This window comes from Ruditapes philippinarum, unplaced genomic scaffold, assembly GCF_026571515.1.
Source record: "Ruditapes philippinarum isolate M1 unplaced genomic scaffold, ASM2657151v2 ctg1841_1_1_1_1, whole genome shotgun sequence".
NCBI lineage: Eukaryota > Metazoa > Mollusca > Bivalvia > Venerida > Veneridae > Ruditapes > Ruditapes philippinarum.
This window is the reverse complement of record NW_026853235.1, coordinates 1-115,000: the sequence shown is the minus strand read 5'-3', so window position 1 is coordinate 115,000 and position 115,000 is coordinate 1. Positions and strand designations below refer to the sequence as shown.

At 29.6% G+C, this 115,000-nt stretch overlaps 3 protein-coding genes across 3 annotated transcripts; 2 read left to right on the top strand and 1 right to left on the bottom strand.

The window, feature by feature from the left end:
• The first annotated feature begins 10,509 nt into the window (after positions 1–10,509).
• LOC132736191 (uncharacterized) lies at positions 10,510–86,917 on the top strand. Its single transcript, XM_060723288.1, has 7 exons — positions 10,510–11,374; positions 12,813–12,866; positions 78,945–79,012; positions 80,599–80,657; positions 81,285–81,397; positions 81,822–81,906; positions 86,778–86,917. The coding sequence occupies exons 1-7, from the start codon at positions 10,510–10,512 to the stop codon at positions 86,860–86,862; spliced, it is 1,329 nt and encodes a 442-aa protein (XP_060579271.1). The 3' UTR covers positions 86,863–86,917.
• Positions 34,259–38,257, bottom strand: LOC132736189 (uncharacterized). Its single transcript, XM_060723284.1, has 2 exons — positions 37,605–38,257; positions 34,259–35,166 (listed from the first exon to the last, which is right to left on the bottom strand). Exons 1-2 carry the CDS (start codon positions 38,051–38,053, stop codon positions 35,148–35,150), a joined length of 468 nt encoding a protein of 155 aa, XP_060579267.1. The 5' UTR covers positions 38,054–38,257; the 3' UTR covers positions 34,259–35,147.
• On the top strand, positions 72,380–78,351 carry LOC132736192 (E3 ubiquitin-protein ligase TRIM33-like). The gene is made up of 3 exons (XM_060723289.1): positions 72,380–72,489; positions 76,601–77,486; positions 77,845–78,351. The coding sequence occupies exons 2-3, from the start codon at positions 76,622–76,624 to the stop codon at positions 77,979–77,981; spliced, it is 1,002 nt and encodes a 333-aa protein (XP_060579272.1). The 5' UTR covers positions 72,380–72,489; positions 76,601–76,621; the 3' UTR covers positions 77,982–78,351.
• Positions 86,918–115,000: the final 28,083 nt, after the last annotated feature.

Genomic DNA, 115,000 nt, shown 5'->3' with positions numbered 1-115,000 from the left:
TTCTATCAATATCTCATTATTATTATTATTATTATTATTTTTATTATCATTATTTATATCATTGATAGTGGTAGTGCTGTTGTGTCAGGGATTATGATGATGACGATGATTATTCTTATTATTCTTATTATTATTACTTTATTATTGTTATTATTGTTGTTGTTCTTCTTCTTCTTCTTGTTGTAGTAATTGTTGTTGTTATTATTCCAGTCTTATGAACAAATGTTTGCGAGGCTTCTTTTATAATATTTATATTCTACCAATATCTCATATGTGGCTGCAAAAAATCAATTTATATTGATCAACAAATTAAAAATTATTATTATTATTATTTTATTTAAGAATGTATTTCTATTCACTATCATAGAAAAACGGACAGATATATATAGGAATGCATTCATTTATCGTAATGTATATACGCCGTATGTTTCCCTACAATATGATTTATGTTTAATGAAGATACTTTTCTGAATAAATCAACACATAAAAATTATGAAAAACACCGATTTGCTTGTATTGTCCGAATAATCCCTGCATTTCTGAGGTATAGCATAGAACAACGGACAAATATATTTATAATCGCGTTTATTTATCTTAACGAATACATGTGTCCCTACAATATGGAATGTGTTTCCAAAAGACATCTTAACAAATAAAGTCAAACTTGATTATTGAAAATTATGAAATACACGGATTTGTCTGAATTGTCCGACTTTTCTAAAATTTATGTATGTTAGTGGGGCTATTTAAGCAGGCAAACGGACAGAGTTGTTTCTGCAACAGAAACATAGTAACTAACGTCCTTTGTAAGAATTGAATATCAAGAAAAACACTGTTTTTCTTTATTAGCCGCGCGAGTGCCCCCCCCCCCTCGTTATGAATGATGGACTGAATAATCATTCATACTAACGATGATCTGAATAATCATTCATACTGACGATGGACTGAATAATCATTCATACTAACGATGAACTGAATAATCATTCATACTAACAATGGACGGAATAATCATTCTTACTAACGATGAACGGAATAATCATTCGTACTAACGATGGACGAAATAATCATTCATACTAACGATGAACTGAATAATCATTCATACTAACGATGGACGAAATAATCATTTATACTAACGATGGACGAAATAATCACTCGTACTAACGATGGACGGAATAATCGTTCATACTGATGCTTGACTAAATAATCAATCATACCGACGCATAAATGACTAATTATATTTATACTGACAGAGGGCGGTATAATTATCCATACCGACGCAAGACCGACTAATCGTTCGTACAGAAGCAGAACAGTCTAATTATTCATACTGACGTTTGACTGAACAATCATTTATACCGACGTAGGACTGGCAAATCATTGATACTGGCGGTTGACTGACTAATCATTCATACTGACGCTTGACTGAATAATCATTCATACTAAAGATGAACTGAATATTCATTCATACTAACACTGGACTGACTAATCATTTATATTGACGCAGGACTCGCAAATCATTGATACTGGCTGCTGACTGACTTATCACTTCATACTAACGCTTGACTGAATAATCATTCATAATAACAATTGACTTAATAATCACTCATACTAACGATGGACTTAAATATCATTCATATTAACGATGGACTTAATAATCATTAATACTGACGCAGAACTGACAAATCATTGATACTAGCGTTTGACTGACTAATCTTTCATACCAACGTAGGACTGACTAATTATACTGACTAATCATACTGACGCTGTACTTTGCAATCAGTCACACTGACGCAGAACTGATTCATACTGATTCTGGTTCTTTATACTATTTATGTACTAACCATTTTTACACTGGACAATATACTGACGCTTGTCTAATATATTATTTCTACAATTCTCTGTTCTCACGCTGAACTGACCAATAATTCATACTGTATTGTTGCACTTAACCGTAACTGTGTTGCAGCTGTTAACAATAATTGTGTGGCAGCGGTTCACCAAAACTGTCTTGCATAATTCAATCATAACTGTGTTACAACTTTTTTCCAAAACTGTGTCGCATGGGTTAACCGTAACTGTTTTGTATGGGTTAAACGTCACTGTGTCGCAAGGATTCACAGTAACTGTGTCAAATATAGTGAAATTACATGTTTATCATGTTTGTTTCCCTTTAAGTCGCACGCCTCCAGATGAGCCAAAATATTTCAAGAAATTCAATCTTTAGACAAATGTATTAATATCTTAAGAAAAGTAAAAATAAAAAGATTCAATATTTGATTAATTATTTACATTTTATGTGCGATTAATGACGGATTTTGCAGTATCAATCACTATAATTTTAATTCGTTACTAACGCAGTTAGAGGTATTTTTGTATATTCTGACCTCTTTTTGGCATTTTGCGTGGATTGTACGTGCCATTTGCAGTGTGTAAATTACTTAATTTGTTTACTTCACAAGATTATACTTTGAAATACTTTTTCAAAATTTTCATGAAAATTAGCATGCTGCTTCAATTGAGCATCGAACAACGCATTTTTCGAATGCATGTGTATGAGACACACATTAACTGTGTTAACATTGTTACGTCGTTTGGAGATACGATGACTAATTGCTTAGTCATTGAATGGATAAAGTTTTTCCTGGGAATTAAGCGTTGCACTATTCTGTTCGCTCTTTTGTTTTCCCTTTTCCTATACTTTGATTTAAAAATGATCAAGGGAGCAATAGTTGTTGTTAAAGCTGCATGCCTCAAGAGGAGCTTAATTAATGATAATCAAACATGTGATTTTTTTTAAGATTTAAAAAAAGGATTCAATTAATACTTTACATGATTTTATGACCTCTATTTGTTAATTTACGTGTATTGTAAGTATCGTTCTGAGAGCAATTTGCAACGTTAAAATTACATTATTGATCAATTCACAAAATTTTACTTTTAAAATATATTTTCAAAATATTATTAAAACTTTGCATCTGAATCTGGAGGCATTCTGCTTTAAGTGTCTCTTTAGAGCATTACTCGATCAAGCAATTGAAGCAACTGTTATACGTTTAATACAGGTGTATATGCCAAACTAAACTTGCGTGAACTCGGTCAGTTGTGCCACTTATCAGAGATTATTTGTAGACATGTATAGACAGATATACACATACTCGTATCAAGATTTTGTTTATATATAAGCAGTACAAGTGTGTGCACATTCCCCGAGTTCGCCTATTTTTTCCCGTTGTTTAATTTCCTTTTGTTGATATCGAGCGAAGAACTTTAATAAAGTCTGGCTACTTTTTAGACAAGTAATATTAGTAAATAATAGCCGCGTAATCTAATATTCCATAAGGAACAAGAACAATGGATTCGCGGTTGTTTCTATATAGAGACTCCTGCATACCCCCTGCCTTGAATGTATCAATGCAGGTTTTCGATGCTTTAGAGGATACGTACTTTGCCGCATGACATAGCGATGTTGAGGACATAGTACAGAAAGAATCCTTCCGCTGCCATAAAGTAGGTCTTGTTTCCGTTTATCAGTATTTTGATGCTATGTTTCTGTCATGTTACGACGGCGTTGTGAATTTGCAAGATAATTAAAGTTTAAATTTTGATTACCTACTTGATTTCATTTATTCTTGAAAACTAAACATTTGTACGAAGAACACAGAGGATTTACTTCGCGCATCGACTCTGTTTCAAATCGAAGTTCTGCATAAAATGCGAAGAGTTTCTGATTTTTCACGTGGCCTATGAAAACAGTAAAGCTGTAAAGTGGACATTGGTGGAAACTATAAAAAGAGGAGATAACTCTTGCAAACATACTTGCACATTCAATAGATACAACGTAAGAACTATTAGTAAGTCACAAATAGATGACGTGTTTTAAACTATTCATAATACACGTATATATTTAATTTCTATTAGACAAAGAAATCCGACCATATAGGTTTAATTTTATTTGTATTATGATGAATAAAATATTTTAGAAACTAATAGAAAGTTCTGTTGTAAAAGCGGCGGAAACACAAATCAAGCTTTTGAACTGGGAATTATGCCACAACGGTAGGACAGTTTACAAGTAATTAGTAGTGTATGTTTTGTATTGCGTCAAACATGTTCGCATTGCCAATAAACTCGATGCAATAGGAATCTCAAATTAACAACAATTAAACATGATCGCTTAAATAAATCTAAAGGACTTTATAGTTAAATATTTTTTTTAATAAACCAGATAATGAAATCGACCTAAAAATTAAAGTTTTATTATGAGGGTACATGATAAATTATTATCTATAGATACTGGTCGATGTACAAGGCATATTATCAGTTACCTACCCTAAACATCAACCGCCAGGATAAGTTTATGCAGGTAAGACAAATGTTATTAATATTCTTAGCATTTATGTTAGAATTAACCTGATCGGTGTGCTGTTTTGATTTTGACCGAAATATTTGGGAAAAAAATGTGTGAAACGAATATCAATATAGTTAACACTTTTATCGTTAGTCAGTCCATGTAATTTTGTAATACGTGTTGTTTTAACATCATTTTTGTCATTATACCATCTTAATAAGCCAGTTTCGTTTACATTTTGCGCTAAAACCGGGAGTGTGGTACCTGACGACTTTTGTTCATCTTCCACATATTATTACAATTAATATCAACGGGTGTCAGATGCCGAGTGATTCCGATAATTGTCTTAATATCACCCGTCCCTTATTGTTGTGGGTTTAAATCCCTTACGGTATTTTAATTATTTTGTGTAAGGAAGCAATCCAGATAGAATACTGGGCATCAACGGTTCTACTCAGCCTACAAAATAAACTGAGATATTCTCTACCGCTAAATCTGGTAAATCAACAAATGACCTTGGTGCTTTGTAAAACGTGTATTCATTTATTTGTGTATTTATTATATATAAGGTACTTGTGTACTAACTTAGGTAGGGTAATATAACTGTAAACGTATCAAAGTAAGTTTATTGTAATCACTTTCAATATAATTAGAAAAGTCAGGGGTGAAATATTCCATGCTTCCTTTATATTTCCGTTTATTTAATTCACTTAATTTAATGGTTTGATTATTCTCTTTAATATTTAATCAGATAGCTACGATATAAGTCAATATACAAATCTTATTATAACAGAGAGATGATAATTCAACTTTAAGGACAATGTTCTTTTACGTTGCAAAGTCGTATTAATAAAACAAATGCGTAACTCTTATTTCTCTATGCAAACGTTAAATTTATGTTTATCTGTCATTTTCATGGTTTAATCTTATGCCAAGTATTTTATTCATTTTTGCTTTTCCCATTAATACAAAATATTATTACATGTACTATGTTACCATTTTGCTTTATGAAAATGGAATTGCTCCGATTTTTGTAAACAAAATATAACTTTGTATCGATACCATCTTACTTTTACAGGCACGCTTATATTATTCAAAGTTAAGCTTTCTATTCGGCATCCTATCTAAATGACAGAAACTTAAATGTTTTAACTAATAACAGATAATTCTTTACTTTGTCGTATAGATGTGTCATATTATTTTCAAGTTTAACATTTATATCATGTCATGTATATATTAGTTTGTTTTAAGGTGTCAATTTATAGTTCAATCTGATAACTCAGATATAGTTAACTAGGACAGTTAGATAACGAAGTAAATTTGATACTTTAAAATTTGTACAAGCTGTATAGCATATCGAACGCAAATAAAATAAAAATTATTACTAACCCTAACCCTTAAATAAAAAAAAAAACAATTTTTGTAGTTAAATTTGGTTGTAACGAAAGTCGATCTAACTTTACAGTTAATATAGAGATAAATAAACACTTAAGTTTTTGTTATCGTTTACAAAACGCTTAGTGGGAAGGCCTTATTAGTTACTTACTGAACTAACCTTTTTAAAATTTAATTCTTAAATGCATTTTACGATAGAACGACGCAAAAAAACGAAGGGAAATACATCTTCGATGCTTTATTATAAAAAGGTTTTACTCACTTAAAAACTGTTTTCCCTCTAATTTTTTTGATACTTGACTTTCGAAAATGGGAAAGATTTGAACAAGCATCTGATTTTTAAAATTTCGAACACTTATTCTTTTTAAACCCTTCAAAAAATATCCAAATTAATACCGATAGTGCATGCTTTACATGCAAAAAAAAATTTTTAAAACCATTTGGGATTTTCAGTATTGTTTTTTTAAAACCCCGTCCAAAAAATTACCAAAATTAAATACTGTAGTAGCCCGATAAGGGGGATCATAAAACATATATAAAAATTTTAAAAATGCAAATAATAAACGCGGTCGATAATAAGTGTGCTTGATTACGAGAAGCAAACGGTTAGTCATGTCCAATCTCTCTAAATATGAAACAATATCAGTTATATGTAAACATCATATTTCATTTCTTTCCACTTGATGCTTTGCAAAACCAAATATTTCTCGATATGTCTTACATCAGACTTTTTAATATTCTAGAGTACGCCGATGCTGTCTATATTGCACTCAATACAAGGCAAATGAACTTGTTGTGTATACATTTTAGATGGTATTTTTCGTTTTTTGTATTTGGCCTTTTTCAACTTGGGTGGTTCCAGTATTTCTACTTGAATACTGTAAAATCATCTTTAGGGTATGTTGCCTGCTTTTTAAATTTGTCTTCTGACGTCTTGTCTGTGATATGCAGGCTTCATAACCTCAGACTCCCTTTCAAAATTCCATTTCATTTAGTTTCGCCCATTGTTTTCTAGTTTAGGGCACACGCATTCTTGTACTTCGGGACCATTCGCCGCTTTTCATGGAACGACACTTCTGTGTCACATTGAAGGTTCCATGATAACCGCCATATGCACACATCTGCGGATGTTTCATAATTAAAATTTTTACAATTTTTTGTGTTTAAATGTTGAAGTTCGCTTAAGCCGGTGCTTGGGGGCATGGACGGTAACTTGGACTTTTCAGCACCGTCCATGAACAGGCTCAATCAAAGCGAACCTGAAACATTTAACAATTTTGCCGTTTTGGGCTCTCTTTAGGGATTCTGTTTTTTCTCTATTTCATTGTCACATCCGTGTTATTTGTGCCGTGTGGCGGCTGTAAAAAGTATCCCCGTACATTTTATCAATGCAGTTATATTTACGACCCTTGAAGATCATTTAGCACGACATAATTGTTGTTTTTACATTTTAAATTACATTTTTAGTTCCTTGTATATGACCTTTTTCAATTTGGGTGATTCCAGTATTCCTACTTGAATACTGTATAATCACCCTTAAGATATGTTACCTGCTTTTTAAATTTGTTTGTTGACGTCTTGCCTGTGATATGCAGGCTTCATAACCTCAGATATTCTTTCAAACTTTCATGTCATTTAGTTCCTCCCATTGTTTTCTCGTTTAGGACACACGCATTTTTTTATTTGGGGACCACACGCCGCTTTTCGTGGAATGAAACTTCTGTGTCACATTGAAGGTTCCATGATTACCGCCGTATTAACATATCTGCGGATGTTTCAAAATTCAAAATGTCTCAATGTGTGTGTTTAAATGTTGAATTCTGCTTAAGTCGGTGCTGGGGGATGGAAGGTAACTTGCACTTTTCAGTACCGTCCATGAACAGACTCGATCAAACCGAGCCTGCAACATTTTACAATTATGCCGTGTTTTGCTTTCTTTAGGGATTCTGTTTTTCTCTATTGCAATAATCCGAGAGAGATGAAGCCTTTAGAAATGGCATTGGTTGTAGCAAATTTTACAGTTGCATGGACGCTTTGCTATCTAGAAGCCATCCTTTGCGAATGTTTAGACTGCAGCGAATATTAAGACTTAAATAATAAATTGCATTTTTTTATTTTTTGCTGATTGAAAAATAAACTCTTTCCAATAATTTCTCGACCTTCTACAGTGAAAACATTACGACATAGTCTTATCTTCGAAGTTCAAGCACAGGAACAAATGCCTATTATAATGATTTTTTACATTCTTTTGTAAGAAACAGGAACGACCTTTCGCAGAACCTTCTTTATTTGCCTATGTCTTCTGAATTATAACATGTAAATAAAATAGCCCGTGTTTCATACAGACATTAGAAAAGTATTATATGCACGTCTACAAATTGAGTGTCGTTTTTAAAGTGTTCACCGATTCAGACAATGAAATACACACTACTGTGTCTCTGTGAACTTCCAGAAACAAACCACCACGTGTTCTATCAAAATATACATTAAACTGCTATCCGATATAGTCTCTGTCAGACTCGTACACTAAACTGAAATGTTACTTTACTCAATCTACTCATGGATGAACACATTGACGGCATATTATGACTAAGTCATCAATACATTTCTTGCTTTTCCTTTTTAAGAAACGTCAACCATTTGTTTAATAATGTTAATATAATGGATTTATAGCATATTATATATAAAACGAATAAAAAAGTTCTACTTAACGGCATGTGTCTTCAAGTAGTAAAATGTTAACAAATTAGACAGTTGACATCCATGCAAAATCCTTAATCTTTATAATTATACCAATTACAAACTAGATATAAAGAACAAGCAATAGTTTATTTATCTAGTTGGCCAATGAATAATGTTCTGGTTACTGTAACATTATACCAAATTAAAAAAAGATAAGTGATTATATGATAGTATTTTGTAGGCTCAATGTGCCTTTAAATGAATTATAAGTAACCTCAAGCGCCTCGAATATGCTTCAATTTCCAGAGTCATTTGCGCAATTGCGCTGTAAATAAACATAATTTCTTAATAACCTTATAATTGTATGTATAATTTCTGGTTTAATTTATCTATTATTATATTTCATTATATCAATGTTACAGAAATAGCTTCAAGGTTTTGAAATAAGTTCATTATGCTGCTTTAAGTCAATAAAAGATGACTACCGAAAGGTTTGGTTTCAGGTAACGACAGATCAGTAAAGGAATCGCCGTCAGTCATTGTCTATACAAATATATCACCTTGTGTTTGAACGAGATTTGAAGATTGTGTGTCAGTACACCCGTATTTAATGTTGCATTTAATTCAGATTACTATACACAATTGTAAAATTGTTAAAAAAAAACATCAACAGTGCAGGGATCTGTAGTTAACTGTTTGCCCTATAAAAGTTAATGTATAGACTTGACAGTTAAAGCTAAAAAATTCAGTCAAATAAAAGAAACATAAACATTTATCGCTTAATAAGAATAACGTTTTTATTGTACTGAGGCCATTCATCAATTCCATACTAATATTACATTCAGGTTATTGTGGAAATATTCTCAAGGTTAATTTCTCCTTTCTTCAGAGATACGACTTTTTTGTTCAGGTTGCTATATGTTGCATTAGTATATATATTTTAGACATTTTACAAGAAGTCAACGGTGTTTCGAGTAGGAGACACCAATGTGGGTCTGAATTCCGTTAGGATTTTTGTTTCTTTTCGATGAGTAAGCTTTCAAGCTGGCACAAGGAACGTCGGTTGTTCTCTTCAGGTACCCGTTCGAGCCTGAAATAATACATTTAGAGGGAACTGGTATTCCCACGCCTGTAAAGTTGGAACGACGCCTTATGAAATTTACTGTGTTGGTACGAAATAATATTTCGTGAAAACGAATTAAATGCCGGGAAAAAAGTGCCGAAAATATCACCTTAGGGGCTCTGTACAATTCGTACTTTGCAATGAACCTATTTTATCTTTTATAAATTTATAAAAATATATAATTATGAAGAATTATTATATTTATTATGAATATCGTCACCTTCAAAAATGGAAAACGTTGTTTTGCTGTGGGAATGCAATGCTGTGTATATCAGTCACATCTTTCCAAATCATTTTATTTTGTTTTACACAAATTTAAGAGATAAAACAATACCTTAATAGCATGTGTTCTGTTTTACTTAAAATCAAACATAAAGCATTAAATATGATGCAATAAGTTTTATATGATTACGTGTATGTATACATGTATAGTGAACTTTTAAAAAGATTTCACAACTACATTTTATGAACATGGTTTATATGACTGATATTCAAATGTTTTTCTCTTAGATGCCATAAAACATATATTATAAATTGAATATATATTATATAGAATATCAAATAAATGTACGGTGCTTGACTAGTGTTTCCCTTGTTACATTTATAATGATATTTCAATGTTAAAAATAGATTTCAAGCCAAACAAACGAATACAAAACTAGTTTTAGATATTCTTAAATGGAAGTTGTGTCATATTGATTTCATTAGCAATGATTTTATTACAATTCTACATGAGAACAATTTTTTTTCACCGATTTAATGACAATATCAAGATTGTTAACAATTGACATATACGGCTAATTATGTGTTGTCATATAGATATATTTGTTTATATAGAAGATAATTCAATGATAAAAATTGATACTCAAAGGCTGCAAAATAGGTCATACAGATGTAAAGTAAAATATGTATGAATTCATTTATATTTGGTGATTTGTAGGTACGGTTTTTTTGCAGAATTATGGAAGTATCTGGCCAAAAGTGTATGAAAGACAAAGATGATACACTGTGTAGTTTCTGCGAAGATTTTGATATAACAACTTGTGCCGATGGGTTTTGCGTAGAATGTGAAGTTTACTTTTGCAATTCATGTTTTGTGAAACATAAAGGACGTAAAATTAGTAGAAATCATTCCTTGGTAAAACTTGACGATTCAAATTCAGTGAAAATAACGGCTGATGATTCGTATGAAACATGTCAGCAGCACAATGGAGAATTCGTGAAATTTTATTGTCCAAAGCACGAACAGGTTTGCTGTGGAGAATGTGGCGTTTTAAATCATAATGAATGCAAGTTGGAATTCATTCGGGACAAAGTTGCTGCCTTTAGTACAAGCCAAGATTCTAGAAATATCATACAAGAGATAACTAGATGCACGAAAGAGGCTGAAGATAGTTCCTTATTACTTGTGATCAACAGACAACAGATTGCCAAATTCTATGAGCAATTTGTTCGTGACGTAGAGGCATTCGCAGATCATGTAATTGAGCGTATACAAAAAATGAAATCTAGCGTTCTGAATCAGGCAAAGGAGGTTATGTTGAACGACAAGAAAACAATGGACGATCTACAGAAGCAGACCGATGACTTAATTGCAGAATTGTCACGTCAAAACAATATGCTAGAATCAAGAATTAATCAGCCGAACAAGTTTTTCGTAGCTTCTCTGCAAGTAAAGTCGTTTTTGAAAAAGACAAAGAGAAATTTTGATATTGTAAAAAAGGAAAACATAGTGACTCAGTATAAATTCAAGCGTGACGAAGAACTTGCTGAATCAATTAAAGAAAGCAAGGTGATTGGGTCGCTCATTAAACAGTCAGAAAATAGTAAGTTTTATTTCATTATTATCATTATTATTTTTCACACATTGCAATTTTATGATAAATAATATATAAACAAGAGAAGCATGCTTAAAACTGCGTTGCTTTTGTCGTCAATGCTAAATATTTCAATGTATCTGTAGTAATCTTTTAACGGAATCCAATTCTATTTTAGTTGAGTTTGATGTGGAAAAGGGCGTGTTTTTTTTTTCTTTTTGCCACTCGTTGTTCAGGTAATGTCATGTCATAAAGGTCATTATGCATGCATACTCAATTCAGTTTAATATGCATTTTAGACAAAAAACAAGATATCAGTTACTTCAGTGTATATAAAGCATTTATACTTTTTTGTTCAACAACATCAAGATGAATTGAGGCAAACTAATCCGACTGATAATATACAAGTTCAAGATCCTTTACCTCAAGTTTAAGATCCTTTACTTCAAGTTCAAGATCCTTTACCTCAGGCAAGTCGATATAAGAATTTTCATTTAAAAAAACTCATTGTAGTTATTTTGAGATTGTACAAATGAAACGTTTAAACTTGCAATCTGAACAAACACACATTAGGGAGAAAGATAATAATAAAACTCTAAAGTTTAAAACATAAAACTTTCTTCCTGGCGTATTGACCACAAGTCAATATTATTGTTCACAACAAAATAATAATCAACTATGTTTACTTGGACACGTAAAACTTCTGGATGTTTGCTGACTCTACTTATTAGAATTGAGTATTTTATATTGCAATCGTGTGTTGTATAGTATAGTTATTACGGACTAAGGTAATATTTTTTTTTTTTGGGGGGGGGGGGGGGGGTGGGGGTGGGGAATGGAACACAAAGTAGTAAATTTAAAACATTTTAACACAATTCCCAAAACCTAATTAGCCGATACAATGACAAATAAGTCATTGTTTGTACAGGACAGGGCACATAAAAGTGAGCACAAAACTGTTGTAAGGCAAACAGGGTATTTCATGCAAAACGTGAATGTGTTTTAGCATTGTAAACATTGAAAAAGAAATAACTAGAATAAATCGCTTTACGTATTTCTTTCTCATTATCTTAAGAAATTAATTAATTAATTGATTCGTTAATTAATTAATCAATTTTTATTTATTTATTTATTTATTTATTTATTTATTTATTTATTTATTATTTATAATTTATTTCATAATATAACGACTATTTAAAAAAAGGTTATTGATATCCAAAGCTGTATAATCATGAACTTGTTTTTGTTATATAAGTTCTTATACCAGAACGTTTCTTGGATACATTCATAATTTTTGTCATCATGATAAGACGTTTTTTGTTGTTCTTGGTAATTGGTAAGAATTTGTCTTGAAAAAGCTGTAAATACAACTGTCGCATTTTCTTTTCAAATTTAAAGAAGTCAATCTAATAAGATGATAAATATTGGCAATTATCCGTTTACATAGCGTCTTTATTTATTATAAAGCATGCAAAGAGTGAAAGCAGAACCAAACAGACTGGTAAGTGATATTATTTCTCAATACCATTCACTTTCTTTATATTAAATTCAACTCACACGGGTGATCATATCAATGAAGTTTCATAGCAAACATATTCAGATTTCATTACTAGCATTTAAGTTTTTCAATCGTCTTAATGTAAGCTATTATCATACAACTGTGAACACTTGTCTAGAAGAAAATTTAATTAATCTTGAAACGTGTAATTGTAATAGAGAAAGAATTGGCAGTGGCATATGAAAGAGAAGACACGACGAGGGCAGTAGCGAACCAAAAGCTTCAAGTGAGTTATTTAATTTCTTATCAGAAATATGCTTTATGAAATTAAGTGTCATCTAAAGATTGGTCCTTGTAATTACTGTATATTTACACATTTTTCGGCAATCAGGCAATAAATGACGACCACCATTTGATTTTGTGATAAATAAATAAAGTTATATTAATTATTTTCATGTGTCGTTGTATGAAATATTTGTTGGCGATCTTGGCATTAGGTATAATAAATTAGTGTTAGTGTAGTTTTCGTATAACAAGGCACCGATCATCAAGACAGTTTAGATTGTCAAATTAAAATAACTGAATCATTTATAAATCCAGGAAATATTAAAATGCCTTTCGGTTGGTTAAAAGTGTCATTATTCATATGTATGAATATCTGTTAAATACATTTCATTATAAAACAATGCTCATAGATTGCAAAATGCATCATTCAGATAAAATGAAAGTTAATCGCAGTTTACCTACAAGTTAGAACCCTAATCCACCTCTTCGAAAAATCGATTTAACTGGACTGTTTCAGCCTAGCGAATGTTTGCTTAGGATATACATATGTCAAATAATCTAGTGTTTAGATTATTGTATAATAAAGTGACCAATTAAGTATGAAAGTTTGATTATTTGAGATGTTTTGTGTCTCCGTGGTAACAAAATAAAATCATAAAATTACGATTATTTTGTTCCAACAAAATTGCCTTGGTTTAAGCATATAGTTGTTAACCTTTTTGTTTGCTTGTTTAAATAAATGCTAGATAACTAAATGGGCCATATTTGAAAAGTGTATGCATACAAATTGGCATCACTGTTAGAATATATCTCAGATAACTATACGTTAATTTATGGTACGATTCATTCAACATTTATAAACGATTATAAGTGATAACCTACATTTATTAATTAAACGAATTCATCAATAATTTAAAAAAAAATCATTTATATTATTTTATATTCATTTGATTTATCAATTAATTTGATAAGGTATACACTTCAAATGCAACAAGTCAGTTTCAAAACTAAAGGAATTCGTATGTTTTTTAATATCAGAAAAAGTCATGTATTCAATAGATGTAATAATCTAAAAAGAAAAATAATGATAAGAATGAATAGTATTGTACATCTTTTCTTTAACCAGAACTCTTCTTATGTTATGACTTAAAAAAGTTAATATGTACAAACAACCATCCATGTTAAAATAATTAAAAAATGCTGGGGTGTTTAAAACGCTTGCAACTTTCGATGATAACAAATCACGTCGTAACAATCGTATTCCTCCAAACCAATTTTGAAACAAAAGGGGGAGATTATCTCTGCATCTAACGTATAACGACATCATATGTACACGGCTCTGGGTACTTATAAGCACCAACTGAGCGGAAGAGGGTTACAAGAAGGTTCAATTCAAATCAATGTATATCTAACTACAGTTTTTGCTTATTTTAGATCACGCTAAAACATAAAATATGTTTTACAAAATAATACAACATGTACTTTTTGCTTGTAGATTTTTTTAAGATAAAGATTAAAACAGATTTAACAGTTGTTTATGAAATTGTCGTTAATCAATTAATTATGTGTTTCATTTACAGCCATTACATGACAGGAAACTAGTTTGCAGAAATCTAAAAATAGATGGCGAATGTCTCAGGTATATATACAACTTCAATGTAAATGATGACTTTTTCTTAATTCAATTTTATATATCTTTCACGGTACTCTTAATATGCAAATACAAATAACGCTTAAAGGCCTTTATTATACATAAAACATTATTAAAATCTGACACATTTATTAATGTTGTGATTTAGAAATTTTACATGATTGTATAAAATTAAGTTAAAAGGGGTATGAACATGCATATGGTATCCGCTTGCTTATTATATAAGCTCTAAATTAAAATAAAGCAATACCGAGTTTAAAGTTTTATATATATTTATTTGTTTCTGTGAACAATAAGGTATTGCTTCAAAACACTATTTTCAGATTTCCACTACAAATTTAGAGAAACCATCGTGAATAATTATTATAACAAGATAATCATCAGCACTTTAAATAAACTTTTAAAATTACTAACGTGGAATTTTCATCAAATAATAATTATAATTACTAAAATTTTACGATATTTGATATACCAGCGAAAGAAACATTGTAAAACACACAAAATTCAGTTCAAATGCATTCAGAATTATAAACTGTTACAGTTCTTTCTTAATGATTTGTAACAAATGTATGCTTAATACTAATACGTCTTCACATTATTTGTTTACAGTTATGCCGAATACGGAAGTAATGCTATTGGATTGTATGTGTTCAAGGAGAATGTGCGTGAGGGATTATTCTTTGAAATTGAGATATTAAGCATGGGTAAAAGCGGGTCGTTAGGTAAAAACAATATACTTATTGTGTAAATATTCAACTGGCTTGTAAAGTCAGTTTGTAGATATATGATAAGTAATTGCAGTATTGCTGGTACATATCAATGATTGCATCATTATGATTTTAATAGAACGACATCTATATTTTTGATGTATATGGTGTTAAAAAATATTAACATTACTGTTACAATAACATATTTTATATAACGTGTTTTTCTTTCTTGCAATGCTATGTCTAGCACTATTTTGTTTTAAATAAATTTTTGTTCATGAATTGTTCTTATTGAATAGAAATTTAATACCATAAATGAAAAGTTTTAATTTACACTTTCAATTTTAGTTGGAAACGTTTGTTGTTTTATTTCCGTTACGTACATAAAGATTGAATAAAAACGTAGAATGTGAAGTATATATTTATATTCTAGCTATTGGTGTAGTGCCAGATAACTATCCTGACAATCTTCTACCGGGCGTAGGCGAAAATTCCTATGGATACTATTCAAACGACAAGTACGTATCGACAACTTTATTGTCTAAATATGTATTATTTTGTTCTGTCTTACTGATGTGTGTATGATTGAAAGAAAATAGTAGTATGAATATATAGTTACATCATTAAATTTGGAAACGGGTTAATAAAAAAAGAACTTTTATTTGCTTTTTTATCATATCGATAACCTTTAGAGCTATTTACGAATTAAAATGTAATATATGGACAAAAAATGCATTATTTAGCAAACTATAGTTAAAACCTTAGCTGGAAATATTGTCATTTGCTTGGTTCTTGACCAGATGTTAAAGTATCAGGTGTCAACTTTGTTTAAGCATGAGCTTTTAGCAGACTAAGGTTCAAATGTTTCACATGAGATGTATCCTAGTTGCATATTTTAGTTTCTCTACATGTTAAAACAAAACTGTTCTTCCCACCACTCGGTAGTTTTCCTCAAATATAAATATGCATTGAGTGCTTGTATTCAATAATTATTCATTATGTGTATTTATAGATTCAACACAGTTAAATGATTTAGAATAAAACTTACTGCTGACAATAAATAACAAAAAGTATATTTCTATGATTATCATGTTACGGATTCTCCGTTTTGAAAATGTTAAGAAAACGGAGTTTTCGTTTCCAAGAAATTTTACAACCATATTCTTATTAAATGTATGTTATGAATGTTTAACTTAGTCTCGTTTCTTATAATTTTATTATTTTAATTAATGTTTGAGAATTTTACACTATCGTGACAGTTTTTCTGCAGTATAAGCATCTTTTCTGTATAATTCTATTCAAATTGTGTTTTACAATTGCAATTAAGTTAACACATACGTTTAAACAGTAAGTTTTCCGTCTGCATCAAATACTCAATTTTGAAATATTTTATGTAATTTAAGACCTTCCGATGCATTTTTGTTCCGAATAAAGGAGGTACATGTCTTTACACACACAATAATGAGCTAAATTGACAAGTTAAATTACAGTGAACTAACTGCTAACAGCAATGTATTTCAATTCAGTATCAATGTAAAATATTATTGAAAAAAAAAAAAAAACAATAAAAAACGTTTCTCTTATAAAAGCACTGCCTAGAGTTAAAAGTTTTATGTATATAATAACATAGCTGTATTCTCATTTCTACGAAATGGATTCAAAGGACTATGATTTTTTAAAAAAAAATACAATATTCGTTTGTTTAAACATGTCATCTATAATTTAGTGTAAGAGGAAGCAAATTCAGTGCAAAAAATGCAGATGCATGGAAAGTCGGCGATCGAATCAAGTGCACAGTTTATTTGTAAGTATTAGGTATTTTAGCGTTGTTTGTTTGTAATGATTTGCTTTAAAAAGATTTAAACAGAATATTTTTGTATTATTTAACATAGAAAATGCCGTCAAACGTTTTAGTAGAAATTATCAATACGGTACGATATACTATGTCTGATATGTCAGAGCAGTGTAACATTAAACATAATTCAATGTTAACCTTATCATATTATTGAATGTACCGTTTCTTAAATCGATGACTTAAAACATGCAACAACATGTTTCAAACTTTGCAAAACCAGTTTTCAAATTACTTCAGTATTTCGATCAAATTGAATTACCGTGTGTATACCGTTTGATACGTTAGTCTCATTATTAGCTTAGTAGCAGATAATTTTTGTTATTTTTTTTTATAAAAAAATAAACTTGCTTTTTTCTGTTATATTATATTGAGATATATTATATCACAAACGTTTTTTTACATTGCGATCCAAAAGACTTACCATTAACGTATGTGCATTTGCTGGATTCAGAAGAAAATAGCACTGCAAGACACCAGTGAAAATACGAAACATATAATTCATTGCAACATCTTTTTTCTTTGTTAAAATAAGGAAAACAAAATTACGTGCATTTTTTCATCAATATTTTAGTTTTAAGAATTATATAATTACCTTATCTTCTTTCGTAAATATCGGATACATAGATGCTTTCAAAGCGCTAGCTTGCTAGGCGGGTATCTAAAGTTCGATGGTTTCTGCAATTGTTAAATTACAAATGAAAGCGCTATTCTTGCATACATATATAACTCTGGTCGGAAAATTCTCAACTAGCTGTTTTCGTATTTAAAAACTGGCCTACATGTTCCATTCGAGTGCCGTGTCATTTGGTACTTTATTTGGTGAATGAAATGAATCATCATTGTAACCACATGTGTAATCATGGTGACCGTGACTCATCTTTTAAAATCATAAAAGCTCGCGTGTTGGTATGCGGTAATGCATTTCTTTTTCTCCCGTTTTTTTCTATACCTGCTTTAACTGTACGACGTTTATCACTCTAACTAGCACTTACTTAAGTTGTCCCAACATCATTCAACCGGTTCTCTTAAAAAGTATCACAATATCAAGTAGTGTCTCTAATAACGTGTTATAAAGAAACAATATATCAAGATGATCGGGCAACAATGCTAACAGTAATTAATTTAATAGAAACAAGCTATAAATTATCTAAAAACGATTGCTCTTATATACATTAAACTACCGGAATGTCTGAAAGCATAGGCAACATTTGTAAAAAATAGTTCAGAACTATAATGAAAAAGGCATAGTTTTGCACTGTACTGCTGCAAGCATGGATTACACACTTAATCAGTCATGTTGAGTAAAATAGCCTAGAGTAGAATTCTGTCGATGCATATATATAACTAGTGTCTTGTCTAACAGTATTAACCGTATGTATACTATTATAGTACATACATGATGTTTATTATACATAAAGGGTTTATAACCATTGTGTTCAATTACATATGCAATAGTTATACATGTTATGATCCGCTAAATGAATTACTTTTTACCACATTGACGGTACCAGATTGCATATTAAAACGTTGTTTATACAATGTACTTCATTAACGCTATGATAGATGTGTTTGAAGTTTAACCATGAAAGTATTCGATAATTATTCTTTTCATTTTATTTTTTGTTTATTTTCATTAATTGTCTGTATGTATAATGTCAAAATTTATTATGCTTTAGTAAACTGACAATACAAATTATGGCTTTGGGATAGTTCTGTGTAAATAATATATTTTCCTAGACAAATGATCAATATGTTTATGGTATTGAGTTTTGTTTAACACTATGAATAATGATTGACTGAAACTTTTTTTTTAAATTCACCATTATGATGTCTTTAAAATACATATATATTTACCGGCATAAAGCATTAAGTTATGAAATATTCAGATAAAAATTGATGTTTTTGTATTTGAAGATAAAAGATAGGATTCTTTTAAAAGAATACACTCAACATAAGAGTTCATGTTATCAATTATTCACAAATATCGATCGTGCTATGAGTGTTTGTAACTAAGTTGCAATCTAAAACTATATTTTAAGTTATGTTAAATATTACAATGATATGCTACAGCACATGAAAGTTAAAGCTTTCTATCAAGGGCATATATCATTCTTAATTTGAGTGTACTGTCATACAATGATCAAACTAAGTAGCTTTATTTAATTTCTGTGTGTGTGTGGGGGTGTGTTTACCTAGAAATAATGTGCTAGAACAGACACACAATGTATAACAGTGTATAAAAGCTACCAACACATGACAGAAAATTATGTAACAACATATTAAAACTGTAGACATTATATATTGCAGATATTATGTGTTATACCGACAATTCTGAACTGATTTTATACATGTTATTTTACCTGAATAACTACGTATGAACGACATTAAATTCATAAATAGTTACAATATTGTATTAATTGACTTTGTTTTATTGTTAAAATATAATTATAGATACAGTAATATACAAATCTGACTTTTGGTTGGCTCGTGCTGGAAAGAAACATGCTTTACTAGCTTTTTTGAAGTTTTTTTTGTTTCAACCACTTGTGACCGGAAAAACAAACAAAAATGTTTTTTTTTTTTACTAGACATGCATATATGTCTTAAAACGGGGACATCTGTTATGAGGTATATATTTTTAATAACTTGATTCTTTTTTATTTGGTATTGCATTGCAAGTCTAGTTAAATTGATCGTTTTTTTACTGGAAGCATCTTGTCTACATTGTCAATAATAAATGAAAAACTAATGGCAATCTATACCAAATTGACAATGAAAGTATTATGTGATAATCAATTCAAAATATACACCGACATGCCACTTTATGTTTAAGTGATTCAAAGTAATCTTATTCGATAAAGGTATAAAAGTGCAACTTTAGCCGAATGGGTAGAACGTCATTGTCTAATTAATCATATATATTTTTATATTTAATATGAAAGACGCAAAAAGTCTAGAGCGAGATATTTTACCACTTTAACGGTCCGTTTTACGGATGAATCAGTCTTATAATTTGATCAAAGATTACATCTCTATTAAAATTTTACACAGGGATCATTGAAACGGTTTTGTAGTTATATATATATTTGTTTTTAAGCATTGACAGGTATATAGATGTAACTTATGCAAAATATCAATAAGGATATGGTGAAGAACAGATTTATCCAATTACACGTAGCTATAAAGATTTGTTCTATTACATTGCGTCGTTTTAATTGTTGAAATGTATTACAAACATTACACAACATTTTTTTTTTCTTCGTTTTTTTTTTTTTGGGGGGGGGGGGTGGTGTTGTTCAGATAAAAACACACAATGGTATTTAAAACGAATAAAAGAGGGTATTTCAATTGTACGTGTTTGTTAAAACATTTTCTGCGGATGTTGCTCTGTAAATTTAAACATATTCCATTACTCTTTTCTAACTGTAAATGAGTATTGTGAGATATCGTACGAAAGTATTCAAAACGCGCAAATAATATAATAATATATTTGTTTTCCTTTTTTTTAATTCATTCTTCATATATATAACATATATTTGTTTCTGACAAATCTCAATCTGTTTTCATTACAATAGCTCCTCAATCAACTCACAATGCAAATGCCCATTGGTCAAAGTTTGTTACTGTAAAAGAGGTTATGCTCTTTGCAACTTGGAAGGAATTTGTTTTACTAAATGTGATTTTAATTCTTAATCAGCAAATAAAGAAAATACATTTTTTAGTATATTCAGCGGGTAGCATAGAATTACCCGTGTCCAGCAACATGTATGTCAAACGGCATAGGCTTAAACATAAAATTAGGTCTTTTTAAGGATCCCTATTTAGGCTTGCCCACTTTTCAATACACGCTTGCTATGTCCGTTGACCGTATCTCAGAGTTATTTTTTTCAGGAATTCCAGGTTTTCCATGAAGTTGTCACTTGCAAATTTTAAGAAATAAATATCAATCTTGTTCGCTTTGTTTTAGAATAATGCTGAAATCGAGTTCAAACGCATATAAATATAGTTTCAAAGCCCGATAAAACTAATAAAAATAGTGCAAAGATTTTGAAGATTTCTGTAAAACATTACCACTTAACAAAATTTTAAGATATCAATACAAAATTGATTTTAGGCGTAATTAGAATGTAACTGAGTGTACAGATCAGGTATTATAATATTTTATTATAAACTGTAGTAAATGATAAGCCGTCAAATTAGTTCTGATGAACAGAAATTTATATTCGCAAAACATTTGCAGCTATTTTATTAATACTTAAAATGGTAGTTAGGGTATTTCGTTTCTATCAGTCTTTCACGTGTTTTATTTTATCTTTTATTCGTTCTACATTAAACGTGTTAAGAAAGCCAACTTCGGTGTGGGGAGGGTCATTTGAAAAGTCCGATGGTTTCTGCAGTTATTTTTTTATATTATTACGAATGAAAGGTGCATTAGCGCTATTCTTGCATGCAAATTTAACTCTGGCTCGGAAATTTTTATTAAACATTTTTTTATTGTATTGTTTTCTTATACAAAAACTTGATTATTTTTTTCCTGTAGAAGTGGAATGTTATTTGATAGTTTTAATTTGATAATGAAATTACCGGGACCATCACTCTAGATTCCTATCAAAAACGCAAAATATCAGACGTGCTCACATGATTTTATTCGGTAATGCATTTCTTTTACCCCTTTTATCTAATAGTATACTTGCTTAAGTTAAACGAGCTCTCGCTAATACGTACTGACTTAAGTTGTCACAACAATATTAATATATTTTACGACAGCTACATTAATAACTTAATACGTTGTTTTTTCAGTATTTTCCTAGTGTCATGATCGATATGTTTGAATTAAACCATAAATGTAATACGATAATTATTCTTATCATTTTTTAATTTTATTTATTTTCATTAAGAGTCTGTAAGTATTTAACATTTGTTTAACTGAAATTAACAGATCAAAAAATGACTCTTAAATGGTTTAATGTATAATGATATATTTAATGATATAATTTACAAGACAAATGGTCAAGAGACTTTATCGTTATGTAGTTTGTTAAACATTATGTATACTACATGTCTGATACATTTTAAAAATGTCCAAGTGTGATTTCTGTTAAATACAAATATAATAATCGACATATAGCATTAATGTATGTCATATTCAGATAAATGTATATTAGTCTTCATGTCGTTTTATTGGAATACGAAGGATTCGATTCGTTGAAAAGAAAACACTCAACATATTAGTTAATATTTTCAATCAATAGCAGATATCGATCGTGATATGAGTGTTTTTGGAATAAATCGTAACTACGTCACAATCTAAAACGACACACTGTACGTTATGTTTAACATCAAAATGATATGTTGGAACATTTAAAAGTTATATTTGTCTAACACAAAGTTTCGTTTTACCAATAGTATCAACACTTGAAAGAAAGCATATAGATCAAAAGATTTCAACTGTAATTATATGCGGATAATCGTATGCAATTCAAACACATTAAAAGTCATCTTTGATTGCGTTACTATTTCTGTCTGTTGACTTATTGTGTTTGTTGCAAAATTTTGTCAGATAAAGTGATCAGTATATCTGATTATCGCTAACGCTAAAATGAAAACACTCTTTATACTCTCTTCATCTTTATCTTGATTATAAATCGTATCAAATCTAACATCTATTTATTTGAAAGTTTGATACTTTTAAATGTTACGTTCAATACAACTATGATATAATTACAGTTTGCAAACAAATTAAGGCTGGTGAAATAGGAGATATGATTTCTAAAATGATTTACGCACATTATCATGATACATTCATCAAGAGATACTTTGAGACTAGCTTTTATTAGTATAATGTGTTTCTCACTGATGTTATAACATTTGTTCCTAATTTCTTATATATACTTATATATACAAACACATTTCTTGAGAGTATTCATACGAAGCATATATAATTTTCATTTCAGTCACATTTACCGTATTTCAGTATACGACATCATTATCTAAACTTGTTCGTACATAATACTTAATTGTGTTATATGAATAAAGGAAATATGGCAATTTAATTGACCATTATTTAAACTTGATCATATCTTGTTTATGTCATCAAATTAAAATATAACAATTGTAGATCAAACATAAGTAAGTATTTGTCATTTTGCACGCGTAATTGTCCATAACACACATGTATGAGGTTTTTTTTCAAGTTATACAGGTGCGGCCTCAAACAGAAACTGTAGTACATATATCCCTGTACAAATATTGATAGTTCATAATAACGATATTTTGTATTGATTCTCGTAATATAATTTGCATTTATGTACATATTATGGATGCCTTTTTTGAGTAAGTTTTCAGATTTTGATAGTTTTACAAAACTCACTTAAATTGATGTGATGTGCTACATCTATAATTTAATATACATTAAAAAAAATGTGCATTTTCATATCATCACTTAATTATAGAACTTGCGGAGTGGAAATATAATGCTTTTACTTAGTTTTTGAGCATATCTGTACCGAACATCACATGTAATGAATTATCACAAAGTATTATTATCCACATATAATTATTCTTCTGTTATTTATCACTCGTTAATAAAACATGATGAATTCAATATAATAACATTGGTTTTTATATCATTTTTGTCAGTACACATCAGGTGATATTTCCGTAATTTATTTTGTCTTAAACAAAGGGCACAAACATGGAATTTCATTGTAAAAGACAACGCAAAAATATGCATTCCCCAATTTATCGCATTTACATATTAGATAAACTTATATTGTTGTTTGCCCCTCAAGGTATGAAACACAATAATACATAAAATGAATAAAAGAGGATATTCCAATTGTAAGAGTCTGATAAAACATTTTTCAGTGGATGTTGTTCTTTCAACGCGTTGCATTACTCTTTTGTACGCAAATATATGATAATGTTTGTTGACGGTTTTTAAACTCATTATTCACATATAATAATATTATTAGTTTCTGACAAATCTCCCGCAGTTTTCATTAGAATATGCTCTAAGAAATATAGACGGAATTTGTTTCATTTATATTGTTTTTAATTATCAGCTAATTAATGAAGAATTTTTAGTACGTTGACCAGGTAGCATGAAATTGTTCATTTCTAGCTATATGTCTTTCAAAAGGTATAAACCTTAACAAATACACATTCCTCCATTTTGAGTTCTGCGCACTTTTCAAAAGGCGCTTTGAATGACCGTTGACCGTATATTAGAGGTACTTGTATTTTTCCTAATTTCAAGTTTATTTGTATTTGTAACTTCAAATATCAATTTTGTTTGCGTCGTTGTAGAATAAAGCAATGATCCTCCTTTTAACACGGTTTCTGATACAAGATCTGTTATTCTAATGTGTTTGTTGCTGTTTTGCAAACAACAACATGTTAAATTGATTTACCAAGTTGTTAAGTAATTTTTGTTTAGCTATTTAACGAACTGTTAAGTTAACGGACGGTTAATTTTAAAAGAGCTGTAAGCAACTGGCTCCGGATAACCGAACACCAAATAAATGATAAATTGTATTTTCTTATTGTTTTACTAGTTATTGTCAGCAGTTAAAGTTATAAATGAAGAGATATGTTTCAAGTCAGACATTTTAGATACGATGGGATAATAATCTTATTTAAAGTCTTTGGAGGGAAAACGAAATATATCAATTCAATGCGTTTAAACTTACTTAAGGCGATTTTTGGGGGGATTTTTAAGTTTAACATGTTACTAAATAATTTATGAAGTATGATAACCGATAAAACTAATATTAGTTTGTTATACTGATAATAATAACTAAAATTATAATCATTAAAGTCTACATCATAAGCGATCGTCATATTATAACATTTGACCAGTGAGATGTGTTATTTAGATGAATCAATAATTTAAAAAAAAAGTTTATTTGAATTAATTGAACCGTTTCTATATATTTTTTGTTAGTTTGTTTGCATACTACGTTTGTTTCACTACTTCGAATTTACATTTTCAACATATGAAATGCCTGTCTGGCTGCAGTCCTTAGAAAACTAAAACATTCTCAAACAGGTAACTAATAAGATTATTAGAATAAAAATAAAGTTTAAATTTGTACTAAGTGATGATCGCTCTCCGTCTAGTAATTTGTTTATTTTGATAATGTAGCGAGTGCATAATGTTATAATTTATAATTAATATTTCATTTAAATACAAACGATAAGTCCACTCCGACCGCAATCTTAAGAATTGTCATCGTGTGACCCTTTCCTCATTCCTTAATTGAAATATCATATTGAAGGTCAAAAGTAAAAATTGACTAGGGTCGGTTATGATTTACTTATTTAAAGTTATACATGAGGAGGACAATGCTGAAGCATTTAAACTTGGAATAAACGTCTGAAACTTTGCTCGGTGCCGATGCTAGGGGGCGTGAGGGATGTTGCAATTATTCATTATCCCTCATGTACAGACTCAATCAAACCGAGTCCGCAATTCTTATGTTATTTTATTGTGATTAATGCTTCCGAGGGATCACTTTGTTTCCAGAATTTTGTACTTCCTTAGGATGAAATTATTTTGAAGGAATAAAGTAGAACATTGAACAATAGCTTCTCTTTTGTTTAATTAATTGACCATATTGCAGTACATATTGGCCCACCCTGGAATACTCATAGAAACATATTTGTATAGAAATAGTATCCTCCGTCCTTCTGTCCGTCCGTCCGTTCGTCCGTCCGTCGTTCCGTACGACATTTTAATCCGGAGCAAATCTCAAAAAGCATATGATATCATTGACAACTAGAAATTTTTTTGGTGAATAGATTATATTGAGGAAGAGTGCAGTGCACAAGAATGATAACTATTCCCTGCAATATTTTTTCAGTTATTGTCCTTTGTAATTTTTCAAAATTAACTATTGTCCAGAGCATAACTCAAAAAGCCTTTGAGATAACAACATGAAACATTATAGGTGGATATATCTCACTCAAGAGGTGTGCAGTGCTTAACAGTGATCACTCTTCCCTTCATAATTTTTCAGTTATTGCCCTTTGTTATTTTCATACTTAATTGTTCACCTGAGTAGTGCATTTCATAAACTCTTTGAGATGTCAACATGAAACTTCATGGGTGGATTTATCTTATTGAGGATGAATGCTGTGCGCAAGAATGATAACTTTACCCTTTATAATATTTGAGTCATTGGCCTTTCTTATTTTTCAGACCTTTGTCCTGAGCTATCAGGTATGAGGTATAAACTTGATACTTCATAGGTGGATAGATCTCGTGAGGAGGAGTGCAGCACACAAGAATGATAACCTACCCTGCATTATTATTCAGATATTGTCCTTTGTTATTTTCAGCCACCACTATTCGGATAGGTTTCAAATCTGTAATCACTTCAGCTATCAGTTTTCATTACTACAATACCTCTTAAAATTGAAATATTCTGGTTTACCAAATATACTTTATTCCAATGAGCAAACACATCTGGCGGGGGATGGCCAGGTTTAAATGGCTCTTGTTTATATCCATTCAACATACTTTGTATAAACTACTCCAACATATGTAAATAAAGGAAGTAGACAATGATCCACTTAAATTAGAATAACTAATTTCAATATTAATTAGATAATGATGTATCCAAGTCACAAATAACAATCATACAAGTCTTTAGTAGGTAATAAATTAATAATTTAAAATAACGCGATATAGTTCCCTAACGATTTGCTTTACCATCTGCTTTGTTATCAACCAAAGAAAAATGAAAACAATAAAAGCGAAAAAATAGAGAAAAAAAAAAGATTATTTTTTATTGCCGACTATGTGTTAAATTAGAAAAATATATAAATTTGATTTACATAAAAGCTGCATGCCTGTAGATGAGAATAAGATATTAAGAAAAGTAAAAAGATTAAAGATTTAAGTAATATGTACAATTTAGTGCGATTACTGACTGATTTCTTTTTACAATATAAGCACCATACGTATTCTGCGTAACTAAAGTAGGAAGGGTTATTTCTGCATATCTGTATTTATGTTTGGTAATTATCATATACGTGCTATTCATCTTTCCTAATGCTGCATTCTTTATTTTACTTATTACTTATTTAAGAGAGTTTTCGACAAAATAAGAAAAAAACAAAGGTAGGAAATACGGTTAGAAAGGTTAAAAAAGAATCTACGTTGGAATAACTTCCAGCCGTCCGAAACTGTCAGTTAAGCTGGTAATTTATTGATGTTACAGTATGTATCATTTCAACGTCGGGTGTACGCATAATCCAGTGTCCAAATCGAATTGAAGAGTTGTTTTAGGGTATCTTGAATATTAAAACTAGAAGCATGGACATCTTCTTTAATAAAGAAAATATTGGAATACGTTCTTGTTTTCAATGTTTCATGTTCTTGAATATCGGTGTGAAATACACATCTCCTCTTAAAAAGCAGTATAGTTTAAATTTTGAGTATAAATCTTCAGATGATCACAAATACTCTTTATATAATTAGAAAATGATTATTTAATTGTTATGAATTGAATAATTTGAATTATTATAGTTTTAACTTTGTTATTGTTTCAGCGCATATTTTAACACTGTATAGTTTAAATGATTAACTTCCTCAAAGTGACATTCGTTACACCATGACCTGTTTTTTCTGTTTGTTAATGAACAACTCTAATTGGTATATTTCGATACCTGCTGACCAATAGTTTTATAGAAGCAATCAGATAAGTGTTGTCATTGTGACCTGTGTGTAAGTTAATAACATAAGTTATATATATATTATTCAAAATGGGATGATTTTTATGTTGCTCAAAAATGTCCAACTTCAAGTTTTGATAACAACTATGTTATAGCTTCGGTTTGTTTTGATCATTGTACACTACTTTTACACATGACTTTGTAATGATGTTTAAATCTCTTCTTTTTTGTTTTCATTTTTCAGTATCAGTGTAAGTATTATATTTTAATGTCTGTATTGGTACATGTATTGGCTAGCTGCCTATATGTTTGTAAGTTTTTAAACAATTTCAATTTGAATCATTAAGCATTGTTTTGTGTCGCGTCAATCGTGCAAGCATGAATTTAAAAATAAAATTAAACCACCAAATTGAATACTACAACACATACGGTTAGCAAGAATAATCACCCACTGGTGTAAATTGAAGACATTTCATTATATTCCTCACTTCTATACAATGATTATTACATAATGTTTAGTTACGGTCAATGACACTTTAAATGCATTTTAGAAAACTTTTCTTGTTAGAAATATAATTTGTCAAAATTCGTTTGCACATTAAAGCTGAGTCTGCATAAGATTAACTGGTGGAAAATGAATAACTCCCTGGTTATTAGAACCTGGTGCTATATTTGTGTTCAATACTTCAGTTGGTTGAAGTACATATACAGAAATTAAATGCTTCAAATGTTACAAATTATAGAACTTACCATCAATGTTCTGTAGCGAGCAGTGTTCGTTCCTTGCATCCATTGATGGTTTCTTAAATAAATAATGAGGATTTTCATTTTTAAAATATCAATATATAAGACATTGTATCTCAATATTATCAATTAAAAGTGTTCGAATATTGAATTCCAAAACAGAACCCAATTCATAAATTTAATAGCAACAAAAACAAAAAACAACAAAGGTCTGATTTTATATTGATGCCCGATCCTAATTATGTTTAAGTGATACACATTACTATTGTCTTTTATGCTGTGTTTGCTCTGTGTTTGGTGAATTGTATTTCGCATGTGCTTAAGTGCCATGAATTAAACTTCATTATCTAAGAAAAGCAGCATTTTCATTCAATATATACGAGTATATGTGTTTGTTGTCCCCTCTCCCCTTATTTTATAGCCCCATTCGTGTCATTGTTCTCCTGGTTTATCTGAACCTCAAAAGGAAAACGGGACCCATAAAGTAAATATATTGTTAATACTTATTTTTTTCTCTAAATTTGATTACATTTTATATGAAGTGTACCCAATGGTAGATGTTGTTATCAATAAGTGATGTGATAAATATCATTATGTGTTACGTTAACTTTAAACAAAAATGCAGGAAGTTCTAATTTCATTATAATAGCAGATGTGTGATAGCAGATATGTGATACACAAGTTACGTGTTAAGCAATAAAAAATAAAATGTTTAATATATATAAAATACTTCGAAACGTAGCAGACAACTACATCTACATTATACTCAATTTTTATGCAAGTGGAAAAAGTTTTGTTTTTTTGTAATGATGCGTCAAATTATGTTATTACTACTGTAACATTATCATCTGGGAAATGATTGTTAATACATTTCATAATTAAAATTACTTGATAAGAAATGTATCATTTTTGATTATACCCATAAGTATTTGTTGCATCACAAATACCAAATAAAATATATCACCAACACCTTATATCTAAAAATAATAATTACTCGGAAGAAGTTACTTCTTAATAACACTTTCTTTTTCATAAAGTTGCATTAATTGCAAAATGCTATTTTTTAACTATTTTATGGGATTTTAAAAATGATCTTTAGATAGGTTGTTAAGATATGGTTACTTCAATTGTTCATGAATGTTTGTGCCGTGGACAAATTTATAAAGAAAACATTAGGTATTTGAAACGAAAGAGCAAAATTATCAATACCAATACTTTTAAATAGTCTAAGCATTATGTAAGTTTTAGTGTTTAGAACAAGAAACAGTATATCAAGCTATTTACAAAGACAATTTTGCAGATGCCATCACATTCTTGAACATGTGTTGTTCTATATTATTATCTATGCTTGACCTTTAAGCAATTATAATGTTTACTCAAAAAAATGTAAATAATTATCAAAATAAAGACTTAATTTGAAGAAAAAGTGCGAAAACTGCTTCAAGAATATTTAGATTGATCAAAATTAAAAGAATAGCATGTATATATTCTAATACTACTCAATCACTTAAGCCATGTTATTTATTAAACTGTGTATTAATAATTAATGTATTTTTATAACATTCATCTAAACTTTTTGCTGATAACAATAGTAACTATACCAGATAAGGTTTCTTTGTTTTTTTAATCTTAAATGAATATACGATATGCATACATTGCAATTTGTACAATATACATGCAAAGGGTATTAATAAATTACATGTAAGATATTAATTATTATAACCACAAAAAACAATGAATTTAGCTTTCAAATTAATAAATAAATACTTGTATATTTGTAAAACTATTAGTCGGATGTTGCCCTAATCATTTATGAGATACACAAGTTGACGTTATACCTGGTATAAGAAAATGTTTTAAATTCATTTAATTGTGGGTTACGAATTGAACTTAGCGGGTATGACTGAAAGCCCACATCTGTACACAAGTATAGTCCTAAACGTTATTAAACATATAGACGCTGATGCTAAAAATGAATATCTTAAAAATGATAGGGCCTATTAGATACCAGACACATTTTATTGTTGTTTATAGTAAATATGCACCATCGGAACACGCTGTAAATGAAACTTCAATTCTTAGAAACACGTTTAAAAACATTAATATACGGCTTTAATCGCACACTTTATTTGACAAAATGAAACTTGTATGGCTCTAGGTCGAACGAATGAGACAAAATTAGAAATGGTCTTTCAAAAAATAAAATTGTAAAAAACGAGATTTTAATCAAAATAATTTGAATTGTTATCTGTTCCCATATCATTATCCACGTACTTGATTCAATATGTTTTTTATATCTATTTCACTAAATAAATAATGCCATACAATAATAATTTCTATGTATTCGTTTATTTATTGTGACAGTACTTTAGGGTGCACAAATAATGCAATATACTAATTAAGATAATCTTGAGATTATGTTTGATTTTAATTGAAGGAAACAAGTTTATTTATCACATAAGAAAAGGAACAAAACATGTATTAAACTTAGCGGAAAAAACATTCTAACACACAAGCTTTTCATATTTATACTAGAATTTTGTTATTCATGTTATTCATTTTATGTTTTATCTTTCAGATGGAATGTCAGATTTACACACAACGGAACAAATGTAAGAACCTTTAAAAATTTAAACTTAATGTTAATTTGAAATGAACTATCTATATTGAACTTAAAGTAATAAAATTTATATACAATTAAGTAATTTTAAGTATAACCGTTTCATACCTTACAAGTAAAATACACTTCATGTATTATATGATTTTGAAATATAAATACATAAAAATTGAAAGTATGCAGCAAAAATGTATGTGCTACTTGAATACAACATGTTCCTTCATTTGAAAATCAAACCGAAATTTTGATGACAGAGAACTGTATATATAGGTATGTTACAAAATTAACATTTAAACTTCTTTCAATCAAATTTGTCCACATTATAAGTTAGATATATGACATTCTAAGTTATGAATATTCAAGCTGATCTGTCTGAATAGTATGTTATTGTTAAAACTTTCGGAATAATGAAATTAAATGTTTTGATTAATTTGTACATAATCATGCGACGTTCTCAGTTATTGTAATATAAAGTTTTACGCACATCGACTTATCTGTGGCATTCATTCGATAGTAGTGATGCGATTAAATTTAAGCAATTATATTCAAGATATTAAGCAGATACATATTCAAATAAGTAGCACTAAAGAAAACATTTAAATATGTTGACAGTCAGCAAACATATTCTTATTAAATTATGTATAAGTATTTATCAGTTGATGATTGGTATCCTTTTTTAAGTGTATGGTTATGATTTTTTTAAGTGTATGGATATGATTTTTTTAAGAGTATGGATATGAATTTTTTAATGTGAAATAAAGCTCAGACTTAGTATTAAGATAGCATTACAATGTAATGACACCGTAAATAAAGGTTAATAGAAACAAAACATTATATAAGTGTCAGTAGAATATTTAAATATGTTTTGATTCCGAAACAATTATAACAATATTATAATTAAGTATTAAGGAATGAATAAACATAAAAGCAATTTGTTTACTAGGCAAAGTTAAGAAGCATGTTTGCAATGTTTCACTTGTGAAACCTTGGAAGATGGTTGGAAAAACATCGGTCTTTAATATTCTCTGAAATGTTTTTTACAACGGATTGCCTCTAAAATGCTGAACTGTGTGTAACACCCTTAGCTGTTATTATTTGGAGTACAAACCTTGAATTTCTTAACCCGGCCAATCCTACAGCACCAAACGTTTCGAAAATTGTTGTCTTTTTGAAAGCAAAAATAAGTCACACTATCACGTCATTTGATTAAATTACAGCTAAACGCGACATACAAAACCACAATTCATTTATATCTGCATAATTATCAGAAGAACACGATGATAAACTTTCCACAAAAATCCGAATAAAATAATTTCCGTGATTTATTAGAAATATAGATAAAAATCTGCATTCACTTTCGTAACAATGTAATTATTGGCGGACGCGCATGGATTTGTTTCATTTCTGACGTCACAGCGCAGATTAAACAAGGATGATAAGCCATTTATCGGAAAAATAAAAAGGGCGATTAAAAGTAATAAAAATGATCGTTTTCCTAAACTAATCTTACACGCTATTTGAATGATAAAGAAATGCAAAATGGTTAACCGTCTGATCAAGTTGGTTCCCTCAAAATCTCAAAAATGGCCAGTGACTTGACTGACGGCACGAGTACACTAAGCAAACGATATCGTTTAAAGAAAGAAAATAGTTATACTTACTAAGAACAATATGTACTTAACGTCAATAACGCTGTGGTGTTTAATAACTACTATTGGAATAAATAAACAGACAGCTATTTGTCATCTTTATATGAATTGTTTTTTTAAGCATTCATTAATTATAACAAAAAAAGTGTGAAGATAATACATGCGGAAGTATTTTATTGCTACTATAATATCAATATATTGCTTTTGCCTCTGTTTCTATTTAGTTTAGATGTCTATATGCCTTTTGTTTTGTTACAATAATCCATTGCTTTCACAAAGCATGAACATGGTAATATATATTTTCTTAAACAAGACATCTTTGTTTTTCATATAACTGTTAGACAAATATTTGCACGCTATCGGCGTGAAATTTAACAAATAACAACGCACAGTTATGACCGTTATGTAATAAATGTGTGTGTAAATGTATACCTGGTTGTGATAATACATTTATTACAATGAACATATCTACAGGACTTTAAAATTATCATATGACATATGATGTCCAACAGTCATTTTTATACAAGCTACTGACTAAATATAAATGATTTGATGTTCAATTGACAATTACAGCAGAAAATCTAAAAGACTGAGACTTTTCAAAATTAGAATCAGGACAATTATTGTTTCAAAAATACATATGGTTATTGTGACAACACTTTAATCTTAGTTTATTTTGTGTTTATAAAAATAACGATTTGCTATTAAGTAATAATCTGAAAGTTGTGTTTTCTGGAAAAAAAAACAAAAAGAAACGGATATTGTTTTCATGTAAATAACAAAACCAATAATGATAATTATAAAATAATAAAACATAAAAAAAGTCAAATGTAATATTACGTAAAAAATAAAAATTTCCACCTGAGTAAGTAAGGTAGACAATGGGTAATGCATTACCTCCACTTTGAAGAGTTTTCAAATAGGCTAGAATCAACTGCCAACTACATTGAAATTGAGGTTCCTTTGACGTTTACTAATCTATTTGTATCAACTAAATAGAACAACAACAAAGCCAAAATTCTGAATATATAGTATATATTGTATAGAGCATTTGGGTAAAGATGAACTAAAAGAACGGGGAACTTATGCTTTTATAATTTTCATGAAAACAGATTCAAATTATAAACCTAAATTCTGTGATACAATTAATCTTTCGGCCAAACAGTCTTTAATATATCCATCTTTGGCGTTCTCGTTACGCCATCTACCGTGTCTCTTAAAAAGTCTATCTTTTATACCGTTATTGGCAGCTGCAGTAGCACCACCTGATCTCAAAGAATGCAAACCATATTTAGAAATGTCTGAAACATGATCTTTGAATGCTTCGATAAAAAGTTCTCTCAGGGTTGTATATGATATTGATTTATTCATGTCTCTCAGTTTATAACCGTTTTTGCATTTGGAAATACCACAAAATATGTAGCCCTCAGATTCAGAATCAATTTGCGCCCATGTCAGATAACGTTCTAAATTAACCACTGGACATAATGTGGTACCAGTACGTGAAACAGTTACCCACGCTCCATCTCTATATACATCAGTCTTGCTTGATTCAATGAAAATATTTATATATGTTGAATGAAAAACGATATCTGATCGTTTTATCTTCAATAATTCTTCACTTCTTAAAAATCCTGCATATGCTAACAAGCACGCACAAATAATCCTTTGGTTTTTCACGTTATTCTCGCGATATAGACTATTAAACATTTTAAGTAACAATTCAGGTGTCACAGGTTCTTTCTTAACAACACTCTTAGACAGTCTTCTCTTAGCACCTTCTAGTATATTTTTCACGAGCATAGAATCAGTGGGTGATTCCATACCTAACAAGTCATGCATCCATTTAATACTATAAAATGACTTTGATACTGAACTAAACGAATTCGTAGATTGTACAATAGAGCACAAATAAATACCAAAATGAATTGCTTTAGCCGGGAAGATGTCCTTTTCACCCAAGGAATTACTCAAGGCCCACTTTTTCCACCGAATGAAAGTTCTGTAATAAGTTTTGGTGGTGCTTTCTGCGCGAGCGTCCTTCAGTAGTTCCGGGATCCAAGGCACCTTGTCGACTAACACTTCCGGTAAATCATCTATATCGTCAGAATGACACTGAAAAAACAGATTTATAGAAAAATAAATTATTAGTATCATTAATTACTAACATCAATATTCAACAATTTAATAGTGATTATATTGATAAAATTTCCGTTGCATACAGTTATCATTAAAGCTACATTATATGCATATGTATGATACTGAACACGATCATTACACATAAACCATAAAATCTGATTTTTTTTCTTTTTCATTCATATGTTATCGAAAGCTTGTCACATTGTTTTACATTCTGGCAATTATAAAGGCAGCCATGCCAATTAAACAATATATATTTATGAAAAATGTCATACATATTATCAAGGCTTGTCAGCCTACATAGAATATTCTAATCTATGTAGCAATTATAATGGCAGCTGCGCCAAATAAATAATTTATACATATTATCAAAGCTCGTCAGCCTAAACAGAATATTTCAACTATGTAGCAATTATATAGGCAGCCACGCCCATATTATAACCTACAGATATGACTTCTATATAAAAATACATGTATAAATCATTCATCAGAACAACGGTACAATCTATCTTGAGAGAAATTGAAAGTAAATAAAATAAAAATGTAAAAATTTACCCCAGCTAGAAACGGGTTAACCAATATATGTACTACAAAATTTAAAAAATTATTCTCAATGCCAGCATTCTAAATTTAAGATTCTCATTTCCAAAAATACCCTTTCCATTTTTACAAACTGTGTAATTTTCTTTGTTTGTTGGTAGATCAATCCAGTCAACAATATTTGAAATAAATTTGCCCTTTTGACACAATAACGGCCAAAAATTAGCCGATTCCCACAAAGGCACTATCAATACACCATTAGTTTTATCTAACTGCATCTTTTTGATAACTCTAGCTAATATAATAACTGGTGGAACAAAAAGACCCATTTTCTTGCCCCAAAATTCAGCAAATGCGTCTACGCCTGAGCATGTCTCATTCCAAAATTGAGAATAAAATGTGGGTAACTTATTATTGTGACTGGATGCAAACCAATCCACTTCAAGTATGCCCCATTTATTTTCAATCATATGTAAAATATGACGGGATATTCCCCAATCATCTTTATCAATTATCTTGGACAAATAATCAGCTTTTTCATTTTTCTCTCTTGGTATCCATTCAACATCCAATATTATGCTATTCTTCAAACAATAACTAAATATATTTAGAGCGATTTCTTGCAAATCAATTTTCATTGACCCTTTTTAACAATGGTGCTAACGGCCTGGTTATCAGTAAACCATTTGACATTGTGACCTATCAATATTTGTCTAAGAGATTGTATAACTCTAAATACAGCAGTTAACTCTCTCCAAGTAGAGGATCTTAACTTTTCAGTATTTGACCATAAACCATGAGCCACCCCATTTACAGTTTCCATCTCATAACCTGAAAATCCTGTGACACTGGCGTCACTATAGACACACTTAGTGAAAATATCAACAATATGTAACTTGTTAATATTCAAAATTTGTAAATTTTCTTTTCAAAAATTTAATTGAGCCATGCTTTCTGCACTTAAATGAATGTAAGATACCCAAGAATATGCGCTGGCTATATCTATGCTTTAATTTCGTGTCATTATTTGAGAAATATGACCCAACACAATGGACATAGATATAATCTGACCTACAAAACTGGCAACTTTTTTCACATGAACCCGCCTGTGTTTCTTTATGGAATTTTAAACATCCATTAAAGTATTCAAAGTCTTTTGAACCCTTCTATCAGGTATATAAACACTGTTTAGAGTAGAATCAAGAACAGTGCCCAAAAACTCAAGATTTTGCACTAGTACCCACAAAGACTTTTCTGCCTTGGGGACAAACCCAGATTCAAGAAGATCATTATTTTACTGAAAATGCAATATCTTGGCAACCAGGTAAATCTTTATCACATCCGAAACCATCATCTAAAAAATGATATTCATTTTCCCTTCTCCTCTCCATTTGGCAATAAGAGGCCTTGTTAATTTGGTAAAAATATACGGGGCTGTACTTATTCCAAAAGGTAATACTAAAAATTTGAAAAATGTAGTTTTGCCATATTCATCAATCCATGAAAAACCTAAAAAATCTGTATGAGATGGAAATATTGAAATGAAATGATAAGCAGAATGAATATCAAATTTGTACATGTAACAATCGGGTTGAAAATAATTGAGTACGATTCTGATATCCTCGTACTTTACAGACTGTTTCCACAAGTGTTTGTTTACATGCCTTAAATCAAGTATCAAACGTTTTTTCACTGATGACTGAACTAAAACTGTCAAAGGATTAACAACAGTAGGAATTTTATCACATTTTTGAATCGACCCTCTCAATAATAAATCAGTAATTGCTTCATGTACAAAACTACTTTTATCTAAAGGAGATTTATTTTTCTTTAAAATACATGCAGGTGGCAAAGAAAAGAAAGGAATTTTATACTCATTTGTGATAACATCCAAAATAAATTCATTAGTTCCAATTGCTTGCCAAAATTTCACATTTTGTTTTAGCCTATCTTTTACAATAATAGATTTCTGACCCTGTTCGTACTCGAAATAATCATGTGTGAAACTTTCACCGTGAAAATCAATACAGTTACATCTATAAATAGAAAACTCATCTGTCAAATCGGCGGTTTCATTTTCTATTCTGGGCGTTGTCGGTTGGATACCTCTGCTTGGTGTAGGTGCCTGACACGTATGGACAGTCTTTTCTGTAGTGGGAGAAATCCCCGCATGCGAAGCAACTGCCATAAACCTTTTCCGAGTAGGGACGAACATTAGAAGTACTTGCCCCTGCCTGGAAAGTAGCCGAAGCGGAATTCTGCATACCCCATGACTGAAGTGGAGGATTCCTACCATAAGAAGGAGGCCCTGGAAGTAATGCATTCTTAGATTGCGATGTAGACGACTTTTTCTGCTGACTTCGTTTACGTTTACGTAAAGCCCTGTTTTCTGCCTTAGATATTTTGTTTTCGTCCTCGCTATCGCTGGCAACTGGATTAGCCTCGTATTGGCGCACCGTTTCCCAGCCACCCTCACTCGTGTCTGCAATTCGGATGAGTTTATTACGTTGGTGAACTTTTTCGTCAGTTTCCTTCAACAAGTCCGATGCGTTATCAAGTTTATTGTTTTGAATAGCCCAGGTGGCTTGTCCAACCAAATCAACCACTTAAGAGTTAAAAGTGTATTGAATCTTGTTACCTTCTTTCTTCCACGAAAGTTCTTTTTCTTTCAACTTTTTGACCTCCGACGTGGCGGAAAAATTGTTTCCTTTAACGTCTTCTCTCAAGGAACTGATTTCTTGTCGCTGCCCTTTTAATTGATCGAGTACCAACTGCAACGTTTGGTTGATATCAGATTGTTGAACTTCAGTTTGACGAGAAGGTGAAGAATCCATGTTAAAAATTACTGCGACTGTAAAGTATCGATACCCAAAGCTGAATGACTTTCAATTACAATTCATAATGCACAGTAACTCGTGCATACGTAATTAAACAAAACAACTTCTGATTGATACACTCAAAAGATCTATCCAATCCAAAGGAAATTATTTACCGCCTAATTCGCTTCACTTAACCGGCGGAAAATATATGGCGTGGGTTCAAACCCCAGAATGGGTAACATTTTTTTTTTCTTTTTAACATTATTTATGTATCTTTCTGATCCCCTACGGAAGAAAAAAGTGTTTTATTTAAATTATATAATTTTTGTAGGTATTTATTTGCTAAATAATGCCAAACGTTATAGAAAATATGATACCAGATATTTTCAAAGTTAATAAAATAAAAACTACATGGTAAAAGTATTTTATATCTCGCATGATCAACCAATATACCTTAAAGACGTTTCCGGGAGTAGTCACTACGCACATAAACCGCGCATGTCACTTCCCGTTACTTGTTATGTATTTTTCTTTGCGTTGGGTTTAATTAAAGTTGAGTAGTCTTCGGATAAAAAACACAATTACAGCTAAAGTGTCAAAATCAAATATAAATCGCCGTTTAAGATGTCTTTGCAAAAGAGGAGTAAGTCCGGTTCCTTTATTTCAAAGAAACGATCAGAAAGTATCGGAAATATCAAGTTTTTTGCCAAGTCGCATGTACCGGAGAGTGAAAATGACTGCGTAACAGAAGTCAACGCTGATTCGGACGAATTATTTCAGTGTTCTGTTGACAACAATGTGGATGAAATGGGTGTCGATGTGCCATCTTGGAGAGAAGGTCGTAGAATAGTTGAACTAGGATATTTAGCGGACAAGTGCACTGAGTGCAGTGAAAACCTTATTCTAAGTAACATTTCAAGGGAAGTGAGATATGGATATGGGTCTCTGCTGATATATAGACTGTATATGCAGTGTTTCTAATTCTGTCGAGACGAGTAAACGTCACCGTGTAAACAAAAAGGGTCAGAAATCTTCGACATTAAATCCAAACGAAAATATACAAAAAATATATTACTGAAAAGAATTTCAACAGAATTTCCAAACATAAGTTGAAGTGTAAATTATAATTAATTAAAAATTTTGACTCGCTATTTTCTACCAAAACATTTGTGACATCATGATTTGTTGATATTATGTGGCATTGAACTATTTAAAAAAGTATAAAAGCATGTAATGAATAGAAAAAATTGCTTTATTTCATATTTCATATTGTCTTTTTTTCTCTCATGAATAAAAGTTGTGAAAATCTCATTGAAAGATGTAATAATAACTGAAACAAACAAAAATCATGTTTAATTATTTATTTTATATGAAGAATAATAATTATATTTATTTAAAAGAAACATGTAAGACAAGGAAATCTAGTCCTCATGGTGTTGAAAAATTATGAAAAAAAGATACATTATAAAATGGCTATTTTTTACAAATAAAGGGAGGTAATAAAACTGTTTTGTTTTCTTCCAAAACAAGTATGAAAAGACAGCCACTTCTCTTTTTATGCAGTCTTAAGAATGTTTTAATTATTTTAAAACTTTACATTCTTTATAACTGCTACAAATCATGAAAATGATCATTTAGCCATATTTTACTATTAAGGGGAGGTAATAACTTACCATTTTACTCAGAAACGAGCATGGTAAGGCATATATTTCTTTATATTTTCTGTAAGCATACATAATTAGCTAATTGAATTAGAAATATGGACAAATTCTCTGCGTTAGAATTTATTTTACAGACAAAAATATCAAAATTGTGTCTGTTTATCAACCCTTCGGTTTAAGTTTTTAGACATAAATTCCATCACTTTTTACCCAAAATGTACTGATTTTTTTTATCTGTTGTATTTTAAAATGCTCAATAAATATAATTTGAAGACGAAATCATGACTTTTATGTATATTTTTCTTGTCTTTTAATAAAATTATTGATTATAATTGTCTGAATATCATTTTTTTAAAGACATACAGAGTAATGGCACTTGAAAAAGCGACATTGTGAAAAAACGAGCATGGTGACCCTTAGTTTTAAACCTGATTTTTGTTCTTTGTAACCCATAGAACATATGTACAAAAAGGAAAAAAAAATTCCGCGTAGAATCTTACTCCAGGATATGTCTTTAAAAAAAATTTAGGCAAACTTTGAAAACAGCCCCTCATTATGGTAAATTTTAGGGATATTTTGAATAAGGCACTTTAGATAAGGAAATGGTAAAAATAGTGTTTAAAGTGGGTGGGGTAGGGTAACATTTTTATACATATTAAGAACATTTTGTTTAAAACAAAGATTTTGCTTGTGTAATTTGTTACCTGAATGTTATAATTTGTTTCCTAACAATGAGCAATAGAAAAACATTTTACAATGATGATATTACAGATTATTTAGAGTTTCCTCATGTCTGAAAATAAGCCCTTCTAATGACAAAGTCTTAGTTCAGACAAATGTCCATAACTCATAAACCACACGGTAAATTTTATTTAAATTGTGCATACAGGTGACCTTGAAGACATATAACTGTCCTATGTTGTCAATTTTACAGTTCCTTATGGTGCCCATTACCCATGGTCTACCTTAATAACAATCGTGACACATGTAAAATTTCAATAAATATCCTTTGGAATCATTTCTCATTAATCGTCATTGTATTCAAATATACAACCATGAGTGACTTGTATCTAATATTCAACATATTGTATTTTCATTTGCTTGTTCGTGTTTTGCCTCTAATTTGTTTAACACTAACACTAATACCTATTTCAAAAATCACAAATTTCCATTTTAAGACATTGCGGTGCGCTAAAGAATATGTTTTACAACTTGCATGTTTTGGCATACACTACATTTTTGCTGAGTATGAAGTCTGGCAACACTATACTTAGATAACAGTTAACATTTTTGAACAGTTTTTTATATTTTGGATTTCTGATAATATATGAAATTGTTTATCAATTCCTCGAAATTCTTTAATTGACCTTAAATTATAATTCTTTATAAAGTTGATAGGCAATTACACTAAACTGGTGTAAAAATTATCTCAGAAAAATATAGAATATTTGTGATATAAAAATCATATAATAAGACAAAATGTGTACGGTGATATAATTTCGGAAACTGTTTGATAAGTATACAAGTTTGTCATCTGATGATAAACTTGCCTTTTTACTAAATATTCATCCTAGGAAAACAGTTAAATATATTGTGAAAGCTTACCTTTCTAGAAGATCTGTTATGTATTCACGAATCATGAGGACTTTAAGATATGACTGTTCAGATTATTTATTCTAATTGTTGAGTAAACCGCCATATCATCTTAAGAACTTTCATAAATGTATTTCATATCTTAAAGAATATATACTGATTATCATTTGCCATATATTTAATACCTTCTCTGAATGGAACTGTCGTTGTTTGTAGTAAGCCGTGTTTTATTTACCTACTGGCCGATATGTATATTAGACAAATTACAAATCCTTCCGAGCACCAAGTCTGGAAAAAATACTTCCGGGTTATTCGGTACTTTGCGATATTTTATATATATCCTAAGGCATAATCATTATTGAAAGTTTGCTTTCTGTGAATAAATACCAGACTAAATCAAGTTAGTTCGTTAACTCATTTATTTATTAGCCTTGTGCATTATATAAACTGGCTACAACATCAACTCTTTAGTTGTTGCTTTTTATTATATAACAATTATTTTCTTATTACGAACATTTCAAGGGATCATTGCTGTTCGGAGAAACAAAATAATATTTTAATAATTGTCTTCTGTCTAATGTAACATTATTTATAGTAGTCTAATTTAACATTATGCATAGTAGCACTTGTCTTTGTAAAAAGGATCATATTTGAAACTATTAAGATATAGTGAGTTAGGAAGAAAAACAAGTTTACATGGAAGCAAAACATTACACAAAATACCATGCGAACAATTAATGTTTTATCTTCTATATATTCACTGAAAAGGCAGTAATGATTTTCTTATATTGAGCTTAAATCACCAATTTATTTATTATTTTGTTGTATTTTTGCTATTTTTCAGGTTGATCGTGTTTTTTTAAATTCAACTATGCATTATCATTTTGCTGTAGGGATGACGTCTCCTAGTGATCGAATTAAGGTTGTTTCAATTCCTGCAAAATAGACAAACACACATCTTTGCCTTACTGTAATCAGACAATAGAAGTTGGTTTTCTTTCAAAATATGGATGTCATGTAATATATGTTATATTGTTATTTGCATAGATATGTGTTGAAGTCGTATATCGTGAATGATCCACGACCCCCACCCCCAACCTTAAATAAAATAAAAATAATAATAATAATAATAATAAAATGTAACTTGTATAGACAACAATATATAGCTAAGACTGAGTTAATAACTGAAATGTTGAAATCATTCTACATGCAACAGAACACAATTACAAACGATAATGTTTTCCATGATAATAAAAATGTTTACCATTATAATAAGGTTAACGATTTATTTCAATATTAAATAATGGCTGGGTAACTGATCATGGTTACCATTTTCGTTTCTTTCTAAATGATAAAAATTGTCGCAAGCAGTTATATCGTATCAACTTGCTAATACACAATATCCTAGAGCTTTTTGGTTGGTTTCAAAAAAGTAAGTTTTCAGTAGTTTCGAAAAAAGGATGCGTAATAGTTAATTGCAAGATACTGGTTGAATGAATATTACTTTGAGTAAAGCAAAACTAAAACAAAAATATACAATAATATAAATCTATGTTATTTCCAAAAAAAAAAAATTAAAGCATAAAAGTAACAATAATTTTGGATGTACATGCATACTTTTTGTGAAGGCAAAACAGCACTCTAAAACATCGTACATCACGCCAATTAAATGCACTAAATATTTTATGAAAGCTGGTGAAGTAATATTTTCAAACTTGATATGTTTGATTATTCATATTTTGCTTATCAAATATTGAAATAAAAATCACGAAATAAATCAAAACAGCTGGTGAAAAACGTACTCAAAAAGTTGTTATTAACTGAATTATAATTTTACATAATTGACTACACATACTAAATTAATGCCAGTCGGTAGTCATTCTGGAGTAAGAAACCAGGCATGGTATGACCAATAAAGTCCCTAGGATGATCCGATCATAAATATTTTGACAACTAACAAAAGTGGCATAATCTGATGTAATGTTATAACTTTGAAATATGCACCCTGGTGATTTATGATATTACAAAACAAAGTGCCGCTTGGATATATAACATATGTACCCTGTTGATTATATATGTATGTATGTACAAATCAATTTATTTATGAAATACGTTAATGGAAAAAGTTATTTTATGTTCATAAATATGAGAAAAGATTTGTAGTATCAAAATTGTCTTTTTATCGTCTGTTGCGAATCTAAAGTTATAAAAGTCACTGCCAAATGGTTTTCGTTCTTTTATGAATGTTTATGAAATAATATCCTTCACTGGTTCTTTGAAAAAAAATGTATATGGCATATGGCGTAATGAAAAAATCAATAAGTCTGGACTGAATGCATTCTGCTACTGTTCTAATGCTTGAAAAAAATCAATAAAAAACATTGGCAATCATATTTTCACGTTTGTAACAAAACCGTCGGAATTATTAAATGAAGGAAAATCACACAAAAGAAGGTAATGACCATTAAAAATTTATATAAGGTGATGTCAGTGTATATGGGTGTTTATAAAATATAAATGATTGATTAAGTTACTAGCTTATTATTATTGTATTAATTAGTTAAAAAAATGCGCTATTTTTGCCCGTAGCAAGAACTATTCTTTTTTTTGTATTTGTTTTTATATTGTCTTAATATGGTATTTATGTTATAATCATAATTGAACAATCAGTATTTACGCATTTAACTTTCAATAAGCGGTCTGTATAGTATAATTCCCAATTAACGTCACATCCGGTAAGGGAAGTAACTCTTCCCCGACGCTTATCGCTTAAATGAAAGGGTCTACAATCTAGCATTTTGATCATACAAATATAACTTATATTATAAAATATACCTTTGTTTTTACACTTTATCAGAGGGTTAACCACTATCTTATTATTTATTTTTTGTACCTCCAAAATGTGATGGTCTTAAAAATTGTTTAATATTATCAGTTATAAAAAAAGTATAACTAAAGATTTGACCGAACGTTCACTTAGATAACGGGATATAAATAAGAAATTATTTTCTGATAAAGTTTTTGTCATTTTTATATGACCGAAAAAATTTAGGGCATATTATGTTATACCCCTGGCGTCCGTCTGTCTGTCATTCCGCACTCACTGGACAGTAATTATGTGGCTAGAGGGACAATAGGTAACAGTTCTTTCTCTTTTATATCATTCATTCCACAATGCTCTTATGTGGCTATTTTATTTCGTGTGGCTTTAAAGAACAACAGAGAGAACAAAAGAGTAGCCACATAATTACTGTCCTGTGAGAACCTCCGTCCGTCTGTCCGTTAGCAATTTGGTTTCCGAAGCATAACTTAAGTTCCATTCGGCCCACAATATTAAAACTTCAAAGAATGATTGTCAATATTGGGAGGAAGGCTCCTGTTGATATTGGGGTCAAAAGGTCAAAGGTCAAATTCACTTTTACCTTAAAACTGAAAAAAGTTTCCGGAGCTCACTTAAGTTCCATTTTGTCCATAATATTAAAACTTCATAAGATGATTGTCCATATAGAGTAGAAGACCCCAATTGATTTTGGAGTCACAATGTCAAAGGTCAAGATCACTATTACCTTAAAACTGAAAACGGTTTCCGGAGCATAACTAAAGTTCCATTTGGCCAACAACATCAAATCTTCGTGGGATAATTGTTCATATTGGGTAGAAAATTCCTATTGATTTTGGTGTCAAGGTCACTATAACCTTAAATATGAAACAGTTTCTGAAGCATAACTTAAGTTCCATTCGGCCCACAATATTCAAACTTCATAGGATGATTGTCCTTATTAGTAAAAAGACACTTATTGATTTTGGGGTCATAAGGTCAAAGGTCAGGATAACAATGACCTTTACACTGAAAGTTGTGGTTTCTGGAGCATAACTTAAGTTTTATTTGGCCCACAGTGCTCAACCTTTATAGGAAGATTATCAATATTGAGCAGAAGACCCCTTTTACTTTTTGGGTCACAAGTTCAAGGTCATTACCTTAAAATTTAAAACGTTTTTAGCTCAATAACTTAAGCATTAATCAACCTACAGCTGTAAAATTTTATAGGATTTGCAGCCACGCTCAATACATGACCCCTCTTGATTTTAGGCTCATAAGATCAAAGGTCCTAAACACTGAAAATTGTGCTTTTCGGGGCATAACACAAGATCCTTTTGGCTTACAGTGTTCAAACCTTTTAGGATGATTGCATATATTGAATAAAAGATCCATATCTATATATGGGTCACACGGTCAAAGGTCAATATCAAATTACCTTAAATAAACATATATCTGGTTGTTTCAAAATTCAATTGAACCAGTTCATGTTAAATGTTGAATTCTGTTTAAGCCGGTGCTAGGGGGCGTAGACGGTAGTTTGCACTTGACAGGACCGTCCATGAACAGGATCAATCAAACCGAGCCTGCAACATTTTCAATTTTGCAGTGTTGGGTTTCTTACATTCTTATTTTTTCTACTTTAATATCGGTAAAAGATTTACAACTGTCAACCTTCATAGGATGATCACATATATTGAGTACATTAATTATATGCCCTTAAACAATTTTGCTTAAATTATTTTATATACCTGGCATCATTCTGTCCATCCGTTGTAGTAAAACATTTTAATTCCCATGTCTTACAAATGCTTCATCCTTTTTTTCAAAATATCACTTTCTGGGATACAATGCTCCGCTCAGCGGTGCTCTTGTTCAATATGTGTCTTTATCATTATATAAATTATTGAAATTTATCAAAAATACACAATATATAAATGTAACCAGTTCTTTGATGTTTAAAAATTATGTTGAAGGGAAACTAATATAGAGGTCAGTAATTACAGTACACTGTGTGTATCAACATCAATTTCAACAGACATGACTTTTATTGTTTGTTTAAAAAATATATATATAAACAATAATTGTATTATTAGTTTCACGACGTTTTAAAGCGGATCTCTTTATCTTTACCGATGTATTGTTATAATTTGGTGTGTGATGATATTAATAGTGCAAACACGTGTAAATAGATAATTCCAATTTAGTACATTGTTTATTGTAGATATGTTAAGAATAAATAAATTATTACATAAAACACAATACTCATAGAAACATGTTTCGTAATGTTCAATATGAAATGATTGTCAGAAATTTAAAACCAAGTTAAATCCTTTATTAAACTTGCGCATGAAGTTCAACATGAAATTGACATCCTAAAAAAATACCCCGAATGGCAGGCCCTTTCATCCCACCGCCTCTGAAGTTGTAACGATTGGAAACCTATGGGGAAAGAAATCTCCAAGACATGCATTTTCAAACACCAAGTGTAGTAGATACCAAGTGTAGTAGATACTATGATTAAACGAAGTGAGAGTGAACTAAGTTTTCGTTCTGGTCATGCTATGATTCTGTTAAAACTGAAATTTAAAGTTAAGATTATGGTAAAGGATTGTGAAAGCATAATAATGCACCTTTAAAAGATTAAAATTATCAGAAGAAAATTAATAAGATGATAGATAAAATTATCATGCAAAATGCTGTTCCGATATATAAATATGCAAATATTTTAGATATATATCCGTCAGACTTGTAATGAACAAAAAATAATCGGTTATTTCTTGACCCTTATCAATCGAAATTAGAGGACAGTCTATTGAATATATATCATGTAAAAAGAAAAAAATCAAATAAACGGGAAATAGTCATTAAAGAACAGATTGAAAATTTAGAAAATTCATTCATTCATTCAGTTCATTTATTCATTCATTCAGTTGAGCAATTAAGTAACTTAAAAGAATAACTCAATAAAATACAGAATGAAAAACTGAAAGGTTTGATGGTTAGAACAAGTACCAAATAATACAAGAGCACATTAATATGGTTATGACCAATTTGTTATTCTTAAAGAGAAAGCAATTAAGATACCTTCCATATGACCTGGATTTTTTTTTTGTCAAAAGATAGAGCTATAGTTACCCTTTCATATGTCTGTAAAGCTAAAAACGATAGCCAGAAGTATAAATGATCAAAATTATATTATTTGCCACGCCTTTTTTTTCTTGTTTTTCATGTCAAAAATAAATATATAATGTAGTTCCTGGTTAACTGAATAATATATAACATATGGTTATATGTAACATTGGTAAATGAAGTAGATTGGTTATAAAAACACCTGTAATACATTACATGTATGTTTTCGTTATACTAATCCTCATGTTTCATATGCAACAATATAATGTACGGTAAAGAGTAGGATGCCCTGGTCTTGCATATACCTATTGACGAAAAAAAAAGCTTCCTAATAAACAGTATGTTAGAGCTTTATTTTAGTTTCAAAAATGTATTTTATCAAATATTTAAATAAAAATCATGATATAAAATATATTTTTGTTGTTTACACGTTATCAAATGTTAAACACTATCTTATTTATTTTTTGTTGTACATTAAATATGCGATGGTCTTATATGCAAAACCCGATGCTAAAATGACAATTGTTTAATATCATCAGTAATAAAATTACATTACAAAAAATGACCGAATGTTCACGTAGATACAGGCAGATAATTAGAAATTATTGTCTGATAAAGTTTTTGTCAAGTTTTAATATGTGGGTGTATTATGATAAAACTTTTTGAAATGTATCAAAAATACACATTGTATAAAATTTAATGTGGAATCATCAATTTCAACAGACATGACATGTATTGTTTGATCAAAAATCTATTAAAAGCTATAATTGTATTTTTATTTTGTATGGCGTTTTAAATCTGATCTCATCATCTTACAAATATATTGTAAAAAATTTAAATGTGATCATATTTATAGTTCAAACACGTGTAAATAGATAATCCAAATTTAGTACTCAGTTTATTGCAGATATGTTAAGAATAAATAAATTATTACATAACACACAATACTCATAGAAACACGATTTTAATGTTCAATATGAAATGATTGTCAGAAATTTAAAACCAAGTTAAATCCTTAAAGTGACATTATGCCCATCCAAGGGTATATAGTGAGTGAACGGGTGAAGATCAAAATAAGTTTTCATTTTGCCATAATTCTTTTTAATTTAATAATTAAGTTCACATAAACAATAAATAACGCACAGATCCAAACAAAATTTCTGTAAATATCCGTAAGAATTTACCTATAACGCTTAGTTTATAAAAAGAGTGGGGCAGTCTTTTTAAATTTTGGGCAGATTTATAATTTTATCCGAAACATTTTCCAAAATCAACTGTTGGTCGAACACCATTTTGATAATCAATCTTTTGAAAAATAAAGTCAATGCAGCTCAACTTGACTATGAAAATATGAGCATAATGTCTTTTTAATTAAACGTGATGAACATGAAATTGACATCCTAAAAAAAAAAACCCGAATGACAGGCTTATTCATCCCACCGCCTCTGAATTTGTACCGATTGAAAACCTATGGAAGACGCTTTCCTTAAAACAATCTCCAGGACAACTTTTTTTAAACACCTCCTGAACAGGTTCCATTTGGACAACATATGGAAGGCTCTTTCTTTGAATATATCTCAGGTATTTGCAGCCCCCGTCCCCGTACATGTACCACTTTGGTATTCTTTATGAACATGTATCCTCCTTTACAATCAATTGCAAACTACACATAAAAACACTGACTGATAAACCCTATATATGAAATTGTTTGTTTGTTTGTTTGTTTCATTTTACGCCTTTTCCCAACAGTATTTCAGTCATAAAGGCGGGTAGTTTCCTAACCATCGTTCCTAGAGAGTTACACCAGTACTAGACTACCTTCCTCCGTATATATGAAATAAAGGACAATTAAAAGCCGTGACATTGATCAAAACCTGTCACCCCAGAAGAGTGTAGAGGTCCAAACACACCATGTCATGATTTAAGACACCAGTAAACATGTTATTAACTTAGATTGAAATGATTTTGAAGTGAAAAGTATGTGCATTTGGACTAAGCAGACGAAAAAATAAACGACATTTAAGTATCAAAGTCAATTTGACAAATAAGAACATGGAAAGGGTATGATAAATACAGAAAATTAATTAATGTTTATGTTGACTTAAAAAAAAAAAACTTATGTTCCGCTGTATGCGTACTATTTACAAACTAAAGTGGAGAAAACTCAGTTTCTGAAACCTCTTCCGGCAGAAATAGCGCTTCAATATTTAACAGCTCTTTTAACTACATTTTTGATTAATGTATATGTTAGTATTCATCCACCTGTGTCATTCTACTGAAACAGAAACTTCGACGGGACCGATAGTAACCTGAGAATGTTTTTAATTTCTGTAGACGAAATATGGATGAATACTTTCATAGTTAATGTCAATTTTTATTTGACTTCATTAATATTCACATTCGAAGCACTATGGAAAAATATAATGCGTCTATAAAAAGGACTTTGATAAAGTATTGCCTTTGTTCTTCTATGAAAATTAACAAACATAAGTTTTAAAAATTACAGCGTTTTAATTGGATGACTAATTAAGCTTGACAATAAATAATATCCACATTAATCTAATCTGCAGATTATCGTATAAATCACACACATTTGACTCAACATGCACACTGTTGGTCTATAAACCTTACATAGATTTACTGCTTGCAAAAACGTCAATATTCTTTTAAAATAAGTGTGTTAAATCATACAGAATGTAATTATTTGATTCATAAATTTGACATAAAAGTTCACGAAAATAGATTTAATATAATTTATGAGTTTTTTATATGAAAACATGTGATAATCATGTTTTGAACACATGCTCGTCTAAATATGTTTTTCATATAGTCCTATTTTAACATATGTTGTATTAAATATGACAAAAGTTCTTAATGTGTATCGAAATTGTTCCAAGCGAGGAAACTCGACAATGAAATTACAATACGTGAACAACAGTTATATCCCCTTTATTTTGAATATTCAATATGTGTTTTCTTTATATCGTATATAGTAAGCATATATTTATCAAGACTAATCTAAAATTATTTTTCTTTTGAACCCGCTCCTGTACTAGGCCAACCTTAGTTAAACAACATCCTTAACGTTCTTTACTAGAAGCTAGATGTGAAGATATTATTGATAAGTTAATCATAATTTGTCGATACAAATTATAAAATCTGCATGTAGAAGAATTCTAGGGACCTTGATAATTTAAGAACAAATATTTCAATCACAAACTCATTTATCAAGTTTTAGGTTTGTTTATTCAAGTAACTTCATTTCTACATGTATATCATGTACATCCGTATTTATAGAACAATGAAAAATTTGATAGACAACACGAATAATGTGAAAATGTCAAGTTTGTGTAGAGTTAATAGTTGGCCAATTTCCAGTCACATTGTGGTAACTAATTTTAGATGAAAATCGTTCAATAAACAAATAGTGAGACAATCTAGACATTATGCCAAAACTGTCAGACTGTTTTCATAAAAGATATCAGGTCTCTGACCAGCATAACGTCTAAATGAGCTTTCTGTGAAGAAATTGACATCATTTGATTTACATTTTAGTACAATAAAAATAAACCTTTAAATTGCTTTAAGTAGCTTGCTTACTTTATAATGCTTCAATTCAATTTAAGATTATCTCATATATAGTATGTGTTATTCATGATTTATAAAAATCAAAATTTTATACACATCGTCATTTTGTTATAATAATGTAAATGGACATTTCTGCTCGTAATCAAGAAAAGTGCAAAATAGCTTTTGTTAATGGATACCTACTCTTATACATTTTGTCAAGGTGGTTAATATAGCTATTACTCATCAAACAAGATCTATGTCTATATCGTATATACATAGCATGTCAGCTCAGTATGATTTGTAATCCTATGCAATCTTGAAGGCAGTTATTATGAGTAAAACTATCAAGCTATATATATTCAAATTAATATTCAATGGAAATATTCATTCATTCAAGAAATATGAAGGACTTTCAAGAATTGTTTAAGAAAAAAGAAACAATATATGGTAGATATATTACGATTATTTTAAAATGTACATTTGGAGCGAATATTCACACCTATAGTTATAGACACCTTCTCTTTTACATATTATGTATATGGTAGATTGGCTGGGTTAATTATATTGTTAAGTCATTGTGTAAATATGTTATTACATTTTAATGTTTTTCCTATCCGATTATATTTGTCAATTTTGTTGAATCGTCATTTATAAATTTAATAAATGACATAAGCACAGTACAATTGTTGTTGTTTCTTCCCTTAATGATGTTTGTATTATTATTCAAAATGGTATCATTTCAGGAGTCTCAATGGTTGTTTGTATAAATATTGTACACATTGTGACATTCTAATGCGTTAAGCAACGTGCGTAAATGTACCACAAGATAAATATCCGAAATAGATTGCGAAACGCGATACTATGTAAACAGTGTTTTGAAATGTATCATGTGTATGTTCCGCTGCACTTTAGCAGAATGAAACTTGGGTGTTGTTGACTTTTTGGCGTCCGAGTATCGGCCACAAAACGTGCAATAATTTTTTTTGAATTATATTTAAGCACGTTCAAGATATCTTCACAGTTTGAGACCGGATAATAAGCGCAAATATAAAAAATAGGCACATACAAGATTCACAATATAAGTTTAAAGCAACTTTATTTTTGATCATCTTTGATATCATATAGGATATATAAGTTAAAAATTATTTAAGAGTAAAAGTTTATGGCATATATAAATATGTACACTATGCTGTGACATATATAAGAAAGTAAATCAAATGTCTGGTAAGACAATGTTCAAGATAAAGCAAACAGAAAGTAGAACTGAAGATTATGCCACAACTGTAGGACGACTTTGTTCACTTGTAAACCGCTTATTTCGTATTGCATTCAATTCCATATGTCCATATTGTAACTTTACATGCTTACTCGCTACTATAAGACGTTTAAACGACAACGGGTATTTCTTATTTTAGAGAACATTATATCAAGTTACTAAGCTTCTGAAAATGTCTTTCATTTGAAGAAAAATACCAGTTACTTTCAATCAGATTCAAATAAATCATATGGGAACAATACATACACTATTGTATGTTTCCGTTTGAAGACTGCTGTCGTTTAATCATGAACTTATAATTCATAATTTACTTTTATATAGGTAAAATAATTAAAACAATTAGTTACTAGTGACCTAGTTTTTGACCCCAGGTAACCCAAATTTGAACTTGAATTTGAACATAAGACAAAAATCCTGACAAATTTTAATGATGTTTGAGGCAAAAAAATGACTGCTAGTGTGTTAACGAACAAATGTAACGGACGACGGACATTCAACGATCCTAAAAACTCACCCTAAGCAAGCTCGGGTGAGCTAAAAAAATACACTTCGATTTAATTTAGAACTGACCATTCGGATATATGATGTGCAAAAAGATCTATGGCTTATAGTTTTTCAACTAAAAAGCTTAACATTTTATGTTACACACATTTAAAGTAGACATGCACAATTAGGGTACTTTTTAAAAACTCAAGATTGCCGCTAGTATGGCCGAACAATAGTTGAAAAAATGCACAGACGAATTTAAGGCAACACGCCTCTTGATTCATGCTAATTTTCATGAATTTTTTTTTAAAATTAATTATGTAGTATTAAATTGAGAAGTAATCGAAAGGAAGCAATTTGCACAATGTCATTATCAATGCACTTACTTTCAATGTTCATTACAATCGTTAAATTAAACTAAAATACCCTTTACTGTGTTAGTAACACAGTATAACTATAGATATCATTACTGTAAATCAGCAATTGATCGTATCTTTTTACTAAATTTTTTCTCAAGGTTGATTTTAATGAAATATCTTGGCTCATCTCATGCAACTTTAGCCTGATAAATTATGCTCGTATTTTTATTTATCATAATTTAGTTAATGTAAAACTCGCACATCTACTTGGAACATTATAAAAATGAGGCATTCTCTAATAGAAGACATTTGTTTTCAGTATTTATTTGCTATAAAATCATATCATCTATGAGTCAAGGCATGGCGAACAAGTTATGGATATTGTACCATATATTTCAATAGTCTGAACAGGATCTGACTAATTGTACCCTTATTTCTATGTGTAAGAGCATACTATTCTTTAAAGTGGGTAGTGAATTGATATTGACTAAGAATAACAAAACTGTAGTACATAGTGAAATGTACTTAAATTCATAATTAATTCTAAAAGTGAGCCCCTCAAAATGGAAAATAAAATGCAAATAATTAAAAAGAAATATACACACAGTTATAGAAATATGCACACAGTTAAATTTAAATTTCCGTTTTGTTTATCCCGGTTTGAGTTGAAAGCTTCGCCACGTTCATCATTTATTGTAAATATAAAATAACTTTTTCCAAGAAAAAAGAGTGACGGAATGTTCTGAATGTTTGCACTTTGCACACAAATTACTACTTTTCCTGTCCTACATTTAATGTATAAAAGTCTTGAAATATATTTCAATTCCACTCATGCCAAAGCAACAAAGTTAAGTATTTTCATGTAATTCTAACCAATCAAATCTTTTTAAAATGCACCGCATTTTTTTGTATAATTGTTTTAAGTCCATCGTTGGTTAAACCACCGTCACACTAAGGCGGCGTTCTCGTGGCGACCAAAGAAAATTCAGAGCACAGTAAGATTGCAAACATCGCCGCAGCATCGCAGTAGCATCGAATGGAATGCCGACCGACGGCTCGCATTTTGAGCATGTTAAAAACAAACGCCTTCACCTTCAAGAAGGATCTCCGAATGAACACCATGGCTAGTCAAGGCGAATGTACGGAGAAAGTGCGGCGTCTCTATGCGCTTATACTGCGTGTGTACGAAGCATTATTTTTTTAAAACGCTTTTACTGCGACTTCACGGCACTATTACGGCGACATTTGCGCTCTCAAAGGCGACGAGGAACGGCAGAAAGCTGGAAAACTACTTGCTTGCATGCAGGTGCAACATGTACACGACTATTCAGAGTGAGTAAAAGCTGGTTTCTAAATCATGCTTTTAGCGCAGTGTGAGCGCCGTGTGAGCACCGTGAAAGCGCAGTGGAAGCGGAAAGAACGCAGAAAAAGCGCAGTCCGAACGCAGACAATCGCCAATAAAAACGCCGTAAGAACGCACTACAACGCCGTGGAAGCTTCGTATCAACCCAATGATCGCCGTACGGATGCGTAAATACGCCGTGAAGTCTCCATGCCATCAAAAATAGCAGATTGCCCTTGCATTCTCGCGGCACTTTGCGTGCAAACGCAGTAAAAGCGCTGTCTTGTGGGACAAGGCCTTTAATCTTGAAGAGATCTAATTACCTAATGAATTCTGTCGATAAAGTGCAGATGAAGCAATGCGAAAATACAAGCAGTTGTTGCAAAATATAATTAAAGAATATTACACGTGTTCTTAATGCCAAAGGTTAGAAAGGCAAATGCACACAGCTATGGAACAAATTAAACCATAAAAGAACATGTCATTCCAAAGGACATTGGATTTGAAGATAACACATTCAATGTCGACGATTCTTTACTTGGTGAACAAAAGTAGAATTGCCCCTATATTTTAAGTGTTTATATAAGAACATAAAACCAAACAGTTCAGATCAAAGTGTATACTTTAACCTATAAAATGTATACGCAATGAAAAATTCAATGTTTTATGGTTATTAAAATTTCGATTATTGATTGCACTAATGTTCTATCTAAGGGCATTTCGTTCAATTGATTACACTAATTTTCTATCCGTCTTAACTATCTTTAAGCACAAATAAAAGCACCATTTTTTTGTGGCGCATAAATCATTCTCGATATCAAATATAAGCGCTCCAATGGCATTAAAAATGATTTTAAGAAGCATATTTCATCAAGAAAAAGACAGGTAATATTATCGTAAATAAATATTTAAGGTCAAGCTTTTATGTCAAATATTCATGACATGTAAGTATACTACTTACATCCGTTTTCTATCAGGAACGTAAAACGTTTGAACGTTTTAACAGACAGAATCATAAACAAAAAAATCCGACAAATATAGGTTTAATTTTAATTGTAATATGATGAGTAAAAACTTTTAGAAACTAACTGAAACTTCTGGTGTAAAAGCGTCGAAAACACAAATCAAGCTTTTGAACTGAGAATTATGCCACAACTGTAGGACAGTTTATAGAAGTCATTAGTTGTGCTTGTTTCGTATTGCGTCAATTATGTTCACATTGTCGTAATAACCTTGATACTATCAGGATCTCAAATTTACAACAATTTACCATGATGGCTTAAATAAATTTAAAGAACTCAAAAGTTACATAATATTTTCATTAAACTAGATAATGACATCGACCTAAAATTTAAAGTTTTATGAGGGTACATGATAAATTATTATCTATAGATACTGGTCAATGTATACAGTCACATTATCAGTTAATGATTGTTCAAACATATCCGAAACATCAACCGTCAGGATAAGTTTATACAGGTAAGACAATTGAAAATAGATATACTAACTTAGCATTTCTGTTATTTATTTTAGTTTAATTATGTTTTGGCGCTTATTGGAACATTACTGTTAATAAATCAAACGCTGCATGATCGCTTGTTACCAAAACGCTAATTAAATAGAACGCAATAAAATTTCTTATTTATTTCTTATTTATACATATTAAATGCATAAAGGGGGCGGAGTAAATAGAAAACGTATATATTAATTTATTAATTTTAGTCTTACAAACAAGACTTTTCAACACTCAATCTTAGGATTAACCTGATTGGTGTGTTGTTTTGATTTTGACCGAAATATTTGTAATATATGGGTTAAATGGATATCAATATTATAGTAAACACATTTGTCTGAGGGTATTGTATGTAATTGTGTAAAACATGCACTTTTTCATTATATCATCTTAAAAAGACAGTTTTGTTAACCTTTTGCGACAAAACCGGAAGTGTAGTCATTGACGACTTTTGTTCATCTTCCACATATTATAATAAATAATATCAACCTGTGTCAGATGCCGAATGATTCTGATCATTGTCTTTATCACCCGTCCCTTATTGACGTGGGTTTAAATTCCTTACGGTATTTGAAATTTTTTTGTAAGCAAGCAATCAAGCTAGCATACTGGACATAAATTGTTCTACCACTCAATCTGGAAAATCACGAAATGACCTTGGTGCTTTGTAAAAGGTGACAAAAGATACAACGCGTTTGTGTATTTATTATATATAAGTGTACTAACTAAGGTAGAGTTATATAACTGTAAACGTATCAAAGTAACTTTATTGTAATTACTTTCTATATAATGAGAAAAGTCAGAGGTGAAATATTTCATGTTTCCTATATATTTTATTTTGATGAAAAAAGTGTAATTAATTCACTAGATTTAATTATTTTGATATTCTCTTTAATACTGAATCATAAAGCTGTGATAAATGTCAAAATACAAATCTAATAATAACAGAGAGATGAAAATGCAACTTTAAGGACAATATTCTTTTAGGAAGCAAGTTATTTTCATTTGCTCGTGTTCATAAAACAAATGCGTAACTTTAAGGTCTCGTTGCAATAGTTAAATCTTATGTATCTGTCATTTTTCATGGTTTAATCTTATGTCAATTATTTTATTTATTTTTGTTTCTCCCATGAACACAAAGTAGATGTACTATATTACTATTTTGCTTTATGTTCCGATTATTGTAAACAAAGAACTAACTTTGTATCGCCACCATCTTATATCTTAAATGTTGTTTTAGAGGCACGCTAATATAACTTAAATTTAAGCTTTCTATTCGGTATCCGAGCTTAATGACAGATAATACTTTACTTTGTCTTATAAATGTGTCAAATTATTTTCATATTTAACATTTATACCATGTCATGTATATAATCGTTTGTTTTAAATATGTCAATTTATAGTTCAAACTGATAACTCAGATATTATACTTAACCAGGACAGTTAGATAACAAGGTTACTACTAGCTTGATACTTTAAACTGTGTACAATCTGTCTAGCATTAAAAAGATGATTTAAATAACGCAAATTAAAGAAAAATAAAAATAAAACATAATAGTAAAATTAATTTGTCAGGTTTGATCAAAACAAAAGTCGTCCTAACTGTACAGTTAATATATAGTTAATCGATGGAGATAAAAGAAATTTAAGTAGAGATACAAATCTATACATTTGACCTCTAAGATAGCATAATACGAGTGAGTACAACTATATAACATTTATATGACAACTTAATAGTAAGATAATGTTCGCTGCGTATATTGTGAAATAAGATATATACTCATACTTCAAAACACCGTTTTCCATGTATATAATTTGAGTGTTTGACTTTCGTAATATTTAAAGATTAGAACAAGCGATCTGATTATACATACATGTACATGTATTATGCATATTATATACGTTCAGCGTTTTGTAAGATCTTTTATATTGATTAAACTGTTTGTTTTAAATGTTGGAGTCCAAATGCTTGACAGAAGGTCACTTTTGGGTAAATAGCTTCAGTAAGCAATATTAATAATTGCACTGGCTATCACAATTTGAAGATGCTGGAGATAATAAAATTGTAATATCTCTACACATGTCAATGTACGTAATCACGTTATCATTTTTGATGATACAAAATTAACCAAACAAGTTAGCAATTGCGCATGCATTGATGCCAGAAATCGTTAACGTTGTTTTTATTAGCTTTACTTTTTAAAAATATTCTTAACACTTGTCAATTTTTTTTATAGAAGCCGATTTGTGTGTGCATGTTGGTAATGTAAGAACACACTAACACACGCTGCATTTAATTCGAGATTCAAAATATTTAGTCGTGTTCAATCCCTCTAAATATAAAACATTGTAAGTTACACTTAAATTCCTAAATTTCTTTCACCTGTTGCTGTGCAAAACCAACTTATAATCGACATATCTTACATCAGACTTATTATTTTCTAGAATACGCTGATACTCTCTTCATTTAACTCAATACAAGACACCTTAACTTGCTCAAATCCGACAGGAAACCTTTAAAAATGGCATTGGATTTAGTAAATGTGAACCGTTGCATTAACTCTATCCAGGAAACATCCTTTGCGAATACTTAGACTGCAGCGAATATTAAGAATATAAATGAATGAATCGTAATCTTATACGTTAACTAAAAGAAAAATGAACTATTTGATATATTTCTTCTACCTTCTGCAGTTGAAATTATCTTCGGAATTCAGGAAGTTAACAAATTATTTAGACAGTTGATATCCATGCAAAGTACATAAGCATTATAAATATACCAATAACAAGCGATATATGAAAAAAAAGTAATTATATGATCATAGTATTTTGTAGGATCAGTGGGCCCTTAAGTGATAATATTAGCACAATTATGTTCCAGACAGGGTTCGAATATGCTTTTAAAGAGATATTAGTGCATTTTCGTACCGAAAAGTTCCTTTATAACCTTATAATTGTATGTATAATATCTAGTTGAATACAGTGTAACTTCCGAAAACCGAACACCCATGGGACTTGTCAAAAAGTTCGGATTTCAGAGGTTTCCGGAATTCAGAGGTTTATGATAATGTGGACAAAACTAAGCTACTTAATATAACTAAATGTCAAGGAAGATGTGGCCATTACTGTAATATCATATATAATAGTCTTTTAATCAAGATAAAGATGTGCATGAAAAGAATACATTTTTATCTTACCTTAAAATGCTTTTGAATTTCTATCAGTTTGTAGAAATGTTGTTAATTGCATAAAATTACATATCGTCCGATGCTAGTTAATTAATTATTACATCAAATGCAATACAATCCCTAAAGACGTTTGATGCATACATTGTCCCAACTAATTGTCATTTTATCCGCTAATAAACACTTCAAATTAACTGACTGCCGTAAATTACTTTAATTAACCGCATCACTTCAAACATACCATTTCACAGTTTGTGATTTTAATGCGTGTCAAATTACACGATCACCGCTAATTAGTAAACAATCGATAGGGAGATTTAATCTTCCTGCAGGGTAAACATTCTCGATTTACAATGTATTTCACACCTTTGGATATTTCCGGTTTTTGGAGGTAAAATTGCATTGATTTGACTCTAATTTTGCAAAAATATCGTCCGGAATTCAGAATTTAGAAGTTCCGGAATTCAGAAGTAATATATTAATAGAAAAAAGAAGGGGGTGAACTCGGGACGGAAAAAATTGTTCGGTTTTTAGAAGTTTCCGGATTTCAGAAGTTCCGGAATTCGGAAGTTACACTGTATATCTATCATTATATTTGATTACATTAATTCTACAAATATAGCTTCAAGGTTTTGAAATACGTACACTAAGCTGGTTTAATTTATAAAAAAAATACTGAAAGCTTTGGTTTCAGATAATGACGGTTTCTTAGTCGTCTTCATTCATTTTTTATACAAATATATCTCCTTGTGTTTAAAAAGAGGTTTGAAGGTTATGTGTCAGGATTTATTAATTATGCAATTATACAAGATAACTATACACACGTGTACATTTGTTAAGCCTATTTAGCCCCCGAAATATTTTTTTTCTCAAAGACCTTATGTATGGTATGTTGTAATAGTTTCCAGAAACCTTACTTAATGGCCATCTTTGATAAACTATCGTTTTGTATAACAATCTTATTTTGGTTTAGTATTGTTTATGGAATCCAAATACAACTTTCTTTACATGTTAAGAGCTACGGTTGTTCAAGATTAACATGCTTTAAATACATTATTAAACATAATTAAACAAGTAAAATTTTGAAAAGAATAAAAAGATGGTAACTTACATTTGTTAACTTTTTAAATATGATATTTCTGTTTGAACGATAAACACTCAAAGATAAACACTTGAAACGTAAAAATATAATCAATGGTGTTTTATGAAAAAAAAGTTTAAACATCATAAAATGTATACTCGTCAAACGCATAAGGAAATAAATAGAATACATGTATAAACAAATAATTTACTTCATTCATAAATCAGATGATGTCAATGTTGATTTTTTTAAAATAAGTACATATGTACATACATTCAAGCAATAACAAGATAACTTGAGTATAAAGATTTCTCGTCTGTCATTTGCAACAGAAATGTAACCGTTTATGTTTGAATAAGGGAAAATAACAGGAAAGATAAATAAATGTTTATATTGGAGATATATGAGCTAGCTAAATGCAACAGTAAATCTAACAATTATTACCATAGTGTATTTGTCGTCATTTACTTGATATTTAAATATCTTTTCTACAATTAATACTTTGCTCCAACGATATGTGTCGTTGTAAATTATTGTTATTATGTAGACTACTTTTATAGCTTAATGTAGAAATACAAAATACGAGGAGCTGTGTTATCAAATCAAACAGTGGTCAATACTTATTAGACGTACATATATTTTGAAAGAGTCAAATACGTTTGATTAAATAACAGTCATTTTTTACCTAGAAATCAGTAAATGTATTTTAGACGTTATTCATGAAGTCAAAGATGTTTCGGGTAGGAAAACCAATTTATAAGAACAGAGAAAACACATTAAAATTGTGCATATTCATGATAAATATTGTGTATTTAGCGAAATATCGTATACATATTACTGGTTTTATTCATCTTAACAATTAGTGATCACTTTGAATATATTGTGAATTGTTGATACTTTGTAATTATGTGCAAAGTGCAATACGAATGTACACACAACGCATATTTTCAAATTCAGTTACAATTTGGTATATGTTTTCGTTTCAATATGAATAACAATAGAAAACAATATCAAAGTGTTCTTGACGCAGAATACCAGCTTTAAGGTGTTAACACATATATTAATATTATTAAGATAAACGGTTTTAAATATGTACTATCTTTTAATGGAGACGATCATTTGAAATAATTTATTTTCAAATATTTAAGAAGCATTGCCTCTGATGCATTACATAAATCTCAGCGCAAGCATCCAAAAACATTTGTCTATCTATTTTAATTGATACATGACATTCATATTCAAGATTTTTTTTTCAAAATTATTGTAGGCTATTTCATTGACGAAGTACAAAATAGACATTTATCCATTCACTATACACATCATATGCTTTTTGTGTAGACTCTCAATTATTTCATTGTGTCAGCATTTTTTCCTCGACCAGTATAGCTAGAAAATCGTCATATCTAATTGTTATTCAAATTTTAATGCTTCGTAAAACAATGATCATCAAAACATGTTCTGAAAGCTAGCAAATGCATTGTCTCCATTATTTCTCGGAAATGGACAGATATTCGGCCTTTCTCTATCACACTTATATGGTTATGCGTTTAAGCAAAAACTAATATAGCAGTTTCATAAAATAAAGATGTGAGGTGTATCTACTGTTATCAATACAAAACACTCACTATATAGAATTTCAGTTGCAGGTAAATTAATGTATGAGTACAATGATGAATATATCTAAATTAAAAATCAGTTAAAAATTCTCGTTTTGGCAATGTTTGCATATTTGTTGCTTTCGTACATAACATTTATAATCCAGTGTTAATGTTAAAGTGTTATAATTTCAGTTGCAGGTACATTAATATGTACAATATTCGATATATCTGAATTCAAAATCGGTTAAAGTTAGCGTTTTTGCACCGTTTGAATATTTGTTGCGTTCGTACATGATAGCATTTTTAATCTTTGTTAATCTTGAAGTGTTCTACTTACCTTATGTTGATAAAGTGCAGATGAAGCAATGCCTAATTACAAGTCATTGCAAAAAAAGATATATCATAAAAAATATAAAACATGTTCTAAATGTCAAAAGCAAAGAGAAAAGATAGCAAATGTGCACAGCTATGGAAACAAATAAAATTAGGGAAAAAACAATGACATTCCAACGATTTGAAGAACACATTGACTTAATACACATTTTATACCGACGACTCTTAACTTGATGAAAGAGAGTTAGAATCTTGCTCCATATTATGATAAATGAGAATATAAAATGTTAAAGTTCAGAATAAGCTTTCTAATTTATAACCCTTTTTACCTTTTAAATGTATATGCAATGCATATTTCAGTGTTTTATAGTTATCATTATTTTATATTGATTTTACTAGTTTTCTATCTACCCCAATTTACTTTTCACATACATAAAAAACAACGTATTTGCGGACGCATAAACTATTCGCGAGATCAGATATAAGCAAATCAATTGCATTTAAAAGATTTTAAGAAACGCAGATCAATCTACAATTGAACGTCAATATTTTTTTCAAACATTGTAAACTATATTATTAAAATGTGTTTTTATCATAAAGTTTAACGTTTGATCAGGCAGCACTAAAAAACAAAGTAGATCAGACAAATAAATGTTTATTTTTTAATTGTAATACGATTACTAACATGTTTTGGAAACTAACTAAAACGTCCAGTATAAAAGCGCCGAAAGCACAAATAAAGCTTTTGGACTGACGATTATACCACAACGGTAGTACAGTTTATAATATACATCGGCAGTGCTACTTTCGTACTGCGTCATATGCAATCTGTTCACATCGCCAATAACTGCGTACTATAAGGGTGTCAAATTTATAACAATTTAACATGGTCGCTTAAAATAATCTAAAGGACTTAACAGTTTAATAATATTGTCATCGAAAAGATTATAAAATCGACCCATAATGTAAAGTGTAATGAGAGTACATGATAAATGATTATCTATAGATACTGGTCGATGTATAAGTCACACTATCAGTTAATGATTTATAAAACCTGCCCAAACAGCAACCTAAAGGATACGAATAAACAGGTAAGACAATTTTAATCAAATTACACTAAGTATTTTTGTTAATTACTTTTAATTGTTTAAATTAAGTTTTAACATCATTTTCTCCATCATAATTATCATCTTCAAATGATAGCAACATTTTGCTACAAAACCGGGAGTGTAGACATTGACGACTTTTGTTTATCTTCCTCATAGAATAACAATTAGTATCATAGTTTTTTATCAAGGGGCGTCACCAGCAGTCAAATGCCGAGTTATTCCGATCTTTGTATTTAAACCACCCGTCCCTGATTCATATCAGTTCAAACGCCTTGGGGTCTTTGAATTGTTTATTGTGATTAAGCAATACAGCTAGCATATCGGACATCGGGATTTAACTTGACAAAAAAATCATAATGTCAAAGGTACATGTTTTCACTTAGGTACACTAAACTAAGATACTAAAACTCTTATATTATCAGATAAAGTTTATGTAAACGTGTCCTTTATATATAAAGAGTAAGGGTTATACTTGTTCACGTTTCCTTAAAAAAATAGCTCACTAGCTGTAATGATTTGAATATTCTCTGTAATCAGATAGCTGTGACATATGTCAAAATACAAATTTACAACACAGATATGATAAATCAACTTTAAGGACAACCTTCTTTTAGGTCGCAAATTATTCTCATTTTCTCGTGTTAATAAAACAATTGCGTAACTTTAATTTCTCGTTGCAATAGTTAAATCTCTGCGTATCTGTCAATTTCATGGTCTCATCTTATGCCAATAATTTTATCTATTTTTGTTTCTCTCTTGAATACAAAACAATATTACAAATACTATACTACCCTTTTTCTTAAAGACAACGGAATTGCTTTGATTTTCGTTAACAAAGAAATAACTTTGAATCACTATAATCTTATATCTGAATAGTTGTTATACAGACACGCTTATATTACTTATAAATATATTTCATCTTTCTGTTCGGTATCCTAGATTAATTGCAGGAACTTAATTGTCTTATGTATGTGTCAAATTAGTTTGAAATTAAACATTTATACCATGTCATGTATAAATTCGTTTGTTTGAAAGATGTCAATTTATAGTTCAAACTGATAACTCAGATATAGTTAACTAGGACAGTTAGATAACGAAGTAACTATTAGTCTGATACTATAAAATGTGTACAATCTGTCTAGCATATAGACCGCAAATATATATAAAAAAATATTAAAACTTCAATTTTGTAGTTAAAGTTGGTTGTCCAGTTTGATAAAACGAAAGTCGATTTGACTATTTTTGATAAACTATCGTTTTGTATAATTTTAGTTTAGTATTGTTTATGGAATCCAAATACAACTTTCTTTACATGTTCAGAGTTACGGTTGTTCAAGATTTACATGCTCTAAATATATTATTAAAAATAATTAAACAAGTAAACTTTTGATATGAATCAAAAGATGGTAACTTACATTCAAATTTTGATAACTTTTTTATCTAATATTTCTGTTTGAACGATAAGCACACAAAGATTAACATTTGAAACGTAAATATATAATCAATGGTGTTTTATCAGTCCGAATGTTTTATGAAAAATATTTTAAACATCATAAAATGTATACTCGTCAAACACATAATACATGTATAAACAAAATAATTTACTTCATTTATAAATCAGATGATGTTTAATGTTGTTTTGTTTTAAATCAGTACATTATGGTACATACATTCAAACAATAAGAAGCTAACTTGATCAACACTATTTCTCGACTTTCATTTGCAACACAAATATACCCGTTTGTTTTTGAATAAGAAAATAAGAAAAAAATACAGGTCAGGTAATATTTATATTGGAGATATATTAGCTAGCTAAATGCAACAGTAAATCTATCAATTCTTACCATAGTGTATTTGTCGTCATTTACTTGATATCTAAATATCTCTTCTACAATCAATACTATGCTCCAACGATATGTGTCGTTGTAAATTATTGTTATTATGTAGACGTCCTTCATAGCTTAATGTAGAAATACAAATACGAGGAGCTGTGTTATCAAATCAAACAGTGGTCAATACTTATTAAACGGACAGATATTTTGAAAGAGTCAAATACGTTTGATTTAATAATAGTTTTGTTTTGCCTAAAAATCAATAAATGTATTTTAGACATTTTACACGAAGTCAATGATGTTTCCGGTAGGAAAATCAATTTATAAGAACAAAGAAATCACATGTAAATTGTGCATATTCATGATAAATATTGTGTATTTTGCGGAATATCGTATACATTTTACTGGTTTCATTCATCTTAACAATGAGTGATCTCTTTGAATGTATTGAATACAAATGTATGTTTGAATTGTTGATACTTTGTAATTCAGTGCAAAGTGCAATACGAATGTAAGAATGTCAGATATAAGCAAATCAATTGCATTTAAAATATTTTAAGAAACGCAGATCATCTAGAAAAAAATCATATCGTTTATACAATTGAACGTCAAGAGTTTTTTTCAAACATTGTAAATTATATTATAAAAATGTGTTTTTATCATTAAGTTTAACTTTTGACCAGGCAGCACCAAAAACACAGTAGATCAGACAAATAAATGTTTATTTTTTTAATTGTAATATGATAAGTAACATGTTTTGGAAACTAACTGAAATGTCCAGTATAAAAGCGCCGAAAGCACAAATAAAGCTTTTGAACTGAAGAGTATGCCACAACGGTAGTACAGTTAATAATATACTCCGCAGTTCTACTTTCGTACTGCGTCATATGCAATCTCTTCACATCGTCATTAACTGCGTACAATAAGGGTCTCAAATTTATAACAATTTAACATGGTCACTTAACATAATCTAAAGGACTAAATAGTTTAATAATATTGTCATTGAAAAGATAATAAAATCGACCCATAATGTAAAGTTATACGACAGTACATGATACACTGTTATCTATAGATACTGGTCAATGTACACAGTCACATTATCAGTTAATGGTTGCTCAAACATATCCGAAACATCAACCGTCAGGATAAGTTTATACAGGTAAGACAATTAAAAATAAATATACTTAGCTTTTCTGTTATTCATTTTAGTTTATTTATGTAATAATTTTGTTTTGGCGTTTATTTGACCATAAATGTTAATGAATCGAATGCCACATGATTGCTTGTTACCAAAACGCTTATTATATAGAAAGCAATAACATTTCTTATGTATACATTTTGAATGCGTAAAGTGGGCGGAATAAAGAGGACACATATTAATAAGTTTGTTTTCAATAATGTTTTTAGCCTTACAAACAAGACTTTTTAACTGACCTGATTGGTGTGTTTTTATATTGTATGATAATACTTGAAAGATGTGTGTTAAACGGGTATCAATATGCATTTAAAATACATATAATTATGTTCATATATATTGTAAGCTTTAACACTATTTTTTTCATTATATCATCTTCAAAAGACAGTTTTTTACGTTAAGCGACACAACCGGGAGTGTAGACATTGACGACTTTTGTTTATCTTCCTCATATAATTACAATTATTATCCTAGGTTTTTATCAAGGGACGTCAGATACCGTCAGTTTTAGAATTATACCGATCATTGTAGTTAAACCACCCGTTCCTGATTACTATGGGTTCAAACACATTGGGGTCTTTGAATTTGTTCTTGTGATTAAGCAATGCAACTAGCTTACGTGTCATCCGGGTTTGACTCTTTCATTATATCAAAGGTACTTTTGTACTAACTTAGCTAAGATAATATAACTGTAAACGTATCAAAATAAGTTCATTGCAATCCCTTTCTATATAATTACTATTTCACGTTTATTTTTTATTTTAAATGAAAGAAATAATATATTTTGTTCACTAAATTTAATTATTTGAAAATCCTCTGTAATTAAAATATTGAATCAGATAGCTGTCTGTGGCATTATTATGTTAAGATACAAAATCAAGCATAAAAAAGAAATGATAATTCAACTTTAAAGACAATTTTCGTTTAGGTTGCAAATTATTCTCATTTTGTGGTGTTACAAATGCGTAACTTTATTTTCTCGTTGCAATAGTTAAATGCCTGTGTATCTGTCATTTTCTAGTTATTTCAAATTATTTTGTTCATTTTTGCTTCGTCCATTTATACAAAATAATATTACAGTTATATAGTACCATTTTGCTTTATGACAATGTAATTGCCTCAAATTTGGTACTTCAATCTTACATCTGAATAGATGTTTTACAGGCACGCTTTTATTACTTAGATTTAAGTTTACTTTTTGGTATCCTAGATTAATTTCAAAAACTAAAATGTTTCAATAAATAACAGATAATACTTACGTTTGTCATATAAATGTGTCAAATTATTTTGAAATTTAACATTTATACCATGTCATGTATATATCATTGTAAATATTAGTTCGGTTTTGAGGGAGTCAATTGATAGGTCAAACTGATAGCTCAGATATAGTTAACAAGGACAGTTAGATAACAAGGTAACTACTAGTTTGATACTTAATTTTTTTTACAATCTATCCAGCATTCATAACGCAAATTAAAACGAAGTAATTAAAATAAAACATTGTATATAAATTAAGTTTTCAAAAATGATCGAAACGAAAGCCGTTCTAACTCTACAGTTAATATATATTTAATAGATGGAGATAAAAGAAATTGTAGTAGAGATAAAAATTTATACATTTGTTATCGTTTACAGACCGCTGTGCAGAATGACTTTATTACACAACGTCAGATGAACACAAATTTTTACTGACGACATCTAAAATAACGTTTTAGTAAAATATCTGTATAGAAAATGAATGACGGCGATTCCTTTTCTTAAACCATTATAACCAGAAACCAAACTTGTGATAAATTAAAGCATCATAATGTACTTATTTCAAAACATTCAAGCTATTTTTTAGAATTGATATAATTAAATATTATAATAATAGATATATTAAAATAAATGTTATACAATTATAAGGTTATTAAGAAATAATATATAAATTAACAAGACCTCATCGGTAAGTTATTGTAGTGGTTATAAGCTGACATTGGAAATTGAACCGCCTGGAACATAAAGGAGCTAATATAATCACTTAAAGGTTTATTGAGGCTTCAAAATTCTATCATTTTAATTACTTATTTGTTTGTTGTTTTTTTGTTTGTTTTTGTTGTTGTTAGTTTTGGTACAACGTTATCGTTTTCAATTATATTACCTTTAAATCCCTTTCATATGGGATATGAAATCTGCCATTGAATCTGACGGAAATTGACATTTTCCACCTTGTCTACTTTTTTCCAATGTTTTGCTCTGACATTTTAATGAAGACATTTGGACGCTAAATTCGGAATATTCGTTACAAAATGTAACGCCGGTGACTAAAATAGACTTGTCTGACTTCAGAAAAATAACAACAAACTTGACGTGACATCACGACATATCACGCGTCTTTTGTTGGATTTCCATAAAATCTATTTTTAGAGACGTAAACGTTGAATTAACTTAAAAATTTATTTTAGAAGAAAAACAATTACATGTAATATACTCTGATATCTGATATTCGCTATAGTTTGAATGACAAATTGCATCTTAACCAATCGGAGAAACTCATTTTAAAGCTATCTATATATGATATTATAAGTTTTGTTATTTTATGATCTAAATTTACGTGCGTCTTTTCTCCACGATACAATGAAAACAAGATAATGTTGTCTATTGTATTTCCTTGAAACTCTTTCCTTTTTGTTATCTTTATTTAATCTTAGCCTTTTCATATTATAAAACAATTTTTGACTAGTGAGCCACGTCAATATGTCAAATTGTGGTGCATATCGCATCAAATAAATTTAATGGCGCACCAGTCAATAATATACGTTCGAATTATTGAATGTACGTTTTACATTCACAGTAAACTGCACTACGAATAACAGCTTATTATACATTACGTTACAATTTGATACATGTTTTTCAAATGCGTTTAAACATAAAAAAAACAAATATAAATATCCAAAGTTTTTCTTTAAATAGGGTACAATGTTTTAGGTTTTGACATATATTGGACATAGATCCTTCAATATGTAATTCCTTTTCATTGGGGTGATCGAAGCTCTTAACTGGTAACCGTTCCCTGACATATGTAAATATCACACGGCGATGTTTGTTTTTAAAACTTTAAATAACATGGCACCGACTTATATGACAGAACTGATGACTTTTTCCGACAACAAAATGTATAACTTAAGGTCTAGGTCACAAAAAGATATTGTATTATGGACAAGACCTAAAACAAATTAATTAAAGACACATTTTCTTATTATGGCATGAACATTTGGAACAATATACCTAAGTATTCGTAATGAAAATTACCTTAAGTGTTTTAAAGAAAAATACAAAACATATGTTGTTGTTCATATGAATGAATGAATGAATGAATAAATGATTGCATGCATGAATGAATGGATGAATGAATGAATGAATGAATCAATCAATCAATCAGTCAATCAATCAATGAATGAACGAACTAACAACTGAACGAACGAATGATGCAATATACGTATATGTTTAAACAAATTATTGAGTGTCTGTCGAAAGAATATGAGTCGTCTTATTCTTAAAATTAAATATAATATATTCATTTTTCTAACTATGCATGGCCTGTTGGTGTTTTCTATTTCAGAATTCCACATTGGAAATAAGATATGATTGCTTTAGTATGTTCTTAATGTGTAACCTGCTTTAAATAAAGATATTATTCTATTATTATTATTATTATTATTATTATTATTATTATTATTATTATTATTATTATCATTATCATTATTATCTTTTATTATTATCTTTTGAATTAATTGCTTATCATACATTTTCAATATAACTTGTGAATGGTTAATTTATTTCAGCACAGCAATTAGAAATATGCTCATTTAATAAGTGTGAGTCATATCTACTATAATTGTTCAATATCATTGATTTACATTATGTCTTATTTACAATCGGCGAAATACATGTATGACTTTTTACAATCGGCGTGGATATTTTGATTGATAGAGTCAATTACAGAATATAGAATAGTCACGTGACTTCACAAATGAACAGTTGTTATCTAAACTCTCTATCACTTTGTGTCGAAATGTTTAGTTACATGCAGAACGTCGTTTGTTTTACACAGGAGCCCTCTGTGCCTGAAATAATGCAACAAAGGCCGCTCCCGGTCCTCCGGTACCAGTAAAGCTTGAAAATATAAAGAGTTTTTGCTACGTACCCCTCCCTCTAAGCAATGTTTAGTTTTATATAAAATGCTTATGCAGTAGATACAAAACGATATAAATTGACTATAGTAGTATTATAATGTTAATGTTTCCATTACTTTTCAACAATGGACATACACTTGGTCCCTCACTTACATTAATTCCTTTACGTGTTAAATGTCGAAAGCAGAAGTGGAGAGTATGTTTTATAATCATTACAAGCCATTCAATAGATTAAAACCACTTTATTCCTTTTATTCCATGTGTGTTTTTTTAATTAATGCGCATTTTTAGAATTATTGTGTTCGTGTATGGAATATATTTGATTTTAGAATTGGTAAAAATACAAAATATACAAACTTCGCATCTTTTGTATATTCTTATTTTGCATTTAACGGAAACAGAATACAAATTGAATTATTTTAAGGAATACCTTTACCTTAACTAGCAACTAACTTTGTATCATATGAGGGCAACACTGTATATTCAAACTAACCACTTACAGTTTACACAAATCTATTGTGTTTTACTCATATAAACTCAAAACAAAAATTCTAAACTATGTATATAAAGGAAACTATTAAATATGTTTCCAAGCTACATAATCAAAACATGTTTTTTTACAGTATTGATGCATTTGTTTCTCTCAGATATCATAACACATAGATATAATTTGAATATATGCACAGTTAATAGAATATCAAGTAATTTAATAGTGCTAAGTAAGTTTCTCATTTGTTGTATAATTGAGTTTAATAGTAAAAAAGCTGGTCAAACGAATTTTGAAATTTAATATCCTCTTTATTATACCAGGTATTTCAGCTTTCTTTTTGTGAGCATATAATCATAAACGAACAGGATCAGCGGCTTATAAAGAGATAGTCCTCAAGCTTCTTCCATAAATAAAGAATTGGCAGCATGGTTATTAATCAATTTTATACTAATTGTATGACAGTAACAAAGATTGTTAACAATAATAAACAATACGTAAAGGTATGTTTGTATATATAGATAACAGTTGATACACAAAGGATACACTATATGGCAAGGTCTTTTAAGATTAAGTATTTATGAATGCTACCTTTTATTCAATTCATGACTTATAGGTACGGTGTTCTTACAAACTTATGGAAATTCCTGGTCAAAAAGTGACGAAAGACAAAAATGCAAAACTGTGTAGATTTTGACATAGCAACATATGCGGATGGGTTTTGCGTAGAATGTGAAGTTTACTTTTATAAATGTTAACCCCTTTAAAGAAGACAAAGAGGAGGAATTGTATAATGTTAATAATGGTGTCATACAATGTTAGATGAGTGTTAGTTGAACTTTTACTTTGATTATAAATGAATTGATGTTACACTAATTTCTGCATTCTTAAAACTATTTTACATCGGATTGCGAGGAAAGTAAACAAATGAATGCATCTGAGCATGTCAAATTTGACATTTCACGACTTTATTTTAAAAAAGCTTCTATTAACCAAGAAGGAAACATTATAACTTCGTTTAACATTGTTTCATTTGTGCAAATTAAATGTGTGAACCATTTCAAATAATAAAAAAGTTAAACTTATACGCTTTAAGGGCTGAACGTATATTAGTGTTGTGTATTCCTCGTGCCTCGTGGATGTATATTGGTTACGTAGAAAAATCATTATATCATTAAAACTGATAAAGCGACAGGTAAGAACTTTTACTTTGATTATAAATGAATTGATGCTATACTAATTTTTGCATTGATATGACTTGCAATATAATGCGTGGTAAGGAATTGCTGACGTATGTTTTGTTATAATTTTAGTTCAATTGTGTAGGAAGCTATAAGGTTATAGACACTCTTTCGAATCTGTTCCCGGAACCAACCAGTACAGAGCAATGAATGTAAAGTTTCTTGCTCAAGGAAACAAAGACTTATGTTTTTGCAATCATTTATTAGTTTGACCATAGTCAGTATCAGTTGATAAACCTTAGGCAGCGGACTCCCAGCTATGTTTATTAAAAACTAAACTTGATATTTTTAGATATTGTTTATTTTTTTTTTACTTTTTGCAATCTATATAAAACATTATACTGATTTAATATAGCCTTGATGATTGTATAGCACAATAGTCTATCAACCGAGAATATTTTCAAAATTATCTTAAACCAAACATAATTTTAGTCAATATCATAATTTTTTAACTTCAGGTATATCAACATTGAACGACCCAGTGTGTTGTTAATTTAAATAGTTATTTAGACGGGTTATTGTGTTTTTAGTGTAAAAAAAATACTTGTATTGATAAAAGTGTAATTACATTCTATAGACAGTTGTACTATATCTTTTTATTGTGTAATATAACAACTTACATGACTTGTGATACTTTGATAGGTATCTAAAATGTGGACAATTTGTAGACGTGTCAGTCAGTTGATTTTAAAAATGTTTTACAATCCAACCTCACTGTTATCTGAAGTATGGTTGTTCTATTATACTTTAAAGACGGTTAGTACATTATTCAAAATTTAGGAAAAATGACCTCGGATGATACTTTATAAATTATTATTATCTATAAAATCAAAAATGAAAGAACACAGACATGTTTATACATGCAAGAAATACAACAAGACCACTTTAAGTCATCAGTTGGTGATAATGTTTAACATCATAATTCTTTCTTATTATATACATCTCATATCAAGCTCTATATTATAAGGACTTTCTGTGAAGGCATAGTAATGAACATACGCTAAGGTATGGTTATCAATACCATTATAACAATGACTTATTTGCATTGCTATTTACATTTTTAATCCACATAAAAGAGCATTGAACTATTGTGTTCATATTCTAAAATTGTTCACTGTGTACGTAAAATATGCACATGCATTATTAATCACCGGTAACTTAACATTTATTGGATAAAACGTTTCAATAAACCCGGAAGAAAATAGTGTTTGTATAATAACCGGTTTCAGGTAACCATATCGTCAAAATACCTGGTGTGGAGTGTTTTCACAAAGTTTAACTAAGTTTAAAATCGATTTTATTAACATAGGTTCTAAAGGCTTGAGGTATATCAGTGATTTTTATTGAACGTATTTAGCGGATGTATAAGTGATAACGCACACAAGTTGTTATACAAAATAGCTATTCGAAATAATTTTAAGGTTATACTTTACTTTCAACATTTCTTACATTCGTAAATACTTCAATTTCGATTATAATTAGTGTTTACTTTATGATAAATTTAAGTTCAAGGCCAATAAGACTTGCGGAGTTATCTTAATTTGAATATGTTTTACGTATGTATATATACTGATGGTTTTATTTTCAACTGACAGACACATTATCATGTTTTTATCGATTAAATTGTATTCATGTTTTATTTAAGATCTACACCAATATAACTGACGTAGTTATCTTAGTTTGAATATGTTTTACGTGTGTATATAAACTGATGGTTTTATTTTCAACTGGCAGACACATTATCATGTTTTTTATCGATTAAATTGTATTTATGTCCACTTGACTGTTTACATTTACTTCCAAGTTATAAAATGTTTGTTTCAAAAATTGCATGATGAATGCACAATTATAAACAATATAATCGTTAATATAAATTGGGTTATCAAACCGGAATGTATCAACAATTATTACAATACTTTATATAACTAAATATTATTTTATCATTGATACTTTAACAACAACGTTTGAATGAATTTGATACTTCATTGTAGAATTATAGTTATTATATATAAACGGTTCAATTAACAAAATTATGATTTAACCGTGTTTATATATTTATCGGTCATTTATTGCAAGATCAAATGGGAACGCAAGTTGTCGTTTGACAATTAAGTTACCTGCAGTATTTTATTTACGACATAATATAGCTGTAATGTTCAAGCTTTGAAAAATCAAGGATAAATTATATATATTTTCCTTATTTCATTTAAAGAATTAGCTAAAACATTTTCACTGCTTTTGAATTAGTTCACCATGCTGCTTTAATTTCACAAAAATGACAACTTACATGGTTGTTTTCAGATAACGACTTTTTCCGGTAGGGGGGAGAAGATAATGGTAGTTTAAGAAACAGAAGCCGCTGTCGTCAGTCATTTTTATACAATACCTTGTATTAAATCTATGTTTGCAGATACTGTGACAGTCAAGTAAAATTTAGTGTTTCAGTCATACCAATGGTGTATAGAGTAGCAGAATCAATTGATAAGAATATATAATTAACAATCATGTAAAATTATTGTATAATATTCATCACCAATGTTGTTTATTTTTCCAATAAAATAAATTACGGATGGTGTACTGTATACTAACTAATTAAGGATTTCCTTCATCGTTACCATGACTGATTGTTTTAAATGTTTATGTAGATTACATTTGATTATATTATGATATATTAAATATATCTTTAATCTGTAATCTCATCGGTCCAAACAATAGTGAACAGAGCATTCTATAATATAATATTCACCGGGTGTAATATCATTTTCTCTAGCTGAATTGAACTTTCAAAAATAAATCTAAAATAAGAATGAGTCTCATAATCCGTAAACTGTTTATTATAAGCGTGCACATAAAAATATGTTGTTTTTTTTCAATGACATATATATCAGTTAAAAGTAAAAGCGAACCGACGTGTATAAATTTAATTGACTTTCGGGAGGGTGTTGTCAACGTGTTTACGTCTTTTACCCCAAGCTATAATGAAAGCATGATAACGTTGCAGTTGTGTCCTTTATAACGGTTTAATTTTTGTAATTTGTTGTTGTTTTTACGCATGCTACAATGAAAATATGATTATTTTGTGGGTTTTTTTTAAACCCTTTACTTTTTGTGATTTTTTTTTATCTTGGCAGATTTATATAATAAAACAATGTTTGACAAGTGAGACACGGTCAACATGTCAAATTTCAATTAATATCGCATCATATATATAGTCGATTCATTGAATATACGCTTGTAGTTCAATGCAAACCGCACTGCGAATAACGGCTTGTCATATATTGAATTACATTGTGATACATGTTTTCTAATGCGTTTCAATACAACATCAATATCAAATATAAATATCCAAAATGTTTTTTTTTTTAAGTAGGTACCAGCTTTAAGGTATTGCTATATATTGGGCAAAGGTCCTTCAATATGTAATTCCTTCTCATTGCGATGATCTTATTAGTTACAGTTTACACATTTTTTCCGTTTTACTAAATATAAGTCAAAACAATAGCTTTATACCATAATTGTATAGGAAACTATCAAAACAGTTCCGCAGCTTCATATTTATACATTTATGATGTATTTTGTTCTCTCAGATATCACAACACATAATTATATTATAAATTGAATATATACACAGTAAATAGACTAACAAATAATTGTATAGTGCTAGGTAAGATTTCTCTTTGTTATACAATTAAATTATAATAGTAGAAATAGCTTGTTAGCATATTTAAGCAAAGACAAACGAATTTTAAAATCAAATGTCCTCTTTAAACTATTAGTTATTTCTGGTTTCTTCATTTGAGCATTTAATCATACCATGAGGTTCAGTGGTTTACAAAAACATTTTCCTCAAGCTCCTTCCATAAATGAAGAATATATTGCAAGGTTATTAATAAATTTTACCTTAGTTTGATTACAGTAATGATAAACATGAAATATAAATGATATGTATCATAAAGGTACGTTCGTATATACAGATAACAAATTGATATACAAAGGATACATTATATGTCAAGTTGTTGTAAGATTAACTTCTAATGAATTCTACTTTATTTTTATGACTTAAAGGTACGGTGTTGTTACAAAATTATGGAAGTTCCTGGTCAAAGAGAGACGAAAGACAAAAATATCAAACCATGTAGTTTCTGTGAAGATTATGATATAACAACTTATGCAGATGGATTTTGCGTAGAATGTGAAGTTAACATTTGCAATTCATGTTTTGTGAAACACAAAGGGCGTAAAAGTAATAGAAATCATTCCTTAGTATCAGTCGATGATTCGAGTTCGATAAAGGTAATGGTTGGTGATACGTATGAAACATGCCAAGAGCATGATGGAGAGTTTGTGAAGTTTTATTGTCCAAAGCACGACCAAGTTGGCTGTGGAGAATGTGGCGTTTTAAATCATAAAAGATGCGGGTTGGAATTCATTCGGGACAAAGTTGCTGCCTTTAGTACAAGCCAAAATTCTAGAGATATCATACAAGACATAACTGGATGCAAGAAAGAGGCTGAAGATAGTGCCTTATTACTTGTGATCAACAGACAACAGATGGCCGAATTCTATGAGCAATTTGTTCGTGACGTAGAGGCATTTGCAGATCATGTGATTGAGCGTATACAAATAATGAAAAGTAGCGTTCTGAAACAGGCAAAGGAGGTTATGTTGAACGACAAGAAAAAAATGGACGATCTACAGAAGCAGACCGACGATTTAATAGCAGAATTGTCACGTCAAAATAATATGCTAGAATCAAAAATTAATCAGCCGAACAAGTTTTTCGTAGCTTCTCTGCAAGTAAAGTCGTATTTGAAAAAGACGAAGAGAAATGTTGATATTGTAAAAAAGAAAAATATCGTGACTCAGTATAAATTCAAGCGTGACGAAAAACTTGCTGAATCAATTAAAGAAAGCAATGTGATTGGGTCGCTCATTGAACTGTCAGAAAATAGTAAGTTTAATTTTATTATTATCATTATTACTTCTATATTTTTTTTACACATTGTCATTTTATGATGAATAATATCTAAACAAGAGGAGCATGCTTAAAACTGCGTTGCTTGTGTCGTCAATGCTACGTATTTCAATACATCTGTAGTAACGTTTTAACGGAATCCAGTTCTATTTTAGTTGAGTTTGATGAAAAGGGCGTGTGTGTGTGTGTTTTTTTTTTGGCACTCGTTGATCAGGTAATGTCATTTCATAAAGGTCATTATGCATGCATACTCAATTGAGTTTAATATACACTTTTAGACAACAACAAGATATCAGTTACTTCAGTGTGTATATGAAACATTTATACTTTTTAGTTCAACAACATCAAGATGAATTCAGGCAAACTAATCCGGCTGATAATAGACAAGTTCAAGATCCTTTACCTCAAGTTCAAGATCCTTTACCTCAGGCAAGTCGATATAAGAATTTTCATTTAAAAAACTCATTATAGTTATTTTGAGATGTTCAAGTGGTTACAAATGAACGTTTAAACTTGCAATCCGAACAAAAAGAACATAAGCGAGAAAGATAATTATAAAAAAATCTAAAGTGCAAAACAAAAAACTTTCTTACAGGCTTATTGACCACAAGTTGTATAGTGAAGTAATTACGGACTAAGGTAAGAATGTTATCATCTTAGAGAAATGGCACACAAAGTAGTAATTAAACAATTTAACACAATTCCCAAAACTGTATTAGCCGATACAATTACATATAAGTCTTTGTACAGAGCACATGAAAGTGAGCACAAAACTGTTGTTAGACAAACAGAGTATTTCATGCAAAACCTGAATGTTTTTAGCATTGTAACCATTGAAAAGTAAATAACTAGAATAATTATTTACTTATTTATTTATTTATTTATTCATAATTATTTGATAATTTCACAACTATTTAAAAAGGTTGTTAATATCTAAAGCTGTATAATCATGAACTTGTTTATGTTATATTAGTTCTTATACTAGAACTTTTCTTGGATACATTCATAATCTTTGTCATCATGATAAGACGTTTTTTGTTGTTCTTGGTATTTGGTAAGAATTTGTCTTGAAAAAGCTGTAAATACAACTGTCGCGTTTTCTTTTCAAATTTAAAGAAGTCAATCTAATAAGATGATAAATATTGGCAATTATGCGTTTACATAGCGTCTTTATTTATTATATAGCATGCACAGAGTGAAAGAAGAACCAAACAGACTGGTAAGTGATATTATTTCTCAATACCATTCACTTTCTTTATATTATATTCAACTCACACGGGTGATCATATCAATGAAGTTTCATAACAAACATATTCAGATTTCATTACTAGCATTTAAGTTCTTCAATCGTCTCGATGTAAGATATTATCATACAACTGTTTACACATGTCTAGAAGAAAATTTAACTAATCTTGAAACGTGTAATTGTAATAGAGAAAGAATTGGCAGTGGCGTGTGAAAGAGAAGACACGACGAGGGCAGTAGCGCACCAAAAGCTTCAAGTGAGTTATTTAATATCTTAAATGATTTTTTTCTTCAGAAATATGCTCTATGAAATTAAGTGTCATCTAAAGATTTTTCCTTGTAATTACTGTATAATTACACATTTTTACGGCAATGAAGTAATAAATGACAACAACCTTTTGATTTTGTGGTAAATAAATAAAGTTATATCAATTATTTTCATGTGTCGTTGTTTGAAATATTCTTTTGGCGATTTTGGCATTAGGTATAATAAGTTAGTGTTATTGTAGTTTTCGTACTAACAAGGCCCCGATCATAAAAACAGTTTTGATTGTCAAATTAAAATATAGAATCATTTATAAATCCAGCAATTATTAGAATGCCTTTCGGTAAATTAAAAGTGTCATTATACAATTGTATGAATGTCCGTTAAATACCCTTAATTTTAAAATAATGCTTATAGATTCCAAAATGCATTTAGATAAAATGAAAGTTAATGCCAGTTTACCTAGTTAGAACCCCAATGCACCTCTTCGAAAACGATTTATCTGGACTGTTTCAGCCGAACGAATGTTTCCTTAGGATATACATATGTCAAATAAACTAGTGTTTGGATTATTGTATAATAAAATGACCAATTAAGTATGAAAGTTTGATTATTTGCGATGTTTTGTGTCTCCGTGGTAGCAAAATAAAATCATAAATTACGATTATTTTGTTCAGACAGAATTGTCTTGATTTTGGCATATAGTTGTTAAACCTTTTGTTTGCTTGTTTAGATAAATGCTAGATAACTAAATGGACCATATTTAAAGAGTGTATGCATACAAATTGGCATCATTGTTAATATATATCTCAGATAACTATACGTTAATTTATGGTACGATTCAGTCAACATTTATAAACGATTATAAGTGATATCCTACATTTATTAATTAAACGAATTCATCAATAATTTAAAAATTGATTTATTTTTTTATTTTATTCATTCGATTTATCAATTAATTAAATAAGGTATACATTTCAAATGCAACTAGTCAGCTTCAAAACTAAAGTAATTCGTATGGTTTGTAAAAAAACAAAAAAGTCATGTGATCAATAGATGAAAAAATCTAAGAAGAAAGAAAAATGATGAAAATGAAAAGTATTGTTCTTTTCTTTAACCAGAACTCTTCTTATGTAAAGACTTGAAAAAAGTTAATATGTTCAAACAACCACCCATTTTAAAATAATTGAAAAAATGCTGGGGTGTTTAAAACGCTTGCAACTTTCGATGATAACAAATCACGTATTGTCGTAACAATCGTCCTCCAAACCAGTTTTGAAACAAAAAAGGGCAGATTATCTCTGCATCTAACGTATAACGACATCATATGTACACGGCTCTGGGTACTTATAGACACCAAATGAGCGGTAGAGGGTTACGGGAAGGTTCAATTCAAATCAATGTATATTTAACTTCAGTTTTGCTTATTTTAGATCACGCTAAAACATAAAATATGTTTTACTAAATAATACAACATGTACTTTTTGCTTGTAGATTTTGCAAAATAAAAATTGAAACAGATTTAACCGTTGTTTATGAAATTGTCGTTAATCAATTAATTATGTGTTTCATTTACAGCCATTACATGACAGGAAACTATTTTGCAGAAATCTAAAAATAGATGGCGAATGTCTCAGGTATATTTACAACTTCAATGTAAATGATGACTTTTTCTTAATTCAATTTTATATATCTTTCACGGTACTCTTGATATGCAAATACAAATAACGCTTAAATGCCTTTATAATACATAAAACAATATTAAAATCTGACACACCTATTAATGTTGTGATTTAGAACTTTCACATGATTGTATAAAATTAAGTTAAAAGGGGGTATGAACATGCATATGGTATCCGCTTGCTTATTATATCAGCTCTTAAAAGGAATATAGCAATACCGAGTTTAAAGGTTTCTTATTAAACATGTATGTGAATAATATAGACATAGGGTATTGCTTCAAAACACTATTTTCAGGTTTCCACTACAAATTTAGAGAAACCATCGTGAATATTATTATAACAAGATAATCATCAGCACTTTAAATAAACTTTTAAAATTACTAACGTGGAATTTTCATCAAATAATAATAATTACTAAAATGAAACGATATTTGATATACCAGCGAAAGAAACATGGTTAAACACACAAAAGTCACAACAGTTCAAATGCATTCAGAATTATTAACTGTTACAATTCTTTCCTTATGATTTGTAACAAATGTATGCAGTATAATAATACGTCTTCACATTTATTTTTTACAGTTATGCCGCATACGGAAGTAATGCTATTGGATTGTATGTGTTCAAGGAGAATGTGCGTGCGGGATCATTCTTTGAAATTGAGATATTAAGCATGGGTAAAAGCGGGTCGTTAGGTAAAAATAATATACTTATTGTGTAAATATTCAACTGGCTTGTAAAGTCAGTTTGTAGATATTTGATAAGTAATTCCAGTATTGCTGGTACCAATCAATGATTGCATCATTATGATTTTAATAGAACGGCATCTATACTATTAATGTATATGGTGTTCAAAAATATTAACATTACTGTAGCATATTTTATATAACGTGCTTTTCTTTCTTGCAATGCTATGTCTAGCACGTTTTTGTTTAATTTAAATTATTGTTCATGACTTGTTCTTATTGTATGGAAATTTAGCACCATAAATGAAAAGTTAGAATAGTTTTTATTAACACTTTCAATTTGAGTTGGAAACGTTTGTTGTTTTATTTCAATCACGTACATATAGGTTGAATAAACTAAAAAATAGAACATGTAGTATATATTATATTCTAGCTATTGGTGTAGTGCCAGATAACTATCCTGACAATCTTCTACCGGGCGTAGGCAAATATTCCTTCGGATACCATTCAGACGGCAAGTATGTATCGACAACTGTTTTGTCTAAATTTGTATTATTTTGTTCTGTCTTACTGATGTTTGTATGATTGAAAGAAAAAAGTAATATGAATTTATAAACATCAATTGATTTAGAAAAAGGTTATAATAATAAAAAAGAAATAACTCGTTTCTTTTAATTTTTTATCATATCATTAACCTTTTAGAAAATATTATTAAAATGCAATATATGGACAAAATTAACATTATTCAGCACGACATAGTTAACCTTAGCTGGAAAAAGTGTCATTTGCTTGGTTCTTGACCATTTTAAAGTATAAGGTGTCAGTTTTGTTTAAGCATAAGCCTTTAGCAGACTAAGGTTTGAATGTGTCACATGAGATGTATCCTAGTTACATACACTAGTTTCTCTACATGTAAAAACAAAACTATTCTTCCCATCACTCGGTAATTTTCCTCAAATATGAATATGCATTTAGTGCTTGTATTCAATAATTATTCATCATATGTAGTAAAAGATTCAATCAGTTATTATGATTTAGAATAAAAATTACTGTTGACAATAAATAACAATTATAGTTCTACAAATATCATGTTCCAGAGCCTCCGTTTACGTAACGAACGAACGTTTTGCAAGTTTTAAGTAAACGGAGAGTTTTCGTTTCCAAGAAATTTTAAAACCGTATTCTTATTATATGTATGTTATGACTGTTTAACTTAATCTTTTTTATTATTTCAATTAATGTTTGAGACTTTTACACTATTTTACACTATTTGGACAGTATTTCTCTAGTATAAGCATTTTTTTCTGTAGTATTATATTCGAATTGTGTTCTACAATTGCAATTTAGTTAACACATACGTTTAAAATGTAAGTTTTCCTTCTGCATCGAATACTTAATTTTGAAATATTTTTTTTGTAATTTAAGACCTTCCAGTGCATTTTTGTTCCGAATTTAGGAAGTACATGTCCACCCATCGTAAACAAGATAAACACATTTTAAATGAATGTGTAATTATTTTCATCAGTACCGTAAACGTAACAGTTGTCTTTTGTCTTTAAGTCATGAATCTCACCGGATCATTCTGAAAAAAGTAAAAACTAATTCGGCGACATCATATCATACGAGAGGTGATCAATAATAATGTTAACTTGTGTTGTGAATGATATATGGTTCAACATATCGTATACAAGATAATGTCATCACTAATGTAATTACGTCAAGCAAATTCTTACAAAATATTTGAGAAAAATAACAAGTCATTGAAAAAATACTAACAATTAAAAGATGGTCAATGCTAGCCGGAACACGTCGTCGCTCATTTCATAACGTATTTTGCGTAGTTGCTTTAGGCGCCTTTCAATAAAAAGGCGACTTGTGAACCAGACTACCATCCGTTCATTTTTATTTGAATTTATTTGACTTATTTTCATTGCAATGATCATTTGTTGGAAAATGACTGTAAACCTTTGCTGGTCATACAATGCAACACCCTTACAATTACTTCACATAATTTCTAAAGGGATCAGAACCGCATTTCTGATTATTTGTTCTGTTTTTTTAATGGATGAATACAAGGCAAAATAAACCAGAACCAGTCAGGAGAATACGCACTAATTGATATATACTGTACGCATAGCATTGCTTATATAGATAGTATGGACATTTTGTTTATATAAAACGTTTCAAAGTGTGCACTAATTTAAATTTCAATTAAAGGAAAACCACAATTAATGTTTTCAACACACTGTACACTCTTTATGTAGGTTTGCATAATAATTTAATATTTAGTTATTGGAGGCATATTCGAATTTATCGATAAAGCATACTTCAATATCCGATATATGAAGTCTGAACGCTCAGTCAGTTCTTTGATTGTCAACTTTTGTCACGTCCTATTCTGTCTTTCTTACACGGCCTCGGCTGCCCCTTACCGTCAGAAAACCGGTTAGTTTATTTTTTCACTGTATATTACAATTTAATTTTATCAATGATCTTTACAGTGAATTGTGATATTTGTACATTATAATGACAGGACTAAACCTTTTACGGATTTCCCGTCCGTCTGTTAACAACATTCCCAAACTAGGAACAATGGTAACACCACACTATGATAATTATTGTTATTAAATCGCACAATTCATATAACGTCAAACTTTCATGTAAAAGTATCAGTAGACTAAACTGATATTGCTTCATTTTGTGTTTCTCCCATTTTGTTCTTGAATTGTGATGTATGTTTCTAAACAAGTTTTGCAAAATCTGCATGTGACGCATTTGTGTTACTATTGTTATAGAATCGTACGGGCGCTTTCTTTTTGTACTCAATTTATTATATGTCTATCTTGTTTTATTATTTGAATGCTCTGCTGTTGTTTTTTTGTTGTTGTTGTTTTTTAATGTATGGTTTACACAATTTAGACCGCCCGTGTGTAGTCAACAAGTTAACGTTATTTTGGATTATCCTTCGTATACCCTATGATGAAAGGACATTCAATGTCATCTTCAACATTTTAACTGTAATAAAAAATATGTTAATTCAGTTCTCAATATGAATAACAATCAAATCTGTCTTTAAACTAAATGCAAGTTTTCTATTTCAAATCTTTGTAAGACTGTATACAAGATTTTACACGTAATAAGGTACAAATCTTTGTAAAGACAATATACAAGTTTACTGGTTTGATGAATTATAAATGATAATCATAACGAACATCGGCAATTAAAATAATAAATAGAAGCGTTTTATTTTTCACTCTGTAGATAAACTAATTCATAATTACGTTCATTTTCTTTGTTACTTGTAACCATAATGATATTTTATCAGCATTCTAAATAGGAGTAAAAATGTATCATTTTACTAAAAATATTATGATTCAATTTTATTGAACTGGCAGTGGTAAAATAAATATCACGAATTGATGATCGTAAGATTACATTAGAATAGTAAAGATTTAATCTTTATTTTTGAAAATTGATAACAATTAGAAAGCGACAACAATTGAATACAATTTACACGCTAAATATTCATTCAAAATGAATTTCACTACAAAAGGAAAATTGTAGTACAATTTAACTGCAGGAACGTAGGCTCAAGAAGGAACAACCGGGCAAAACCTCTTTTAAAATTAAAACATATGTAAATCAAAATCAGAAAAGATTTAGTCCGGGTCTATAGTTATTTCATGTAGAAAATAAATCTTAAGTCCTTTGGCTTAATATGTATAACACAATGTTGATATTTCATACATGCATATAGTTTATATGAATTTTATTTGTTATCTTAAACATTTTTCCCGACAATTATTGGCTGAAATAAAACAAGATAAGTGTCTGATATGCTCATACAAATGAACAATACGACCACATTTGTGTTTGAGTATATCACTTTTCTTAAGTTTACGCTAGTTTAACAGCATATTTTAATCCATCTTATAGCCGTCAAATGCCGTCAAATATCAGTACGATATATTTAAAATTATCGAATTGCATTATTTTTCTACTTAAACAATGCAAAATGAACATGATTTTGATTGTGCATTTTGTTTTAAGGTATTAAACCATCGTTTAAAAACAGTTTCGTATTTAATTTGTCGATGGATATCTCAGTAAAACGTTTAATATAGTATATTAATGGCATACTGTACCATGTTAATTGTGAATTGCATAAATTTGCATATAGATAACGGATTACAAGGCTGTAACATGAGAAAGAAACTATGCGTTTGCAATTTTATAAACGGGAGCCTTAAAATGATAAGTGATACTAAAGGAATTCAAATATGACATGGTTGGTCGAAAATAAGGTTTTTCTTTGATGTATGTTTAGAGCAATGACTTATGTGCAAAATTGTAGCTCAGTTTTCCAGAATAATAATTCGTATTATAAAAATGGCCCTAACCGAAATGCGTTGCAACGCTTCTAACTCAAATCGAGCTTAATCTTCCTAAGAAATACGATTTCCAATTTATTTCTGAAAATATTCCTAAATTGTTTTGCATATCTTTCTGTATAAAGTGCCCAAACTGATCCTTATCTTTCTGTATAAAGTGTCCAAACTGATCCTTGAAAGAATAGTGGATATCATGTCTCTAGGTTTTTGGACCTCAATGGAATTCAAGATAAATATTGCATACACGTAACGTTTTACTTTAATATCCACTCATAAAGATGGAAAGAATGTTCGCGTGCTAGATTATTTTACACCAGGCGCTTGCATTGTGTATGTTTGTTGCATTTTCAGTAGGTGTCATACGATGTTAATGTCTTCATTAAGGATGTGTTTTCTTTAGATATGTAATTTTAACGCCACAGTATGCCTATCGTGTCAAACTGGTTTTATTTATCAAAACCATGTAAATTATGTTATGGTATCGGTAATAACAAAAGCATACACAACCCGTGAAATTAATAGAATATTTATCCACGGTCAAATGTATGTATGTATTACACGGTATGTAATTGAGCAAAAACGAATATCACAGTTATTACAAAATTGTTGAAACTCTATTCGCATACATATAACTTTTACTTGGATTTCAATTAATGTTCAGTCATGATCAAAGTATTAACATAATCTGATTGTAGTTTGTCACAATTGTATTCACTATGCATAAAGTTATTTGTTTATAAACTAGATAATCCTCTTATTAACACACACAATCATGGGCTTAATTGACAAAAAATATAACTGTGAACTAACTACTAACAACAATGTATTTTAATCCAGTAACAATGTAAAATATTATGGACAAAAACCTTCCTCCCATTAAGCATTGCTTAGAGTTAAGAGTCTTAGATAGCTGTGTTTTCATTTCTACGAAATTGATTAACAGGACTATAAATACCATATTTGTTTATTTAAATATGTCAATTATAATTTATTTTAAGGGTGTATACAGAAAGCAAATCCGATAAAAAATCTGGTGATGCATGGAAAGTCGGCGATCGAATCACGTGCGATGTTGTTCTGTAAGTATTTAGTATTTTTAGCGTTGCTCGTTTCTAATGATTTGCTTTATAATTAAGATTTAAACAGAATATTTAGTATGTATTTTTTAGCATACTAAATGCAATCCCGTGTTTAAAGTGACATTATCAATACGCCGGTATGATATGTCAGAACAGTGTGACATTAAACATTATTCAATTTTAATATTATTATATTGAAAGTACCGTTTCTTAATCGATTACTAAAAACATGCGACAAAATGTTTCAAACTTTGCAAAACCAGTTTTCAAATTGATTTCGATCAAATTGAAATAAGTTATTTATTAAACGTGTGTATCCCGTTCGTATACGTTAGTCCAATTAAGAGCTAAGTAGCAGAACTTTGTTGTTTTTTGTTTGTTTTTTTTATAAAAAATAAACTTGCCTTTCTGTTATATTATATTTATCACATACCTTTTTTGACATTTCGATCCAAAAGACTTACCATTGAAGTATGTGTATTGGCTGGATTCTGAACAAAATAGCACTGCAAGACATGAGTGAAAATACGAAACATATGATACTCTGCAAGATTTGGTTTTTTTTTCATTGTTAAAATAAGCAAAACAAAATTATACGCATTTTATTTCATCAATATTTTAGTAATAAGTACAAAATAGTCAACCTATCTTCTTTCGTAAATATCGGACACATAGATGCTTTCAAAGCGCAAGATTTAAAGTCCGATTGTTTCTGCAGTTGTAATGCCACAAATAAAAGCGCGATTATTACATAAAAATGGAACTCTGGCTCGGAAAATACGCATTTAGCTACTCTTTTTTTCGTATACAAAATCTAACATACTTTTCCCGTGCGAGTACCATGTCAATTGATATTTTTAACTTGATTATTTCAACCACATATGTAAACACCGTGCCTCGTGATGCACCTATTAAAACAAAAAACATCAGTGAGTGCTCTATAATTTGATGCGGTAATGCATTTCTTTTTCTCCGTTTTTTTATACCTTCTTTAGCTGTATGACGTCTCTCACGCTAACTAGCACTTACTTAGGTTGTCCCAACATTATTAAACAAGTAGTGTCGCTCATAATATGTAGCCACACGAATAATAAAATAATATATCAGATGATCGGGGCAACAATGTTAACAGTAATTAAATTTAGGGAAACATTTCAATAGAAACGTGTTATAAATTACCTTAATTCAGATAAAGTATATATAAATCTTCATGTCGCTTTATTAAAAGATGAAGGATACGATTCATTGAAAAGAAAACACTCAACAAATAAGTTAATATTTACAATCAATAGCAAATATCAATCGTGATATGAGTGTTTAAGAATAAATCGTAAATAAGTCATAATCTAAACACGATATTTTATGTTATGTTTAACATTAAAATGATATGCTGGAAAATTTAAAAGTCTTAATAAGTCTAACAGAAAGTTTCGTTTTACCAATAATATCAACACTTGAAAGAAAGCATATGGATCAGAAGATTTCAACTGTAATTATGTGCTGATAATCCTGTGAAATTCAAACACATTTAAAGTCATCTTTGAATGCGTTACCACATTCTGTCTATTGACTTATTGTGTTTGTTGCAATTTCTGTCAGATATAGTGATCAATATATCTGATTATCGCTCGGCTGACGCTAAAAAAGGACAACACTCTTTATCATTTTTTTATCTTTATTTTAATTATAAATCGTATCAAATATAACGCCAATTTATTTGGAAGTGTGATACTATTAAATGTTACGTCCACTTCAACTATGAAATAATTAACAATTTGCAAACAAAAGGCTGGTGAAATAGGAGATACTCTAAGTTCATTTATGCACAGTATCATAACACATTCATCAAGAGATACTTTGAGACTAGGTTTTATTTGTAAAACTTGTTTCTCACTGATGTCATAACATTTTGTTCCTAATTTCTTATATATACTTATATATACAAACACATTTCTTGAGAGTTTTCATACGAGGCATATATAATTTTCATTTCAGTCACATTTTTCGTATTTCAGTATACGACATCATTATCTAAACTTGTTTGCACATGAAACAAAAGTGTGCTATTATAATAAAGTAAATTAAAATATGTCATTTTTTTATTCTAACGTTTCCATCGCTGTAAATTCACCCGGACATTACTTTAACTTGATTATATATTTTGTATGTCAAGAAAAAATACTTCTCGTGTAAGGTCATTGGTTAACGTAACGATTTTAATATTTGATAATGTAGAACGAAGTTAGTGTGTTTTTTTTTTCATAATGTACGCGTAACTGTACAATAACCCTTACAAAGTCCAGACTCTCACATGCATGAGTTGCTACCTGTTATACAGATGAGACCTAAAACCGCAAGCAACGTACATATATCCCTATGTAACATATAGATTATTATAACCCTATTTTGCAGTGATTCTTGTAACATTATTTGCATCTACGTACATATTGTGGGTTAACATAATCAAAAAAGTCGCTGATGGTGATCCATTTGTGGACCAGCGTTAGTTACATGTTTGAACCACAACCATCGACATAATCATAATTTAACTCGGAAAAGGACGACGATCTCGACGTCCGTAGCCCTTGTGCAGAATAAATGTTCAAACATGAAGTAAACAAATTTATTGAAAAAGTAAACAATATTTACATTGTTTTCATGTCCATCATAGAACTATAGCTTTAATTCAACATATATAAACCGTTTTAAACAATAACTAACCGATTTCATTGATTTATCCGATAAATTACTTGTTTTAAAAGTGTCATTGTACAATGCTTTAGTCATTAGTACGTCAGTTATCATACATCCGGTTCTCATCTCATAAAACAGTAGGCCTTTAATTGTATCAAACTGAATTCAATGCGTATAGAATTGAATCGATTCGAAGTTACATTTTAAATCAGATATCGACACAGTTAGCATTTCTTAATAACAAGAAGTAACGATTTTATATTGTATGTGTAAAAGAGTATTATATCAATAAAGGTATATCACTTCCGAGACCGTTTACTGTCGCTATGCTGACAATAATGTCCCGCAATGTTATGTTTTTAAAGGCGTGTCATTTATACATAAAATACTTAGTTAATAGTTAAAACAAGTTTATTATTTATAAAGATTGTTTATTCTAACCGCTTCATAAATGGAAGGCTTACAATACATAGTTCCGGTTTTATCATTTAAAATAAAAATAACTTATATATGCATCTGATAGACTTTAGAGCTGCATGACTCCAGATGAGCATAAGATTTGAAGAAAAAAATAAAATAAATAAAGATTCGAGTACTAAGAGTCTTTTTTGCATTTAATGAGAAGTTTAGCTGTATTTATCACAATATTTCTTCTGCGTTATTAGCACCGCATCGTGGATTGTAATGAAAGTTTACAACGTGTAAATATTTGTTTTTATCAATTCACAATAACTTACTTTTAAATGCTTTTTCAAAATTTTTATGAAAATTAGCATGTATTTGTTGGCATGCTGTTTTAAGTAAATAACATATTTTATTTTTGGTTGTCCTCTTGATACTATACTACTGTGGCTATGTTCTTTTTTAAAAAAAAACCTTCGTCATGAAAGTTGTGGTACGACTTAGGAATAATAAATCCATACGTTTTAATGTCGCTATGCTGGCTTAATAATGTTCAACGATTTTTACAAGAGGCAAATGTAACCAGAACATTTTTAAAAAAGCAATAGTTTATGGCCATGTTAGATCTTGAAATAGTGTATTTAAACTTGTAAATTGATATATAATCGTCATAGAACAAAGTGTGTTATGTAAAAAAGCTCTAAATAAAAGAAATTGATATTTAAATCAAAAGATCCAAACATCAAAACACAGATATACAATTGATTCAAATAATGTCAGTTTCATTTATTCGCACTATCACTTGATCTGTTTGGGCACTATATATCTCGAGAACAATACATTACATGATTTAGGACGACGAGCAACGTACAATTTATATAGTGCTCAAAAAATAAGAATATCTTAATGACAGATGTCGACACCGCTCTGAAAATAGTATTTCTATTCTACGTACGGAAAAGGTAGTGTCGATGTATTCTATTCATTTTTTCAATTAACACCATTCGTTTTATCTAAACGCTTTACTGTTAGATCTATGCAAAATGTACAAGCTCGTCATTATTCTTTTAGTTTGTGGGTACATTTATCTTTTAGATAAAGGACGCCATCAAAGCCTAAGTTGTCAACAAAAAGTCATTGAGATTAGATACTACAAAAACATTGTAAGGAGAATGTAAATGACACGAATTACATTTTACTTTATGTTCGAAGAAAGTAATTTAATTAAAGGACCAATAAATAGTGCAACACTAGCAAATTGTAGTATTACTCAATTAAGGCGGTGTTTGTATTTCTTAAGAGAATTTGTTAAACGAGGTAAAAGTCTTACAGCCAAACATAATATAAAAGTTATGAGTGTGACACTAGAAAACAAATCACGTTATATATATTTACATGATAGAAAATATGAAGTATTGGTATAACAATATGCAACAATTATGTAAACATGATAACGAATAACAGATAAACATCACATTTTAGTAGCAGTCAATCAATGTATTGTATAAAATACATTGAAAGAATTAAAATTAATGATGCTCGACTCTTCAAGAGAAACTGAATTTGTAATTTTATTTTTTTTCGAATGCTTTTTTTTTTGGTATCCCATGCACAAGTATAAGTAATTCAAAATCACCGTACATGTCTATGAATAGGAAGAAATCAACTCAAGAGAAAATGATTTACTTTCACGTATACGAATATCGTTTTTTTTTACAATGAGTTCACTTATCAATAACATGTAATGTGAAGATTTTATAGGTTGCTATTTGTGTTTATTTTGTAATGACAATAATACTGTTGTTATCATCATTTTTAGCTCACCTGAGCAATGCTCAGGCTGAGCTATTGTGATCGCCCTGTGTCCGTCGTCCGTCGTCGTGCGTCGTGCGTCGTGTGTCGTGCGCCGTGCGTCGTGCGTCGTCAACTTTTAACATAAACAACATCTCCTCTGAAACCAATGACTGCACATCAACCAAACTTTATAGAAATGATCCTTGGGTGGTCCCCTTTCAAAGTTGTTCAAATGGTTCCGGTCTGTTGCATATGTAGGTCACAGGGCCAGAAAAAGATTTCAAAAAACACAAAATTAAAAAATCGTCTTGTCTGAAAGTACATGGGCCAGAGCTTTGATTTTTGGTATATGGTATCATCTATGGGTCCTCTACCAAAGTTGTTCAAATTTTGTCCCTAGTGTCAAAATTGGCCCCGCCCCGGGGGTCATAGGTTTTTCCTTATATGTCTATAGGTAAATCTAAAAAAAACTTCTTCTCTGATTTGGCAAAGGCTACAGATTAGATATTTGGCATGAAACATTGTGTAGTAGACCTCTATCAAGATTGTTCAAATAATGGCCCTTGGGTCAAAATTGGCCCCGCCCTGGGGGGTCATTGATTTTCATTACATACATATAGTGAAAACTTGAAAAATCTTCTGGTCTGAAACTAAATGGCCTAGAGCTTTGATTTTTGGTATATGGTATCATCTATGGGTCCTCTACCAAAGTTGTTCAAATTTTGTCCCTAGTGTCGAAATTGGCCCCGCCCCGGGGGGGTCATAGGTTTTTCCTTATACGTATATAGTAAAATCTAAAAAATCTTCTTCTTTGATTTGGCAAAGGCTACATATTAGATATTTGGCATGAAACATTGTGTAGTAGACCTCTATCAAGATTGTTCAAATAATGGCCCTAGGGTCAAAATTGGTCCCGCCCGGGGGGTCATTGATTTTCATTACATACATATAGTGAAAACTTGAAAATTCTTCTGGTCTGAAAGTAAATGGCCTAAAGCTTTGATATTTGGTCTATGGTATCATCTGAAGGTCCAATACCAAAGTTGTACAAATTTTGTCCCTAGTGTCAAAATTGGCCCCGCCCCGGGGGGTCATAGGTTTTTCTAATATGTATATAGTAAAACATAAAAAAATCTTCTTCTCTGAATTGGCAAAGGCTACAGGTAAGATATTTGGCATGAAAGATTGTGTGGTAGACCTCTTTCAAGATTGTTCAAATAATGGCCCTCGGGTCAAAATTGACCCCGCCCTCGGGGGGTTATTGATTTTCATTATATACATATAGTGAAAACTTGAAAAATCTTCTGGCCCAAAGTAAATGGCCTAGAGCTTTGATATTTGGTCTATGGTATCATCTATAGGTCCAAAACCAAAGTTGTTCAAATTTTGTTCTTAAAATTAAAATCAGCCCCGCCCTGGAGGTCATTGATTTTCCCTATATGTATATAGTAAAAACTTAAAAAAAATCTTCTTTTAAAGAACCCAAAGAGCTAGAGCTTAGATATTTAGCATGAAACATCTTCTAATGGGTGTCTACCAAATTTGTTCAAATAAAAGCCCTGGGGTCAAAATTGGCCCCGCCCCAGGGGGTCATTGATTTTCCCTATATGCATATAGTAAAAACTTAAAAAAAATTCTTTTAAAGAATGCAAAAAGCTAGAGCTTAGATATTTAGCAAGAAACATGTTCTAATGGATGTCTACCATGTTCGTTCAAATAAGAGCCCTGGGGTCAAAATTGGGCCCGCCCTGGGGGTCATTCATTAGCTTGACCTGTCTTTTTTAGATATAAACATATTATATATATATATACATACATATATATATATTATATATATACATATTATATATATAAATATGTATATATATGTATATATATATATATATATATATATATATATATATATATATATATATATATATATATATATATATATATATATATTGCATTTTTTGGTGTGTGTGTGTATATATGAAATATATATATATATATTAAAAATTTTCTTTTAAAAAACCCAATAAGCTAGACCTTACATGTTTAGCATGAAACATCTTCTAATGGGTGTCAACCAAGTTTGTTCAAATAAAAGTTCTGGGGTTTAAAACTGGCCCCGCTCCGGGGGCCTATATACAGGTGAGCGACTTTGGGCCATCATGGCCCTCTTGTTTTTATAATCTAAAAACTGTTTATGTTTGATGATTATTTTGGATCCTCTCGAAAGGATATGCACCTTTTTACATTTATTTCATATGCATGTGAATATACACTTCATGTGATAAATAGCGTTTAACTTATTAATTACACCTGATTTTCTGCATTCGCAGACCGCTTTTTATTATTTATTTTTATATAACATTAATAGTCTAAGATATTGCTTCATCTTTTTTTTTCTTTTTCTTTTTCAATTAACATGTTTTGTTATTTACTCGTGTACAATACATATAAATTATCTAATGTACTTGAATGTACTTAAAAACAAACCACAGACATAAATGTGGTGTCATTTGTATAAGTTGTAATTACATTACACTGGTATAAATCGTGACTATCAATTAAAATTTAATGGAATTAAATATAAATAGAAAAGAAGTAAGTTAAAAGTACTTTCTCAAAGCAGTTATATTTTATTATTGAGGATGCTCCTAGTTACACATGAGTGTTATTCTAAAACCTTAATACAACTTAAGTTGTTGGGATAATACAACTTAATAAAGCAACAACAATGTAATTACTGTTTTGTGTACGTTTTCTGATGTTGATATTTTATATAACACATGAAACTCATTTAACTTGATATGCTACAGCTCTCATTAATAACATATAAAAAAATATTATGTACAATTTTATAGAATTGTTGATTATGGAAGTTGTAGCGCTGAACGTTATTTCTTTTACTGATTTAATAAAGCATAGTTATACTGAACATTATATTTTATGAATTATCACAAAATATTATCTGTTATATATCATTATACCTCTGTCATAAATTTCCCATTAGCACAATATACTAAGTTCAAATCAACAATAGTTTAAATCACCTTTTGACAAATCAGGTGATTTTTCCGTAATTTATTATGTCTAAATCAACAGACACAAACATAGAATTATATTGTTACAGTAATAGACAACACAAAACAAATAAGTTTTTACATTAATTGCATTAACATATTAAATAAAATTATATTTGTTAACCTGTGCATCCCAAGGTAAGTATGATAATGACAGTGACAGTTGACACTTCTGCAACTAGAAAAGTTATTACAGAGCGTTGTTCCTCTATGAAAGAGTCATGATAGACGAAACACCTCTCATATATCAGAGGGCAAAATACTAGGTATACACAAGTATCATTGAAATAAACTGACAACGTTATTGGCGAATGAATGTAGTTTTCAACAATATATAGAATGTGTGTATAAAGCTGCACGTGGAAAGAGAGGAGCATGAAAAGTCCGGATATTTTCTGACCGTCCCTCGTTTTTTGAAAAAATAGGATTTTAAAGCGGCCACCGATATTTCCTTCCCAAATGAAAAAAAAGTACTTATCCGTAGCACAAGTGTGCAATCTTTAATAAGGTATTTTCAGTATAAATAAATACTTTTTTAATATACTTAATGTACTCTAACAGTTTTAAGCATATGTTGATTGAACTACTCGATTGAACTACTCGATTTATTGTTTGATTTTGTCCTTACAAATAGATTTAAGATCTCATATATTTTATCATCAATTACTTTTCAATTTTATTAAATTCTTTAAGCAATAGAACATAAATATTATAACGATTCATTCACTGTTACTTTGTTACACTTTTATCATTCTTATTTATATCTTTCAGTTATGGAGGGTGAGTACAATATATTATTATATCTTTCGAAAAAAAATTATGTAAGTTTAAAAAACAAAATATTTTTTCTAATTTATACTCTGAAATGTCTAATTGTTTTATAAACGTATATGTATGGAGGACAGTCGTTGCCAAAATTCCAGACATGTTAAGTGTTCCTTTTAAAAATTACTTTTGAAAATGCGAACTTGTATGCCTAACATTTTTATTGTACCCGTGCATAGTACATAATATGTCTCTTAATCCAATCTTTTAATTGAATGTTCCCGCCTTTATATATAACAAGTTTGCATATACATCGTAACAACTTATCTAACATGGAAAACATGAATATATAAAACATATGCAAGTTTGCACACTTTTAGATCTGACATATACAAATGAAATGTAAAACTCAAATACATGAAATAGAGGTTAAGAAACGTGTCTCCTGTTGTAGAACTACAAGAGTATGTTTACACAGTAACATGTTTAAAATGACAAAAGTAGATTACCAAAGTTTAACGATTTTAAGTCAAGCATTACGCCCCGTCCCTCTCTGAGGTACAAAACTTCGTCTCTCCCCTATTTCTAAATAAAACTAAAGGAAAACATGCCATATATTTTTGTTGCATTTGTTACAAAAGTTTTGTCACTAGCTACATCACTTGAAGATTTTTTTCTATATATTTGATACAAAATGATGAAAATAACTTATGCATTAACTTCTTATTTAACACCGTGTTTTCCGGAGAACATCGTCGATTTAGATTTTTTAGGGGAAAATGACCAACTTCAAGAAAGAAATTTTATTCCTTATCTAAAAACCACCCAATATTTGTATAAGTATCATTGAAAAATGTATTGGAACAAATTTCATGTTCATCAAAAACTATGCAAGTATTTGAAAAAAATAGGATTTTAAAGCGGTCACCGATATTTCCTTCTCAAATCTAGAAGTACTTATCCGTAGCACATATGTGCAATCTTTAATAAGGTATTTTCAGTACAAATACATAGTTTTTAATATACTTGTACAAAGCTTATGGTCTTAATTTTCATTCTATATTCATTTTCTATTTTGAAATTTGATTTATTTTATAAAGTATCTAAGGGAGCAACGTAATTTTCTTGCCGAATATATGAGTGTGTTGTTAAGAGAGAGAAAATAAATAACGATAAGTTTGAAACAAAATTTTTAATACTTCTACGTAATTTATTTTCTTTTTTAAGGCATCCCCTAAAACGTTCATGAAGGATTCTTTAACTTGACCCTAAAATCATTAAAATTGATCAAGAAATAAAAAAGTAAGTAGTGGGCGCCAAGTTTTTCTTACTGAATTTCAGAGTGTGGTTTACAGAAAGTCACATGATAAACTTGAAAAAACGAAAAGTTTAATACTTCTCCTTAATTCATTTTTTTTATTTTTAGGCATTTAATAATTATAGATTATAAAACTTGTGAAGCACGCTTTAATTTCAATCTAAAATTGTCAAAATTGATTACGATATCAAAATAAAAGTTTTAAGGGAATGTTTTTCTTACCGAATTTGAGAGTGTGATTTTCAGAGTAAAAATGATAAACAAAAATGTTAATACATCTATTTCATTCATTTTTAGTTTCTTAGGCATTTATAGAAAGCTTATTGGGTAATTTTCCATTTAATGCCAAAAATATTTGACTTTTTTTAAGAATTTAAAAAAGTTAGAAGACACCCCGTGTTTTCCTTCACTTTATTGAGAATTAGGAGAGAGGGGTATTATACATGTCCGTACATTTCGTAAAATATGTTTGTAAGTACTCAGAGAGAGGCGGGGCGTCATGCATAACTTAAAATCGTTTAACTTTGTGAATCTACTTTTGTCATTTTAAACTTGTTACTGTTTAAACGTACTCTTGTAGTTCTACAACTGGAAACACGTTTTTTTTACACTCTATGTTCTATATAATTTGAGTTTTAAATTTCATTTGTATATTTCAGGTACAAATAGATATCTATAAGTGTGCAAACATGCTTATGTATTATATTCAATGGAAGATACGCACTTGTAAAGTTGTTGTTGTTTTCCATGTTAAGTCAGTTGTTCAGATGTTAATGTAAATGTGTTATTTAAGAGCGAGTGATTTCAGTTAAGAGACATATTATTTGCTGTGCACGAATAGAATAAAAATGCTAGACATGCACCTTCGTATTTTCAAAAGAAGTTTTTAAAAGGGAGACTTAACATGTCTTGAATTTTGGCAACGAACGCCCTCCATATATATGAACGTCATACTTTACTAATTGTATTAGTTATTAGTTTCCTAAAACTGATTGTTATTTGTTCATCAACTTTTGATCGTAACTTCCACATGAAATAAATGAATATGGTTTGTTCCAGTATTGTGTGTTGTTCAACATTGTGCATTTAGATAAAAATATAAAAGTGCAACTTAGCATGGGTATTTCGTCATTGTCTAATTAATCATATATATTTTTATGACAGCAGGATACACGTTTTTATTAATTGTTAGTTTTTTGACAATATGCTACTGTGATGACGTTGCAGCAAGCCAAAGATTATAACTGAACACATTTGTTTTTACTTATTTTGGTTTTATCCTTTATTTAGTAATTAATACATGAAGAAATTTCAGTATGTTAAGCTAAGAATTACCCGTTTCCAGCAACATGAATGTACCAAACGACATAGGCCTAAGCACAAAATTAGGTCTTTTTTAACCTATTTTTTTTAGGTTTGCCCACTTTTCAATACGCGCTTGGCATGTGTTATTTGTGTTTTTCGAAGTTCAGGTTTCCGTGATTTTGTCAATTGCATTTTTTAGAAATTAATATTAATTTTGTTTGCATTCAGGAATCAAGTCCATATGTCTGTGAAATCCGTATGTTTATACTCCCAAATCCCGATAGTCCTCTTTAAAAAAGGCAACGCATTTAAACGGAAAAAACATTCAATAATTTACCTAATCGCACAAATAATGCATTACTATTTCCATTCTAACATGCAAATTAGAAAGAGAACACTGTTAGAGTATGTTAAACTACATTTAAAGACAATGAAAGTGATTGTCATTCTTTTATTGATGTTATGGAATCATTATTCCTATGCTGTGCATTAACCATGTAATAATGCACTTAACTGACCTCTCTGTTTAAGAGGAGAATATTGTGAAACGTGTTAGTATTTGATAATAACCATTCAATTTTTATCTTATACGAATGCCTCAAGAAAAGTTTTGTTAAAGATGAAATGTATTGTTTTTTTTAAATGGTTTCTGAGAACTAAACACACTGCTTTTGATTTGGTTTTACCAACAAGATTTAAAAAAAAAACAGTAAAGTAAAACTACTTTAATCATTTCAACGTACTGTTAATTTAACGGACAGTTGTATTAAAAAAGAGTGTGAGCAACAGGTTCCAGATAACCAAACACTAATTAAATAATACATGTTTTTTATATATTGTTTTACTAATTACTGTTAGGAGTTAAAGGAATAAGTGAAGTGAATAACTTATTTCAATATAAATCAGATTATGATGTATCCAAAATACACATAACAATCATTCGCGTTTTTCTGTACAAGTTTTTAGCAGGTAATAAACTAAACTTGGATTAATATTTTGTCCCAAACAGTAAATTAAATGCATCTCCTCATCTGACCTAACTTTGCTATTTATATATATTACAATTAAAATATATATTGTTGGTCATTAAATGAAGTTATAACAATTACGTTTATCAACGGAAGATCACCGGTTTTTTGGTTTGCTGACAATAAACGCCTGCGGTTTTGCAAGACGTATGTTTTATATATAAAATAGTTATTTAAAATGATGATTTAGTTCAGTAATGATTTGTTTAAATTACTATATGCTTCATAATCAACAAAGAAAAAACAAGAAAGATAGTAAAAATGATTATTTTTTATTACCGATTATGTGTTTCATTAAAAAAGTATAGTAATTTGATTTACATAAGATTAAAGATTTAAGTAATATTTACAGTTTAGTGCGATTACTGACTTATATTTGCAGTATAAGCACCATACTTATTCTGCGTAACTAACGTAGTTACAAGTATTACTGCGTATCTGTATTTATGTTTGGTAATTAGCATAAACGTGCTACTCAATTTTTCTAATGCTGCATTCTGTATTTTACTAATAACTAATTAAAGAGAGTTTTCGACAAAATAAGAGAAAAGAAAAAAAATGTCAGAAAGGTTGAAATGGAATCTATATTTAATTAACTTCAATCGGTCTGAAACTGTCAGTTTAAGCGCCAATTTCTTAAATTAAATGTATGTAGCAATCCAACGCCGGGTTTACGCATAATCCAGAATCAAAATCGGATAAACGAGAAGGGGAATAGTTCTTATTAGTGTATCTTAAATATTAAAACAAGAAGCATGGACATCTTCGTTACAAAAGACAATAAATTTGAAAACTTATGTAATTGATTTTAGAGACTGCGCGCGCATTGTATCACCATTTTATTATAAGTATTACAAAGTCTGACAATCGAAGATAGTCAGATTTAATGCTGATACACTTAATAACATAACATGTCAAAGGAGATACTAATGAATGGTTACCACAGTAATTACACACATATATATATATAATATATATATATTTATATATATATATATATATATATATATATATATATATATATATATATATATATATATATATATATATATATATAATAAATAAAATAAATAAATAAATATATATATATACTTTAAGCGCAAAATAATCATGCATACCATTCATTTTATCAATAATTGTCATTGCATATAATTACCTTTTCTTGTTTGTAATAAACAGCAGTCATCTGATGGAGTATACAGCAGTCATATTGGCAAAAAACAACATTAATAAATGTATTTTATATCACTGTTATATCTGCAAAAACAACAGTTATGTACGAAAAAGGCAACTATCCTAAAACAACAATCATATCTGCAATAAAAAACAATCATATTTGAAAAAACAACATTCATATAATAAAATAACAGTCGTATTTGCAGTAGACAACAGTTATACATGCAATGCATTGCAGTCATGTCTGCAATGCACAATATTAGCATATGCCATAAAAACAGTCATACTTAAACAGATAACCAATATTGTTAGAATAAAAATGAACCCAACTGAATTGTAAAACGTAAGTGACAATTATTATAAACTTGCGCAATACTTAAATGTACAGAAAAAAAATATATATCTTGAAACTATTTTTATCAGTGGCCATAAACTAAACATTCTAAGTCATTATATATAAAAGCAAAAACAAAAAACAAAAAAAAACAACATGGCATTGTATTTTAACGTGTCATTATAATAATAATAAAAATAATAAAATGAATCTAAATGATCTAAATGTCTGTGAAATTTTGATCTGAGATCTCGAATATATTTAGGTGTCAAACTATTCAATGTTTTATATTCTTCAATATCGAATTGAAAAGGCATTTCTTCTTTAAAAAGGCAAAAGTGTATAAATCTTCAGATGATAAAAAATACCCTTTACAGTGTTAATCTAATTGATATCAATTGAATCATTTGAATTATTATTTATTTGTCATTCCCCTTGATTAAGCGCATATTCTTTACATTCTTTGCATGATTTAATTTACTTTCTTCTTCAAACTGAATCAGGACCTCCTCCATTTTTTCTGTTTTGTAATGAAAACGAAAATGAAAACAACAACTAATTGATTTATTTATGCCCGCTGATCAAAAGTTTAATAACAATTAAATGAGATAAGGCACATTTTGTTATTATGACCTGTGAGCAAGTTACTTACCTAGATATATTTACATAAATTCAAAATGGGTGTACCTTTGTAAAATAATATTTTATGTTGCTCAAAAATGTTTAACTTCAAATTTTCGACAACAATTATGTTTTAGCTTTAGGTTGTGTTTATGATTTTACACTACATTTATTTTTTGTTTTACATATGACTTTTGTCATGGTGTTGTAATCGTTTCTTTTTTGTTTCATTGTTGACCAGTAACTATTAAATTTTAATAATTGCGTTCTTATTCGTCACCTATTAACTGAAATTACATGTTTTAATGTTGTACAACTTTTTCAATTTGAATTCGAAAACATTGTTAATTATTTTTTGTAGCGTCAATCTTGTAAGCATCTTGTAAGTAATATAATTTGTCAAATTTCGTTTGCACATTAAAGCTAAGGATGCATAAGATTATACAAAGAGCAAAACTGGTGAGAAAAGAAACACTCTCTGCTTATTAGAAACTGTTGCTATTTGTTGTGTCCAATAATTCAGTTGGTTGAAATACATATAAATAAATAAAATGCTTCAAATGCTACCGATTTTAGAACTTACCATCAATGTTCTTTAGCGAGCAGCGTTCGTTCCTTGCATCTATTGATGGTTTCTTAAAAAATATTGAGAATTTTCATTTTTAAAATATCAATATGTAAGACAAAATATCTTAATATTATAGATAAATAATGTTCGATTATTGAATACCACAACAAAATACAATTAATACATGTAATTGGAAAAAACAACAAAAAAAAAACAACAACAAAGGCGTGAGATTATATTGATGGTCAATCCTAATTATGTTTAAATTGCACATATAACTGTTGTCTTTTATGATGTGTTTGTCCCGTGTTTTTATTTTGTATTTTGCATGTCTTTAGTACCTTGAATTAAACTTCAATCTCTAAGAAAAACAGCATTTCCATTCGATGTATATGAGTTTATAGCCCCGTTTGTGTCATTTTTCTCCTGGTTTATCTGTACCTGAAAAGGAAAACAGGATCCATTAAGTAAAAAGTGTTTACCCTTATTATTTCTCTAAATTTGATAGCATTTGTATATGAATAGAACGCGATGGTAGGTGTTGTTATAAATAAGTGATGTAATAAATATCATTCTGTGTTACGTTAACTTTGAACAAAAACGCAGAAAGTTATAATTTTATTATGATAGCAGAACTGAGAAAGCAGATATTTTCACAAGTAAAGTGTAAAGCAATAAAGATAATAAAGAGAACTGTATTCCCATTATTCTCCCTTTTTTATACAAGTGGAACCAGTTTTGTATTCTTGTAATGATGCGTCAAATAATGTAATTACTACTGTAACATTACCATTCGGAAAGTAAATGTTGATACATTTTATAATTTAAATTATTATTTGATAAGAAATGTGACATTTTTGATATACACTTTAAGTATTTGTTGCATCACAAATATCAAATAAAATATATTATCCACACCTTATATCTAAAAAGAATTATTACTCGGAAGAAGTTACTTCTTAATTGCACTTTGATTTTAGATTTATAAACTTGCATTAATTGCAAAATGCTTTTTTTCCACTATTTTATCTGACTTTAAATATAATATTTCGATAGGTTGTTAAGGGTTACTATAATTTGTCACTGTTTTTAATGAATGTTTGCGCCGTGGCCAAATTTAAAATGAAAGACAACAAAATGTATTTGAAACAAAGTAGCAAAGTAATCACTACTTTCAAAAAATAGTCTAGTAAGCATTATGTAAGTTTTATTCTTTAGTAAAAAAAAGAGAAGAATTTCAAGCTTTTTTTAAGATAATTTTACACATGCCATTTAATACTTGAACATGTGTTGTTCTAAATTGTTATCTATGCTTGAACTTTAAGCAATTATAATGTTTACAAAAAAATGAAATCATAATTATCAATGTACATCTACTAATATGAAGACTGCTTCAAGAATTTTTAGACTGATCAAAATTAAAATAACATTTATTTATTCTAATTATATCCAATCACTCCAGCCTTTTATTTTTTAAATTGTTTATTAATTAATAAATGTATCTTTATAATATTTATCTAATCTATTGCTGATAACAAAAGTAACTGTACTAAATACAGTTTTGTGTTATTTCCATCTGAAATGAATATACGATATTTATACATTACAATTTGTACAATATACATGTATTATTATAAAAGTGTAATTAATAAATTACATGTATGATATTGATAAATATAAAACACAAAACAAACAGAAAATTTAGCTTTTAAATTAACATATTTTTTTCAAATTTATCAAAACATATCTTCAAAACTATTCCTTGGATGTTGCCCGAATCATTTATGAGTTACACATGATGATATTATGCATTGTAATTATTTTATTGTAAGCTAAGAATTGAACTTAGCGGGTATGAAAGAAAACCCGTTATCTATTAAACAGTAAAGACTGGTGGATTGATAGTATAGGCTGTATTAAAATGGTAAACATAATATTCAGATTCTATTTGTTAATAGATTAAATTGAAGAAAAAAAGTTTTATATACTACATACGAAGAGGTAACAGAACAGATATTAAACTTAGGATATTACATTCTAGCACACTTCACTTACTTTTGATTTCATAATATTTAATATTCCAGATGTGTCTCATTTACACACAACGGGAAAGTGGTAAGAACCTTTAATAATTTTAAAACCAGTGTTAAATTGAAGTAAGCTACCTATATTGAACTCCATGTTATAACAAATATAAGCATATAATGTATTCTAAGTATCACCAAATACTTTTAAGCAAGGATTTCCATAGTTAATAACTTAATTATACATTTTGTATGATAAAAATTTGAATTTACAAGCAGTGAAAGTATGCTTTAAAAATGTAAGAGCATATACTTGACAATAAAGGCCTAATGGTAAGGATAAACGTTTTACATCTGGTTACCTAGTGTAAAGGTAATACAAAAATCTAATCAACTGTAAAGACACAATAAAAACTGCTCTATCAATGAGTTTAAAGGCAAATATAACGAGTTGTTATGCTGTTTACTATCGGACTTTCTTATTTCTTATTGTGCATAAGTATATGTACATGATCTAAGTAACTTTCAAAAATGTATATTAAACAATATCCATATTGCTCATGTCTTTGCCTTCCGGATTGTTCTGGTTATATTCAATATATCGTTACCTTTGTTCCTATAAAATTGAATAGTTCCCATGTCTTTGCCTTCCTTGTATTGGTGAAACACAACATATCGTTACCTTTCTTCCCTTGAAATTGGAATTCTAAATTGTTACCTTCAAAGAATTATCATTATAACATTTAAAAAGTAATCATCATAACTATTCATATACATTAAAGTGAAAATCAAGCTATTACGATACAATTTTGCATTATCATTATTATACATTGAAGTCACTACTACTTATTTTTATTTATTTATTTTAATTTGAACATTTATGTATACTTTTGTCTTTCTTCAATTTAATCTGTGATAAGTCATTTTCATGCCTCTCTTTGTCAAAACCATCAGTTTCTAAGGACCACATTGGAAATAAGTGATTAAGTTCTCTTTCTTGTGTTATCATTGGAACGTTGTTTTTGATTTGGTGCATTTCTTATACATTAATATTTGTTTTTATTGTTTTATCATGTATTGGATATATATCTATCTATCTGTCCGTCCGTCCGTCCGTCCGTCCATCCATCCATCCATCCATCCATCCATCCATCCATCCGTCTATCTATCTATCTATCTATGAATTCTATAGTTACTGCTTTTAAAATTAATATGAAACATCTGAGTCATTTGTCGTTGCTAAAGGAATAAATCATAATATCAATATATGACTTACTAAGTAATATTGTTCATATAAAATAAGATAATGATTGTTCAATTCTGGTTACTTGTTATAACATGCTAATGACATGATTTGATTGTTTTGGTTCAATAATGATATTTACAACAACATCTTATATACTAAAATTATATGTTGGTCAAATAATGGTGAAATGATTGCTTTTGATACCATTTCATTCTTACTATGCAACGACATAATTACATAAGTAGTGGGAAAAGTGTTTATGAAAATGTTGATATTTGGCAGCAAAATGTATATAAAAAAGCAAGTATAGAAAAACAGGTATATCTATAGTGAATGCAAATTAAAATTGTTCTATAAAACAAGTATCTATAAAATAATTTAGACCGAATCACAAATGGAGTGTTAATTTGGGCATATAATATCTAGTCGATTTGGGTTATAGGTAAGTCGTTCTTATAGTATACAAGTATGTTTTTGTTATCACAGCTAAATTGATATTAACATTACAATGTTTAAGAAAGAGTTGTAAGACTACATTTATAGACAGTTCAATATTTTATTCGTTATGTAATGTTTTTGCATTCTTTTTTGTAATTTGATAATATACTGAATGATATAAAACAAAATATCATTTTTCTTACGGAAATACAACATTGTCATGTATATAATAAATAAAAAGTCATATAATCTATATGTGTACACATAAAATGATAAGTTTGTATTGTAGCAAGCATTATATTACATACTTTTAACAAAGGTATAATAGAATCAGTTCTTTATTGGTGTACCTGTTTTGTGATACACTCATTTTGATTTAAAATTAATTCTGATTTGTTACTTATAATCTGTTTTTATTTGCTGTTTTTGTTGTTGCTTTTTAGATAAGAGGGTACGATTTAACTAAATCGGATTACCACTCTGCTGTTGGAATGAAATCATGTGAAGACAAAATTAAACTAACTTCATTACCTTAGAAGTTGATATAACATTCTAGATGAACGGTACTAACACTATCCAGAATGTATAAACAAACAAAATGTCGGCAGTAATAAAGGAACAACATAACGAAATAAAACATGGAAAAAGCCGCTGTATAAGAATGAAGCAGTTTCTTTATGGCATGTGTGCAAATTCAAAAACACTGTTTTTGTTATTTATATGTGTATTGCTATCTTTTTTACTTATGCTGAGCATCGTTAAAATGACTCTTGTTGGTGATATTACTTAATGCGAATATTTTATATCTATCAATGTAATGGTAACAGCGTGTTGTTTTTTTCCACTAATTTATCATTTGCATCATAGTTAATGCAGTAGTTCATATTTAAAGAAATTGACATTATGAATTTTGAAAATGTCAGGGTATTTAAGTAGAAGAGTAACAATATATGTAAATTACTGCTAGATTTTATGTTGAGAGTCAAAGTTACAAGTTATCAGTTTGTTGTCGCAAAATTATTCGTATTATATCATTTTGTTAAATTTGCATGTATTTTTGGAGACGTCAATAAAAATAATTCACGTTGGTTTTAAGGAAAAAAAGCATTTTGTATGGAGAATTTAATATGCCATGAAATGTTATAAATTACAATGAATGTTTCCTTTTTTGTACTTAATGTATCTTCTTATTTTTCATATGATGTGTTTAGTATTCACATAAAAAAAATTCTATGTGATATTATGTTGCTTTGATATTTTTAATACGATTGAATAATCTTTACTTAATGTATGTTAAATCGTCAAACGAGATGAAATAGTATATTTTGTTACGAAATAAATACGGATGTTTGACACAAGGAAATAATCTAGCCTACTTTTGTTCGAATGTTTTTGTTACATGGTTGGTTATATGCCAAATGTCATGAAGATTATTGTTTTCAATAGTTATGTTCATTAAACCTATCAGAAGATTCCTTATTTGTATCATGTCTTAAATTTATTTTTTCTTTAATAAAATTTAACACTGTACAAAAGACACCGCAAAAAGCAATGTTTTGTTATTATTTTCTTCAAGCATGTACTCAAGTGCATAAGAAACTCAAAGGCACTGCTCTTCGGACGTTAAACTATCATTGTTTTTGTCATGCTCTTTTTCAAGTTCTAATAACTACGTTCTATATATTCTCAATTCAAAAGTTCAATGTGTCGTTTTAATTATCCCTACGCCCTTACTCCTTGTACGTTATCCACTAAAGTAAAATATATATCTAAGTATTTGCATTTTAAACAAGGTATTTCTTTTAGAATACATACATATCAGTTTTTCCTAAATTCATTTTATTCGAAATTTTATTTTGCTTTACAATAGACGATAACACTTTAATATTAAATGTGAATTAATTTATATACATTTTATTTTAGAGAAGACACATGTCTTGTGTTTGTTTTAGAAATCACTTCATGAGACCATCTGATACGAATGATTTGTGTCATGGTTTGACTAAAGAACTTGTATAAATTATCGTTTAAGATATAATTTATGCTTCTTATATTAAAACATTTTTTTCTAAATATCGGTGCGCTTTGAACTAACTGATATGAATTTACGAAAAGAACTACGATTATTTTGTACTGATATATTATATCACTTTGCATGAAAACATGACTATGGTTAACAATTTTTGTTACAATAATATAACTCTTTAAATAGATTAAAAAGGACACCTTAAATAACCCGCAAATTAAAAAAGGTGAACCTAGAATGTGCAAGCTAACTTGCACAACAGCCCCACTCTTAGCACCGACTTAAAGTGATATTATGCCCATCCAAGGGTATATAGTAAGTGAACAGGTGAATATCAAAATATCTTTTCGTTTTGCAATAATCCTTTTTAATTTATTAATTTAGTTCGCATAAACAATAAATCACATACAGATCCGAATATGATTTCTGTAAATGTCCGTTAGAATTTTCGTATAACGCTTAGTTAATAAAAAGAGTGGGATAGTCTTTTTAAATTTTAGGCAGATTTATAATTTCATCCTTAACATTTTCCAATACCAACTGTATGTCAAACACTATTTTGACAGTCAATCTTTTGAAATATTAAGTCAATTCAGCACAACTTCACTACGAAAATATGAGCATCATATCACTTTAAGCAGAATTCGAGTACCTGCTTTTAAGTTAACATAATTCGATTACAAAAAGTGTGTTTGAATGGGATGCAGCAAAATAATGTCAAGAATCAGATGTTCATTATTTTCAACACATTCATTCATGCACTTAAGTTCAAAATCCAGAATGTTGAATTTTTAAGATGACATCGTATACTCATAAGGTTATACGCATGAAGACTAGTACTGAGCCTAATGATGTTTAAATATCGGATTTGTTAAGTTTAAATGTTTAATTCGTTAATCATGAAGAGGTCGTTAAAACGAAAACAATAAATATTAAAAAGATATAAACGCCTTTCGTACAGGCGTTGTTTTCAGAATGTCTAATAAATTATGTATGTAGTTAATGAAAAAATCCTAATTAACTTTATAATAAACATCTTTAAAGGCATTATTAAAGGCGTTTGTTCAAGGGGAAAACATCTCTGTAAAATTAATTTAGATACTTAAAAGAGGTCACTCTATTTCCCTTAAGTTTAAGCTTCATGACCTTTAATATCAGTAAATATTTCCTAATAATATTCTCTTGTTTGATTTGTAAGGTATATTCCACTGTTTGCTAATGCTCAATAGTGATCATCATTTATATTTATCAATTATTTTATAGGGTTTTAAATTAACTTTTTATGAGATATGATTTTAGTTGATCATGTTAGTTTTCTTTAAGTAAATCAGTTGTTGCTCTAAGGTATTACCACCCTAATGGACACTATAAGGAACTAAATATTGACATCATAGGTCAGATATATACCTTAAAGTACACCTGTATGCAAAGTTTAAACAAAGTTTACCGTATCAAGTTATGGCCACTTTTCTGAACTCAAGCTAGGACGGTATGAGGTCCTTATTTAGAAATGAGAAACCTTTAAATAATCTGCAATAACATTCTAATGAAAAATGTTTTCCCATTAATTTTTGCTTAGAAACAAAAAGAACCATTCAGCTAACAATCCACATAAGCAAAATTGTGGTTTCTACTTAACAATTATGAAATCTGTATAAAAATGTTACCCTACCTCACCCAGTTTTTACCACTCGTCTGTCCTACTGAGGGAGCCTAATTTAAACAATTCTTAAAATTTACCCAAATGAGTGCCTGTTTTCAAAGTTTTCCTAAATTTTAAAGAAAGTATATTGGTTTATCTTGTAAAATATGAAATACTTTTACCGTCTAGTTTTGATTTTATTACAATTTGAAAATATCAGGTACCATATTTATTACTAGATTTAGCATAATTTAGCCAATAAATACCTATAAATTAAAAAATCAAAATTTAACACTTTTTCTTCCAAATGACACATAAGACATACATAAATAATGTTATAAGAAAAACAGAAAGCAAAAAAAAGTCGACCCTTCTGGAGATTGAACCTACGGCCCTCATTTTCAATGTAGTTAATAGTAGTTCTAGCCCATCTGAAAACTCTTAAAAGCCGAGGTAATCCATTAGGATGGTAATACCTTTATGATAATATGTATTCATACAGTGTAATACAAAATTCTTTGGAGTTGAAAAGGAAATGTGTCCCGAGTGTGTACTAAAAATGTGTTTAGTTAACATTTAAAACGGTGAGCATTTATTAGTAATTTCAAATGGTAAAGTTAAGGAAAATGTACGTGTAAGGGTATTTGGCACGTCATGGTTACTATATAATAACGTTAACAGCATAAAAAATCAAACAATTCTGAAATTTTATTGACCAAAGACCTGGTTATACGTTAACTTCAGTTTGACACATTTAGATATCGTTACAGATCTTCTAAATCAACATGTTTATGAATTTGGAACCATGAATGATGTACTATTCACGTTATGTGTAATGACTTTAATTTGTCAAATAATCTTTACTTTTTTCATTTGTACTTACAACGTTATATTATATGTTATTTTGGTTTGGAGTGATATATGTGGATTTATTACCTGCTAAGATTTTATACACTCTAAAACCAAAATAATGATTTTATTACCCTTTCCCTGTCGAGTAAGACGATGATAAAATAAATTATTGCTGTTTCGAATGAAACGTCTAAAAAAGGTTCCCTTTAAGGGTACCCCTTCACCACAACATGACGTCACATAAATGCATGACGTATTCGCTTTGGTACCTAACGAATGCAAACAAGAGAAAATGAGTAGTCTGTTGAATAGATAAATACAGAATCCCTAAAGAAAGCCCAAAACGGCAAAATTGAAAATGTTGCAGGTTCGGTTTGATTGAGCCTGTTCATGGACGGTACTGGAAAGTGCAAGTTACCGTCCACGCCCCCTAGCACCGGCTTAAGCAGAATTCAACATTTAAACATTTAAATTTAGAAACATCCGCAGATGTGTTCATACGGCGGCTATCATGGAACCTTCAATGTGACACAGTAGTGCCATTCCATGAAAAGCGGCGTATGGTCCCCAAGTAATAAAAAGCGTGTGCCCTAAACGAGAACACAATGGGCGGAACTAAATAAAATGGAATTTTGAAAGGGATCAGAGGTTATGAAGCCTGCGTATCACAGATAAGACGTCAACAGACAAATTTAAAAAGCAGGCAACATATCCTAAGGGTGATTCAACATTATTCAAGTAGGAATATTGGAACCACCCAAATAGAAAATGCCGAAAAGTTGAAACTAAAAATACCACAAGCACAACAATAATGTCGTGCTGAACGATCTCCAAGGATCGAAAATATAACATCATTGATTAAATGTACGGGGATACTTCTTACAGCCGCCACACGGCACAAATAACACGGATGTGATCGTAAAATAGATAAATACAGAATCCCTAAAGAAATCCCAACACGGGAAAATTGAAAATGTTGCAGGCTCGGTTTGATTGAGCCTGTTCATGGACGGTACTTGAAACTTCAAATTACCGTCCACGCCCCTAGCACCGGCTTAAGCACAATTCAACATTTAAACATGAAATAGTAAAATTTTGAATTTAGAAACATCCGCAGATGTGTCCACACGGCGGTTATCAATGTAACCTTCAATGTGACACAGTAGTGCCATTCCATGAAAAGCGGCGTATGGTCCCCAGGTAATAAAAAGCGTGTGTCCTAAACGAGAAAACAATGGGCGGAACTAAATAAAATGGAATTTTGAAAGGGGATCAGAGGTTATTTTTCAATTTATATCATGCTTTGACGAGGTCATTATTGTTTTCAATACTTACGCAAATATTAAACATTACTCTATTTTGGTAAATATTATTTATTTTGCAGTTAAAACTTGCTTGTATATCAGAATTTACACCGATTATAATCAAATCGTACACACATTGCAACAGCGCATATAGTTTACAACGAGGGTACCCAATGGGGAAATTCAGTGTGTATATTACCCGTCTGGCTCGGTAATATCAATTTCTTTCGGCGGATCAATATCCAATCAAAAAGGGGCTAGACAATCAGGAAGGGTAATAAAAATGTATCTAACAAAGTCATTTTAAGTGTTAATTATAAGCATGTTCAATGTAGGAACAAAAACTCAATATATATAATTTTTGTTAATTCATCGATTAATTGTGAAATGGAAGAAAGACCTGTTTTGTTGATAACACAAATATTATTAAATTTGGTTTCTGAATATTTATCAGGTTATTATATTCTTGGTATGGATGTATAATTCGACAATTTATTTAATAGTTAAACAATTTACATATTGTACATATTGTTGAATGATTCCAAGATGCAATAGTACGTTTAATGATACCCGAACAAATAATTTCATATGTCCCGACAAATCGCCATGCAGCATAGTAGTTCTTTCAAAATAAGAAACGATCCTGCCTGTAAGCATCGGGTATTGTTTGTGTGAATGTTTGTGTAAATGATTAATATCTTGTTAGTCACTTCTTTGAATCATACGTTTGGTTCAAAACTTATTTATATGATAATATAATATATTTTACTAGAAACAGTAATCATGACCGTAGTGTGTGCCTTCTGAATAGACATGACGAGTTAGTTTTATGTTTTAAATTGTAATGAATAATATCTGATTTTAAGTTTGTTATGAATTTTCAGTACAATAAAGATTACTCTGTATTAATTGTTTGCAAGTGTTGTTTTGATTCTACCAATTCATTTTAAATGTTAAATTCTGCTTAAACCGGTGCTAGGGCACGTGGACGGTAACTTGCTATTTCCAGTACCGTCCATGAACAGGCTCAATCAAACCGAGCCTGCAACATTTTCAAGTTTGTCGTGTTGGACTGTCTTTAGGGATTCTTTACTTCCCTATTTGATTGTTGGCAAATTAAATATATTTATAACAATAAAATATTGAAAGTGCATTACACTTAAATATGTGGTAGCCATATATCATACAAATACTGATATATATGGATGTCTGGGCATTTCTCATAAAGAAAATGAATTTGCAAACTGGATCACGTAAGTAATTTTAGTACAACAAAATTGCAAGAAAAAAAACTTTCTTATATGAGAAATAATAGACTAAGTGTGATTGCTTTTTTAATGTAAATAAGGAAAATACGTCGAACTTTTATGATGTATGTTTACCTTCATTGGTTGGAGCGTCCGTGGCCGAGTGGCTTTTGTCGTTGACTTCAAACCACTTGCCGATCACCGCTGGGGGATCGGAACTCGACAGGGACTTTGGATTTTCCACGTGAAGAAGCTATCCAGCTAGCTTTCGAAACATCGATGGGTGGTTCTACTCAGGTGCCCGTTCGTGCCTGACATAATTCACGGAACACACCTGAGGTCTTCATACACCAGTAAAGCTGGAACGTTGCCAAATGACCTACACTGAGTCGGTGTGACGTAACCAAATCAATCAAACAATCATGGTTAACTCGTTGTCTGTACATATGTATGCATTCATTTTCATATAAAACTAAATCGATTAAATTAAAATGATCTTTCAACAAATATCATACAAAAGTATGTATATAAGAATTGTAATTGTGTAATTGTATGAAAAATGTAGTCAAATAAGTAGTTTTAATAAATTTAATGATTCAATAATAATAAATACTTGCTTAGAGCCTTTTAGATAATGCATTTATGCATGAGTTATATTATATGAAATATTAATATTTTTGTATTATTATAGATTTAAATTGATATTCACTAACTGAATATAAATAATAATCGTAAGAATGTAATATCCTGCAAAAAGATTATCAGTTCAAAGCATGTCAATATAAAACCAGAATCGAAATACCTTAACATAAAGAGTCACAATTAAAGAGTCTTATAATTATTGCTGTAAGACAACTAGTGCATTTAAAATATAGAAAAAATATCATTATAAGAAAAATGCTTATGTACCTTATCAAATAAGGTGAGAAGGCAAATCGTTTACGATCAATACCTGTATAACGTTGATAAACATTGTGTAAAGACTGTGAGTATGTAATGTAAGAGAGTAAGTATACAATAAAGGGCGATAAATGTATAAGATAAATATTTCTGCTTGTAAGAAGAGTTATGCTTACATTTAACATAAGACATTATTACTAATTCTTTATTCAAAAGTAGACATATACAATTTATATGTAACAATGAACTATATTTGTGTTTTACATAGATTGTAATTTCATCAACACTTTAATAACTGTTTTAAGCATGGGCGTCTGTTTATCAAGATTATAAAATTACAAATAACAAAAATAGCATTGTAAAAATAAATATTTGTTCTAAAATATCAAAATCGATTAACTGACTTGAATTTCAGGTTTGTAGATATTATGATAATTTAAGATTTGGCATGACTTTTATTCCTATTGCATACAGTATTGAATTTTCAGATTTAGATAACCTGGTTTCAATTGTCCAAGGCAACTATAATACAATGTAATAATACGACTTACGATGATAAAATACGACAGTATTACCATCAGATACAGAATAGTAGTTTCCTAACGTCAATGATATTTTGAAAGTAAGACTTACAAACAGAATAAACAAGAAATCACCAAAATATTGAAAGTGGCTATTATATAACAAAAAGGAACATATGTTTAAAATACACGCAAAATTAGTAAACTTTTCAGATTGACTATCACAGTCGAGTACAAATGACAGTATTTATTTGATTAGTATTTTCACAGAAGGCAAAGCAAACCGTTGTTTAACCCTTAGATGTTTGTTTCAAAACACCTTTAGAGAGGCAGAGAAGACAATATCTTAAAAAGGTTGTACAATATACTGTAGGATAACGGTAATTAGCCGGTAATTAGTTAACAGTATGCATAGGCGGATATATTAATTTAATGAGCTGTCACGAACACTATGCTTAATTTAGTTAATTAATAGACCTGTCAGCACTAAAACGGGAAGTGTACCTTTTGTACTTTAGATCGTGCAAACATAATGGGTTATTTAATTGTTTAGCTGTCCACAAATGCATATATACTCTATGAATTATTAAGTTATTAAATCTTAGGCGTAAAGTATTTTAGTATATAAGGGGAGCGAAATATTTGATTATTGAGTGTAGTTTTTGATGTTAAAGCAGACTCACTCACTTAAGGTTAAATCATGCTAAATACGCAATTGGCATTAATTCTTATTGTTTAAGTATTTTGTATAAGAATTGTAAAGTTGTTAAAGACATTTTGTTTAAGAAAATTGTGTTGTCTTAGTGAATAGTATTTTCATATAAAATAAATACATGTATATGACGTTTATAAACTTGATACTGTGCTTG

Bases quoted from the DNA above. Each gene is read 5' to 3' on its own strand.
- LOC132736192 (XM_060723289.1), top strand. From the start codon at position 76,622: ATGGAAGTTCCTGGTCAAAGAGAGACGAAAGACAAAAATATCAAACCA. The intron at 77,487-77,844 runs GTAAGTTTAATT...TATACTTTTTAG, and splicing joins CATTGAACTGTCAGAAAATA to TTCAACAACATCAAGATGAA.
- LOC132736191 (XM_060723288.1), top strand. From the start codon at position 10,510: ATGGAAGTATCTGGCCAAAAGTGTATGAAAGACAAAGATGATACACTG. The intron at 11,375-12,812 runs GTAAGTTTTATT...CCGTTTACATAG, and splicing joins CATTAAACAGTCAGAAAATA to CGTCTTTATTTATTATAAAG. The intron at 81,398-81,821 runs GTAAAAATAATA...ATTATATTCTAG, and splicing joins GGGTAAAAGCGGGTCGTTAG to CTATTGGTGTAGTGCCAGAT.
- LOC132736189 (XM_060723284.1), bottom strand. From the start codon at position 38,053: ATGCATTACTTCCAGGGCCTCCTTCTTATGGTAGGAATCCTCCACTTC.